Here is a 142831-nt window from a genome sequence, read left to right as displayed (position 1 = left end):
TAAATAATAAAAGTACATTTCCCCCCAGCGAGAACAAGATGTTTGTTAGCTCTTTCCTAGGATATATCATCTTAAGTCTTTACTGTGGAGAAAGTCAGTGTAGAGAAGTGAGTTTTAAGGAGATGACTAGAGGGAATAACTATATTTACTTTTAGAGTGAAAAGCAAAACTACTTGGATGAAACTGAAAGATAAGGATTACCCAAGGGTAAGAAGAAGCAGTCAGAAAGCATTGACACCATTATACTATTTTAAATTCTCCATATTGCTATTATATTGCAGAACTGGTGTCAGATTACCCCAAAAATCATCATTTGAGATGGCTTCAGCTTGGAGAGGAAAGTTTTAATCTCTCCTCCATGTCTGAGACATCTTCAGAAGTTCTCCACATTATCATCTGGAACATTTTCAATGCTATTAACTATGTTTAGAAATGTTAAGTCTAATGCTCAGATGCCATACTGTTTTCTAGTGTTTTCTTTTGTTTGTGTACCCCAGAGGTCCAGACTGTTTCAGTGAAAAATGACATGCTACAATTACACATCATAATGACAAAATTGGACCAAGCCAGTAGAAATTATTTTGGGAGTGTCAGTAGGGATCTAGTGACGTGCAAGAGGAATCTGTGGTGACAGAGGGAATGGGTGTGGAAAGCACTGAAGTGATTACAAATGGGGCATGAACTGTTTGCGACCTGACAGAATTTTTCTGTGGTCCTCTGAGAGCTCTAAAATACTTAGTGTCTCACAAAGGAATGGGAATGACATGTGGAGCTTGAGGGGCTGGCTGGATTCCCTCTGTTTTCTTAGACAAAGAACAGTTGAATAAATCTGACATTTGTTTATAATCCAAATTTGTGTTTCAAATCCTTTTGCTTAATCTAAAAATGCTTGAAAGAACTGACAGAAGAAAAAAAAATCAAGTATTAATAACATTCTTGGCTCCTTCCACCATGTGAAGCTGCACATCCATATTTAATAGATCATTTGGGTTTGTTTGCATCCTGACCTTTGAATTTAGGAAACACTTTTTGTTAAATCAGAACAGCTGAATTCAACAAGCCAACCTGAATTCTGCATGAGCTGCACTGGAATCCCCTTTGTCAGTCAGTGAGCAAAGTTTGCTGTTCATCCCTTCCAGAACTCACAGCTGTGTCACAGAAACCTCACATATGCAGGTGATAGAACAGCCACTGGACATCAGCCTTCACTGTGTGCTGTACAAAGTCCTGCCTTGTTTATATTAGTCCATAAAAGCAGATTTCCTATTGCACAAGAGATAGAAAATAAAATGCATCACGTGAATTCCTGGCAGGATTTTTGCTGTGTATGTCAATTTGTCATTAAGTTACAAGTGTTAGATTATAAAGGAGATATCAACATTTTGGGTAAAAAATAAGAATCTTACTATTTCATAAAGCAATTTAAGAAACCAAATCTCAAAATTATGCATGTTATGATGCATTAGAAATGTAGACTGGTTTCTTTCCTAGCAGCCTAGCTGTAAAATTAAACAATAATCACTGCAAACAGTGTATTGATATTCTGACACGTTTTTGTTGCTTGAAGATCAAGAGCCAGATTCTCCATCATTCCTGACACCTCTGGGCTTCCACTGTGTTTATTAAAATAGTTACAAACTGGGGCTCTGAAAAGTGAATTCACATTTCAAGTGCTGTTTACAGCTGATAATCCAACCATACAGAAACTGCTGCAGCAGTCCTGTTTGTAGTACCACTTTCTGCAGTTGGAGTTTTTTTGAGCTTAAATACAATTTCATTTCTATTGAGATGTCTAAACTTTTAAAAGCTGCTTGCTATCACTGGATTTGCTCAGGAGATGAACCTTAGTAGCCCCTTGGACCTTCAGGAGGGTTCCAGACTTAACTCCTTTGAAAATCAGGTTGTAATACTATGAAATTGTAAATTATATTTACAATTGTAATGTAAACAAGCATTAAACTATAAAAAGAGCCAGAGAAAGTTTCTTATCTCTTTCATCAAAATAGAGCCAGAGAAAGTTTCTTATCTCTTTCTTTCATCACTGTAGAGTTTTATTTTCTCTGTTGCAAGCATTACTCTGAAAATGGAGCCTCCACAAAGTGAAGCAGCCTTTTCTGAAAGCACAGATAAGGAAAAGGTGATGGTTCACTGCAATGCAGAGATCACTTCAGGCAGATTTTCTTTTCACTGTAAGTGGTTTGTCTTCATTTAAAACTGCCTTAATTTCTCTGTTTCTGAGTCTCTAAAATGGAGATACTGCCCTCCTGCATTAGAGGGGGTTCCACTGGTGAAGCATTTTGGGATGATTAAATGCACATTATTGTCCTGTTGAGACTTGAGGGCTCTGACCTTGACCAAAAGGTGAGCGCCAGCCTGCCTGCAGGATCCAGCAGCATTAGTGAAGGCAGCACTTCCCTTTCATGATGCCCAACTGCAATATAATCATCTCTAATGCAGCTGGGGGAGGCACTTCCCAGCCTCAGGGCACAACTTGCTCAGGAAGGTCTTTTCCACAGCATGCCATTACAAAATGAGAATGGGAGGGAGAGAATGGGATGAATGAAAACAAACATCATTCTAGGAACAACTGTTGGTGGTTAATACTTGACCATTACTTCTTGACAGGATTAATGTCTTTCTAATCACACTAATCCCTTCTGATAACTTTATCCATAATCCATCTATTTCAAAGCAACATCCAGATGGCTTCTGGTGGAGAGGAAGACAAAATAAACATGCAGAATGGGGTCTTAGCAGCAGCTTCTTGTATTTTCCCTTTCTGGGGATATAGGGTTTGATCTTGAGACAGGACAAAAAAATGTGCTTTCATCAGACAGCAAGAGAAAAACCTAGAGAATTGCAGAGAAGATAGAAAGTTCTATTTTTATTTGTAAATAAAATACCTGATGCTTATCTGTGACAGCCAGAACAAGCCTAGAGGTGCTCAAAAGGGTTTAGCTACTTGTTTGCATGGGACTAATTAGATTTCCAAGATATTGGAAAGAATTCCCTTCTTCTTTACGTCAAAAATTCTATTTTAGTCTTGGGGATTTTACACGGATTTCCCTCAAAGCAGACATGAAACTTAGCACTTGGTTCTTTGGTTTGTACAATTACAAATACTTTTAACAATGTAGAAACTGACTTTACCTTATTAACTAGTCATATATAAGTCCTAGAATTGAAGATGTCTTCCCCTTCCCTTTAGGCTCGATAGGTTTTTTTCCATACAAGCTAAGTAATGGTGTCTGAACATTAAATTACAATTTTGTGGATTTTTTTTCCCAACCTGATTAAAGGAGTGAGGTGTACAGTAATTATTTAGAAAAGCTCCAGATTGTTTTTTATTGTCTTAATCCTGTTTTGTGCATTTGGCAATCATTAAAACACACTATGGAAGAAGCTACACATGAATCATACATGTGGAAGCTACTTAATTACACAGCTCCTCAAATGATTTCAATGTATGAATCAAATATCTGCCCTGTTCTTCCAAGGCCAACCAGATCCTGAGGTTTGACAAGAATTAAAGGTACATTGTTTTCCATTCCAGGGTGTTTCATGAGTCTAGCAGTGGAAGCCATGAGAATAGCTTTGTTCTGGTTTGGAAGAATCTTGGGAAACTCTTTAGAAGATTTTATGAAGCCAAGAGTGTCTGATGAAAAATAGACTTTGAGGGTGGACCTGAGCATGATACAGTGATCTTGGTTTAAACTAGCTGGAAGCTTATTCCTCCTGCCCCCCTGTTCCCTAGGAAGTAAGAAAAGTACTTGTTCTTGTCATCCTTTGGCTACGTTGTGTGAATGTTAGAACTCCAGAGGTCAACAGCAATGAACTGCTGTGATGTGACTGTGTATCACTTGCTTTGTGCAATAACTGTGATAACCTCTATGTCTCTTCATCTTTGTGTCTTTTGTCCCATTCCTTCTGATATCAAACACATGAAGTCAAACAAAAAATAGTGAATGAGTGATTACTATTCTAATTCCAGGCACTTCTTTCTGCAATGATTCTGAGCTATTGCCTGAAATGACCACTGTTACTCCCCAGCCTTTGGAGAACTGCTTCCATTGGTCCCTTCCTGAGCACTGCAGGCCATGGAGAATGCAGGGTTTTGTCAGGGCCCAGACCTCTGCTCATGCTTCTGTCACATCCCAGTTATCCCACTGCACCTCCATAGTTAATTACTTTTGATGACTTTCTCATCACAGCATGAACTGAGCATGACTTTATCTGGTGACAGGATAATCTCATTACAGATGATGATCTTGTTAATGAATATCCCCAAGACAGAGCAATCTCATTATTAGCCCCCTCAGGATTTGCCACCTAGGAGCCAAGGTAAGATCAGATTCCAGCTGAACATCCTCCCAAATCCTAAGGCCCTGCATCTTGAGGCTGAGGTAACAACCCTAACTCACCTGAACCACTGGACATATTTAATTAGGATTTTTGTCCCTAAGTACTTCTGGAAATGCTTCTCAGGTGAGCAATCCAGACAAGGTTCATCCCTCTGTTGTTCTGCAGAACCAACACAGCCCAGAGGCATCAAGGACAACAGGAACAGTGGTGGCTTCCCCACAGTGACAGTGGCTTCCCCACAGTGACAGTGGCTCCCCACAGTGACAGTGGCTTCTCCACAGTGACAGTGGCTCCCCACAGTGACAGCGGCTCCAGGGCAGCACCAGGGAGGGAAGGGGAGTGAATTCTCTGTCCCCTTGGCAGTGCCCTCCCCCAGGGACTGCTCTGCCTGCAAGTGACAGCTCTGCTGCTCAACACTCAGCCCTTCACACCTCTGATGTCACCTGCATCATGTATCTGTAAAGAACCCTGGAAATTGTTACCATGAAAAACATCCAACTGGTTAAAAATCAGCCTGATTCTCATTTTTCTTTTCTTTTTTTCCCCTGGGAATGTGGAGATGGAACAGTGCTGTACTCTAGTACAATATAGGTATCTACTCTGTGCAGCACTGAGCTGTCAAACTGGCTCAATGGCCTGTGGAACTTCAGCCTGAGTTCAGTCCTAAAAATCTAATAACAACACAGAGGTTTTTTAACAGAAAATTGTCACATTAATTTGAGATAAATATATTTAACTGTTTTATTTAAAAATGTTTTAGAATAATTTAAAAAAATGTTTTAGAATACTTATTCTTCTGCATGGACTCATCCAAGGGACATGTCAAGGAACAAAGCAGCATTCCTACTACTGTATTTTCAATATGCAGTGCTGTGTTTGTACACAGTGCTTTGCAGACACACAGAAAGCTGGGATTTTTATCAAATCACATGATAAATAAAAGCAAAGAACAATGATTACAAGACTGAGAGCTGCTGAGATGCTCATTTTCTAAATTATCCAAACTCCAGTGCAGCCTTGCTCCTATAGTGTTAACAAAACCCATGCTGGATGGGAGATTGGCAATGCAGAAAAGCAATACATTTTCTTAATTAATCTAGTGGATAGCTGGAACCTGAACACTAAATCCACCCATTTGATTTCATTAAATCTACTATAAAGGTTAAGCTGCACTTTAGCATTGGCTCCAGACAACCTCTCTCAGCAGTGTGAGGTCAAGGAGATCTCATTCAAGGAGGTGCAGCTTAGTAAATATTTATGAGAACAGGCCTGATGAACAGATCTGTTTTGATGAGAAAGCTGGACACACCAAATAATAAATGTGGTATTTTATTTCACCTGTACTTTTCCTGAGATGTATGCTTTGGGGAGTTCACAGAGAATTATCCAAAGGGAAATCTCAATTTAAAGCCCCGAACCACACTGCTGGCAGTGGGAAATGCAACCCCAGACTCAGATCACTTGGGAACTGCATCAGGGTCTGTGTCAGAGCAGCCTGAAGGAACCTCAGGGCCAAAGGGAGCCCTGTCCAATCTGCCTGTACAAGAGGGTCAGGGGGAGCTAAATCTCATGGTGGGAATTGTATGGCTTGGCACAGGCAAAGTGTACAAGCAAGAGGGACACTGGTGATGCTGTGCTGGGCAGGGAGCTGAAGAGCAAAGATGTGATGGGTCCCTCCCAGCTCAGCAGGTTCTGTGACTGCATGGGTCTGTTATTCTCTGATTCTGTGGAAAGGCTGAAGTGATCACAGCATGTTCTTTGCTCCCAGCTGGGCAGCAACACTTCCCATGGAGGTGTTTCCTCTGGATCCCATCCACTGTCCCCAATTTAGACTGAATTACAGTCTGCTCCCAATGTGCTCCCAGGCAAAGCAAAAATATCTTGAATTTACTTTGAAAGAAAAAAAGTTATTCTTTTTGCTAAAGAATGGACTATATGACAAAACTGCCCCTTAGTGCTTTTCATTTTAAAATTGTGTCCCCACTTTACACAGGAAGGGCTGAGTGGGTTGATTAGACTTTCTTCAGAGGTCCATTCAAACCCGAATTATTCTATTATTCTGTAAAATTCTGTGTAGAGTATGACACACAGAGTTTTAACAACTATTGCCACTGCTCCTGTGAACTGAGCCATCCCATGTGTAACTTGTGTAAAACTGTCCCTGGAATTTCAGGGAAGAGTCAGTAGGATTCAGTCCCCACATGTGCAGCCTGAGCTTGCAAATTCCTTCCAGTAAGCAGGATCTGGGCTGGCACTTGGAAAATGCCCCTTCAGACACAGAGACAGCTGCAGTGTCACTGGCAAGCTCACTGAAACACTGACACACAGAATCAGCTGTCAGAGAAGCAGGCAGGATGGAATAATTCAGAAATTAGGCTGTCAGCTGCATTAATGTAATGCAAAATAATGTTCATTTAAATACAATTTGTGCTGTGTTCTCTTCCCACAGCTTGATGTCTGGGCTGGCAGCCCTGGATGCCAAGACTTCCAGTCGCTTGGGAATCATAACTGTCACTTACTACCTGTGGACAACCTTTGTGGCCGTGGTTGTGGGAATAATTATGGTGTCCATTATCCACCCTGGTGGAGCAGCCCAGAAGGAGAGCACTGAGGAGGGTGGAAAGCCCATCATGAGCTCTGCAGATGCACTGCTGGACTTAATCCGGTAACCACATCCATTCTTTCTGCTTTCTGAAGGCAGGAAAACGTCACATTTTGTACAGAGCTGCAGGAGGAACTGTGGCCTGAGCCTCAGTTCTGAATCTTAAGGATAAATATTTTGTTGAGACTGAGAAAAAAGTAAGTTTCAGAAGATAATTTTCAAGTAATCAGATGTTTATACTGGCTGTTTCTTGTAAAATTTCAATGAATGGCCACCAAGCAACAGCAATGGAGCAGGTTGTTTGTACCCCAAGGACTCCATACAGCCTGTGCACCTCACCATCAAATCCATTATTAGGGTCAAGGGAGTAATAAAATTTAATGTTCATTTAAATAAGAGTCGACAGCTGCAACAGGCAAAGCCTTAAATAAAAGGGTGAAACACATATTTTTCAGAAAATAATTCTTAAAAGTGCAGTTACAGCTGTTCTTGGCAATTTGCGGATAAAGGACACAATTACAAAAGACCACTGCTTTTGGGGTTTTCTTATTCATTTTCTTATTCTGCTTTGAGGCTTTTCCTTATTCATTTTATTTTGTTTGGCAAAAGACACACTTGTTCTTTTAGAGCAGCATTAGGGCACTACTGGAATTTGATGGCCTTGCCTGAAATCCCTTTTTATCCCAATATTTCAGGTGCTAGTGGGATTAGGTTGTTGACTGAACATATTCTGTGCCTCAGATTTATTTTGCTCAGGCAGAAAGACCAAGTTTTGACTTTGTTGGGTAGTTCCTCAAGTTGCTGATCTCATACTACATCAGTCAAGGGCTTTCAGGCCAAGTGTGTATCTACCACAGAGAATTCTCTTTGGAGTTCAACTTACTGAAATTTAAAATGGTTCACAGTTTGCCTTTCAAAAACCCAAATTCCTGACCCTGACAGCATGACAGCACACAAAGTACTTTAATTAGACTTATTTGGACTTCAATCAGAAGGAACTGGGAAGAGAAGCTTACAAAAGACTCTTTTTTTTTTTTTTTCTTTCAAGTTACCTTTACCCAGGCCACCTGTATTTCTTCAAAGTCTTTGTGAGAATCGGCCAAATTATTTTAGTCATGGAGCAGCAGCAGAGAACAATGTGTTTTGTAGCTTCTCACAAAACCAGCACCTTCATCTGCACTGGGTAGATCTCTCTCTGTATCTGTCCAGTGACTTTGCCATGAGGGATGGATGTGCAGAGCAACTCCCACATCTGTTGGTGCCATGGGGTTAAGCCACATTATTCTGTTTCTGCTGCACAAAGGACTGTAATTCCTACACCAAGAGCAGGTTACAGGAGCTGTGAATCCCTCAGTAGGACAGAGTAGCATAAGAAATAAAGAGAATCTAAGAAAAGCATGACTTTAAGACTCTGTTCATAGTGGCAGTGTCAGGGACCATTCCCAGTGTGCTGGGCTGGTTCTGAGGCCTCAGTCAGAGACACTGAAAGGCACAGTGGGACACACAAAGATCCATCCAACTGCACCTTACAGCTCTGCCTGGGAAGGTCTCCCTCACCACAGGTCCTCATTCCCTTTCTCACACCAGCCCAGTTGCCTTTAGAGGCTCAGAGTAAGCTTGTCATGGAGATGAGTTAGATGGAAAGTCATCTGGGTTTTCAAAATCAAAATTTACTGTACTATTGTGTTTGCAAGAAAAGACCAAGACCTGAGTTACAAACTCATCTCTTCACCTCTGCCTGGCTACTCCCTGCACACCAGGGGTGTTGTGGTGAGGTTTGGGAACACTTTATTCCTCTGAGCCTTGCTGCTGGTCAAAAAACATTTGCAAGTATCTTCTAGGATTTCATTTTTCTACAAACATTTATCCAAGCAAATCATAATAGCATGTGTGCACATTTCAGGTATTCAAGTTTCCAAGCAGCCACGTGCTTCTAGTCTGCAAAACCTTAAATTCTTCACTGGTTTGGGCAGGTGTCAACAATGACAAGGTCAACAAGCCCCTCTCATTACCAAAGGTTAAAAAGAGAGAATCCAGCTCAGTATTTTTTGCTGTGCTCAGCATCAGCCACAGCTGCAATCTTTCTATCCTGAGAGCACAAACGGATGGTTTTTATTCCTCTGCTACAGAAATAACCACACTTCCTAAGCAAATAAATAAATAATAACAACAGAACTGTGGGGAATGGGCTTTCAGCCTAGGCAAACACTGTGGGTGAAATTCTGGCTCTGCTGCAGTCAGTTGCAAGACTCAAATATCTGTGTGGAAGTCTGGATTAAATGTAATGATGTATCTGCTGGTTTGAGCTAGAAAAGCTGATCCTTTAGCTCAATGATAAATCACTTCCATTCACAGCTGGAAACCATCTTTTTCAGCCCAGATTGGCTTATCTTCTCAATTCATTAATTTCCTCTCCATTTATCAATTGCATATGTGCCCAGAAGTTTACACAGGAAACATCTGGTATTCTGCAAATGAAGAATGCTAAATGCACAAGTGAAGAGATGATATATGTGACATTACTGTGGGGTTAATTTTAAAAGCATGAATCTTGGCATGGGGATACATGTATTCACCCTCACTGATTTCAGATTTGAAGTCACTTTGAAAAGATAAAAACCATTATTTTATGTGATGTTATATATGACATTGTCAAGTCTAGAACTTTTGGGAGGAATGATGTTGCTAGAAATTGAATGTCTTTAATTTTTGTGCGAGATTTTTGCTTTGAGTAGTGGTTTTAATTAGAAATTAAAGAACATACTGAATTAGCAAAAAATGAAACCAAAAACTAGTGCAGACCCTCATGGTTATACTAAACACTTGCAACACCAATCAATAACCACATTATTATTATTATTATTATTATTATTATTATTATTATTATTATTATTATTATTATTATTATTATTATTATTATTATTATTATTATTATTATTGAATTATTTTGTAAATGGTGTTTCCCCTGTATATTTGTCTATTATATAGGAAAAAGAGAAAGTAAAAAAAACAAACAAAAACTCCAGACAACAATGATTTGGTGAGGAGATAATAATTCTGAATAATTCTCTGTATAATCCTCAGGCAAAGGATCATGTTGTCTTTAAACACCTGGTGCTTTATGAGTTTTTATAGATTTATTTCCATGATGTGGAATTCTTCTGTGAGGTAGGCAAGGACCATTTTCCTTTCTTAGAGCTAGAGAACCAAAACACATGGAAAAGAAATTACTTCACTGAGGATTGTTCAGAAAATTCTGTTGGGCCACAAGAAATATTCCCAGCTCATACAAGAGCTGGTAGGGTTCTTGTAGGATTGTGGCTTTGGGGCATCTCAATAGCAGTGAATCAACAAACATCTCTGCCTTCTTCTTCCTGTGGGAATTACTGAAATTAACTTTATACTTTGTCTGCAAAAATAAGAGTGAAATTTTAATAGCCTTTCATGAGTTAAGAAATTAAGAAAGGCAAGATACAAATTTTTAAAAGTAATTCAGCTTTTGTGTATTTTATTCAAAAGGACAAAAAGGAACAACAGACTTACAGGAATAGTGTTCCATTTAAAATATTAGGTTTACTTTTGTAGCATAATGACCAGACTAGGAGAAGAGAAAATGCCTTTAATTTGGGGACAAACATTTGCAAAACTCATTCTGTGAGCCAGGAGGACACTGTTGACATTAGCAGTTAATATTTCTATGACATCTGTTACCTTTGATTTAGAAGGGGAGATTCTGCTGCAACTGAAATCGTGCCACCTGCATTTCCCACCAAGGGAAATAAAATTTGGCTTATGAATTAAACAAACAAGCAAAATCCCAGCCAAACTGGGTTTCCCCTCCTGTTTTAGATCAGGCTGGCTGCAAACCTGGGCACCAGCAGGTGCAGGGTTCATGCACATGATTGGTTTTTCTCAAGTCTAACAAGACAGAGTGGCATCACAAACTTATTCAGCTCAAAAGCCCCAAATAAACCAATTCAGTGAGGGCAGACAGGATCAAATCACATCTTGATCCATGAAAAATAAATTTGTACATTTCTGAAGTTTACTGGAGGGAGAAATCAGAGCATTTTACCACTGAAAATTCAGGATTGCATCCAATTTAATAGCAGGTACCCAGAAAATCAATTTGGCTTAACCAAGAGAGGCTTTATTTTTATAGCAGTAAGAGTTAGAAGAGGATATAAACACTGTAGAGGATTTATGTTTTCATGGGAATCCTGAGCACTCTTTAAAATCACTTCCTATCCCTTTTTTCAAGCTAAGGGCTATATTCCATATTATTGAAATTGTATTTCTTGAAAATAGGGCAGGAAAAAAACTCAGCATCTATTGTAGTGTGGAAAAAGTCCAGGCTGTGCAGAATCAGGAATCACACCTTTGGAAGTTTACAACTGAAGACTGAATTGTATGTAGGCACAGTCATATATTTTAGAGTGCATTAAATGATCCAGCTTTAAACTGTGAAAGAACTTTTGAAAATAAATATACTGTACATTAATGCATCTTTTGCCAAAAGCTACTGTGCACTAAGACAGAAATATTTATCTGTCTCCTATGGCAAAGCACCACTTTTTACTTTTTTCAGATTGCCAGGTTGTTTTCATCTCACAAAACCAGCCTTATGCCAGAAATGTTCTGCCCTGGGACCAGGTCTTTGCTTCTGGTTAATTTTTTTAAGAGTTTAATCTCCACAGGAGCCCCAACTTTAAGTATTTACAAAGAACTCTCAATCCTCAAACTGTGTGGTCTCTACTTGGCACAAAATGAATCCAAGATGGAATAAAGATAATTCCATGATGAAAACCCCCCTGAGGAGATGGGCTATGAAGCAAATTCTGCTCTCTGGTCAGGAGGCTTTAGTCACAGAGGGTGAGGTGCACAGGAGCAGGAATTAAAAGTGCACTAGGAAAGCTCTGACCTTGCAGGAGAATTTGTTGTCCATCCTCCTGACAATTGGTCTGGAGCTCTTCCAGTGCCAACACACACTTTTCATGGAATAACTTGCCTTGCTGGAACCACAGGGGAAATATGCTGGGCCTGTCATGTTACCTTAGATATAATTCAGCCTTTTTGAGATGCCTAAAGCTGTGATGTACTTGTGCTTCCACTTTCAGAGAGCCACAGCCCTTCTTTCAGAGGAAGCAGGGTAAGAAAGTTCAGATCCCTTCCTGCAACTGAAATGCCATGCAGCCCTCAGGACAGATAAAAAGTCCACATTTGACAAAATGATTCCACTGCTCTGATCTTTGAGAAAAAAAATAAAGCAAGACAGTAACTTAGACCCAATTAGTGATTTTTGCATTCTGTAAGTACTTTTTATCCCAATAATGAGGATTTTAGTGCCTCATTAATTCTGCAAAAGCCTTCTTTGGTCCTTTTAGCAGGAGGCAGTATGACTGATACTGAGAAATTAGAGGCACCAGAGATGACTACTGATGTGCAAGATGGTTTCTCACATGGTCCCTGCTATAGCTTGGGGTTTTTTGTCTTTCTGGATTAAATTTTGCCCTTGCTTTCAGCAGTGCAAACCCTGCTGGAGCCCCTGACACCAGCAGGAAGGTATCAGATGTGTGACTAAGGACAGGACTTGTGCCTCATGTGTAACAGTAGTGAGGAGTCCACACAGCTGATGATGAATTCATGCAGAGGACATAAAAAGTAAACAAATTCTTGAGACTGAGGTAGTGTCACTGAGAATGACCTCAGCCTATAGTAAATAGAAGCTACAGTGCTGTTCATTCTTGGAAAAACTTGGAAATTTTACAGTTCTCATGTCAAGACATTCAGGCTCCAGTTTTGCCCTCTGTCCCCTTGGTGTATATAGTGACAGGGTAAGGTTTCAAACATATAAATATTCAAATATTGTCAAATTCCCAGCCTTAAAACAATGTTCTTGCAAGCTCAGCTATGCTTGCTCAAATCTGAGAGCATCCAAAGCTGCTTTCTGCCTAGTGCAATATAGGCCAATAAATATTATGAGGACACATGTGCAGCAAAACCTCAGTCTGGTGGCTTTAATTCCACAGCGTGGGAGACTGCAGCCAGACTGTCTGCTGTGGCAGGGATTAGGGGCTGATAACATCCAAGTCTGAGAGCAAAACCAGATTGGGGCTGCAGAGCACAGAGTGCCAGAGGGAAGGGGTGCTCTGAGTCAAGGAAACATCTGCCATACCTGTGGCAGTCCTGTGCTACAGCCACTGGCCTCATTTCTGACTGAAAGGATCTGCAAAGGCTGAGTGCTCTGAGTTAATGACACCGTGGCCAGCACTCAGAGTGAGTATCTCAGATATTCAGCAGCATTACTGGAACCAGAATCTGGCCTGTTATTTTTAATAGAAGTTATCCAGGAGATGTGCAGGAGCTGTCCCAGTGGCTGCAGGCTCATGTTCTCTGCACAGTTAACAGAGTCACAGTGACACAGTTTAACTGTGCTGCTCTTTGTGCCACTGCTGTGGTTCTGAGCCATCCACCCCCTAAAGAGACAAGAGAGCTCCCACATCCTGGGGGCAGTGCTGAAGAATGGCTTCCTAACACTACTCAGATTCCCAAAGCAGCTGAAATTAGGGGAGCAAAATCAACCAACTCCATTAATTCATAGGTCAGTTGCTGGGAGACAATGGGGAAGGGAAGAGGACCTTGCACTTTTGGCAAGATGCTAATTCATCCTTGGCAAGATGCTAACTCATCCTGTGCCTCATGGGACCCTCAGACCTGCTGCTCAGAGCAGGTGCTGCCTGCACTTGATACAAGTCTTTAGGATTTCCTCAAAATCCACGACTACCAAAGTGCAGAACATATGCTGCCCTAGCTGTCTCATATTACATGTACATGCACATTCCTAATTCCATACATCTACATCTGAACCCTCTCACCCCATGCAGAATTAGGGAAGGGCTCCACAATGTGCTCGTAGGACGCAGCAGCCTGTGCAGCACAGATGTGATTAGTGGGTCACTTGTGCCCGTGTGCTGCTGTCACAGCAAAGGCAGGCCAGGCCTGCTGGGCCAGCTGGGCTCAGCAGCTCAGCTCTGCAGAAGGTTCACTGAGCTGATATTGAAGTTTCATGCACATTCATCCCTTTAGCCTCAGCTGAATACTCCTGCTCTATCTGGCAGAGTTCCTGAGGCAGAAGATGCTCTGGGAAATGTTATTCCTCAGGGCAGGCAGTATTTAGCTGTTAATTTTTATGTAACCAGAAAGCCCATGTCTTCAGTTTCTGTTTTACAACAATATCCTTGTCTCAGACCTAAATTTATCTTTGTTTTAAACCAGATTCAGTCACTGCTGTGCAGTAGGTTTAATTCCCTACTCTTATGTGAAATTATTTCTGCTCGGAATGCTGAGCTGAGCCACTGAGGTTAGACAATGCTGCTTGTGCTAGAGAAATGAATCCCAGATCACATTAAGTTTCCTGCATTATTATTTTGTGACCTGTGTCTTGTAAGCAATCTGCAAGCAATGCTGCAACTTCAGAATTATTTTATCTGCTTGGCTTTCTTAACTGAACAAACACAAGAGTATTTATAGGTGTTGACAGCAATGATGAGCTCAGTTTGAATCACTCCTTCCCAAGTGCCAGCAGTGTCTTTAATTCAGGCTACATCAGTGATAAACACAGTGCCTGAATAGAGACACAGCCTCACTTTATGATCTGGGGACCTGATCCATGTGGGTACAGCTGGATCTCACCCAGAGCTGCACAGAGATCTGCAGGGGCCAGTCTGGAGGCAGGCTGGGTGCTGGAACAGGGTGGGCAGAGATGGACAGGGTACAACACTCTGCCATTTACAGAATCACAGAATCACAGAAATTCTAGGTTGGAAGAGACCTCTAAGATCATCGAGTCCAACCCCTGTTCTAACACCTCAACCAGATCATGGCACCAAGTGCCACATCCAGTCTTTTTTAAACTCTTCGAGGGATGGTGACTCCACCACCTCCCTGGGTAGATGATTCCAGTATTTGACCACTCTTTCTGTAAAATACTTCCTCCTTAATTCTAGCCTGTATCTCCCTTGACGCAGCTTGAGACTGTGTCCTCTTGTTCTGTCTGCTGTTGCCTGGAAAAAGAGACCGACCCCCAGCTCACCACAGCCACCCTTCAGGAAGTTGAAGAGAGTGATAAGGTCACCCCTGAGTCTCCTTTTCTCCAGGCTGAACAACCCCAGCTCCCTCAGTCGTTCTTCATATGGCTTGTGTTCCAAGCCCTTCACCAGCCTCGTTGCTCTCCTTTGGAGACATTCACTGTGCTCTGTGCTGGGGAAATGCCCATGAGTGGATTCTGAGCCAGCCTGAAGCTCCCACTCTGCAGCACCCCCAGGACTCAGGTTTGTGGGCAGGATCCCACAGGAGGACCTTGTGAGGATCCAGCCAGCCTTCCCATCCCAGTTCCACACTAAAATGTCAAATCCTCCATGTCACTCTCCCTTCAGTCTCTTGTTCTGAGCCATTCCCAGGTGATCCTTGCTAAACATCCAGCTCATGGCTGGCAATATCAATGTGCAGTATCAAACAAGTGCAATATCAAAACATGGCCCTCAAGCAAGAAGTGTTTCTGAAGAGGCCTGACAGAACCAAGAAACCTCCCCAATTACCTTCCATCTCTAGGTGGCAGTTCAATTCCTTCTTCTCATTTTTTGTTTTTAGTCCATTAAAGTTCTCATTCACCAATTGCTCTCTTAAATGTTTTTGATTAACAAAACTTAATTTTGGCTAATACTGGATTTTCTCAATCCAAGTAAACCTGCTTAAAATAAAAATAAGCCGAGGCCCTGGCAAACACATTCAGGTCATCCTTTCACCAGATAAATTGTGTAATTTTGGTAAGGCTAGTCTCAAAGATTGGATCACAGTGCATAATTTATTAAAAAATATTGGGAGAATTCCAGCATCTAGTATTAAGTGGGTAGTTGTAATTCCTGCAGGATAAAGAATGATAAAGAAACAAAATGCTTTAATCCTCTACAAATTTGTCTAACATTTAATCTAGCTACTAACCATATGATATTTCCTTTCTCAAGCAGTCTTAATTGTTCTTAATTCTACTAATTAGGACTATGAGGGAGAAAGTGGAAATCATCAGCAATTAAACTGATGTTTCTGTGCAAAGCCACAGCTCGTACGTGAGGTGCATATTCAGAGCTGTGCTGGAATCTCTGTGTGCATCTCTGCTTCCAGAATATTCCACATTCACACAGCAGGTCAGAGCACAACCACCCCCCTGAGCACCCCTGCAGCACCTTTCAGCCCAGCACAACAAAGACAAGTTAATATTAATGAAGCCTGTAACAATCTGGAAGCAGAATTCCCTTATGAGGCACAGTAAAGCAGTAACACCTTTACTCTCCTGTAACATCCTCTCCATCTCACCAGGCCAGCTCCATCCCAGCTGGTTCCCTGTGCCAGTCAAGCCCCAGGGCTCAGGTTGTGCCTGCACCTGACAGGGAAAGGATGCACAGCTGCCTCCTGTCTGTGCCTTGCTCTGGCTGCAAAGCATTTGACATTTGAACCAGACAATCAGCAGCTCCATGGACAGTCTGCAGAGACAATCCAATGCCTTTATGAGACTCATCTGCTCAAGCAGCAGGCCAACAAATTCCTCTCATGTTCAGTCTTCTGTTTCAATCATTAGACAGTACTGCTATCACTTAATTAAAATTTTTCTCCCAGAGTTCTCCCTAAAAATGATAATCAATTACCTCTTTGTAGCAATTGCTCTCAGTGATTGGTGCTTCTGATGCAGAATCTACCTAATACTTTCAAGGGTGACGATAGTATCATGTTATGATCACTTTAAATAGAAAAAAAATTGTGTTTTCTAAGCCAGTGCTGCACAGTGACTCCATTAGCAACAAGTAAGTGTTGCTGCTGCTGCTGCAGAGAGGAAAGCAGCTCTGGAAATGTCCCTGGTTCAGTATGCATTCAACTGTCTGTGCACACAGCAATTCTCTTAAAAACTGAGAATAGGGTTTTCACATATATTTGAGGGTTAACCTGACTTGGGGTTTAAGCAGGACTTTGAATTAAAAGTCATTTTGTCGGAGAACTCAGGAGTTTTTCCTTGCATAAATACGGGTATATGAAAGAAGATAATTGGGTCATAGACTGTCCTTGTCTTCTGCCCCAAGGTTCAGAAGCTTAGAGTTGGAAATAAATCAGTTCTGAAAATGATCCTATTAGAATATCACACAAATCTTGGTTGCCAAATGCTGAATGGAAATGTATGACTTTTTAGCTGTTTTTTTCCCAATTATACTATGATTCCTCTTTGAAGCCTGCAGAGGGTGTGCTCTCCATTTCAAATAGGGATTGAATGTCTGTCTTTCTAGCTCAAACTGAAATTATAAATTAGCTCCATATATAATTGTGTGAAATGTTACAGAGTGAGATAGATAGAAAGTCAGAAAAGGTGACAAAAAGAGTCCCTTTTGGAATTGAAAATCTATTGGTGCCCCTGCAGTCTCAGTGTTGGGTCATTGCCTTCCTCTGTAGCTCAGCTGTGAGCAAAGATGAAGCTGCTGACCTCATTCAGGTTCTTATTCTGAAGCCTCAGAACTCTATCTAAATAAAATTTATCAGTGTACAGCTCTAATCTCAACTCTTTTAATCAGGAATGAGATCCTCTTTTTGAAAAGCAAACTGTTCTTGACCAAACCACTGCAAAGTCTACATCACTTGCAATTTTAGTGGTAAAAATATATCGGGGTACTAGAGTTTATCAATTAGCACAGGAGTACTTAGAAGTGCCACAGATTACAGCACCCAGGGGTCTCAGGAATACATCCCTGACTGTCCTGAACAGCTCATTATCCAAGTAGGGAAGGCAAAATATGGACTAAAAGAATATTCATCTCCCCAGTTAGCAGAAAGGGAAGGGGAAGGGAATCATAGCAATTCTGTCACCTCAGTTACAACATGGAGACTGGCAGAGCCAGAATCTGCAGCCAGAGCTCCTGGGTCTCCCCCAGGTGTTTGGAAGCAAGTCCCAAAAGCTCAGTTCTGAGGAGCTGTGTCTCTGTTGGGCTGTGCTCAGCCAGGCACAGCTGTAGGGCACAGCTGGGCACAGTGGCATCCTCTGCACCTGCCCAGCCCCTGCTCTCCATCAGGGCAAAGAACTGATTTATTATGGCAGACCCAACACACAGTAAAAAGAAGTTGGTTTCAGTTCCATAGAAATTATTCTTCTATCTGTTCATTTTTAGGAACATGTTTCCAGCCAATCTTGTTGAGGCCACATTCAAGCAGGTAAGTGGCAATATTCCTTTTATTGATGAAAGACATGAGGCAGCATTATGTGAAACATGTACCTTTGTAAAACACAACCCAGATATAGACATGGCATAGGAGTGCAGACACTGTTAGTACCTTCAGCGTTTAGGAATTAATGAGTCCCATTCCATTAGCCTCAGTAGCCATGGTATCTGAAGGCAAAACAGGGATAAAGTGCTCTCTAGTGTGACTAGAGAATAGAAATGCACTCCTATGTCAGTTCCACACCCACCAGAGGAGAGCTGGAATTTATTTAAGAGCACCCTGCAACACTACACAAGAGAGAATAAAATACCATGTTCAATTAAAGCAACAAAATAATGTATTGGGGAAGAATCTAATTACTCAGGTTGGAATTTGGCAAGAAAAGTTTGTCTAAAAGTTCTGAGGGTGCTGGAGGCATGGCTGTATTCATTTCACCAGGGGGAACATTTCATAGGAACCTCACAAAGAGAAGGGCACTCAGAAGCTCTAGGAAGTCGTTCTTAATTATGTTTTACAGGAAAGTTGCTCTGTTAGGAGGCACAGTGTTTGCTGCACCAGGATTTGATTATAGAATACTCAGGTTTTGTTATGCTTTTCCAAAAATTCAACTGTTTTTACAGATTTTAACAGAAGGGACAGCAGTGTTCATTCTCCTTTTCATGCCAGTCCCTTCAACATGCAGCATTGTTGCAACAGAGCACTTAGGAGGTCTCATTAAACTATTAATTCCTTTGGGATATTGTAGTAAAAGGCACTTTGTTTCCTTTCAGTACCGCACCAGGAGCATCCCCATCATTAAATCGAACAAAGCGTCGGCCGAGAGCAGCACCCGCCGCATCATCATCTACGGCGTGCAGGACGAGAACGGCTCCAACGTGCAGAACTTTGCCTTGGACATCACCCCCCCTCCTGAAGTCATCTACAAATCAGAGCCAGGAGCCAGCGATGGCATGAATGTACTGGGGATTGTGATATTCTCTGCCACCATGGGTAGGTTTCTGGCATGTTTGGTTTGTAATAATCCAAGTGTCCATTCAAGAGGAAAGGACTGGGGTTGGGTTGCTTGGTTTCTTGACTCAGCTTTTTTAACTGTTTCTATCTAAACTTTTCTGGGGAAAAGGCAAGACTGTTACAGAGCTGTACTCCAACTCTTTCAAAGACAAATTTTCAAAAATCTTGATGACTTTTGTTCTATGGAGTTGGGTTTTGTGTGCATTCCCTTACAATCTTTTTTTTTCCTCAATTATTTTGAGCTTTTATTTATGACCCATCTTTTGCTGACCGTAAGACAACCTTGTACAGTGTGCTCAGAGGAGTTTGGAATCACCACCAGTTCAGACCCATGGCCCCTCTACCAGTATGCCAACCCATATTGTTTTATGAGTTTTAAATCTGTGGCTATTCCTTTTTTGATGGAAATCTCTTGATTTTATTTTTGGTATCCTGCAATGAAGATAGTTCTATACCACCTACTAGCTTAGCTTGTAAGAGTAAGAGCTTCTGTCTGGTTTATTTATTTAGTTTAACTTGCTGGAGGAACTCATTGGTGCCATGTGTGTTATATTACGTTTGTGGATTTGAAAGAAGAACTTTAAACAAACATTTCCTAGTTAACCATAAAGTTCTGATGACTTTTATAAGAAAATGCTGATCAAATTTTCCTTATGTAAATTTATTCTTGGAAGTTAATCTGGTCAGCAAAGGTAATTCTATAAAACATCTTTGACTGTATTTATTATATTATGGTTCATAGCAGCACGAGGGGTCAAGCTGGAATTAGTGGATTTGTCTCTGTTTTTTTAGCTTCTCCAGTGGGTGGTATTCCCTGTACAACCCTGCTGGAAACTGGCTGTCTCCCAGTTCGTAGTATTTTATAGTCCATTTCCAAAGTACAACACCACCACAAACACTATTTCAGTCAAAACCTACTGGGTATGAATGAATTAATTACATCTACTTATTAAGAGCAAGGGCAATTTTCTGCTTCTGAGAACAGAAGATCATTCATTGTCTGCCCAGAACTGAATGTACAACTTTCACCGAGCCCCTCAGTCTTGCTGGCCCGGGGCTCAGCAGGCAGGAGCTGAGTCCTGGCTCCTTCCTGCCTGATGGTACCAAACAGCACCAGGATGGTTGCTGGGTCACCTCTGGCTGTACCAGCCCTGAACAAACCTGAGACACCAAACCCTCCACAGTTATAATCACCAAGGACTACCTCAGGCTTTTGTTTTGAACAAAGGATGTGTCAAGGCTGTCTTCAGCCTATTGCACCACCCTCCCACCCTGCAAAATGGAAGCATTGAAACAGCTTAATGAAAGAGTGGTGTCTTCTGACCTAAAAGTTATGGCTTAGATGATCTAACAGGCTTACAAACTCCCATCTTGAGAGCACTGCTCTTGTGAAATCCCTGGATAAGGCAGCTGAAAGCCTCCCTGCCTGCCTCAGCAGGGGATGGCACTGAAGTGGCACTGCCTGAGCCGCGGCTCAGGGCTGTGGGCCCCGAGGGACAGAGCCCAAAGCAAGGACACTGCACATCCACACCCCAGTGCCAGCCCCTGCCTCCCCAGGCAGCTCCCCTCAAAGGCAAACTCCCTTGGTGCAGCCACTTTTTGAAGTGTTTCCTTGAGCAACTGACTCAATCACTTATAATCCTTCCAGGGAGGATAATTAGCTATAGGAAAATGTTGTCTATTTATATGCATTAATGGAAATAACACTGTCTGGAGAATATATGGTTAGATGACACATCCCAGAGCTGTGTTCAGTTGCTTTCTGAGCAATGGGAGCACATACATGGGGTTTATTTGCTTTCTTCTCTGCTGGTTAGTCGTCACAGCAATTTGGCCTTTCTCTCCATGAATCTACATTTCCTTACCTCCCCCAAAAATGCAAAGCCTGACTGACTATAAAGGTTAATTATTATCATGTAGACAGAAAACTACTGAAAATATGACAGAGACTCCATTACTAACTCCCTATTACCAGAACAAACCTCAAAACCTGGCTTTGCCTCCTAAGTCCTCATTGGTGCTGCCTGGCTGTAGGCAGAGACATTTTCACTAGAAAATATTTCTCAGTTTGTGTTCCATGGATCACTCAGAGCAGGGAAATCCTGCACAGGGCTCTATGACTGATGGTTTAGGACACAGCCTTGCTACCAGGGGACTTAGAGTGTCAGCAGGGAGGGAAAGCACTGGGGCTGTGTGTGAAGACACCTGAGCAATGAACCCAAATGCTCTGATTGCAGGGATAATGTTGGGCAGAATGGGGAACAGCGGCGTCCCTTTGGTCAGCTTTTGCCAGTGTTTGAATGAATCTGTCATGAAGATAGTGGCAGTTGCTGTTTGGTAAGTAACTGTTTTGCTAAGAAAATCAGTATTTTTTAAAAAGAGTAAGAACATTTCAACAGAAGAAAATGCACAGAAATCTGATACATTTATTCCCAGGGAAATAAATGAGGATGAATAACCCTTAGTTTTGCAGGGCCTCAGCATTTGAGGATGCACATACATCTGTCCCTGGTCTGTACCATCCTTTTGACAGGGCACCCTCTATGTTCCTCCCAAATGACAGAACATGGTACAGCTGGGTGGGGTGTGCTGTATGCCCCAAGGGCACTGCCAATCCCTGGCCATGCCAAGGGGGATCACAGCCACCCAGGCCACACAAGGAGCAGCCTGATGGGATGTTCTAGCTGGTACCTCCATCCCTTCCAGCACTGCTGCAGACCCAGCCAGAGCTGCCAACACACCTGCCCCAAAGAGCACAGGAACAGCAGGTGGCTGCCAACAACAGCAGCTATCATCTTCTCCCCACTTCAGGATGTCCCCCAGTGTGGCTCAGCCTGATGTGGGACAGGAGCCAGCACTCAGCCCACATTCTCTCTTTCCAGCTACGTGGTCCAATCTGACTGACCAGGGTCAGGGAATGATTGCTTGGGTGGATATGTCAAAGGAGGTAGTTTATTTCTGGAAAATGAGGAAGTAGTGTCAAGTCTCTGGAGATGACACAGCTGCAAGTGGAAGATGGCTGGATGCTCCCAGATTTATTTCTTTTCAATTCAAAGCTTTTTGGCATCCATGACTTTGTCCGCAGCTGCGCACAGAAGCACAACAGTTTTTATAAAGCACCTGTCCAGAGTGGATTCAGAAACCAACAATTCTTCTGCCTATTTATCTGCCCCAAATCAAACCCCCAGGCAATCCAAGAGCATGTCTAATGCATGTTGGTGTTTCTCCTCTGTCTTCCAAAGGCAACATAAACGTTTACTTAAGAGCTTCCAAGGAAAATCCATGAACAGCTACACGAGCACAAACACAAGAGAGGAGCTCAGGATTCATTCCCCCTCTTCCCAGCCATTTACCTGCCTGAAGCTAAGTCAGAGCTGCCTTTGGAACCAAAACATTTTAAAGTCATTCCTTGCCAGTGCCATAAGCTCAGCTGTGCTGAGGGGGACCCCACAGACAAAACTGTCCAGCCCAGTGCTCTGGTGTGGAGACAGAACAGCCAAACCCAGACAGGGCAGCTACTGCACTGCCACTGCAAGGAGCTGCAGCTCCTACTGTGTGATGGAAGGGAGCTGTCTCCTGATAATGTCTAATGTCTTTCTTTTTGCTCAGGTATTTTCCATTTGGAATTGTGTTCCTAATAGCTGGCAAAATCTTAGAAATGGATGACCCGTCGGCCATTGGGAAGAAGCTGGGTTTCTATGCCATCACGGTGGTGTGCGGCCTGGTGGTGCACGGGCTCTTCATCCTGCCAATGATGTACTTCTTCATCACCAAGAAGAATCCCATTGTCTTCATCAGAGGGATCCTTCAAGCCTTGCTCATTGCTCTGGCCACATCCTCCAGGTATTACAGAGTTTCTAGACAGATCTAATAAAATACCTGCAAGATCCTTGCTACAGCTCCCTCTTGGGAAGAGCACACTATTGCTGTAGTGGAGCAGATATTTCTGTAGCTGAACAATGGTCTCTGTCCAATTCACTGGTATAAATTTTAAAAATGTGTCTCTCAACATTTGGAAGTTATGTGGGAGCCACTGGACAATATTTGTCACATTGTCTTCCTTTGGTTTAAAAAATATTGGATAAAACCTTTTTTTTTTTTCATAGAGGACTAGAAAGGAAACAAGTTCTTTTTCCATATAAAAAATATTGTGCTTCTACAAAGTTAATGTATATGAGGGACATGCAGTTTGTTCAGACTTCATTTTTGGTATTAGTGGGGAACCTCCTATTTCAGTCATGTGGAAACATTTTATCCATTTATCCTTTCCACTCTTTGTCTCTTGGTACATTAACAAAAGACTGTGGTTGCAAGCTATTGTCCAGCACTGGGAAAGTATTTAACTGTTCTTCTCAAGGAATAATATCTTTTTCACCCTCATTAGAGAAGATGCACAATGAGTTTTAACCATAGCTGAACAAAGGTACAGTGAAAATGGAAACCAGATTGTGAACAGGCTATGAAAATGACTCCCAACTTGGATAAAATGGTGCATGACATGGACTTGAAAGGGCTGGAATTGCCTTGCACGGAGCAGAAATGACAATTAAAATAACATTTCTGTGTAGCCAATATGACAACACAGTTTCATGGCATCTGTGGCTGAAGGAATGTAGAAGATTAAAAGAAAGGAGAAGAGGGAATTATTATTTCAGTACAGAAGGTACTGGATTTCCACTGTGACATTTTACAAGGTGTTTTTATATAGAATAGTTTGCTCCAAAATGACCTATAAAGAGCAGCATGCTGAGAAACACACAATCAAGAAAAATTACATGGTGGGTAGTGCTAAAACTCTAACTACACTTAAGTAATTAAGGAAAGCTTCTTTTATTAGAATGTAAAAAGTTTGTAGCCTGAGATGTCACCACATCTCCAGATACAAGATGAGAATATTGCACTCAAAGATGTTAATGTTGGAAAAGGCTCATCAGGCTCACATTTGATACACTTGACTACCTTCCCTGCTTCTCCAGGAACTCTCTTTCTGAAAACTCTATTGCTGACAATTCAGATTTTTCATCTGTGCCATTCCTTTCATTCTCTTTTTTTTTTTTTTTTCTAGAAGGAGACAGCTTTTACTAAAAATCTGAGTATTTCTCCTTTTAGAAAACAAACAAACAAGTTTTTTATTAGCATAGATGCCTTTAACAAGGGAGGTTTAACAAAGACTTACGAGACCAGCAGGTATTCCACCATTTCAAAATCATTACTTTTTTTGATTTTCCATATTATGCATCAACATTACATTTTGGTTTTATCACCAAGTCAGGAGTCCTTTACTGATCTGGAAACTGATGGGGAAGAGGTTTCTGTCTCTGCTGAGCCTCTGCAAGGGAAATTGTTACTTGAGGTTTTTTCAGCCCCATTTCCTTACCCATTCCAAGGTGATGTGAGAGTGCCCTGTGACAGTGGGGAACACACTGGGAATTCAGCTTTCTCTTAAACCTGTGCTCTGACTCTCCTGGGCTCTGACTCCCAGACAAGACCCTGCCTCTGGAGATTTCAAGTGCTTTGAGACACTTGAAAAGCACTTGAAATCTTCCTTCAGCTGTGCAAGGAATAATTACCTACAGGCCCAGAAAGGTGTATTGGGAACAGAGCTCTGGCACCAGCTGGCAGCTCAGTCTGCACCAGAACCACCAGCAAGACTCACAGCAGATTTAGTATCATTATTGGCAGAAGCTAAAGTACCACCAAATTTCAGGTGAGTCCTGAGGGAAGGCTCTGAACATAAAGATTTGGGTCTTGGACATTTTTGGATTTAGCTGTTTGTCCCTCTTTAAGAATGTGTATATTTTGCAAATCCAACACAGGCCCAACATGGTTTCCCATGTTTTTCTGCTCAAATCACAGTGTCTTTTCTAGAGATAGTTGAACTTTTCACCTTCATTACACTGAAAGGAATGGATACTGCACATAACTGAGCTGTTGCCAAAAGAACATGCACAAATAGCTGGGGCTGGACAGGAGAGCTGCCTCTCCTGACAGTCAACACATCTGCATTTGGTTAAATAAGGCTTGCCACAGGGGCATTATATAACACTTGTCATGTGGGTATTGGATTTTCAGATCATCCTAGAGGAGAACAAAGAGTTGATTTTAAGAATACTGATGTGTTTCTTGGAGATGTTTCTGTGTTGGTTCAGGCCTACATCTAAAGATAGAATGAAAACCACGAGTCAGTGTGCTGATACTCATTGCAGATTCTCTGCACCTGGGGAAAGCTTGTTTTTAAACTAAAGATCAAACTACAAGAAGCAAAAACAATATCATTTACAAAGCCCAAGAATGTAACACAGGAGAACCTGAAAGCCCCTAAGCAGCCATCTGCTGGCAAGGATTTTACTGCATCTCAACATCATTTCTGCTCATTTCCCTTTAGTGAAAGATTCTGCACCCCATTCTCAGTCCCCTTATGCCTCTCCAGAAACCCCAACCACGGCAATATTTTGGTTTGCACCAATACCAGTGCAGAGGCAGAAAAGCAGAACTTTGTCCTTTGGTGCATCCTTTAGGACACAAATGAACGTGCACAGCTCCTGTTTCCTGCACCAGTGTGAGGTGCACAGCACGTGCTGCCCCTGCCCACCCTGCTCTGGGCATTTCTGACTCTGCTTTCTTCCCCTCATCTTGTCACACTGAAAAAGCAGAATTTGGCCAGCAGGCAAAATTCATCTTGATTTTAGCTTTCCTCTTCCAATGGCAAGAGGGAATTTTGTTTTTCTGGGTCATCTTTCCATATCATTAATGAATTAAAGCAGCATCTTTTCAGTGGTACATCCCATCAAAAGAAGCAATTTTCATCTTCTCTGAAGACAAATTATAAACCATGAGTTTTTCAAGGGTTTTGCTGCTTATGAAACACTAAGATCTTGGCTATTGCACAGTGTAAATTAAAGGCAGATTTAGAAAGGGGAGATGAGATCAGTTTGCTGATTTTTTGGAGCAAATATCAAAATGCATTTGAATGATAAGATAAACAGAGCAGGCTGAACAGCTGTTCTTCCACAGTGACTGGCTGTCTCTGTGGCTCTCACTAGTAAGAGCTTGGCCTGGCCACCATTAGCTTATGCTCAGTCTCTGCAGCTGCAGCATTTTATCCCAAAATTCAGATAAGACTCTGAAAATGTATTTTTAATTGTTAGAGTTAATGCTGGCAGAAGATACTTCTCAGCTGAAAGCTTTGGGTCAGTTTTTAAAAGATTTAACAGATTAAGATCAGTGCTTTAGAGTATTTTTTTTCTTTTAATAAATATTAAATGTCAGGCTTTAATGTTACTGCTCCACTGTTTAACAGTAGATAAAAATAGCTTTCAAGAAAACAAACTTCACCAAGTTTAACTAGAAAGACAAACTAGCCAAATTATTTGATAATGTCTTTTATAATATTGAAATTGTATATTAATATTACTCCAAAACTACAGTAGGACCTTTTTTATCCCTTTGCCTTCTGAGAGCTACCAATAGCCAGAGCCTTAAATAAGACATTTTTCTGGGCTGTGCCAGATGATACAATATGAGCAAAAATGGAACATCATTGGACAACCTCTTCTAGGATGTTCCACACAACTTTTGTCAGCTGTATTCAGGAAAAGTTCATTTCTGTGAATCAGATGCTGAAAGGGTAACCAGGGATGTAAAGCAGCAATCTGCTAAGTGAGAGGTTAAAAAGACTGCTTGGGTCAATCCAGGCTGAGAGAGGACAAAGCTGATTTTTAACATCATGTGTTACAACAGCTGATTGTGCAAGGAGAAATATAGAAAGCACATAAAAGCAAATTTAGTGCAAATTGAGAAGACTACCTCTAGATCATAAATTAAATTTCTCATCTGAGCAGAGAGTTCTGGAAAGTCTTTCAGCAGGAGTAGGTGGGACACACATCCTACTAACTGTAAGATGCAGTGTCAGAAATTTGAGTGAGACAATGTAGTAGTTGCCTGTCTAAGAAAGTGCAATAATCTGGAAATTTGTTTTCTTGCAATATCTTGCATGTTTTTCATCATCATTGCATTTACATTCTGACCATTTTCTTTATTATTGTAATATTTAACAGACAACAAATCCAATGTGTTATGTGCCTTAGAAATGTTACTTCAGGCAGCATAAACTTCAAATGAAAGACACACCTAACTGTGAGATAGTGAACAAGTTTAAAAGTTGAATTCTTGCAAAAACAGTGTCATAGAATCTGCTTACAACAATGGAAATAGATACAGATTTTGCTGGTTGTGGCACTGGTATTATGAGGTTGTTTTGCACAATATTTTACACCTATCAACCAAACTGTAACATTAATCAGCTGAAATTTGCACATTTGACAGCTCAGCCCTCTGCCCTCAGAACAGGCAGGCACTCAGGTTTAATATTCTGGTATGCCAGAGTGTGGGCAGGGTGGCAAGGACTTGTAAGATTACCTTTTTGTCCTCATTTCCACCCAAAGAAATTAGACAGGGTTGTGTTACAGAAAAGCCAAATGTCTGAGGGAAGACAGTCTTGAAAAACAAGTAACTCTCCAAAACTGAGTAGCTGCAGGAAAAGGAGACAATGAGTTAAGTCATTTTTTCTTGGTGAAGCCTCTAGTCAGAACATCTAGAAATGCTCCTGAGTCTGCTCCTGGTTGCAGCTTCTCCCAGGGCTTTCAGTTCCACATGATTTGTGAGCCTCAGCCTCTTGTTTTATGAACATTTTATGGCAAACAAGAAGCAGAGGATTTCAGTCATTCACAAATGACCGTGTGAAAAATGACAGGTACGCTCAAGAGAGAAATGACATCTCCTGAGCAGCTTGGGGATTATGGGGTTATGCTTTGCTGTGTTTGTTTTTCAAAGTAAATATTGATTAAACACCAGGACTGCCTGAATTTAAAAAGTTTACTATACCCCAATTACAGGAGGTAATCAGATTTCCATTGCTTTCTTGCCTTTCCAGCATATTTACATACTTAGAGAAAGACTTTGGTCTGGATTTCCAGGCAGTCACTGCCAGTTTGTGGTACATAATTCAGCAGTTAGACTTCATAAATTTATAGAAAACAGAGCTATCATACTGAAAACATAGGCTTGTCTTTTCTCTTTTGTGTTTCCAGAGCAGGAAGTTACTTTTCCTTTCCAAACACAGTTACTTTCCTCAAACAGCTTGCACAAATATGAAATGACAACTCCTACTCATGGAAACATTTTGCTTAGGCATTCCTGCAAACATGGGGTTGTGATTTCAGAGTTTTTGGAATCCCTCTGTGCTTTCATAGGACATTTGCAACAACTGAGATAGAATTTGCAGATGCAATGTGTTATCTTCAATGGTCATTATAAGATTTAGGTATTGGAGCCATTGTGATGTGAGGGTCAGTACACACAGTGACAGAGCAACCTGAGCTGCCAAACCAGGGGGAAGACACCTGGATTTCCTGGCTCAGGGCATGTAAATCACAGGACAACAGGACACTGAAGATCACAGTGTCACCATACTGTATTTCCCCTATCACCATCTTTTTTAAGAGGTAACTTTGGAATAATTTTGAAGAAGTTTGCTATATTACATCTATTAAAATAGTCAGCAGCTCAGATAGTGAGCAGTTCATTAAAGCTGGTGTAATAACAAGCAAAATATTTTGTGATTTATGTATTTTTTCAGTGGTGCTACTTATTTTCCATACAAACTAATGTGCCATAAAAAATACCCCCTCACTCACTTGAATGCAGTCTCATTACTCATGACATCAGTGAATGAGACACCACATGGTAAAATGCAGAATGTTACCAAAAGGCTGATAAAATATACAAATGAATATATGTTAGTGTGTTAGTATTTAAAAATGTGTGCCTTTTATTAAAAATGAGAAAATAAATGACCATACAGTGTTTTGTTAATTGTCTCAATAAATGAAAACAAAAATCAGAAATATTTTTTAGGCTACCAAGCTCAATTTAAAATGAATACCTGTAAAATGTTCTTATATCGTTCCATTCTATTCCACACACATCTCATTTACATGTGTACCCATTATTATATGACCTGCAGTTATGTGGTTGTTTTATGGTCAGACAAGGGATGAGGGCAGATCTGTCCCAGGGAAAAAAATGGGATTTTATATTCTTAAACACAGACATTTTGTCTGCAGCTTTTATTTTCAGCCTTCTGTTGATAAGATCTTTGTCTAACCCTTGCAGAAATAAAAAATTGTTTACACATGAGGTAGGCCTGAAAGGAAACGTTTTTAGAAACCATGAGTGTAAAACAGTTTTCAGAGATTTTAGTAATAAGCTGCAAAGGATGTTGCTCCCTTTCTTTGCATTTGCGTGTACAACACTGCCTCTGTGGGAATTCTGTCCATTTGCTTCTGAAACAGGGAAAGAGAGAAAAATATTTCTAACTTTGGGAAGCAAAATTGGCACTAACTCCAACATTTATACGTGTAACTGTCTTTATCCTCCATCAAGCAAAGGAGTGAGTTACCTGGCAAGTGAGTCCCGGGCAGAGCAAGGAGCGAGAAGCTCGGATGGTTGTGTGAAACCTCCCCTGCCAGGACAAGATTTGCTCCAATTCCCCAGAAACCAAAATGTTGTAATCTTTGCTGCAGTGTTTTTTTTGCCTCTCTGCTGGGGCTCTTCTCCATTCTCTGCAGCTCAGTCCTTCCTGTCTTCTCAGGGGTTTTTCTTGGGCTCTCGACTCACCCCTATTTATTTCAGTTACCTTCACAAGCTACAGCTGCTGCCCAACTAAGGACCCTGCAGCTGCAGCTCGTTTGGAGCAACTCGGACTCACACAGGTCTTACAATACAACATATACTCAGGCCCCCACATTGACACACACAGATCTTACAATACAATATATATTCAAGCCCCCACACCAAAATAACCCAGTGTGTTGTTGTGTGCTGTTGTGCAGCTCAGCCACTCTGCCTATCACTTTCAAGTGCTTGCTGGAGAACAACCACGTGGACAGGAGGATCGCGCGCTTCGTGCTGCCCGTGGGAGCCACCATCAACATGGACGGGACGGCGCTCTACGAGGCCGTGGCCGCCATCTTCATCGCCCAGGTCAACAACTACGAGCTGGACTTTGGGCAGATCATCACCATCAGGTACACACCTGTTGGAGATTTTTTTCAGAAACGGCTTAGAAGGCAGCTGTGAGGAGCAGATTCTCACAGCCTGTTTCTGTAAACAGTAGAAGTTCTCAGGTTGTTTTTAATTACAAGTAAAAGTGACAAACATGAAGGCCTTGAGAACCTTGCATACCAGAGTTCTCAGGCAGCTTTCTCATAACAAGTAGATATTCTATCTTTGGCTGTTTTGAGAAAGTAAAAGTAAGTTTGAGAACACAAATCTTGGTATTGGAAACATAAGGAGGGGTTGGTGTGTTATCTCTGACCTATTGTGAGCTCGAGTTTGCAATATGCATGAACTTAATTAACACGGTTATAAAAAGTGACTGATTGAGTCAATAAACGGAGTCGATGCTGATCAAGAAAGGTGGGTCTTCTCCCTCCACTTCAATACACACCCAAATTCCACATGCTGGGGTTTGCACAGAGTCATGGAACCAGCTGAGTTGGAAGGGACTCATCAGGGCCATTGTTTTGTTGAGTCTGAGGCCCTACTCGTGTTTGTAGCAAGAACAAAACTCATCTCTGCTGTTATCATGCATCCCTCATGGAAGGGTTGTTTCCAAGTAGCACAGAGATCAGGGACTGCTCACAGAGAAATTGTAGTGGTCCTGTTCAATAGATGCTTGTGGACAGCAGGAAATGCGCTTCTGTTTGAGGATAACTGTCTAGTTTTTGCTTTTAGGCAACCCACTGATCACTTCTAGCATTGGAACATTTTATTATTATTAGTGTTTAAAATACTATTTTTAACTTCACAACTGTTTTCAATTTAAAGTCTGATTCGTGTCTTCAAGTGAAAGGAAAAGGTTAAAAAGTTGCAAAACTGGAAGTCTTACATCAAGTAAAAGGGAATAGTGTGTGCTGGGAAATTCTTGCAGGCTTAGGGGAAGAGGGAAGGAAGACAGATGCTACCATCATGGCAGGTTTTCACTAAGATGTTTTTTAATTGTCTTTTCTGCTGCTTGTTAAAGCAGCAAGCTTCACAAACAACCATGCTGTCAGTGGGTAGAGAGTGTTATAGCTGTGTACTCCATCCCTGAAAGGTCTGTAATGGATCCAAAAGACTGGAAGATCCAGCTGAACAATTACTGCCAGAATAACTCCAGTGACTGCCAAAGAATTCCTCAGGGACTGAAACCTGCAGGTTTCCAGCAGGGAACAAATGATTATAAAAACATTCCTCATAGTCAGAGCTTTGTGCAATATATTTGAGATCTGCTTAACTACCCACCCACTGACCTCACCGCTGCCCCATTTACACTGCTGGGCCTTGCCCATCTTCTGCTGGACCTGAAAACCCTCATGACAAGAGGAGTCCTGAAACCAACCCCAGATGACAGCTGAGGTTTGCTAATGGCCTTCTGGCAGGACCTGGTTGGACTACAAAAAGAAGAAATAAATTGTGCCCATATGAGCTCTGCTTCAGGCTTACACTCTCTTTGAAAACTGTTGGAATGCGCCTGTGCTAAAATTTAAGTCTTTTGTGATTTGGAATTTTGAGGGGGTTTTTTTTTAGCATGTGATGCTAAAACATGGCAGAGCACGAGCAGATATTACACACAGTTTGAAGTAAAGAACAATAATTTTAAAAATAAAGAAGGGTGATAGTAAATGGAAAGAATGTAAGCTCTAACTTTTTCTTAGCAGAGCCTCCTTTTATCTCTTTTACCCCCCACATTAAGTGCTAGTACATAAGGACCAGAAAGAAGTAAAACCATAGACTGAAAATGCAAGTAAAGACTGGGGAAAATCCAAGAAGATAAGAAAAATAAAAATATGCACAAATGAGGAAGCTAAACAGGAAATCATGGTGGACTCAGTACCATCAATGATGTCATCCAAATTCAAACAGTATTCCACAGGCCAAACCTACCCTAGATCTTGATACTTTAGGACCTGGAGATTTAAAATTCAAATAATTCTGAATGCCAGGATATTTTTGCCAGAGGGAAAAAAATATTGGACAAATAATCAGTCTATTTTGCTCATAGTTTGTAAAATCCAGGTTAACAGTTTCTATCAATGCAAACATTGATAGAAAGCAAACAGAGAAAGAAAGTAAAGATTTCCATCAACTGATCATCTTACAGAAAAAAACCTCTATATTAAGGTAAAGATAGAATGGAACAGCAGATGAGCTTGCTTGTAAAATCTAAGTTAAATATTCCCGGTTTTACTCTCAAATAAGTCCTGAGACCCTGTGGCCTGATGTAAGAGGCAGAAGCAGTCCTGATGAAGCAGCCATTTCCTAGCACTAACTGGAAAGGCTTTTAATGTTAATTACAGTTATCTCTTACTCAGCTACTGAACTTCTGTCCCTTCCTATCTATGCTCTATTACAATGTTATTAGGATGCTACACAAGTTAACTTTTGCAAAATTTAATTTTAGGTTTTTCCCCTTCCCTATCACACCCACATGCTAATGTATTTTCTTTACTTAAAAACAAAGGGCTCTAGGTAGAAACACTGCTGCTGCTGTACTGGTACACTGTACAGCTGCATCAAGGGACTGGCTATCCCTGTGTTTCAGTTTCCATATGGGTGAATACACTTATCCTCATTTTCCATAGTAGGTTAATGAGACTTAACTGCTTGCCAAAAGCCCTGACATTCTTGACTGATGAATGCAGAGGATTATCAGTGTAAATGCTTTCTCTCATCCTTTTACAACTGTCAACATTTGTTCTCTGTCTCTCTGCTGAATGGCCTACCTCTTAGAAGTCACTAGTTTGGTGGAAATGAATACATCCAGTCACTTTTGCTCCTGGAAAAAGGAATTAAATCCCTTCCTTAAAAATAACATTATGAAAAAAATGCTAAACCTGCCAGGTCTACTCTTGCCCTGGTCTCCCACTCATTTCTACTTGCCTGGCTGAAGAAGTTGTATGAAGGTCAAGTAAAAATACTTACCAGAAACAGAACATGTACAGCCACATTCAGGCTTGCTTCACATTTATATCCAAGTATGCAAAGCCTTGTGCTGTGCAAGGGCTTCACCCTGGCCCAGCCTCTTTACCCTTGGCCCAACCCTTGGGACAGATTGACAGTGAAAGCCCAGGCAGGGCCGGGCGAGGATTTGCCCATGGTGCCCCAGAGGTGCCTGCTGGGAGCTGGGCTGCCAAGGACAACAGCCACGAGTGGGGCTGGCAGGCTCCTGGCACTCAGCTCTGGGTGCTGACATCACCCAGGAGAAGCTGGCAGAACTCAGCCCACAGCCTGGCCGGCCCCTCTGCTCTGCACCTCTGATACTGGCAGAGAACAGAACTGCCCCACCCGTGCCAAGGCTGCCAAGGCTGAGGGTGAGAATTTAGCCCTGGGCAGACACTTTGGCCTGTCCTTGCTGTCTCACCTGGATTCTGCCACAAAACACTGGCACTTCCATGCAGTGCCTTGTGTAAGAGCATGGTTTAGGAACATGGTGTGGTTTCTTCCAGAAAGTAAAGCTTATTCCTTTCTTTCCTTGTTCAAGTATCACAGCAACAGCTGCCAGCATAGGGGCTGCAGGCATCCCACAAGCTGGCCTGGTGACCATGGTCATCGTTCTCACCTCAGTGGGGCTCCCAACAGATGACATCACATTGATTATTGCTGTCGACTGGGCACTGTAAGTAACACAATTTGTATACATATATATAAATTACATTTATATAATATAAATGTGTGTATGTATGTATGTATAAGAAGTGATTCTTTCTTTGAATCATGTAGCCTTACATTAAAAACAGGTTAAGGTTAGGGTTAGGGTTACAGCTACATTCACGTAGCCTTACATTAAGAACTCTGCTGAAGTGGACATTATATTGAAATAGATAGACAAATAAGGGAGTCTAGATGAGTCTTGGAAATATGTCTTGCATGGAAAGGCTGAAGAAATGGAGTAAATTTAGGCTAAAACCAGAGCTGGAAAGATCACCACAGCAGCTTTTTACATAGATAAGGTTGTCCAGAAGAGGACATTGATCAATCTTCACATCCACAGGGAGGGAGGATAAAGAAGTAGAACTAAGTACCTACCTCAAGTCAGATCCCAAAAGAACCACTTTTATCTAGGATAGTCAGGCAGTGGAAGTGGCTGCACCCAGCCAGGCTGGATGATGATCTTCAAGACCAGTTTGAAGATTGAGCCAGACAAATATGCATAAGGGGCAACTCTGGATCTTTGCTCAGGCAAGGATAAGGGGCCAGCATTCCTAGGAAACATGGTTTGCCTGCACTCTACTTTTCAGCCCACTGACATTTCAAGGCCATGATGTCAGAGTAGTGAAACACTCTGCAAGAGGCCTGAGCCACTGCCAAAGGCAGCAGGGAGCACTGGCACCCCTGGCACCCCGGTGCCCATGACAAGAGCAGTGCAGCACGGGGATGGTGAGGATGGCTACTGCTCTGTAAGCCCAGCACAGCCAGCCTGAGTGCTGGCACCACCCATGTCTGCCTCTCACCACAGGTCCTGGTGCAATTCTGTGCTCTGATTTCAGTGCTGAATAGGCAGCACCTGCTTGCAGCCCCCAATTCTTCAAGTGCAGCTGCTCTGCAGAGAGGGCACTGTGCTGCATCCCCAGTCAGGGGGCATTTCCAGCACAGCCAGGATGAAAGGGATTTGTGTTACCCATGAGAAGAGTCACTTTAAAAATTCATATGGAGTGGTTTATTGGCACTCTCAACTTTCATGTAAAGCCGATGAATCAATCAATTTTGAATAGTCTAGGAAGATGAATCATAAAATACTGGTCTCTAGCTCATTAGCATGTCAATTAACTGTGTAACTAGCATAGGCATACACAAGGAAACATCCAAATTATTTTTATTTAAGCTATATAAAATATATCTCCTTTAATATAGGGAGTTTCATTACATCAGGGTCCTGGGTAAATTGTGTTACAAGTGAATTCTGTTATATATCCTATTTTACTCAACTTTTAGCCACTTTTTTTTTTGTATGAAGAATTGTGAGAAAAAATATTTTCTGTCCAGTGTAACAGAATGTTATTATTATTAGCATTAATAGAAGTCATGAATCTTGTGTTGTATGAATATTTAAGACTGTATTACAAAAGCCTTTTCCCTCTATATTGCTCAGTTTTTGCCCAGCTCTTGCAACATCAACATTTCATTGTTTTTCCAGTAAGCCTTCCAGTGTACATGGGAATTATTCTTCTTTTTGTCTTACACAACTTTTCAAAACAACAGAGAAAAGATTTTTTCAGGCTATAGCTCCAGATGGCATTAAAAAGTGAGTAAGGAATAGACCCAATTTTCTGTCTTTTGCAGATGACCTTTCAAACAAAAAGCATATTTCTGTATTTCGGCACTTGGTGGTTTCAAGAGCCTGCAGATGCAAAGTGTCAACATGGTTGACACGATGAATATTTTCAGTATTAGTTTTGGAAGTACTGGAGTGTGAAGAATGCTTAAAGAAGGCTGGTTAGATGATCTCACGAGACTGAAATACCCATTACAATGCACTGCAGGTATTACAACTCTCTTAGGTAGCCATAATGTGTATGTGACCTTCATACCTTTAGCTAGTGCTTAGAGACAGCAAGAAGAAAAGCAAAATGCTTCCTAGCTCATTTATCAAACACAAGGTAAAAGTTTTACATCTTTAAAAATATCAATTAGAGCTCAAATAGCAGTGACTCCCAGGTTTGCACTGAGAGAAATGCCACCAGCAGCAGGCTGGCCTCTCAGTGGAGAAACGCCAATGGTGTGTGCTGTGATTCTCCTGATGCATAGTGCAGACTGCTCATACACTCAGAACGGGGAACACAACTGTGCCAGGCAGTCCCTTTGCTTACGAGTTTCAGTGCAGAGCACTGTTTCCTTGGGAAAATCCTGCCTTGAAAAGATGCTAATTAGAGCTCAAAAGGGAGCCCAAACTCTTGAGTGTGGGATCTCAGCACCTCAGGACTGAGGTGCCGAGTCACCGAGACCACCCTTGGGGGGCTCGGGAGTCCTGGAATGTTGCCAGAAGTGTCTGGTGGCTGGACTTTGATCCTACACAGGAGACGACACCTGTATGAGGATAGGAGGATTTCACCGGGGTGAATGGTGAAGGGATTAGTTAATTAGAGGGTGAAACACAGGGTTTAGGATTTCTGTACAGGGGGGTTTAGAGAAGTAAGATGGAGGAATTGGGGCGTGTCCTGTCCTTCTTCTTCTTCTACTTCTCCTCCATCTTCTGTGGTGATGGTGGCACTTTGAGATTGGTTGTTACTAAAAGTGCACCGGGCAATAAGGGTGAAAGGTATTGGGGAAAAATGATAAATATTGTACACGTAACTTTGGGTATAAAGATAGGTGACCGCCCGGAGGGCAGGGAGTGTGCTCATGGCTGGCTGCTGAGCAGAGCTCTGTCGGGCCGAGAGAAAATCTTTTAGATAAACAATTAATAAACACCGAGACCGAGAAAAGAACTGAAGCCTCTTCTGTTCCTTTGAAACGCGGGCTGCCCCAAGGCCACCCCGGGCCTTTCCAGGCCATCCAAACAGCCGAAAACCGGACACTTGAGCTCTGCTCACACAGCTTCTTCTCTACCACAGCTGACTTGTTGCACAATCCAAAATTCACAACACTGAATATCTTTCCAAGAATCACTATTTGATAATCAAGAAGGAAAGAAGTCAATGAGTAACAGGAACTTTTATCAGTATGTGCTGTAACTGCTTTTTTTCCCTGTTTAACATGTTCCTGTGGAAATTTTCTTCAAGGCAAAACCCTAAATCAGAACAGCAGGAACTAAAAAAAAATGGATTGAGCAAACAAGTGTAGGACTGGGTCCTGGAGTCAACAACTGTGTCTAGGTGTAGGCTGTGGAATATTATTGCTGAAGTTACACACAGCTGTATGCACAATTTGGTAACTCCACACACAAATAAGCTGTCGTGCAGGAATTTTCATGATAATTAAGCAGGCAAATGCATAAGCATTTATATGCACTGAGTATCTGCTTAAAATATCTGGAAAAAAAATCAGCACAGAGTTTCAATTCTTTTCTATATTAAGATACAGAATCAGAAATCTGGGCAGTGTTGATATTGGACCATCACTGACTTTAATAAGCCAAACATCTGGAGATTTCTGAACCTCCATTTTATAACCTACATTTATAAATTAAGTCACTAATATGACAGAGTTTTCAGATGTATATGTTTTTCTTGGAAAAGACGTGACGTATTTCAGACTTAGAAGCTATATCATCTGAAATCTCGTCAATTTTAACTAATGGGTTCCAGGATGATTCAAGTGTAACACTTGTCTTTGACAGCCAGTTGCTTTTGTCTATTTACAATCTGTATTTTAATAGATTTATTTTTTAGACAGTGTGTAAAAGGTGTAAACAGGGAAGAAATCCCATAAGTGAATAAATGAAAAACAGTTTAACTATATATACACAAAATACTGTCAAGCACACAAATTTAAATTGGAAAAGGTAACTGAAAATGAAGAGTCTTTAAGAACTACTGCATAGGCTGCTTAAGAGCCAAAGTCATCACAGGTTTTACAGGAATAAACATTACTTAAATATGTTCAGTGCCTGCTTGGTTTGTGAGTGTAGTTATATAGCAATCTTCTGAATTATTTTGATTGTATCCTGCCCACTCTACCAACACAATAATCTTCTTAAGTAGCACTTTGGTTGCTAAGATTGGTACCATGATCACTAATAAAAGGCACTGGTTGTGCTGGCTGATCTCTGCTTTTATTGAATTCGGACATTTGCAGCACCAGTCTCCAAATCAGGCCATGCTGACCTTAACATATGAACTGGGACAGAAGTGCAGGTGTGATGTGCAGTTCCACCTTTTCAGTGCTCAAGCAGTTTGCATCTCTCAGGGGACACAGCTGCTCCACTGAGCTCAGCTGCACAACTGTGTGGCAGCACAGCCCAACAAGCTCAGAAAAGGCTGGAGAACCCAAATTACCTGTTCAATAACTACAGGATGCCTGATACCAACCTTCTTAACATTTCTAAACATTTTAGCTCATAAACCCAGCAAAGCTGGCCTTCAGGCATAATTACAGCTGCTGGAGGCACAGGAATTTCCCCAAAGAGCCGACAGCTCACCATTACTGTTTCATTTTGCAGAGACAGGTTCAGAACAATGATCAATGTGCTGGGGGACGCGCTGGCTGCTGGGATCATGGCCCACATCTGCCGGAAGGAGTTTATCAAGGATGGCGACGAGGTAACCACGCTGTGAGCCAGGGTGTGCCAGGGTGTGCCAGGGTGTGCCAGGGTGTGCTGGGCTATGGCAAAGAACCCGTGAGCTCCCACTCCCACATTTGGTTCCTCCATTTATAAAGGATGTTTCAGAGAGAGGACAGAATTGGGCAGCTTAGCACATGGGGTGGAGGGGTCTTTTTCCATGAGGTCATGTGAAAAGCCACTGGAGGTCAGAGCCTGCAAGGCAGCTGTGTCTGGCACACTGGGGATGGGAGCAGCAGAAGCAGCTGCACTGTCCTGCAAATGCATGAGATGCTGGGACTGTGAGTCCCACACCCAGCACCCAGGTCCTGACTGGCCAGTCATTTGTGCTGCTAGAGGTGAGACCAGCAACAGAGCAGGGTGACAGATGTCCCTGAGTACCTGTGTGGAGGGAGAGGTGAAGGTATCCATGAGTGTGGATATGTGTAATCAATGAGCTCACATCCAAAGCAACTACCCTGGGCATTGCAAGCCCCTAAGTCAGCATAATCTGAAGCCACCCTTGCAATAATTCTGTTTCCAGACTAGCACAAGCACGACTCCATTCTAGACTTCATTCTCAGACATCTTCACGCTTTCTTAATTTAATACAAGTCCTTCCTTAAAGCTTTGTTTTTTCCTCCTGTGTATCTTATTTCATACAGCACACATACTGCCCCTGCCTCCCTCAGGTCCTATGCATTTTCTCCTCCCTCTTTGGCATGCATAATTCAGTCTCTCCTTGTACCAGGAACTCCTCATGTCCTTCTTTCAATCCTTGACAAAGGAGATTCCTAATTCCATGAGCCCACCAGATTTGGAGGTGCTAATCTCCAACCATTTTAGCTCCTGGCAGACTCTCATTACCTTTCTTCAACAAAGACAGAATAGCAATGCAGGAACATTTCTTCATCGGGACTGATCTCCACAAGACAAATTTCATTTCTGCGCATCACTTGTAGTATTCTACACAAATAGCAACGTTTTGTTTCTATCATTATTTCTCTCATTCTGCAATTTTGAGGTCAATCCCATTCTCATGCCTTCCTGCAACATTCATTTAAAAGTCCTGCTCTTTCAAGTAGTATGTAAAAAGACAGGCAGTGTCCTCTGAGGTAATTAGCACCTGCAGTAATTACTGATGACAGGATTAGGCCTGACTACAGGGGCTACACATGCAGCTACCTACAAAGCCCCTAAAACACAGCCTATGGGCAAGGGAGGTCATCCATTACAAAGCCAAGTGTAGGCTGAGCTCCTGCATAACACAGGCCTCCTGACATTTCACTGCTGGATTTAGAACTCGGTCAGAACTTAAGAAGAGATGTTGCAGTAATATGAAATCCCTCCTGAGGGATTATTTAGTCATCTGTGATGAGATTTTTCTTTGAATCATGCTCTGTAATGGTATTAAAATATACTGCTAGTCTGCCATACATTTTGGCTGCATAATTTGTGCAGTTAGTAATATATACCCAAAGGCCATATTTTCTCAGCTGCAAGCCCACCTCCTTTCTTTGCCAGTATTTACGTCTTACTTTCCCCATCAGAATCTGGCTTGATTTAAAGAACACTTCAATATTTAACTTATGAATCAGTTAATAAAATCCCCTTTATTTCCTTCAAAACAGAGCAAACTGAAGAGACAGGTGTTATTTTATTGGGTTAGAAGAAAGGCGTAAGGCAACAACAAATGATTTGTTGGTCTATTTAATTGCACCCAAGAGCAAGCACTGCCCAGAGCTCAGCACACTGGCCATTGAGAGTCTTTACCTTTTGAAGTGAGCCCTGGAATTCTGCTCTCTATTTATCCTACTTGTATCATTTTACCAATGGCAAGCAGCTGTTACGAGCGTAAGTTCAATTAAGAGTTGTGACAGAATTTGCATTTTTACACAGACTCCTTTGCTTCACGCAGATGGTGCAAAGATGCTTTAGTGTATATGGGAAACAGCTTCTGGAAGTCCATGGGGGCTCTAGATAATCCTGGTGAATGTAAAGCAGCCCACAGGCTTTCCAAATAAAAATTCCCTTCCTGTTGTATACAGCAATCAGTGGCAGTATTCCAGATCTTAATGCTTTTCACATAGGTGCCATTGATCTGTGAAACTAAGCCTGTTAACATCCATCAGATTGTGGCTTACCAGAGAAATGGCTGTGTGAAGACCATGAATGAATCTCGTGGACCAGAAACAGTGAAAGGGTTGCAGCACCATATACCCATACAAGTGGAGCAAGAAGAAACTCCAGTGGAGAATCACACTAAGAAATCCAACAGTAAAGACCACTGCACTATTGAAATAAATGAACTAGAAACAAATGTGTGACTGCCACACTCAGAGGTATCTCACACCCCAGTGACCTGATACCCAATCTCTACCTCACAGCTGGAAGAAGGACTCTTTGCCTTGAACAGGAAAGCGTGGACTCATCGCCACCCTGCTTGTACTGGAGCTAGGAGACCAGCTGTGAACGTCAGGAAAGGCACACAGCTTGCAAGAGACATGGGCTTCTTTAGGTGGAAGATTTTACTACTGAAAAATTAACTAATGGACTGCTACTGTTTTATTCTGCACTCACTGACTTCAATATGGTATTTGACACTCCTTTGGCTTCCTTTTTTTTAAGCTTTTTTTTATTTGACCCTTTTTGATTTTCTAACCGAAGCCTTTTTTTGTGAATCTCAGTAATTACCGACACTGTAGAATTTTTGCTATGTGAAAATGTTTCACCAAAATTGCTAAAGATACTAATTTTGTCTAATATTCGCTAAATACAGAGTTTGTGCTTAGTTTTAGAACAGCAGTAAGAAAATCACACTGATTTCCTGATCTCAAGGGGTTCCATCTATTCCTAAATAACAGTGCAAGCACAGGGGAAGGGAAGTGTGCATCTGTGCAAGAAAGGGCATTAAGGTAACTGTGATGGGCAGCCTTCAGAGACAGGCAGTCAAGTGTGATACCTAACACAAAGATTTCCTAGGTCACTGCAGAGCACAGTTTGCCTTCCAAGTGCCAGATTTATTAACCTTTTTTTAACCTAACCCTTCAGTAAAGTCAGTTCCATGCACTTGCAGTGGCAGAGGCGATGTGAGCTGTAATCCACAAGCACTGGTGCTAATGTTCCTCTCCTGTAACCTATAGGTTGTTCTACTGTAAATATGTATAAACTCAAAGCTCAAGCTCATGAACTCTGTGCTGTGTCCAAAGGGCAGCCTGAACACTAACCTGGAGCCGAGGATGTTGAGTTAAAAAGGGGTTTGGGAGGGGTTTGCTGTGGAAACTGTCCCATTATTTCTCATTACTCAGTCGACAGTTACTCCCTTTCCACTGTCACTGAATCTTTCACTTACAGTAAAATCTGCCACATATGTTTCCAATGTTTGTGATAGAGAACATTTTTAATAAACCTGCCATTTAAAAACAGGCTGTCTGTGCACTTCTACTATTAGTGTCTTCCTATGTCTCTGCTAAAATAGAGAGTGGAAGTGAGGAGACCTTTTGAAAAGTTGGGATTTGATCCAGAGATTACATACCAGCTCATACCAATACACTTGACATATTATATTTTGCTACTTGTGGCATAGCAGCTTGAGATACCATGTGCCTGGTATTCTCATATGCTCTTCTCATCTGTAGTCAAAAAGCAAATTTCAACCCCAGTCAAAAAGGACAAATTCTGCATTAACCAGCAGCAGAAGTGTTTCATGCACCAGTTCATTGCTGATTCAGTGTATCATTCATTCATGATTGGTGGTTTTCCTGGGATGTACATGTTCACCTCTTCTTTAAGGGCTCCTGTTCAGACTATTTCTTATATCATGCACTGAACAGTTGCCTCAGAGCACTGTAGTATATATAGATAGTTTAATTACCAAGCAGTAAAGCCAGAAAGAACACACATAGGTCTTCTTTGTCCATAGCTCCTCAGAAATTATGTATTATTTTGAAAATATATACAGTTGGTAACAGTTTTCTCAATTTGACCCTAGAGTGAAAACAACAAACTCAGAACACAAGGAATAGGGAAGAACTGAAATGATTCAGAGCAGTTTGCTCCAGAACACGCCCAGTAAAGGACCTGCTCTGCAGAGTGTCACAAGAATGAGTGACAGGGGAGAGCTGAGGCTGCTCTGTGCCCCCCTGCATGGGCAGAAGCACTGACTGGCAAACACAACATCTGATATTTTCATCTCAGCAGCACTGGCAGCTCCTGCAGGTCCCCCTCACCCCTCCCCAGCTGTCCATTCCTGCCTGCACTGCCTCCCCTCCTCTCCCAGCTGCACAGACCCAGTTATTTATGAGGCCAGACAAAGAACCAGATGAGAAGCATTTTTAATTCAAACCAGTTCACATATGTTTTTAGCACAGTCCTAACAGACAGTTGTGTCAACACAAGTGAAGGGGTGATGCAGGGACAAGATCAAGCAGCCAGGATGAAACAGGGTAAGGGCACGTGGACTGGGCAGGGTCTCCGTGTGCCAACTGCACCCACAAAGAGAACACAACCCAAAGTTTCAGCTTGACTCAATTGCAGCTACATGAAGTGATAATGTGATCCTGCCAGTCATCTATCAGTTTGCAAGCACCTTGCATAGATAAAAATGACAAAGAGAGAGGCCAAGTGGATGCAAGATTTGGAACAAGTAGTTCTGGACTAAGTGGTTTTGCAGAGTCTGCCCACACACCATGCCACTGTGCCATGCAGAAAGTGCTCCCAGCCTTAGCACCACCTTCCAGCCCAGCCACCCACAGCCTCTGGCTAACTGCAAGTGCAAATCCTTTTGCCCCCTGCCTGAGACAGCTTACTTGGTGTGACACTTTTCACTTTTTCACTTTTCGGTGCAGTCACGGCTCAAAAGGTCTAAGTCAACTCTGGTGCTTAAGCAGCTCCTAGGAGCAGAGCTTCAATGAGATAAAGCACCAAAGACCAGCACTCAGTTGTGCTGCTCAAGTCCTGCACAACAAAGAAAACCCATCATGGGTTTTCAAAAATTTTGCCCATTATGCTCTCACATGTAGGTAATATGAGAGTCTCATGTGTGAATGCATATTTTTATGGAATCAACAGGCTGGTTTAAAATCAGCTTTCTGCATTCAAACCCTACTCAAAGAGTATCCAGTTCTGCTCTAACTAGAGCCATAGGCACTTGGTCTCTGTACATGTTAGTGTACTGTGTCCTTGACTGGAGCACCTGACTGCTGCTGCAGGCATGCTGCACTGAACACAAGGCACACTGCTAGCTGGGAGAGGTGAACACTGCTGTTGTGATAATTTCTGATCATTTCTGTGGTAAGTTCTCCTCCATTTAGCTATTTTCTGTGTCTCGTGGTGTTTGTTGTCAAGCAGCTTGATGCACAGAGCAATTAGAATAGCAGTAGGTTCCATAAGATATTTGTATGCATGGGTCTGTTCACATTTTCCAGTTATAATCACACTCCCTTCCAACAAAAATAACAAAGCTGTTGATTATCAAGTTAGAGTGCAAGCTTTGTGTTGGTAAATATGTTTCTCCTAATTTCAGTGCACAAAAACAAACATGTGACCTTTACAGTCTCAAAAAATTTGTATTAAAAAAATCAATCAATCGACCAGTCAATCACTTATTACAACAGTCTGCATGGTATAATTTCAAGCATATGTGGAAGGAACATATTTCTTAACTGGCAACATTCAATCCTATTTTGAAGTTGCCTCCCCCTGCTAAACAGAAAGGGAATGTGGCCAATTAAAGTCTTCTAAAGGCACACTGGGGAAGAGCCTTGAGGAGGGAAAGAAGATAATTAAGAAGGGTGGTGCACTGCATACAGCTATAGAAGAAAAAATTTGGGAAGTAACCCAGATCAGCACATATTTATCAGAGGCAGTGGTTTTATGCTTGTTAATTTGCAACTCCTTTGCTCTGATGATAATACTGAGAGGAAAGAAACCACTGCAGATTGTTGTGGCATAAAACATCATTAAAGACAAATTAAAACAGGTTCTTGAGGACTTTGCCAATGCCAAGGAAGTTCTGCAGCGCTGAATTGCTGTAATAAATCCTTGTGCAACAATTAGAACTGAGAGAGGGAGATACAACCAGAGCACTTACACATCCCACTAATTCCCTACAGCTTTTGGCTGCCAACCCAAATACAGAAGTTCATGGAATTAATACAGTTACTCATATGCTCTGCTAGTCTTAATTGATTCCACTTAAATTATTTAATTGCACCAAAGTTTATTTGTGCCACCTGATTATGAATCCTAACATACAAGTAAGATTATCTAAATAGTCAAAACATTAAATTGGAGTTGCCCACCCTGCTATTCTAGAAATTCTATAGCACTTAGAAAAGACAGGAACTCTGTAACACCCTCTTTTGATGAGGTCTCACTTTCAAATCTACAACAAACATCAATTTTAGTCCCTTTTTAACAACAGCAAACTGATTTATAATACTTTCAAAGCAGACAGAAAGCTTCATCTTCAAGCCAGATGGACAGTCTTGGAAATGACCTCAGTCCTTTCTGTGCTTTCCATAAAAATGAGGTAACCATTAGCAGAGGGTGGCTGATGTGTGTGAGCAGAATGTGTAACCTGGGAGATGAGGGAGTGTGGAAGGCTCAGGCTGCCTCTGATCTTGCTGAGCCCCCCTGGCTGTGCCTCTGCTGAGCAGCCAGGTGTGTTTGTCCAGCATCAGCAGCTCTGTCACTGCAGCACAGAGGCAATGAGCAATTGCTGCCTGTCCCCTGCAGGCAGCTGACTGATACCACAGCCCCACACCTGAGGATAAGGGCAGGGAGGAGAGAAAGCAATGAAGGTTTTCTGCAGGGATGCTACTGTTGCCTACCCTGCAGTGGGAGAGCACAACTCCTTGCAGCAATAAGTGTCTGGCTTTGCTGCATTTGGAAAAGAGGCCCCAGAACAGCCAAATTTAATGAACCCATTCGCTAAGGGCTGAGCTGAAAATGAAACACATGAATTAAAATTCTCAGTTTAGCCTGTGATTTCACCTACAACTGAGATGAAAGACACTCAAAATTACATTCCTTACTAACTACTCTGGAGCATACTGATTGATGTTCCTGGAATTTGTAAGAGGGTTTGTCCCACAAAACCCCAAATGGATTAGATCAATAGAACAGGAAGGGTGGTCAGTACTTAAGGTCAGGTTCATTGTTCACTCAGAGTTCCCAAGTGACCACAAGAATGCAGGGTTTGCTTCCCCTCTGTAAACAGAGAAAAGGTCCTTTCTAAATCAACAGGGTGATGGATAAATGAGCTGAAGGCTGAGACAGTTACATAACACAGCAAAGGGGACTCATGATTACCTTGGATTAGCCACTTCTGTCTCTCTGGAAGCACTACTCACAATAGTCACAGGAATTGCCAGGCTTCCATTTTAAGTGACAGAACCTCAGATGCCATCATTTCTAAAGCAGCAACAGTTACATCTCTGTTGCCTAGAAGATGATATATGGGAATAGATTTGGCACAGCAGAGATTTCTGGCAGATTTGTGTCACAGGGTATTTCAGAAATGTTGCAGGCTGTCAAAGTGAAATCGCAGCAGTCTGTTACTGAGAGTGGTATTTTGGGGAACAAGTACAGAAGGTTTCAGAAAGACACAATGGGGAGCGTGGTGGGTGAAGAGGGAAAATGTTCAATCACTTCTCCTGCAATAGAATCAAACCTTCTTTCCCTGCTGGCTCCATGATGAGATGGTACCAACAGCTGCAGATGTAGGGAGGGAGCAAAGCATCCCTTCCCCTCACAAAGCTCCTGTCCCCACGTGGCCACTGAAGGTAACTCTGCCTGTACCCACGGGTACCTGGGACTCCCTTCACAGCTGTCCTTCCTTCCAAACCAGCACAGGCTGAACATTTGCTGGTTCTCAGTCCAGCACAAGAACCAGTAAATGTTGCTCCTGAAGAGCTTGCAACTCAATCATTATAAAACTCCAGATTTCCCACTCCACTGGGAATTCCACTGGGATGTGCTCAGGTAGGTCACAGATGTGCTTTTCAGTTTCCATCTCTGGAAGTTTTGTTCTGCAAGGTACAAAGAGTTCTACATCTGTTGCTTTAAAATCAGCCCTCTTTCATCACAAAGAGCTGTCTGCATTTCATTTAGGGATTAAATGTATGCTTCTGTGTTTCTGCACACCACAGCAGCTGAAAGCCAGGCTCTGACCCACCACATGAAACTCACCGTAGTTAATCATCGCTTTTGAACTTTCCTAAAAAGGATCTGATATCTCTAGCCCACCCCTTTCCACCCCCCTGCACCAAAAAGTATTTTAATAAGATGGAAAAAGCAGGGGAAGCAAAACAAGAAGTGTTTTATGTTCACAGATATCTCATATTACATCTGCTACAAAAACTGCATGGGCTAAATGGCAAAACCAAAAGAAAAATGAGACTGACCTTGAGATGTTTCATTATGATTTCATTGCTTCTAGTGGTTGCATTGGGTTTTACCACTAGGCTATTAAAAACACGTGGAAAGTACACAGAACTAAGTCAAACTGAGCATTTTCAACCCTTCTTCTTTTCCATTTAAATACTTTCATATTTCTTTAATAAGTTTTCCTGAAAACAAAGTGCAGAGATTTGGGTAGTCTATATTGAAAGTTAATCAGTATAATCTTTGTTTTAGAATAAATCATTCCCTTTTTTCAATAAAAGAAATCATTTTTCTGACATTAATCCTTCCTAACCACATATCTGGGAAGGGAGGAATCAGGATGGACAGGAGGGTGTCAGTCCAGCACTGTGGCTGGATCCTGCTCTAGCAGGAAGTTTTGAAAAGAAGTTTAAAAGCTCTGCAATTGGGAGAATTTCCACAGCTCCTTCTCAGCTGTGGCCTCCACACTGGTGCTGAGCACAGGACTGGTGCGCAGCTCCACACCTCAGTGTCTGCACAAGCTCTCCAGAGTGAATTCCACAACAGGTATTATGTGGTGATGTGCACCCCATTCTGTTCATCCCACAGGTGGGAACAACCTGGAAGGTTCACTTTGGTTGTTTGTGCCTGGTTTGGCACTGGGAGATTCCCTCTGGTTCCTCCCAGGTGCTTTGCAGAGAGCAGGAAGCCCCAAAGTGAGTCCTGCAGTGCCAGATCATTGCAGCTGTGGGTGGTGGGGCTGCCTCAGGGTACAGCAACTCAACTCCTCAGCACATCAGGGGAGTGTTCAGCTTTCAGTTTATTCCACTGCTGCATTTGCCATAAACAGGCCCCAACCAGAGGTCCACCAGAAAGAAGGGGAGACATCTACAGTGTTATGTAAGTAATCAAAGTGAATTTTAATCCTTCATAAAAGATGGATCTTAAGATCTTTTTAAAGCTAATTCCTGTGATGACTGTCAACAAACACACAATTCTATGCCAAGTAACAAAATGAGTCTCATTAATTTCTTGTATGCAACTGGAGTTGAAAATACTGAAAATCAATACAATTTTTTATCAGAAGCAACATTCTCTGCAGTATCATAATCGTATGCTAAAAACAGATTCTGGAACTATCATGGGGAAAATCTGAGTAGCCTGTACAACTGTGCATTAAAACACTCTTTGCCTGATTCAAAATCATTTCAAGAAGGACTTTCTTGATAGACTTTTTAATGTCCTTGGATACTACTGAAGAATTTTTATGGAAATACTTTGTATACTGGATTATTAGAACACATTTATCATCCATGGCCTCCACATATATCTCACAGCTGGCTGACTTCACAATAGCAGCATGAATCACAGCTACAGGGCACACCAATATTTTCCTCACTAAAGGCAATGGAGCTCTTTAGGGAATTTACTCACTGTTCTTGTATTAGAATAATAAACCAATTACATTGACCTCCATAGATTAATCCATTAAACAAGGAAATATTAAAAAAAACAACTAAGCTTATATTATGTAAGATTCCCTATATGTTTAAGTTTCTAGGATATCTACCCCCAAACCCAGGAATCAAGACTCACCAACATTACACTGCAGAATGAAATAAATTACAGGATATTGGACTATATCATAGAAGCTTCCCGAGAGACTACTTCCCACCAAAAATTCTATTTGTAAAATATATCTTTATTCTTGTTAAATAAGAATGAATTTGCTTAGGTTTTTTCAAGCAAAATTTGCAAAAATGTTAGTGGGCTCAGTCAGCATGGTGAGAAGAGGCATCATAAATTAAACTCTTATTTAGCACCAGGAAACACTTTCAAGAGAGAACAATCATGAGGTTTTGATCAGACCCCTCCCACCTCCCTGCTCTGCACGGACCACAGGGGAGCAGAAGAAATGGCAGTGGGGTCCCAGGAAGGAGGATACTTCCCATTCTCATCCACTTTGCTAATGCAGGTCCCCAGCCTCGCTCCTGCATGCACCGAACGCCTGCTCAGGAAAAGTCGTGTCTGTCTTGCACAGCAGCAGGAGAGGAGGAGGGCGTTTGGCCACAGATGGCTCAGGAGCAACCCTGCCAGCCCAGCTCTTCAGCACCTGCAGGAGCTGGAGGATCCTTTCCCCAACTGCCCTTTTGATGCAGTCCTGAAGGATTTATATGAGCTACGATAAATAATCTCCAAGTCCCAAAAGCAGAGATTCTTCTGCAGAGCAGATGCAGCAGCTCTTCACCTCATCAGGGCTGCCTGGCCCAGAGCCCCCGGTGAGGGGAGCAGCCCCACGGGGACCCTGTCCCGCTGCCAGGGACACTGTCCCACTGCTGGGGACACTGTCCCTCTGCCAGAGACCCTGTCCCACTGCTGGGGACACTGTCCCTCTGCCAGAGACCCTGTCCCACTGCCAGAGACCCTGTCCCACTGCTGGGGACACTGTCCCTCTGCCAGAGACCCTGTCCCACTGCTGGGGACACTGTCCCACTGGCAGAGACCCTGTCCCACTGCCAGATCTGCAGTCAGTTCCTCAGGAGCTGTCACTGCTCCCCCAAGGGAGGCACTGGCAGCCTCCCTCTGCCCTCACCACACCCCATTCAAATTTCATCCATAGTTCTTCTTTGGGTTTTTTTTCTATTTTTCATAGAATCATTGAATCTTTGGATTGTAAGGGGACCTTGAAGATCAACTAGTTCAAATCCCCTGCCATGGGCAGGGGCACGTTCCACTAGACCACGTTGCTCCAAGCCCCATCCAACTCACCTTGAACCCCGCTAAGGATGGGGCAGCCATAGTTTCTCTGAGCAACCAGTGCCAGGGCCTCACCACCCTCACAATAAATTTTTCCCTAATATCTAATATAAACCTACTATGTTTCAATTAGAACACGTTCCACCTTGTCCTGTCACTGCATGCTCTTGTAAATAGTCTTGTCCCATCTTTTCTTAAAAAAATATTAGTTTTAAAATAATTTTCGCTCAGAAGAGTATCTATATACTCCGTAAAGCACTTCTTTTTCATTAAACAGAACACTCAGACCCCGGACACCACAGCACGGCGTGTGAGGCCGCTCCTCACCACCCCACAGACGCCTTGGCTCCTTCCCTCATCCTCCCTCCCTCCGCCCCACAAGGGCCCCCTGGAGCTCACCCCTCCTGCCAGCTGAGGCTGGGCACATCGGGATATGGTGCTCCTTGCAGAGGGAATCACAGAGTACCATCTTGCATCGGGAGAGCTTCGGCCTTGTGCCGCCTCCCTCCCTCCCCAAAGAGGGGCCGCCATGGCCGGGGCCGCGCCTCCCCTCACCGCCGGCGGGATGGCGCCCGCTCCGCTGTGGGAGCTCCGTGGCCCTTTGGGTCAGGAGGCGCCTGCAGCTGTAGGAGTGTGGGCAGCAGCGGGGAACGGGCTCCCCACCTGGCCCCTCACAGCACGCCGGGGAGGCAAAGGGGGTAACACCATGTGGGGAGGGAAAACCCCATGGGAAGATGCAGCACTCGCGGGCCTTTTCCCTCAGAAATGGCCGAGGAAGAAGCCATGGGGTGTCTGGAGGGGCGGTGTGGGGCAGGAGCCGGCGCTGGGTGCCCTCGTGAGGGGGTGGCCATGGGGAGAGGATCCTGGAGGAATCCAGGGTGAGGGGAGCACGGCTGCAGAGCGGCCCGTCCACATGGCACACACGGATGGGCTGCGTGCCCACCGCCTGAAATAAAAGCTCATTATCCGCCAGCTATTTTTGGCACCTGATTATTCTTTATAGCTCTCAAGCTGCATTTGTACTCCTGTCACTGTGAAAAATCATAGCTCGGAAAAATCCCATTTCCCCCCATTTTGTGCAGTATTTTCTGTAATGAGGAAATACGGCTTTTAAAAGAAAAACAGCAAATAAACCTAAACCCAGACCTCAGTCTGCATACAGACCACACAGGAATAGCAAGCATGCACAAATGCATATTTAGGGATAAAATTGCCAACTGAATGTTTTAGACTTCAAGTTTTCACTATTCATATATTTATCTCAGCCTTAAAACCCTTCTATCCTTCTCTTTCTCAAATCCAAGCAAATTACAGGAAGGAAGTTACATGAAAGCAATGCTTGTGTTGCCTCTTTGTGGCCTAAGAAAAGGCCAACTTCCCAACTCCCATTCTCACTAAAGGAAATAATAAAATTAGAGCCTGTTCCTGGGTCCTGCCATACAAGGTCTGGATTTGACTTTTGGGTGATGGGTACCAGCCACAGTCAAAAAATATGTAGGCTTAGTCCCGTGGACTTCTGATTATTCCTCAACATCCCTCATGGCATCTCTTCCTCCTTTAAAAGAAAGAAATAAACTACCATTTTGGCCAGCATTATGTCCAATGTCATAGGTGCTGATGATACCAGGTAAGTGAGGAATAAGGCCTGTGGTTCTTCCTCACCAGTCTCTTACAGAACAATCAAAGAATCTTGGAGCATTTGAGGCTTTTACTGGGTAAGAATGGTGGTGGTTTTTGGGGTGGGGTCGCTGCTGGAAAACAGTGCCCCATTTAAAGGACAGATTCAGTGTGCAACTACTTGAAACAAATTTAGATAAATGTTTCCTAACTTTACCTTTATACTACATGCACCTTAAACTGTAGGTGAGTCTCCTTTGGTAAAGGCTGCTGCTTGCTCAAAAAGCTTAACAGTGCATGAGTCATCCTGACATTTTGGGCCTGATTGTACAGGTGCTAAAATGAACCTTCACTCCTGCACTCACTGCATCAGACAGACTCTCAAGGGATTCAAAGAAGTCTGAAGCCTCTGACTTATCATAGAATCTTAATCCAAGGGACGGAAGTTTGAAGACAATAGAACAGTTCTCCATAAAACTATACAAATCTGCATATTCTCAGCTTGTTCAGGAGTTTAATAAATTGGTCTTTTTCACAGAAGTCTGGCAGAACTTCCACTGGAAGTTTGCTGGAGATGGCTAATTGACTTGAGCTACATTCTGTAGACATTTTACATAGAAATCTATCCCAGCAGTCAGTTGGAAGGATATTTTATTGCTCAGCTGTATAGCTGATATTCAAAAATGTGTGGGTTTTGCAATTTCTGGGGCCAAGCTTTTACTTTTTCAGGAAGCAGTCTTTCCTTCTGTGATTAATGAGTGTGTTGAATTGTCTAAGGTAGGGAACAACAGCTTGAAATTACTGTCATGAGCTATGGGAAACAAAGGGAGAGAGTGGAACTAGATCCCCAGCAGGAAAACAGCTGGTAAAAAATTAAGCCAACTGTGTTTCCAAGTCAATCCTGGAATGCAGTATGCAAAACAACATGTGCTCAATCAGAAATCCTCAAAAGAAAAGACCATTTTGTCAAGCAGATTAGCTGCCTCAGATGAAGGACATTATAAGCAACTGAGAAATTTGTACCTCTGTAGGTCTTCTTTTCCTTGGTTTCTTTATTTTCTGATTCCAACAGGAGCTGAGAACACTCAACATCATAAAATAGGAGAAGCTTTAAGGGAGTATGACAGCAAGCACTGTCTCCAGACTTGAACTAAACAAATTTCTTTAGATACTTAATGGTTTTCTCCTAAGACAGCCCTCACTCACTAATCTCTTCTCCACCATTAGTCTCACTCCTGCCTCTTGGTGGGAATGAGATACACTGTGGAAAATTCTACCCCATCCATTAAATTCCATCCTGTCACTCCATCCTCTGATCACACCTTCAGAGACATTCACCCAACTGCCCCATGGGCAAACAACAGCAAGACAGAAACTTTACCAAAGCTCTGAAAGGCAGACATTTTATATATGTATTTATATATATATTCACAAGAGCAATTGTTTTATTTTAAAACCTTTCTAAAACAGGAATATACTGCAGGTTTTAGCAGTAGAGATAAAATATTACTGGATCCAGCCTTATTTTGTTTTTCTCATCCAAATATACACATTGTTATAACAGAGAAATAATTGCATCCAGAATTATTGCTGCTGCTTGATGACCAAAATGCCTCATACACTGCTCTGCACTTGAAACTACTGCAGATATTCATCTGCCCTGGCCAAGAACAGCTTCTTTTGGGTGGAGAAAAAGAAAGGAGGCATAAACATGGTTCACTTAAAATGCAGTGACAAAAATGGCATTTGAAGGCCTGTGTTCAAAACAGTCCCATATTGTTATTACAGATGGAAACAGTGAGGGAAGAGAAACAGAAGAAACAAAAGCCAGCTTTTGTGAGTTCCAGAGCAATCCCTTATGATCCTGGGTCTTGTATAAGATGATTTGGAAGCTTTGGAAAGGCATTCAGGGTCTCTCCCTGAATAAGGCACTGAAACACACTGTCTTCCATGAGCCTGGCCCAGTGCCACAACAGTTTCTGCATAATTCATTGCACGTTTTGCTAAGTGTTCTCTGGATATCTATATAGATGTATACACATAGACATATATGTATTTTTCCATATGTTTTCCTGCAAAACAGAAAAGTAAAATAAGTTACATAATAGAATACAGAATTCAGAATGAGACAAACATAGTACCTGTTGCCATGTCACACGTGCCCCAAAACTAAACCAGAGAGGATTGATTTTGAATGTACCCTAAGTCTGTAGATATAAATTATTTCTTGTCTAACAAAGTTTTCATATAACTCAGCCAGGAGGGCTAATGTTTGACTTCCCAAGTACCTTCTGCCCTTTTCAAGCCCCATCAGCTTTTAAGCTTATTAGCACTATTCCTAGCAATTCCTTGTGTCAGTGACAAAATGTTGATTAGGGACAAAACTATTTTTTCCCCACTCTTAGGTCTGCAGAAGCAAAGAGCAATCCTGAACCTCATCATCTTTGAACGTAAGATGCTTAAGAGATACAGTAAATAGATCACTATACTTATGAAAAGAATGGATATTCTTCAAATAGCTTTGTCCCTGTATCTTTTTTTCCTTCAGTTGAAAAGAGATTCAAGTAGAGATGCTATTCTTTCCATAAGAAATACACTAAGTATAGCATTATTTTTCTCCTCCAAGTGGTCAGTGATTTAAATACTGCTTGAGACAGTTTGTAATCTAATGACACATTTAACAGACACCAATGGGTCTAATCTTGCTTTAATTTGTCATCTATTTTCACCTCATGTCTTCTGCACCAGCAAGCTTCACGGTTTGTTCTTTGTTTTCCTTTTGAAGTGATTGCTTAAAAGTATTATGAAATACCTTTGCATTTTTTGTTATCAGAATTAGTGAACAAGGACCTGCATCTCTAACCACTGTGTCTGCTGTGCCTATAAACAAAAGCCAGTAAGAACAGCCCATTAAGAAGTCTGATAAAACAGATATATACTGTTTCATTTTACAAAATATTGTATTTTCAACCCTTTTTGATGTGTGACTCCCAGTCATGCTTTAGTGGAAGTCTTTAAGTTCAGGGTTAATACATTCACTTGTTACGCTTCAATCATGTGTGTAAATTGGAATTATTTACACAAGAGTCTGAAAACTGGGGCCTTAATTTAACTCAGCTACAGGTGTTACCTCCCATGTGATGGGATTGTGTGACTTCACATTTTATCTCAGTTCTTCTTCCTCTTCCTCTTCCTCATCTTCCATTTCCTCTTCTGAGTCATCCTTATTCTTTGAACTGTTGCTGAATTCAAGGTTCCCTTCAATATCCAGCACCTGTAAGTGCTTCAGGTTTTGGAAGGTACTTTCTTTCAGTGCTCCAACTGCAATCTTATTAAACCTTAAACAAACAAAAAGGCACCCTTGTTAAAAGAAACCCATTTTTATATACAACAGAGAAATTAGGGGACTAAGAGGAAACCATTCTGCAGCTACTCTATACTGACCCAAGTTACTCTAAGTTTACACTGACTCACAACAGCACTCTAGAAGTGCTGACTCCTCTAGATGGGAAAAGAAAAAAAATCATAATATTGGAATTCCTCCCCCACAAATTCTTTCTCTTGCTATTCTCCTTTCTCCTTCCCAGAGAGGAAAAGCATCTGCTTCACAGCCCATATTTTAAAGTATAACTGATTTTTCATAAAATTCTGTGTCATTCCTTGACAGTTTAATTCTTCATCTACTAAACTCAAAACAAAGTAACCCTTTAAGCACAAAGCAGTCATTTTTCAGCTGTTATTTGCATTTCCAGGAATACAAATAAACTAATCTGCAGTTTATGAACCTGTCACATATACTGATCTGTTACTTTTGAACTGTATTCTGTGTAATATTCCAAATGTATATTATTGTTTCACAGCACTGCAATGATTAATGGCCTCCCATTAAAAATATGACTGAGCTTGGGTGGAGTTGCCTCCTGAATATGTTAGCAAAACTGTTTTGCAAATTCCTTTTTTCTTTATATAGAAATATAGAATGTGGCATGTGGTTTCTGGTTCACATCCAAGCATTCACTAAAATCTCATAAATGTGAGCAGCTGAATAGACAGACTGCTCTAATTTACACCAGACTTTGTAATTTTATTTGCTTGGTATGGAATCATTCATCCATAAAGGTATGCTCCAGAACTGTTCAGAACTACAGGGCAGTTTAGCTGCATATAGTCAAAATAAGACCATATTTAGTCTTCTGCAGCCTAGGCTTTTTGAACACAGCCATTGGATCAGCTTAACCATATACTAAGGAATTAATAAATTACTTCTAAATAATATTTTCAATAATATTCCATCAGATTAGAACTGAATATATTACAGGGACAGATTCCCTTAGTGTGCTATAAATCTCTGCTTCAGTCAGTTGTTACTGTGAGTTTACATTACATGTAAAAAAGGTCAGTATCTGTCATCTACAAAACCAAAGTCCTCATCCAACTGACAGAGTGGGAAAGAACCCAGCAAAGCCCCTAAACTGGGTTACATAGCTGTCACAGTTGTAACTTGTCACTTGTTTCTGACAAAGCTATCCAGGGAATGCACACAACTCCAAGATTACTCACACACACCTCACTGGAGGGGGATTTTGTCAAAATCCAGGGCCAACAGACACAGGCAAAGCTGCACTTCTACAAGGGGACTGTAAACTTTTGGCTCACAGCTGAATATTGGAATATGACATCATGTTAAACATTAATTGCCCAGAATTACTGGCATGCCCAATCCATTCTAATAAGCATAGAAAAGACAAGCTCTCTAAAAAGAGTTTATTATGTGTATCCATGTTGTTTCTGAGCAGATGAATACAGTTTTGTCACATATTAGTGCAAACCAAATCTACTTGTTCAGAAAACAAGGATTTTAAATACTTTCTATAAAGTAAGCAATTATAAAGTAGATGAAGAAGGAAAAAATCTTGTGTGTTGAAGTGGAAGCTTGACCTTACCTGAGGTAAATCCCCTTTATTTTGGGTGTGGATTCAAAAGCATTCTCTGAAACCGTTGTGATCTTGTTGTTCTGGAGATACAGATATTCCAGAGATTCTGGCAAGCCTAATGGGATAGATGTCAGCTGGTTGCCAGCCATGTCTAGTGACTGTAAGGAAGAGACAACAAGGGGTCAAATAACTGAATTTAAATATTAGAAACACACCAGAAAGAGATTTAGTTTTGAAGTTATATTTATTATAGAATAAAATCATTTAATCTACCTCTAATTTGCAGCAAGGCAAGTGTGGCCAAGACAATTCTAGTCTCTTACACTCCTGTTGAGCATCCTGATTTCACATGATATGTCATGCTGGTTTGTTTCAGAGTTCCAACATTTCTTTATCTCTGTCCCCAGGCATTAGCCCATGTCTGTTTAAGTAAATTAAAAACAGGCTGGGTTTCAGATATGCAGGAGAATTCCTTGGCATCTGCTACTGCAAACACTTTGCTGGCTGAGGATGGTGATAGGTGCAGTTACACATAAAACCATCTGGAAATATTCTAACATGGAGAATGTATGAAGACAGCAGGACTAAAGGTCATGGTTGTTTTTCAGATTAATTTTTTGCAAGAGAATGGATCAATAGAAGTGTTTTGTTATCCTGTATTGTAGTATTTTCATAGCACCAACCTGACACTATTTACCCACTACTCAAAGCCACACTTCTGCAAACAATTGTCCTCATTCCAGTGTTTTTATTCCTCACATAATGCCAGTCTGGAAAACAATTATCATAGAACCATTGAATTGTTTAGGTTGGAAAAAAGCTTTAAGATCATTGACTCCAACTGTTAACCCAGTACTGCCAAGTCCATTATGTAAATGTCTTGCTTTGCAGTTGCAGAGTCTCCAGTGATTTCCATGGAAACAGTGTGGACTGAAGTATTTACTAAGTATATTCATGATCAGGATCTTTATGGATGGTTATTTGCCAAATTCACTCCAGTGCAACAACTCAGAAACAGTTAAGCACTTAATGATAAAAAAGATTCAGCTGGAAAGAACCAACAAGAATTAATGCTGTTCCAAAGAAAAGCAACAGCCATAAATGCCCCATTAGTCCAGCAGAACTTTAGGTCTGTGCTATTATCTGAACCCTGTTTAGTGGGAGTGGGGTTTGCTGTGGGGATGGCCAATGGCTGTCAGCAACACCTCTGGCTTTACATTGACTGCAGGGAGGGAGAGTAGAACAAAAGTTCCACATAACTGTGAATCTGGACCTTTGAGAAGGAAAGCTCATCATTCCAACCAGCAACTCCAGCTACCCAGCAGGGATCCATGACCCATTTTTGTTTGAAAATAAAACAACCTACATTTTATTAAGGTGCTGCAGAAAAGCAATCCCAGCCATCTGTAATTTTCAATGGCATCTTCCTTCCAGGCTGCTTTGCATGTTAAATATATTTGCTCACACATGTATCAGTGTGGCACCAAACAAATGCAAAAGGTATTATTAAAGCCAGGGACCAAATCTGCAGCTGATGCAAACAGCTCTGCAGACACTGCTGCTGCACTGCTGATTGACATTAACTGAGGAACAAGCAATTGGTTATTCCCAGACACAACAGAAAGGGAAACGTTCCTATAGATTAATGTCAGGATTGTCTGAAAACACACTGGGGGCCAGTGTGACATATGCTGCACGTCCTTATCCCTGATCTGCTCTGAGATGTGCACACTCTGCTGTGCACTGACCTGGCCATGTGCCCCCTCCGTGGCTGCTGTGTGACACAGGCAATACCTTTCACTGCAGGAAAGGGCCGTTGCCTGAAAGGAAATGCAGACAAATCCTTCAGCCGGCGTAACAATTCTGAAAGGTCATTTTGCTCAGCACAAAAGTGATTGTTCCTGCCTGCCTTATGGTTTGTGTTTAACTTTCTCCAGCAATTAAGCAAATGAGAAGACTGCTGATTGAATCCAGACTCCGAGCTGCTCCCCAGGTGCCTTAGCCAGCTGAGCTGCTAAATCCTACAGCTTGGCTTGTCTGACTATAAGCTGATGTGGGGGCTTTGAGAATTAAGAGTGTTTTTGTTTATGCATTCCTTCCTCCTGCTGTCTCTATTCAGAGCTGATTTTAAATCTTTTGGGAGACGAGCTCTTTGAAAGGCCTAATTTCAGTTTTAATGACAACATTCACTGATGTTTTTCTGAAAATATAGGACACTGTCAGGATTCAGACACAAAGCTGGACTGGCCAGCAGTGGGAGGTACCCACCTCTGGCACAACAGCACATCATTTCTACTCTAGAAACAGAGTGTGTAGCACTTACAATGCAATCCCAAATCACGAGGACCAAGCACATTTAGTATTGGTGCTATATAATTTGATTTAGCAGACAGATGAGGATATCAGCATCACTAAAACAATTAGAGAAGGTGGTGTTTCTACCTGAAGACTGCTGAGTTCTCTCCATGCTCTTGAATAAATTGAATTTACTTTCAGTTTATTGTTGCTCAAATACAGTTCCCTCAGCTTTGTCATCCCAGACAAAGTCCCTTTTGGGATGATGCTTATCTCATTCTCCTTCAGCTTCAGAACCTGCAAGTTCTTTGGGAAGCCAAAAGGCACCGTGTGGAGATTGTTTCCAGAAAGATCCAGGGACTTCAGTTGCCGCAGTTTACGGAAGGCCTCCCGATGGATCTGGGGGCTTGTGAGCTTGTTGTAGCTGAGGTTCAGCTCTTCAAGGAAGTAAGTGGTGGCAAAGTCATTCCTGTTGATCTCTGAGATCTGGTTATGAAGGATCATCAGTGTCTTCACCCGCCGGGGCAGCCCGCTGGGGATCCTTTCCAGCATGTTGTTGTACAGGTGCACAGTGTGCAGCTTCTTTAAGCCATGGAAGGCTGAGGGGTGAATACCTCGGGCTTTTAATTTGTTATTGTGGAGCAGAAGGTACTCCAGGTTCTTAATTTGGGTCAAGACATCTCTGTCAATCACCCTAATTGCATTCTTCTCCAGGTGGAGGAGGACGATGTTTCGAGGTAAACCACTTGGGATTTGGGAGAGGTTATTGCTGGACAAATCCAGATATTCAAGACTAGACAATTTCCTTGGGAAAGCAGGAAAGAAAACATTTTGATTCTGCAAGGTGAAACAATAACCAGTTTGCTCTAAGACTTTGCAATCTTTGTTTTAGAGCCTTTTTGCCCAGCACAGCTCCCACTACTGACTGCCCTTTTCTGCCTTGGGATATGAATGATGTGGACACCAAAACAGGGAGGTCCCATATTGCCATTAGGGATTAGGGCTTGGCACTGCCACTGCTCCCCAGCCACACCAGCAAGAGAACATGCCAGAGTCCACAGACCCCCAAACTGCCACTGAGCTGAGGCCTGGGATCAGTTTTGCAGTCCCAGATAGCAACGCATGAGCAATTCCAGTGAACAAATACCACAAGGAAGATGCCATGGCACCACCCCAGAACAGGGAGTTTAGCTCTCAGTTCACAGAAACAAAGCCTGAGCATGAGTAATTTCTGTCTCTCTCAAAGTATTTGCTGAAAGTGAAAGGCAGGTCTGCTTTCTAGATGATGAAATGTTACTTTTATGAAAAGCAGAAATGCTAACTTAGTGTCCTAGGCTAAGGTAGTGAACTCCTCATGACCCTCCAGTATTATGGAAGTGAGTCAGGGCTAGAGCTGCTTTGTGTAAGCTACTGAATCTGGATTCCACGGTCTCAGTTGAAGCTAAATTAAATCCTCAGACCAGCCACTTATACCAACTGGATATGGATCAATGGTTGTTCCACAGCCAGGACTGAGGAACCCTGTATTCCCTTGTATTTCAAGTCAGTTTCTCAGCTCAAATTAGAGTTTTAATCTACTTGACACAACATAACCCATTGCAGATGACCAGAGAGTTTTCAGGAAACAGGAAGACTAATGTGTTACAGACATTACTTACTGGTTACTACACTTCTGTTCCAGCTATCCAAGCATGCTCTGAATAAACAAATATAATCTTTAGGTAAAATGCTTCACTGCTGCCATTTGTAAGGTTTCCCCAGGATGGGAATATCTTAACAGAAATTATATGTCCAACATGACCTGGAGGTGGACTCAACACAGCTATAGTAAACTACTAAGGGAGGTTTCTGGGAATGGGAAATGGAAAAGGAAAGCACAGTTTGTTATATTTTTGTGTCTGGAGATCAGGAGGGTTTACAGAACTAAATTATATGCAGGACTGATTGTGTGGCCTGGATTTTCAGGTAGAGCAGGGGCAGCATTCGGTGCAAGCAGAGGAAAAAAATGTTAAATTTCTGAAGTGCTAAGTCCCAGGCTAAATCTAGGACAGCCAAAGGCTATTTCTGTTGCACCAGTTGGTAGGAAAGCTTTTGCAGCCATCTGGCTCTTGAGCAGCACCACTGCATCCCTGCCTGCTCCAGCAACCACCTGCACTGGGATACAGCTGGGCACGGGGAATTCACAGCTCTGTGTGTGGGGCTGCTTTCAAGCCACCTTCACAGAAACACACAAGTGGCTCCAGTGAAGATGAAGGTCTGGCTTTAATGCCCAGTGAAGTGCCCTAGAAACTGGAAAGTCCCAGGTAACCTCACTTTAGACTGTTTTGGAAGAGCAGAGAGTAGCTTTCAGTGTTGTTCTAGGTGGCTGTTCCCAGAAGGGATTTAGTACCTGGTGTGACCGGGTCTGTGGCAGGCAGTGGAGCAGTCTAATGTTCAGTGTTCTGTCTTTTGTATAAAACAATTCTGCAACCACTCACCCAGAGCTTTGCTCTTGAATGGCAGCATCTGCATCTCAGACTTAGCAGTGAAATGCATAACATCACCCAGCCTTGAGTAACTTTACTTTCTACTGTGTCCTTTGTTCAGTGGATGCACAACTGTCCCAGAGGGAGCAGACAGACACAGAGGCACACAGTGCACATCTCAGTCTCACCAGAAGGTTTCATTGTCCATTCCCTCATTAGACAAGTAGTTGTTCTGCAGATACAGCTCCCGCAGCCCAGCAAGCTCACTGAAGGCTCCTTTGGGAATCTTCTCCAGCTTGTTGCTCTAGATCACCACAAGCACAAAGAACAGTATTTGGCATCAATCAACACAACATTTGAGTTCTGTTCAACTAGCAGGGGCAATCAAACTTCAGAAGGGCTAGACATGAAATATTTAAGGGGCTTTATAATGGACCAGATTCATTTGTCAACCTATATAAAGAAGAAACCAACCCAGACAAATTTGGCTGAGTGTCTCAATAAAAAGTAAAAGAAAAAACACATTTAAAGTACACCTGTCAGATATTTCTGGTCCACTTTTGGCTGCCTCTCATTTCTTGTTGTCCTGTTTTTTCCCAGTCAAAATATCAAGGTAAATGTTACTACTGACAGATGGTGCACTTGCAAATAAAACACTCATTTCTCTGCTCATCTCCTCTGTCCTTAACACAGCTGGGGACAGCAGGGAAGGAGACAAGTTCAAAGAGTAATCCTCACAGTGTGAGACCCCTTTGGGAGATAATGGTTATCTGTAAGTGTTGAAAAAATGCAAGGGACAAATAAGAGAAAATTTTTAGAGGGATATTCCAGCAATTTAAAGGACTGGACTGGTTGCATTTACTTTTCTTCAAGCTGGAGAAGCCTGTTCTCTAGACTTTAACAGGAGTTCTGGTGAAAACTTCAAGGGAAAAGAGCTGGGAGGCAGCACAGAGCTCCTCAGTCCAGGGCTGATAACAGACTCCAGTCTCTGCACGTCCAAGGAGCTGTCAACACTCAGAGCAAGCAGACCAGGACTCCCCACTGCTGTGGCTCTCCCATTGCTGAGGCTCAGATCTCCAGCTCAGACATGATGAAGTGTTTTTATCAGAATCAGATGACATGGAATCAAAAATGCTGGAGAGTAGTTAACAGCACAACTCTGCTATTGCACTATGGCTGGAGGAGTTGTAGTAATAGGGAATTCCTGATCCAAAGTGAATTGCCAGCTCAGTAGCAAGCAGCAGCCACTGGTGCTGGGAAGCAGTGGTCTGTGTGAAATGAGTCCATGAGCAAAGCCAGTGCAGAGTGGGTAAGCAGCTGTCAGGACAAGTGGCATTAGAGGCAAACTTACCTGGCAGTTCATGGAGACAAGGCCATGGAATGATGCACTTCCTGTTCTAATATGTATTAATATTGTTTTATGCAGGGAGGAGACCAACAATGCATCCACACAGGGATTTGAGTACCTCCCCCTGCAAACACAGAAAGGCATCTCTGCCCCCTGTGAGTGTTCTGGGGATTTACAAAAACACACTATTGCTTATGGGCAAAAGGAAAGAGATGGAGACAGCTACTGTTGAGAATACAGTAAGGAGAATACAACAAGCTACTGTTGAGAATACAGAATAAGGCAAGCCTTGAAGTGGGCCTGGGGATGTTTCCAGGGGCACTGGGATATCTTGTGTGGTGTGAAACCCACACAAACACAGTACTTTGTCACAATCCTAAAGGATTACAAAACGTTTTTGCCATTACCTGTAAGTGTAATTTATATAGTGCTGGAGGGAGATTCTTTGGAACATACTTCAGGAAATTGCTGGACATGATGAGTATCTCCACATTATTAGAGCCATTGAACATATTATCAGGTAACCCAGCATCTGAAAGTTTGTTGTTATGAAGATACACAGATCTGTTGGAAGGAGGCAAAAGACGAAGTCAACAGATAGGGAGATCTGGAGTTTTTGTTTACTGAGAGAAAGCTTAGTTTAAAGCTTAATTTCAATCTTTCTTCTTTCCTTCAGATAATTAGATTTGGTTTTAAAATGTGCCTTTTAATTTAGCAAGGGATACAGATGCAAAACCAAATGGTCAGCCCCAAATTCTCTGAAAGATATGTCTATTCAAAATCCAAACCTGCACATGAATACAAATTTCACAAGCGGCCTTAACTTCTTTACAAGAAACTGAGTGCAAGCCTGGGACTTTGCAGTGCTTAAAAACACAGAATGTCACACAGAGTGTGGGGGCCTCACCCAGAGGGTTAGAATTCATCTCTTTTTAATAGATATGGTCCCACCTTTAACTTCTATTTAGAATTGAGTCTGGACTGCTTGGGCTTACAAAATCAGCCTGGAGGTCTTGTAAAAGGACCATCTCTTAACCCTCCATTCTTTCTGCTCCCAGGAAGGCTGGAAACAGCCCAGGAAACAGTTTCTCTCCTACTCCTGGAACTCAGAATAGGATACTGACAGAAAAGACAAGAGATTGACTCAGTCTGGCAGACTTTTCTCTTTTCTATGCTTTGGTTTTTAATGAGCCATTGGGATTGAGAGACAGAGTTTCTTACTTTTCCTTTGCCCTTCTTACTTCCAACCTTTAATACTCACCAAATCGTTTCTCCAAACAGATTTTCAGAAACTGATTCATCCTTACACACATTTCAATTCTGTACAAAGCAATGTACCTCTATGAAGTCATTCCTCCTTTTCACTGGCTTAACTGCTAAATTAATTCATTTTACTTCTTTTTAACAGAAGAAATTATAGGCTTTTAGTGACTTTGATTAACTCTTCTTTTCCTGTGTTTACCCCCAGATGCAGCAGGCAGCTAAATTTGTAGAGAGAGGTTAAAACTGCAAAAGTGTCAAGTGAGCTTTTTTAACTTGTTCTTGGATTCTCTACCAGTAGCAGAGAACTTGGCAACATCCTTCTGGAAGGAAGGAAAGGCTCAGTATGGAAATACAATTGTGTGATCACACACTCCAGGGAGTTCAGAGCTACACTGGAAGTATTGTTTACCCTGCATGGTCAGCTGTACTTTTAACTCACAAATATTTGTCTTTCTGAAAAACTTACTCTCCAAATAATCAGTCTGAGATCATGAACTCTGCTGGGGGCAAAAAAACAACTGAAACAACTGTGTTGGGATTTTATATGAGTAACCTTGGGAATCAATTAGCTCTTGTTCTGATTAAAATCTGTGTTCATATAGAAAGTGTGAGAATCACTTCAGAAGAGACAATAATTTTAATATGGAATCAAAAGACAGCAGCATCTCCACCTGAGATTAAGAAGAAAACATGGATAAATCTAGCTTTTTCATCATGAGATATTGCCAGAAATCTGTGAGTGACTCAGCCCTTTCAGCTTCCAAGAGCCTGAGAGACTAAAGGCCCAGGAAGTGCAGAGCAGCTCCAGCTCTCAATGAATTCAGTGGGAATGGAAAATTCTTCAGTTCATCACAAGACTGGGCTGTAGGGGCTCAGCTGGGCCAGCTGTAATTTACTGCTTCCAAACCTGGCTGCACAAATTGCTCCCAACAGTTTGGGATCTTTGCAGGATCTGCATGGTGCAGTGTGTGGATGCTGCAGCTGACTCAAAACCCCTTCAGCAAAGGCCACACCTCACAGGAGGTGGTCTGGGTGCCTCTGGGTTTGACATGGATGTGCTGCTGTCAGTCCAGGTGAGAAAATCACAGCCTGAACTCAGCAGAGACCTTTGGCAGCAGATCTGGAGTATGAACCCCTTCTGAAGGTGCTGATGTTCTTACCTTGAATAGAACTGAGTTATACTGCACTGAGTACTGCCCTCTCCACCTGATTTTACTTTTAAAAATTAACAGACTATAATAAAACTAGAGAGTTCTAAACAGCTAATCTCCATTTTGAGAAACTTAATTGTTCTTTTCAAATCAAATACACAAATAAAATGGGGACAACTTCATTTGATATTTGCAGAAGTGTCTGGCAGCTAGCAAAAGCCCTTGGAATGTGTTTGTTTGATCTTTCACGCTGAGAATAACAAACAGCTTCTTTCCAAAAACACAAGTAGGCAATAATATAGTTTAGCCAGATATTTTCTTATCACCCACCAACTGCATCCAAGCAGTGGCAGAACACCAGTATTGTTTTACTTCCCAGTCCCTTACCTCAAGTTTGGTTTCTGTCCAAATGTGAGCCCATATATCTTAGTGAGATAATTGGCTGCAAAATCTGCACTGATCAAGGTATTTGGTAGGAATTTTGGAGCCACTGTTAGCTGTAAAAGAAATATACAGGGGAGTTCCAATGAAATGTAGCAAATGTTTTAACCAAGTATTAGAGCAGCAGCAAAACACTTTCAAATTTATCTTCCCTAAACAGGCAAAGATAAATTAAACTGAATGTAGATTTCATGAACAAAAACAAATTGTCCTCACTCACTAATCTCTCCAGGAAGGAGACAGACTTTTGCTCTAAGATATGAAAATGTTTGTTTTGGTTGGAAGGGTCCTGTCTCTTTTTGGTGGAAGAAATCAAGAAATTGTTATTCAGAGAGCAAACACTTTGCTTATTATTGTTCCTAATTCCTCAGTCTGCTGTGCCAAAAAACTCCAACCCCCCTCACAGTGACCTAGTGCTCATTCTCTTAGGAAAGTGTACTGTGGAGGGGAGGTGTCACTTCACACCTCTGCCCCACTGCAGCCATTTATGATGATCTCTGCAGGGGGGATTCAGGCTCCCAAAGAACCAGGACACTTCTGAGCCAAGTGATGGAATATTGAATGGCACTTCAAAGCAAAGGGTACAGTGGTACCTCGTTCAATAAACCAGTGATGCATCAGGAAGTACAGAAAGGCCCTGTCCTCAAAACTTTATAGCTGACAACAGGTATAGGAGTGAATGTGTTGCTCTTGTTGCTGCTTTTATCAGTGATTTTAAAAGCTAAGCCTAGAAGCACCTGCATCTGAACAAATTGGTGGGGTAAAAAACAATGATCAAAGAAATCTCAGTTTTAGAGAGCATCCAGGTAATACAATAGCCAGGTTCACTGAGTGGCTGTTAATAGCAAAGTCATTCACCCACAAACCAAGAGTACAGCTTACAATCCAGGCTGGATGGAGGGCAGTTTTCTGGCAAGCATACACCCAGAAGCTTCATGTATCAAGATAAAGCCCTTGGGAAACAAATTTTTAACACAATGCTGATGATCCTTGAGTAGAGAAGACAATGAATGCAGTCAGCAGGTGCAGCCACCCTGGCTACAGGTGTTCACTGCAGTACTGATGAGACCACTCTGTTTTATGTGCACTCCAAAGGCAGATACTGAATTCTTTGAGATCAGGATGGGAGGCTGGGGCAATGGAAGGGATCTGCCTTCTAGCCTGAAGTTCAACTGTGATCTTCCTCACAGCTCTGTTGTGTGAAACAGAACCTGGTCCTTTCAGCCTACAAAGCACAGCAAGACTCACATAACGAGAAACCATATTTTTCAAACTTTTATTACCATAAAACTGCAGTGGGTTATGAATAATAGTGTAAAACCAAAAATATCTAAGATATGAACACTGTGTGAAAGAACAGACACTTTATTGGAGAACTGCCTAACCCAAGCCTTAAACTATGTATTTATCTAAAGGCTGCCTACACCCCTCTCTACTGGTATGTTGAGAGTGCATTGATGAACTCCATCCATGAACTCCCAATTTACTGGACTCATAAAACAGTCTTTTAAAAAAAGAATACATTATTTACTGGGTTTCATTTTCAGCTGTTCCAAAACTTCCATCCTTAGCCTGTCTTAAACATTTGTGTGTCACAAACACACAAAAAGATCTTCCCCACAAATTGCACTCCTATCAGCATTTCCAGATGGTTTGTGAGCACTGCAATGAGCCATTCTGCATATTCCTGCAGTTGCTCTTGGCTTTGGTGGTAATCTCTCACCTCCTGATCTGGGAGATATGATTGCAGGGTGCTGGATAAAAGCACTCATCTCTGACTGAGAAGGTCTGACAGTGCCTCAGAAAGCAATAAGTCTCTGCCATGATGTAGCACTGACAATTCAGACACAGGAAACAAGACTTAATCATTTTCATACACAGTGGTACATTAAAGCTTTTCTCCAGTCAATTAGGTCATAACTTTTGTACAAAGCAAAGGGCATGGCTCAGACATGTGAAATGAGAGACATAAGAACCACAAGAAAGAGGAAAGAGAAAAAGATGTTTAATCCAAAAAGAGTTTTCACTTGCTCAGGATTTTGCTTTGGCATTTCAGCACTTGGTCATGAGACTGATTTTCACTGGTTACCTTCTTGAAGGATTCATGCCAGATTGCTTTAAGTGTTAGCAAAAATAAAGTTGACTTGAATAGGTTTGTCTGATTTATTGCCTAACAAGAAGCAATCTGCCATTTCTCCTACTGCAATTTTCTTTCAGCTTTCTGCTGCACCTTCCTTTCCATATGACAGAGTGTTTCTCCACTGTTAACTAATGAATTGAGAAGGTAAATACAAAAGTCATTACCAGATTTGAATTGCTCAGATTTTTCTTGCTTGGATGAAGCTTTGATAAAAACAGAAGTGCTGGATTGAGGTGAATCCCATATCACTTTGAGGATATGGGGAAATGTAAACCTTCTGTCACCAAAATCACCTGCTTAGAGTCAATAATGACAGCTCAGGATCTGGTCTATCATTTGGTGGAACAATTTCTCTCATTAACAAGGTTTACTGTGCACTCTATTTGAGAGAGACAAAACATGAGAGTGGGGTGAAAACTTAAAAAGGAAACTACAGCATCCAGTCTTTACTTGAAGTACTTGTTACTCAGAGGCCACAGAAAGCTTTTAGTCTCTTACATTTCTTTTCTCTGACCAACTGTGCCAGTTTAATGAAAGATGACTTAGCCACATCTGATGGGATCACAATGGAAGATAAAGCAGCATTAAGATAATCCATAAAACAAGAAGCAAACTACCAGCAAATCCCTGCTCTCCTCCAGACACCACAGTAACTTGATCCCCAGTGTTTCCTGCTGCAGAGGAGATGCAGTCTGAAGCCAATCTGGTTTGTCCTGGCTTGTGATTTATAAAGAAATGTGTCATTTTTGTGGGTCCACAACTTGTCACTGTAACTACTTGTGACATTCGCTGATGTTTGCAATTTCTTTTGGGATTCTTTTCTCTCTGCAGCAAAGCCAGAAAAACCAAACACTTTGTTTTGTTACACAGGGAAAATCAGAGTGCTAGGTTCTGGAATATTAGTCACAGTCTGGCTTGTTCCTTTTTATGGAGTTATTAACTGCCAAGATTATTACATGGAAATGGTGCTTGAAAGAGAGAAAAGAACACAATGTTACTGTACTAAGGAATGGGTTCTATTCTCAATCACTCCATACAGAAATGTATGGAGTGATTCTGGATGTGTCTTGGCCTGACTGAAACCTGAATGTGGCCACATGTATTTAATCAGAACATCAAATGGTCCCAGATTTTAAGAGGATAATAAAATATATATACAGACATGCAGAGAGAGAGAGGGTGGGATGGAAGGGCAGGATTTCTGTAGACAAAGAAGCTCTGCCTGATGTTTTAACTTATATTTTTCTGTGGATCCTAATTTCTTCTGTAGCAAATATTTGTGGAGAACCACTGGGGATAAAAGAAGCCATAACAGGAACCACCCAGATGCAAGGGTATATAAGAACTATTTCATTTCCTAGCTTCTGCAGGAAAGATGTGCTTCTGTCAATACATCCAACCTGGGTCACAATAGGAAAGCACCTGGGATCTTCTCCATCAAAAGAAGAAATTCAGCTCCTATCACTGGAGCTAAAAGAAGAAATTAATGACTGGCACAGTTTCACTGTGTGGGGGGTTATTCTCCCCATATCCAACCTAATAAAAATGGGAGTCAGGGAAAAATGCATTTTCACAGATCTTCGTGGTTCAAACACAGGCAGTAGGATGTGTTTGTTCACAACTTTTTCAACCAGCCTCATCTGGTAAGGCAGCATTTCATATAATTACCCAACATACAGGCAGGAACCAAATCTGCATGCAGCTGCCCCAAAGCCTACTGAAGTCAGTGGTAATTTTTGCATGCAGGGGCTTTCTGTACCTCCCTACACATGGGAATCTTTTCACCAGGTGCACAAATAAACAAGTGTTCAAAATATACCTGCATGTGTAGCCTCTAAACTTCACATACTGTTTTGACCTTAGATGAACCTGCATTAGAGTATCATTTTAGCACAGTTTTACTTATGTAATATATACCTTTTACAAGAATCGACAACTTGCTCATTTAATTTTCAGAACCCAATTAGAAAAGAGCTCTAAAAGGCTTCAGAGTCTCTTACCTTATTGTTTGCCAGGTACAGGTAATTCAGGTTCTCCAGATGCTCAAATGCTTCCTCTGGCAACCCTTAAAAATAGGAATAACTAATCAGTGACATCAGCACCTTTCTGCCTTTCTGAGTGAAAATACCACAGGGCAGCTTTCCCTCTCAGTACCTTCCATGTGAGATTGAAACACTTTTTATAGCCACTGAAACAATGTGATTCACATCTATTGGTATCTCTTTTAACTAGAAAAAGAAAAAAACAAACCCACAAACCAAATCAAACAATACACACTTGTTAAGAGCAATGGAGGACTATTTAAAATCCTGATCACACAAGGCTTGTGGCCAAGGCCACTGGCAGGTGTCAGGTACAGAGCTGTGCAGATCTGCCCTGTGGCTGATTGTCAGTGCTTGCAGCAACCACACTGTCAGAGAACCTTCTCCTGTAATTTGCATAAGATTCTGCAAGTCTTTTCTCTTGCAAGGATATAATCTGAGGTTGCTTAGTGATCAGATCAACCTGATGAATGACTATATTGCTAAAATAACCTGCATGTCACAACTCCCCTCTTGCTCTGCTCCTCCACAATTCAGGTATCCAAACAGTACCAGCTCAGAGAGCTGGTCCAACTCAGGGCTTATCCTCTCCCAATAATTATTAATTTTCAGCTGAGTCACTCCACATCCAGCTGATGACAAAATCCCAACTGCTGTCACAATGGAAAGCCTGCAAGAAACACTTTCACCTGGCACTTGTCACAGGCAAAGCTATTTTCCATGTCCAAACACGTTGGAAACTCAGGGCTGCACTGAAGCTTGTGAAAGAAAACATGCAGGCCCAAAGGTAATAGTGTCAAAGGCTGGATATAATAAGCACAGCTTTCCCTGTGCTCTGTAAGATTGCTGTGCCTTGGGGCCCATGTATAATATGCCCACATTCTCAATAAATTTTGTTCTCTGTCATTTCAGTAAAGATAAAAAGAGCATTCAGATCAAGTGGGTGACACATAAATTAATAATAATTACATCTTTTGTATCCCATATCCTCCTCTCTTACTGTTTACTCCAATTCCTCTGTTTCTTTTACTTTCCTCACTAAACCCCTTGTTAAGTTTCTCTAATAAGCATGAGACTGGACAAGCAAAACCTGGCTATAAAAATCAAAGTGGTTTGAGAAGAGTAGAAGCGTCCTTATTTGCATTATACATATAAATTCATACCAAATCTGACAAGGACAAAACTGGCCCAAACTGCCCAGCCTGACTAGACTGAACTAAACAAGGTCATTCAGGAGGAAACCATTCAGCATGTGGACGTTTCTGGTTCTCAAGTGCATTGCATGGAAGTGCCTGTGGGAGCAGAGGGAGTTTCCTGGATGAGATCTCACGCCACAGCACACGAGCTGCTGCCAGCTCTCCTCCACTGCTTCAGCAGGGCTGCATTCCTCCACACTGAGTCTTGTGCTTCAGATGATAAAGTGTCTCCATGCTCTGTGAGATGGCCAGAGGAGTGAGGCTCACAGCAAACTGCTCCAACCAAGCAATCCATCACCCTGGCTTTCCTTATCAGCTGTCACTGCCTCATTGCACAAGCTGCTGCTCTGGAGGCACAGGCTCTGTCCACCCCGTGGCTCACCTTTTGAAGTCAGCCTGTTGTTTTGCAAATTGAGAGTTTCCAGTCTATAAAGACGAGCAAGCTCTTCTGGAAAGATTTCTTCTATTTGGTTATTCTAAGAAAATGGAGAGTATTAATCATCAACAAAGTAATCCAAAAAGGATCCCAGTAAACCCAGACTGTGAACTTCAATAAAAACTGGAAGTGAACCCACCATGTCAAATCCCTGTCAAGACTTCTCTCATAATGAGCCAAACTCAGATCTCAAACCAAAAACATCCAAACCCAGGAGCATTTGAAAGCCTGACTTCTGCTCATCTCCAGGAATATCCAGCTTATGCACCAGCAGCACACAAAGAGTGTGATTATGCCTGGCAAGGCCCACAGTCCATCTGCCACAGCCAAACCTTGTAGCTGCAGCAAAGCATTTGTTACAAGGTTGGCATGCTGGATTTCCAAGCTTCTGTTATTCATGGGATGTTTTAAAAACCACTGGTCACGGGCAGGGAGCATCTAACCAGGCTCACTTGCACTGGTTGTGCTGTCAGGGGTGACTGCCATCAGATTTTCATTAACATGTTGATTAACATTCCAGCATTAATGAGTGGTTCTAGCTTCAGCATCCAGTCAAGGATCCACTGTCCTGAAGCCAGGCCAGTGCACAGAAAGTGACAACTGCAGCTCCAAAAAGCTTCTTTTCTTTTGGTAGCAGAGGCAAGAGCCATGGCTAACACACGCCAGGGACAGACCTGCTGAGGAAGGTGCCAGCTTATATTACAGTTTTTCTAACTGTAGAAAATCTCTAAACAAAATCTGCATTTCGTCCATTGGACAGAATGGACAGACTGGAGCAATAAACCAAAAGCAGTTGGTGAAGGGCCAGGCATTGAAAACCTCAAGCACTGCCATTGCTCTGAGGAGGCACAGCCACAGGGCTGCCATGCTCTGGCCCTTCAGGTGCCAGAGCACTGGCAGGGAAAGGACACCTGCCCAAATGCTGGTCACAGGAATCAAGTAACTAAGAGCAGAGCATAGAAAGCGGCTGACAGTCTAGGACATCCTGATTCTTCTTTCTGAAACTAGAATCTCACATCTCATATGACCTTTTCATGACAAGACATGAGGTGTCTGGAGCAGGACCACTTGCTGTAGGCATGACACTTGGCATGATGGTGGCACTGGCCATGTCACACCTGCTCCTTGCTGAGTTCATGTGCTGCAGGGAGAGGTGGGACAGCGGGGGACATGGGCTGGCCGTGCTCTGGACTGGCTCACTGTGTCTGAACTAAGACACCATTCTGTCCAAAGAATTCTTTGTCATTTAGCCCATATTCTTCAAAGACACTTCAAAATGGAAGGGCTCCACCAGAGACTTGGGTTGGCGAAAGGAGAAAAAAGAAATTGTTGGTTTGGACAAAATGAGAGAATGTGGAACTCTTTTTCATCTCCCTGGATGTGAGGGGAGAGCATGCCGATAACCAGGAGCCGGGCCCGCTGCACCTGCTGCTCCCGCCGGGAGCCCAGGCGGGGCTGAGGGAAGGAGCCGGGATTCAGGGCCGGAATGAGGGCACGGGAGGGGCGATGGATCGCGCCCTTACCTGCAGGGAGAGGTGGTTGGTCAGCTCGGGCAGCAGCAGCGGGAACTCCTTGAGGTCGATGCCGCCGCAGTCCACGACGCCCTCCTGGGTGCAGCCGCAGTCGCGGGGGCAGGCGGGGCCGGGCCCGGGCCGCCGCCGCTCCGGGCCGCCCTCGGCGAAGTCGCTGTCGGCGGCGCAGCCCAGGGCCAGCAGCGCCGGCAGCCCCAGCAGCGCCAGCAGCGCCCGGCGCCCGGCGGGCATCGCCCCTGCGGGCCGGACAGCGGGTCAGCCCCGCCACCCCGGCCCGGCCGAGCCCCGCCACCCCGGCCCCGCCGCCGCCTTCCCGCTCTCCCGGGGCGCTTTCGCGGCCCCTCAAGGCTCTCCGGGGACTGCGCTGCCCAACCAGTGGGTCCGACAGCATCCCCCGCACCGGCCCCGACTCCCCGAGATATTTATTGCTTTTTTTATATTGAGAAACGCCAGATGATCCCCCAGATGTAGGGAAGAGGTTGTGCAAAGTTAATTCAATGTGGTTGTCTGTCGTACCGTTCCTCACAGTTTTCCATAGGAAGAAACTCTTCTCGTTATTTAAACATAAAGGCTGGTCAGGAGTGAATCTCAGAGGGGCTGCTACACGTGCATCGAACAATAACAAAACCTCGCAGCTACTGAAAACAGAACGGGCTTCCTATGGATTTTGGAGAGTGCTGATCTGAACCTAAGACACTTGGCTAATGTTCAGCTTTTATCTTTCTGGCAGCAGGTTAAAATAATCCAAACAGAAGTTGAGTATCTACTGGAGCAGCCAGCTGGCCCTAACCCAGCCCCCTCGGTCCCACTTGCTGCCCTTCTCAGATTTCATACATAAAGGTTTGCAGTCAGAGCTGGTTATGGCTTGTCATTTATCCTCTCAGCTATTTTTTCACAGAAGGATTTGACAGCAATGAGAAAGACTTAGGCTGATCTTTTAAGGTGAAAAGGCACAATGAATTAATGACCTTATCAAATAAATACTCTCTTCACCTCTACTAATCCAGATTCCTTCTTTGCATCAGAAACAAGAACCCCACAGAACCAGACTGGCAGCTGTCAAAACTGTGTCTCCATTTACATCCATACACAAGTCTTTGCAGCTTTGCACCAGGAGCTCTCTCAGAGAGCTTGGATGCTTGGGAAGCATTGGAGACATGCTGCTCTCAGTCATGGCCATGAAAGTCTTAAGTAAGTTTTTAAAACACTGACTTGAAGAAATGGGAGCAAGTGGGACTACAGGGTAGAGCATCCCAAAACATGGACGCTGGTTCTGCTTTAGTCCTGTCTGCTACAAACATGCACACACATCATTGTGCTTGATCTCTCTTTCCCCTATTCCACTACTTTACAGCTTCCATATCTGTAACAGCTGAATATAATGAAATTCACCTCTTTTATAGAACTTTCCTTGTATGGCAGATTTTAACACTGGGACCAAAACTGGCCATATGAGTATGGCAACAGTAGATTAGTAAAATCCTTAGTATTTGGTGACCTAATCTCAGAAAATATTTCAGAAATCTTAGAGAAAATAATCTCAGAAAGTATTTCAGATCTCTAAGAAAGTATTTTTCCTATATAACAGCTCACCCTTACAGACACTTGCCAAAGAAACTATAGACAGAAAACCTTGCATGTACAGGTCTCAATCAGCTCTGCTGTAACAGTATCACCACTGTTCCCATAGCACAGTTACATTGTGGTTTTTCTTGGACTCTCTACGTTTGCAACATGCTGTTTTTTCCACATCTGTCACTGAAAAGATGTCAGAAAATTAACATGAAATATTCTATCTATTGCACACTAAGATTTTGGGGCGATCTCACCCCCTTATCAATATGCAAGTGTCTGCTACAATGCCTTTGGAGGGACTGCTGCTCTAGCACAGGGAGACACTTTGGATAGAGGAACATCTGTGCACATCTGGAGTGCAGGCAGTCAAACCAGGCATGATGGTGATTTTCTTTTAGTTCAAAGAAAGGCTGAAGTAACTCTACTTCAGCTCATTCCCATGGGCCTGATTCAAAGCCTTGTTAAGAAAGCTTCTAAAGGAGTAGCTCAAAACCCACCAGAAAGAGTCAGTCCCCTTCCCTTGCTGTAGGTGGGCTTTGGAGCAGGTCCTGCCACCCAAAGGCTGAAGCGACACTGAAACCAGCTCAGGGGTTTCTGTGGCTGCATCTTTCTGAGTCCAGACACAAGTGATACCTGCACTTCAGTGCCTCCCAGCACGGGAGTGCTACAAAAGGCACAGTCTCAAGAGGTAAACTGAAGTTTCAGGAGTTACTGAATGCTTCTCAGTGATTACAGTGCCCCCAATAAACAACAGAATCACTTTCAAAATATCTCATCTCTGTTACCTATCATTCCCCACACACATTCTCACAGGACACACACACACAGATAGAAAAACATTCACTGAAGGAGAAGATTCTCCTTCAAAATCAACAGGTTGACTGAATTTGTTACACTGAGTATCCTTGCTAAAAGCTGCAGCTGAAAGGGAGACTGCTGCTGCAGGTTGTCTGACAAGCCAGCTTTAAAAAAAAAAAAAATAGAAAAACTCACCTTTGCTGTCAGAAATGAGATGAATGGAGAAGAACATTTCTCTTGCCCCCACAGGCTCTCTCAGCTCATGCCATGTCAGTAACATGCACTGAGCTCAGAGTGAGTCTCCCCTTTCCAAGCCAGATCCTTTCCAGATGTGAGCAGCAGAACTGGAGAGAGTAACAGGCAACCCTCTACCAGTGAGAGCTTCCTGCACTTCCCAGCGAAATCAGAGAGGAATTTTCCAAAGCCACCATATAGGAAAATGTGAGTAGGAAAGAGGAAACAGCTATGGCCTGAATATAAAGACTTGGGAAATAAACAATCTCCCATTACTTTTGTCAACACAGTTTGTAAAATCTGTGAGCAAAGCCAAGAGCCAGCATGCAGGAATTGGCAGAAGAGAGGCAGAGACAGTGTGTGTGCTTCTGCATTTCACTGCAGGACACTGGAGCTGCACTGTTACTACATCTTTGAGTTTAGCTGCATTCAACCCAAATCTGAATTCCAGGTGGGAATGTCCTCCCATTCTCTGGGGGTCTGGTTCAAATTAGCTAGGAACAGATAGATCAGCATTTTTCCTGCATTTTATCTCCTTCCCCTTTAACTCTCCCTCCTTTTCAACACATTAACTGATCTTTGGGGACCAGGGATCAATAGGCTGAAACTACAAATGTCTAACAGGCAAAGTCCCCAATGTGCTGTGACACCCCATCCACTCAATCCCTTCTTATCCTCTATGCCCTGCATTACAGCAGTAACATCAGGACTTTCCACCACTTACACACACACAGAGACACAGACACTCAGCCCAGAAGCCTCACATTTCTTATTTCCCTATTCCTGGTGAAAGAACAGGAAGATATATTTGCTAACAGTATGCTCCAAGTGCAGCAATATTCCCAAGAAAGCAGCACAGCTTTTTTCCCCTGACAGCAGTTACTATATTAAATATAAAGCCACCTGCTTTGTGAGTGCCCTGCAGTGCTCCATACAGTACCTCCACAAAACCTGCAGAAGCTCTTTCCTCACCAACAACACGACCTTCTTGCTGAATTCCAAAGAAGGGACGCTGATTCTTTCCTCTCCACTCCAGCTGAACTGAAGTCTAAAGCAATTAAGTTATTTCCTCCCTCTCTTCATCCAGGCTTATATCAACTGGAACTGATCCCCCTGTGTGCCACGTGGAAGTTTGAAATGTTAGAGTGGGAAGTGTGTTTTTATTGAAACCAAAATAAAAACAAAACAAAGTTGGCTGCTTTTTCCTGGTGACTCAGAGATCCAGGACACATTTGCCTGCTCCCCTTTCTGTATTACAATACCCTGAGTCCATAAAACAAAATGTGCACATTTTTTTCAGGGAGGAGGAGTAGGGGGATTACCTCACTCACTATGGAGGCCAGAGCAGCCCACAAGGGAGAGGAAGTGACCAGCATTCAACCTTCCCCAAAAGTGCATTTTTATCTGTGTTTTTGCTGTAGAAGTACAGTAATTTGTTGTCAGGTAGCATCTAGAGGAAGTAAAGGGCATTATAAAAAGAGGGGCATTGTGCCTCCTTTAGTGGGGAAACAGAGGCACACAAGAGTCAGACACCAGATATGCCATGTGCAAAGGTAATGCACCCTCACACTGTGCTACAAATTATTTGTACAGGCTTTTTTTTCCTCCAAGTTTTCACTTCTTCCACATCTTACTCTCCTACATCAACGTACCCCAGACTCACAATCTCCCTTCTCCAGGCCCAGTGCTGCATTTCCATCATCCACACAAATTCTCAGGAAAACCAGAGCTGGAGTCAAATCTGTCTAAAACTGTTCTGACACACCACTAAGCCAAAGGCTATGCCCTGCCATGGCACATGAACTCAGCAGCCACTGGTTTTGTTCACTGCAGCTTTCTGGAGCTTTCAGAACAAAGAATTTCCATGCAACACTCACAGCACAGAATGAGCTGAGGGAGACATTTCCAGTCAAACTTGAGTCTTCATGCTCTTGCATGTTCCTGAGTGGTGGCTGCAGCCTGTGTGAAGAAACATTTCCAGGTTTAAAAACTGAAGCTGAAGACTCAGTTTAAACTTTGGTATGATTATTTCTTCAGACCACACAGATGGCAGAGAACCAGGTCCTTGAGCAAACAGCTGCTGTGACAGGCAGTGTGTGCCACAAGAGTGCTTTGCCATGGGGCTGGCACAGAGCCCCCTGTGCAGGACACAGCCTCCTGCACTGCCCAGCAGCAAAAAGCCCCTGTGCTGGTCAAGGACAGACTTGGCAACCTTGAGCTCTCAGATTTCACAGAAACTCTTGCAGACTTTAGCATTGTCCAGGGCCAAGCTGCACTCTGCAGTGTATTCCATGTGAGACCTGCTCAGCTACTGTCACTGTCCTAAACAGGCTAAACTTAGTTGTGATATGACAAACTCAAATAACAAACACAGCAATCACAGCTGTGATATGATAAAGTCAAATAACAAAACATGGCACAGAACAAAAGGTATAAGCAGATCTACTGAAGCATGAGCTCCAAGAACAGTGGTTCTCCAGGCATCAGCTCACTTGTGATCTGTCTGGAGTGAGCCACCAGGCATTCTGGAGGTTTTAGTTATATCTTAAAAGGTAACAAAATGTTCTTTATTCTCACCTTTATTTATTTGATTAAGACTCTAAAGAAATACTGTACACACAGTAAATACAGCTGACATTCCTGAAGTGCTCACTGCTATGTGCTGGTATTGTGCCTTTATATGAAAGGAGAGGAAAAAAAAATAATTAAAATTCTTCTAAGTAACTTGCAGTCATTTTGCTTCAAAAAATGAATAATCAAAACACAAGGAATAAAAGGGGGCTTTGTCTCCAAAGCAGGAAGTATTTTTCAAACCTAAGAATTCATAACATTGCCTAACCATGAGCCTATTGGCATCTGTGTCTTGATCCAAATGAACTCTGAGATGTCTGTTCTCCCAGAGGACACATACAGTTAAAAAAAAAAATTAAAGCTCCATGACTGCTTTTAATCTACCTGAAATATGGGATACAGACACAGCATATTTTGAACTTGTTTTATATTATCCATGTTCCTTTTAGCCTGCTGCAGCATTATTAGGATGTTTCTGTTCCTGTATCACAGCATATAACTAACATTTCCCAGAAAACCCACCCTGGGCCATACAAAGCCATCTGCTTTCAAGTTAGCAACAAATTCTTCTTAGAGATACAGGGTACAGAACAGCTCACACTGTCACTCCAACAAATTACACTGCTGTTTATTTAAGTAATAAAGGCATTTGTTCCAAACAGTTGGGGCTTTTTCCAGCATTTGTTCTCCACATGTGGTTTGCTTCCTCAAGTGTTGATTTTTCATAGTTAAGAGACTTTTCCCTGCCTTTTATCCAGCAGGCTAATTGCATTCTTAGCCTTTTCTGCCTAACGAGAGCTGACAGGCAGTGCTCTCGGTGCTCTGCAGAGCAGGAAGCCATGGATTTCCTGTTCCAAGGAGGTAAGAGTTGAATCTGACCTCAGATGAATTGGACATATGGGAAATGGACAAAACCTTGTGACTATCTGCAGTTTTTTCTATCCTAAGAAGGAAGATGTAGTCAAGGCCCTTTATCCCATCCTCCTGCATCCTGAAATGATCTATTGCCCAAAAATCCAGCTCTCTGACCCGGCTGCCACAAACTGGGCTCAGCTGTTCACAGCCTCTGCCTCTGCTGCTTTCCAGAGGGATCCCACACTGCTCCAGTGTGGGGGCCTGAGTATATGTTGTATTGTAAGATCTGTGTGGGTCCGAGTTGCTCCAAACGAGCTGCAGCTGCAGGGTCCTTAGTTGGGCAGCAGCTGTAGCTTGTGAAGGTAACTGAAATAAATAGGGGTGAGTCGAGAGCCCAGGAGGAGCCCCTGAGAAGACAGAAAGGACTGTGCTGCAGAGAATGGAGAAGAGCCCCAGCAGAGAGGCAAGAACAACACTGCAGCGAAGATTACAACACACCAGCATGTGCTGTACACAGGCAGAGCCCCCACAATGCCACTGCCACACTGTGTCACACACACTGCATTTCCACAGTAAGTGTATTCTTCTGCACTGAACCTAGTTCTTAATAGGCAAAGCAGCAGGGCTGAAAAGACAAAACTCAAGTAAATGTTTAAAAATAAAATTTGTGCGCCAAAACCAAAGCATTCACTCAAATTTTTGCAAGCCAGATCTGCTGAGTCAGGTACCAACTCTGCTCAGTGGCTCCAACTCTGACAAACCATGTCATGCTTCTCTTGCTTTTTTCATGATAGTGAAAATTCCAATAAGCAAGAATTACATTTATTCTGCAAAAGAAAATAAGGGTAAGATATACTTGCCAATCAGACAACACTTCTGGCTGTCACACTTATTATAGCTGGGAAAAAAACCCAAACCAAGAGCTGGCAAGGGGCGCTCACCAGGGTCCCTGAAGGAAGAAAAACCTTCCCAAGCATTTTAATGTCTAAAGCTGAGATTGCCCCTCACGTGACCTGGGAGTCTGAGAACACCAAACCCTCTGCCTACAAGATTCCAAATGATTTTTTCCTTTACACAAGGCCTTTGAAACCAAAATTAAAGCACTGCTATGTTGTGCCTGGCCACCTTTTGGTACCTCTAGCTTCCTTTCTAATTCTGCCCCCAAGGAATCCAGTTAACATAACACAATTGCAGTAACATGAACTTCTTTAAAAAGCCTGATCTAAAGCTACAGGGGATTTTAGCTGGAGAAGAACTTAATACTGCTTGGTCAACAGAGCATTAGGGAGTGAGAAAGAAAATCTTTGTAGCAAGATTTCTAAAATGGTACAGACTTAGGTAATGCTTTGAGTTATGCAAAAAATGAGGAACAGAACTTCATAATGTCAAAAGCTGCTTTGTACCACCGAGCTTTTCCTCATGAAAGTAAATTATTTCTATCCACTTTGACATTTATTTATTCAAAGTTGTCATATTCTAAGACTGCAGAATGTTCATAGAGGATTTGGGATTTCTAGAAAAAGACACCTTCCCCCTCACTCCCAGAAAACTCAGAGGAAGTATTATATAAAAAACTACTCAGCAAGTTGTAACACAAAGAAGGTGCAGAAAGTGAAGAAGCAATAGAGGACAGATGTCAAAAGAAGACATTAGCAGGTAAATGGGGTGAATACACGACTTTGTCCTTTACTCCATCTCCTTAAATCCTGCAGGAGAAACAGCTGCAGGCTGTGCTAACCTTTGCACTACTCCCTCTACCTACTGCTGATGGGAATGGAAGGTTCAGGCTGGGATTTTTCTGTTTGAACATCACAGCTGCAGATGCTCAAGCCTGAAAGCCCCAGGCCTGTGCAAACCCAGATTTTTCTGAGGGAGAAATCAGGGCTTTGGCCTTGGACATTATTCCTCTTGGTAGCAAATTCAAAGTTATTTTGTTACCTTTTTTTCCCCTTCATAGTTCTGTGCAACTTTCCCCCCTTAAAAAACTTAATTTCATTCTGCAGCTGAGAAATCTTACTTAAACTATTATTGGGATGGACTACTATTTTCTATGTTACCTTGTTTACATTTCAAAATTATTTTGGCCAACAGTGACCAGAAGTATGTTGTGTGTGTGCTCAAAATTCTTGAAAAAGACATTTTCTTAGCTTGCATAACAGAGTTCTTCTGGTAGTATCAGTAACTCAAGAGGAGGAACAAATTGTTTTCTGGACAGAATTACTGCTGCAATCCTGTAAGTCCCTTTTGTTTTAACCCACAAGCCAAATGGCAAGAACTTAGGAAAAAGCAGTGAGTACAATAGCAAGTGTTATTTTACAGGGAGTTAAACACTGCTTTCATTTGAGAGATATGACTCCTATCTATTCCAATCCTTAGATAAGTCAATAAACAATGCACAGGAGGAAACCATTCATGTGACCAGACTGTACTTTTAAAAGTTTACAGTGGAGCAATGCCATATTTGTCCTAATTAACAGAAAACTAATGCCTTGGAAAAGATGATGAAAAGTGGGGTCACAAATATTGATCCATCCAGATATTAAAACCTAGGCCTGACCACTGAGTTCCTGGGCAATAAAAGACAGCTGAAATTCAGTACAAATTAACTGATGCATATAGAACAATACTTTAAAATATTTCCATTTCCCAGTGCAGAAATAAGCACTGAGTTAGTATGAAAGGAATGAGCCCCCAGTTTTAAGAGATCTAAGAAAACACCACCTCAAAACAAGGAGTGGTCAGAAAAGCAACTGGGGAAAGAAAAATTGAGGCAGAAAATGCTCTTGTATCTTGAAAACTTTTAACAGGACAATTGGAATGCTGCATACAGGAAGGATACTGGATGGACAGAAGGTTCCAAGGGTCTCTCCATGTGACACAGTTAAACAGAATGAGCTGAGGAGCCTGAAGGTGACAGGACAAGAATATAAACACCAGGAGTGCTCTGAAGCTGCTCACTGTTCTTCCAGTAAAACACAAAGCCCCTCAAAAAAGCCCCCAAAACCTAAGAGGTATAAAACTGCAATGTATAGGATAGAAAAGGAGTGAGTTTAATTCTAGATGATGTGTAGGTACATAAACACATGATCCATGCTAAAAAAGCTGTCCAAGGATTCCAAAAGGGACTGGAAAAACTCATGAAAGACAATCCAGACATATTCACTTCTGGCTCAAATTGGTGAGCTGGGAAAAAAAAAAAAAAAGACAATCAGTGGCAGTTAGGAAAGTACTCTGAGTAAAGAGATGAATCTTCCTCTTCTTCCAAGGTACCAACAGGGAGAAAATCCAGGGGCCAGAAGCATTTTTGGTCTGAGGCTGTAGAGCCATTCTAACTGCTCAGCAATCTGTCACCATTCCCAACAGCAGGCAGAATGATTGGCTTGAATTTGCTCTTTTTTATTATTACTTCAGTTAAGCCAGGGAAGTGAAAGTTTCAGTGTAAGTTCCTCAGCCATAGCCCAAATATGTGAGGATGTGAGATGTGTCTCCTGGACTGACATGAAGTTTATGGATGAAGTTTTTAGTGCCTGAGGAGGAAAAAGTGGATGCCTGCAGGTGTCCTTTGTGACAACCTGAATAAAATACTCAGTTCAGTACATTAACATGAAATCCACATTTATAAATCTGAGCAAGAGACACACAGAAGAACAGGAAAAGTATATTTAATTTTCTATTAAACTTCCAACCAGAATACATTTTCCCAAAACAGAACTTAAAGCTTTTACATAACTGACAAGAATTTCATCATGATCAACACCAGTTTTTACCAGGAGAAAACAGGTAACATATTGGTTATCTTCCCTCTCTGCTCTCCTGGCAAATCTAATCTGTTTTCAAGGTGAAGTGTTATCAAATCCTGTGAACCTCAAAGCAGCATTCTAGTTCCTGCTTACTTCTGGATATTTTGTTTCTTTTTTAATTCCAAAGTAGTAATAAGAAAAGTATTTTATAGCAAATTCCTATTCTAAAAAAATGTTAGAGATCCCCTTTACAAGATCATTTTAATGTAAGCAGCAGCAAATTGGAGAGAATGGAAGTCAGAAAGCATTTGTATGATCTGCTATTACAACTTTTATAAAATGCAACTCATGTCATTGATATGCCAAACTATTTATAACTTTCCTCTCTTCCTTCCCAACTAATCTCAACAACAGTAAGCAGGCTAATTCAGCTCTAATTTTTACAAATTGTCCATATTGATTAGAACAAAAGCTGTCACAAAGCCCCACCATGTACCATTTGTAAGTGTTAGTGCCTCAAGCTCAGCCACAGAGAAACTGATGGAAATTGTTAAGAGATTTAAGGTCTCTAACCACAGAATTTAGGTGAGAGAGGTCCAATCAAACCCAGCCTGTGCCATATTATTGATAATGTCTAGTTTAATTCTACTTTTTTGTCAAGAATATCAAGTACTGACTATTTACTCTACTGAGCTCAAAGTTTAGCTTTGCCTGGCTGAAGCTGTAGATTCTGAAGTTTCATTGCCATGCCCATGTTCCCAGAAATCTTCAATTTGCCTTGAAAGAATGCCTGGAAAGAAAGAGAAATTCTGTGAAATGCAATAAAACATTTTATCCCAAATGCATCCCTCCAGACAGTTCTGGCTTATTATGGAAGAGCAGTTTGGTATTTCCAACATTCTGGCACCTCACATCCAGCAACAAATGCATTGTCTGACTGCAGAACAGCAAGCTGAGGAAGTTGTATTCTAATTATTTTTTGATAGCTAAAGAGAATAAACTTGTTTGTTTCTCAGATTATCACAGCCATGCTCATGGATTCAACTGCAAGCAGCAAAGCCACAGTGACAGTAGGTGCCACAACTGATTTCTTAGCTCAATCCTCCTCAGCCTTAACTGGCTTTGTTCCTGATCAATTCAATTTTGCAAATGTCTGTTTGTAAAGCAGACATGCAGAAAATTTGGATTTTTCCTCCAGACCTTGTAAGGAGATAAACTGCATGCACCAAAATTCTCGAACTCTGGATGTAAAGCCAGAGTTGCTTCTGAATTTTCTACATGGATATTACATTTCCACAGTGTGTTTTATCTTAAAACTTCTCCTAGACACGTTTCAGTTGCAAAATTTACCCCATGATTACCAGACCAAAATCTTGAAACAGTGACCCAGAGCACTTCGAATGTGGAAGCACAGAACAGCAACTTGAAATTAACTTAAATTTCTGGTTACTTGGTTTACTTGTACACTATGACTGCTTTTGGTGCACAGAAGAATAAAAAAAATCAAATTAAACAAATCAAACAAATAAAAACCCCCCAAACTCGCCATCCAACAAGAAAAAATGACAGGCATTCAGTGGATGCTCACCTCACTTTCTGCTTTTCAGCACCAAGGTGACTCCTTACACTAATGTCAGCTATGGGGGTAAAGCCCTCTAAAGAGAGGCTCACATCCCTTCTTTCTCATGGCATTTTGCAAAAACTGGATTGCCCCTCTTCTCTGCCAAGCAAGCACTGCTGTATCTCCTTCTGGGATATGACACAGGACACATCCCTGCAGGATATCTGACACACATCCCTGTGCTTGATCAATCTCACTTTGGGTCATTTGCTCAGAGCACACCAAGAATTGTCATTTTTCAGATCAGCCATGGAAGTTTTGGATTAAAACATTCAAATTATTTCAACTTAAAAACAGGCAAAGCAACCAACCAGTTCCCTGATCAGGCCATCCTTGCTGTACTTACTGTCTGAGGGTTCATTTTGCCAGTCATGAGTGCCAGCAGATCAGTGTCAGCCATGGTGATTGTACAATCTGCCTTCTTATCTGCAACACAGGAGAAGAATGAAGATTCAAACTGAGAAATTAAACACTTATAGGAGCTACAACTGTGTGGAGCATCCCTTCAGACCACAGGCCAGCAAATGATACCTGAAGCATGTACAAGCAAGAGCCATTAAAACAATAGCAGCAAGAGGCAGCTGGGCCACCATGCAGCACAGAGCACCCCAACAGTGAAGAAAGATGGGCCTTCCTGAAAAGCTCAGCAAATTCATTCCTTGAAAATAAAAAATAATCTACCTGCATCCTGACAGAATGTTCATTGCAAGCACTGATAATCATTTTTCAGCTTTATCAAGCTTATATTTGCTAGTATGAAGATCAGCTTGGAGGAGATGATTTTTCCCCTGTGACACTCTCAAGATACTCATTACTGACATTTCAGGCATTTCCTGCCCTCTCCTTCCATGGGAACAACATGTGCATTCTGAAAGCACTCATTTGAATTCATTCAAGTACAGAAGTTTCTAGGATCTTCTTACTAAAGTAAACTGGAAAATTGTTTTAATAAACTCTGATATAAATACTGATGTGTAAACCAAAGGGCTAAAATCTGCACACATCTTTTCCTACACTCATCTTATTATTAGACTGAAATCTTTGATAAACTGTTCCCCATGCAACAGAAGACTGTGGTCTTTTATTTCTAATAACATAACAATGAATTTCTGAATCAAATCCCCATTGTGTTTTTAATTAAAAGTTGTGTTGCAGGTTCATGGATATATCAGATTTTGAGGACTGGCTCTCGTCTTTGGTTTGTTTTTTTTTTAATTTTCATTACTAGGGTGTGTGACTTCAGATTTGTGACAAGACATTTTCATGGCAAGGGTACAAATCTTGTGCTCTCAATATTTTTATGGGGTTCCCCAACACCATCCAGTCTGTTTCTTATTTCAAAATGGACCTTGAAGTTTATGTCAGCTGGTACAGCACTGAAACCAACCAAGTTTTGTTTAACTACCTGCAGAGGAGAAGTAACTTGACAAGGCAGACCAGGTTACTGCTTACCAGTGTCTCCAGCAAAGCAACTGAAGAAACAGCTACAAATTACATTTTTGGCCCAAATTTTAAGAAGTGAGAGCAAAAAAGTCCCAGAGGTTTGATTTTCACTTTTTTTTTTTTTTCCATTCTGATTCCTGTGAAATCATATCACAGATCTGTGATAGGAAAATACACTATTATCTCCAGACAGATTCAGAGTAGAAGCTGTTTAGTTCTTGGTCTGAAACACCAGGGATTAAAAGTGTCAGTAATAAGAAATGTTTAAAATTAAGGTGGCTCTACATCATTTTTGCTCAAGGTCAAACAGCCTGAACAGAATATAAGTTCTGTGTTCATTAGTTTTATGTGTGTTCTGCAATGACATAATCAAAGAGCACTGACCTGAATTGACTGCCACAGAGCCTTTACCATTTTTCACATCTACTATCCAAGTTGCCTCTTTCCCACCAGGACCATCTTTTACTTTGAAGGCAAAGACTCCACCAATTTTCTTAACAAATTGCTCTCCTTCCTGTAATGACACACAATGAGAAAGTCATTTACTTCAACATAATTTTCAGTTAGTCTTAATTTAACAAAAGTAATTAAAAAAAACCTTCACCATTTCTACTAACCTAAAAATATCTATTCCTCCTACTATGCATCATTTAAACAACCATTAAAAAAATCTAAACAAAAAACCTCAAACTATGGCTATCCATATTGAAATCTATTAAACTAAGAAGAATAGTCCTAACAGCCTTGTCCTGACATGAGTTTGATAAAATGCAATTTCTCCTGCTAATCACACTTAAAAGGCAAGAACCTAACCCCAAACACAAAGTTCTTTGGTTAGTTAGCAAGCTTCTCACCTACAATCTAATCTTGCCTCCACTGAAATATCCCTATGCAGGTAGCAACTATCTGGGGAAAAGGTAATTTAAAATCATGGCACAGTGTGAAAGATTTCTTTAACCAAGAATTGTGAAAATTACAAAATCCAAATCTGTAGCACTTGTTTCAATGAGCAGTCCTGAAGAAGTGGTGGTTGCTAATACATTCCCAACAGGTTTCACACACATTCTGTTATCAATTAAAATCCTGTTGTAGGTAAAAGAAGTAGCCAGGTACCTCTTGGAGCTTCTTTTCAATCTCTTTGAAGACCAGGTGTGCTTTAAATCCATCAACAGCTGCACTGACAGGCACAGCTGCAATACGGCCGTTGCTGAAACAAAAACCCCATTAATTAAAACACTTAAAATCACATTTTCAACATCTTCAAATGATCACCAAGGCCTAACACCAGCAAGAAACATTTCATTGGTATAAAGCAACTCTGCTATCAAAGTGAAGCTTGCTCTCTTGATAGCCTGAATTACAATCACTCCAGATATCTGGGTGTTCTGTGTGTATGAACTGAAGATTAATTTTACAATGGAAGTAAATCATTAATCTTATTCCTGATAATCTGGAGAAATCACTCTGCATGGCCTGATAGCAAGATGGAAGATCTTGATTCCTGCAGGGGCACACAGAGCCAAAGTACAGAGAAATGTCCAAAGAAATGGCAATTCAAGCAGCAGCAGGAACAGGTTCACTGCTATTGCCACCTCTTGGCAGCAGAGGCCAGAACTGTGGGCAGGGCTGACACTGCTGCAGTGACAGAGCTGCTCAGGAAATGCTGCTGGAGCTTACTGGGGTGGCAGTGCCACTGCCCTGCAGGGGTGTGCCAGGGTAGCCAGAGTGGGCACTGTCTGGTCTGAGGGAGACACATCCACTTTGCCAACAAACCAAGGCTGTACTAACAGGATGGAAACTGTAAGGTTCAAAAAAAGCCACCAAACAAAAACCAGAACTCTTTCAAAAACTAATGCAAAACTGACCAAGTCCTGCTGCCTTGATTCACATTCTTACCAGCCATTACTAAAGCCACAGGCTTGATCTGGAACCAGTGACTGACTGTAGTGTAGGAAGTGGTGTGAAGGATCTCCACAAACATGGAGTTTCACCACCTTTCCCTCAATTTCACAATGCCCATCATCACTCAGTTACATAAGGGGTGTCTGAGCACATCAGCCACTCTGCTCCATTCCAAAGTCTGACACACATTGGTGCAACTCCCTGTGTCAGGATCTCCCACACAGAGCCTCTGGGAGAACCAAGGGGCTTCAAGCTTCTCTGGGATAAGCTGAAATGAGTGTTGCTAAAATTTCTCTGGCTTGAGTTGTACTTAAGACATATTTTAAAAATCCTGAACGCCAATGAAGGTAAAATGAGCTATAGTGAATTAGACTTAAGTTTCTTCAGGAGAAATATTATCTGTACATGAAAAGCTCTCCCTGACAGGAAGGATTACTTCCAGCAGCACCTCAAGGCTGATGATATAAAAATAGCAACATTCTCAACACAGTGACTATTTTTAAAGACAAAGCTCAAAGCAATGGGAAAAGGTGTGCTCCCTGTAACAGTCTTTTCTCTTCAGATGTAAAACTGTACCAACACCCACTGACAAGTTATGTGAACATGTTTGAAGAGAATCCATGAGAAGACATATTTTTCCTCACATGGTACAGCCTCTTATGGATTAAAAGAGACAGAATTATCACTCCTGACACTACAAAAAAATCACTGCTGAAGCCTTTCAAAGTTCAGTGGCTTCTCTCTCATCACCTCTTCCACAGGTTATATTGTCACCTCCCAGGAACTGCACAGGTTTAGCTGAAACAGATGTTAGAAATATCAGCTGGGAGGGAGGGGTGTGTTTCCTTCTGAAAGGCCAGTGTATGATAAATTCTGCTGTTCACAGGTTTTCAGAGAAAACAAAGCACTGAGATCGAGCTTTAAAAGCCATAATACCCACAATAACCATATCAAGCTTTCTAAGGAAAGCTGAAAATGAAAATGTAAAGGGAACTGTATTGTAAGTCTCCCCTGAAACACCAGAATACAAATTTTAAGTGTTTTCTCTCAATTCCTGTCTATTTGAGCACTGAGCTACAGCAGAGTGCAGCAGCTTCTTATCAGTGTTCCCCACTGTGGAACAGGCTACAATTGCCAGTGCCAATTCTGTAGCCAGTAACACCCCAGAACTGTAAGGAATTACAGTATCACATGAACCCGGACTGAAAGCAATCCTTCACAGAGCTAAACCAGTAACAATTCTAGCAGAGAAAGCCTGGTTTCTCTGTTCCCATGAATGTCTTGGTGGTTTTGGCAGATACCTAATTTCAATTAGTTACTTTTAATGTGTCCTGTTTTATTCTTGGAATGGTTTTTATTTGGTGGCTTTTTTCCTCGGAACATCGCTCTTCCTCACTGAGGAATGGCTCCACATGAGCCATTTCTACAAGCCGGTGTGAGTTTTCCAATAACTCTCAGCGCTCGATGTGACACGAGAGTGTGTGAATTTTAACCTCAGCACAGACGGGCAGTGCCGCAGGGACACAGGAGTGTTTAGTTTACAGGGCAATCTCCCCCCTGAGCAGCGGCGGTAACTCCAAAAGCACGAAGTTGTGAGGGCGCAGGCAGCGGCACAGCCAGGCTGGGCCGGCAGCGCTGTCCCCGCGCTCCGTGCCGCCCCAGCCGAGCGCTCCGGAAGGCCCGGCCGTGCAGCCGCCGTTCCCCCCGTGCCGGCCGAGCCCCCGGTGCGTGTCTCACCTGCCGTCCCGGGGGAAGCCCATCCTGAAGAGCGTCACCACCACGGCGCCGCCGAGCCCCAGGTTGTGCTGCAGCGCGACCTTCGCCCCCGGCACCTGGCGCCGCCCCGCCAGCCCGCGCAGCTGCCAGCACAGCTCCGCGCACTGCGCCAGCCCTGAAACATCGAGCGCAGAGCCGGCTCAGCCGCGGCCTGCCCGCCAACGGGGCCTGGGGAACTGCCAGCCAGCCAACTCGTGAAAAATGCATGGATTTTATCATTGGCTTTTCTAAATATCCAAATGGATATTATATGTGTTGTGTTAGAAAGTAATATTGTATTAATTCTCTTTAACAGCATGTTAAATATAGTTTTAGGTTATACAAAATGTTAAAATAGAAACTGTGCTATGTAGGATACTTTTTTTAAAGAAAGGACTCGCAGCGAGATAGCAGCCACAGGACACCTGAATCTTTCAGAGAGAAAGAATTTATTGCCCTCCTATCAGAAGAAATGAACTTCTTCCCGCCTCGAAGGCGCTGTTAGGATTCAGAGGAAGAAGTTGATGATGACCAGATAGAATCCTGTGTTTGAATGGAGTTTATGCATCATGTATGAGGTGTATGAATATGCAACAGGCTGTTGCTTTTAAGGGTAAATCCTCTGTTAACGTGGGTCCTTTTTCGAGCTCGTGCTGCCCAGAAAAGGTACCCGGACATCTGTAACTCTTTGTCTCTATTGTCTCATATTGTCCTAATTCAAATTGTCCAAATTGTATAACTATTTTTATAACCATTTTATTGCCATTAAACTTTTAAAATTTTAAAAACAAGTGATTGGCATTTTTCACAGAACTGGATGTCCCTGGGAAGCCCAAAGGAGGGGGAACCCCTTTGCACAGCAGCCCTGGCACTCTGGGATTGTGCCCACCCCCAGTCTCTATGGCAGCAGCTCTGTCTGCAGCCAGGGCCCAGCCTGGGAGAATCACGGAGTTCATTCGGTTGGAAAAGAGCTCTGAGACCATGGAGACCAGCCCATGACCAAGCACTGAGTGTCATGTCCTTCCTTCAACTCTCCAGGCAGCCCATTCCAGTGTTTAACCATCCTTTCTGTGCCAGAATTCCCCTGGATGTCCAGCCTAAACCTCCCTAGCACAGCTTGAGGCTGTATCCTTTCATCCTCTGGTTACAGCCCTTCTTCCAGGGAGCTGGACAAAGTGAGAAGGTCCCCCCTGAGCCCCCCCAGCTGCCTCAGGAATTCCTCACAGGATTTGTGCTCCAGACCTTCCCCCAGCTCCTTTGCCTTTCTCTGCACATTCCTCAAACTTTTCTCCTTTCCCTCATCCCTTCCTGTCCCTTCCCCTGGACAACTGCACAGGTCTTTGGACAAGGCACACAAGCAATCTGCATTTCATGCACACAATTGTACATATTGCCAACTGAAATATTATGAAGGAGTTAAGAAGTTTTAAAATTCCAGTCATAGATGAGAATGAACAGGTTTCATTCACATTCTCTCAGCCTCAAGGAGAGGGTGTGTACTGTGCTGCAGCCTGTCCTGCAATGGTTTGGATATTTCAGAGGATTTACGTGACCCTTGCTTAGCATGTAACTGGCCTCAAGGCTGTTTCCAAGGGAAATGAAGCTGACAGGCTAAGACTTGACATTTTCTGCATTTTGCTGACTCTTCCTCCATCCCATGGCACTGGAGAAGCAAGAAGCTATCTCTGCTTCTATCACTGTGTAACTGACAAAAATTAACATAAACCTGGCAATGCAATACTCTCACTCTGTTACAGATATCCACAGTCTCATTTTTCTGGAACCCTTTTCCTCCAAAGTTTCCTAACACTCCCCCTGCCCCCCACACTTAACTGCATATTGTATCTCACTGTTACAACTGTTTAGATTAAGATTTGGTGTTTCACAAGGTTTCATCTTCTCCAGTTTTCTGATAACTTCTCATTTCCAAATTCACCCAAGGAGGGTGAATTATCTTTGCAAATCTAACACATTTTGTCCAAGAGCCAACACATTTAGAAAAAAGAACGGTAGTTTAAAGAAAGAAAAAAAAAAAATCAAACAAACACAAAATGGGGAAACCTATGTTGCTGGGAAATGGCAACCAAGTGAGCTTCTGTTGTAAACATCAGATAAATATTTTGACATCCAAGACTTAACAAAATAGGCTCTAGTACAGCTAACAATAGTACAGGCTATTCAGAGGCAGGAAAAATCTCCAAAACCAGAATTTTAAAGGATGACATCATATTAGAGCAGTTATTCAAGTACTATTCAGAAGTTGTACTATTGAGCAATTATTTAGGAAGGTTAAGCTGTGTTACCCTGCTCCAACACTTGGATTATTTGGAAAGAAGACTTGAGGGAAGAAGCTTTGAGGCCCTCACATTTCAAGCACAGATGGGAAGCACTTGCCTGCTCAAGAGCTGTAGCTCTTATCTACTGGGTGTGATTAAATGAAGGTTTTGCATACCTGTGGCACCAAGAGGGTGTCCCTTGGAAATCAAGCCACCACTGGGATTAATAACCCATTTTCCTCCATAAGTATTGTCTCCCCTGTCGATTAGGTCACATGCTTTTCCTATAAAACAGAATTCATGTCAGAAAAATGTTCTTTTTTTATTTATAAGTGATTTTTCAGTTCTGCTGTAACTTACCAGAGATGCCACATGTCAGTCAAACCCTAGGAAATGTTACAGCTCATCTTTCCCAAAGAGCAAATATTGGCCAAACTACATTAATGAGACTTGCTCATACCATTGGAGAAAGCATAACATGGAAGAGAAGCATTTGTACAAGAGCTGTTTTTAATTTGCAGTTGAATTGTTCTGTTGGTGTATATAGCATTATGATGCAATCAGTATAATGAAACTATTTAGATTTTGTTCATGCAACTGCAGTGATAATTACATTTTTTAAAATTGTAATTTGTGACCCCCAGGACTTGGAAGGTGAACACCAAGTTGAACACAAACCCCTGTCACAAAGGCCAACTAATGGTACCTTGGGCTGTATTCAGACATTAAAATAGTGAATAAAACCACTCAGAAGACTAATGTTCAGAATTGTTTAGCTTTCCAGACTACAGACAATTCTCCCTTTTAACCAGGCTCATACTCATTTATTCTTGTACCAGCTTCTCCAGCCTACATTAATAACACTGAAGTGTAAAAAAGATCTGTCATGGTTCCATGGTGCCATTAAATGAGAATACCAGGTTAGATTTGCCCATCTAAATCCACAGTGGTTTATGTCATTTCATTAATTTTTATGCCTAATTAGTCTATCATTCCAAGATAAGTTTCATATACTATTAAGGCCAGACTGACAAAGGGTTGTGAGAACAGCACTATTAAATAACCATGCACAAGGCTAATTAGTCAAATAGACAAGTACCACCAGGATTATTCTACATTAATTAAAGGAATGAACCTAAAGAGCTTAATGTACCTGTTTAAATATGTCAAACATTTACCATTTTTGCTGCAGATCCATAAAAATACAGCAAAAATGATAGCAGAAAGCAGATATTAAAAGGCAAACACATTACATCTTCCTGGAGTTCCATAAATGTCTGTTTCAGTAGGAAAGCTCAGACTTAATATACCACCTAGTGCCAGAATATGGTATTTCCTCACATTGGTTAAAAACAAATTAGAGACAGATTATATCAGATGATAACCTTTGCAAAACAAGAATATGTTTACAATTTAAATACATCATGAACTGAAATAGCAGTGCAATCCATTATTTATTTGAAATCATAAAATATCCTCTTGAACAGAAATTTTTAATGCTTTTACTTACATGCACAGAGCTGAATTCCACTGCCATTGAATCTGTTGTAAATCCAGCAAACTCACTGACATTAAACTAATCTGAGCATTGTTACATAGTTGACTTTAGATGCACGTTGACAACTTGCCAATAACTCTGAGGCAAAGATGTTTCAAAGATCAGTGACTGGCTAAAGCCCCCACAGGCAATTCTTGTCCTATATTTATCTTCTTAAAAGGAAATACATAGATGGAGGGAAATCTTGGGGTAAGATTATGATAGAATGCAGCTCCAAAAAAGGGGCCTAAGACTGAGATAACAGCAGTTCTTAATTTGGGCATCCTTGGTGCTTTTCATTGTAACAAAACAATTATCTCCAGTGCTGCTCTTACCTTCTGGACACAGTCCCAGAGCTTCATAGGTGATGAACTCATTAACTGAGAAGCAGTCATGAAGTTCAATCACATCAACATCTGTAGGTTTCAGCCCTGCTTTTTCAAAACATTTTTGTGCAGCATTTTTAGTCATGTCATAGCCAACCTGAAAAAAAGAGAAATTCTATGTTAAAGTATCATTACAGAAGTATAGCTCACAGCTTAATTTTTACACTTTACTGTGCTTCTATAGATCCTGTCAGTGAAAGAAGGAGATGGTATTCTGATTTATTTGAATGCATCACATGTCAGAGTTTGATAGTCATACAATAAAAATTGTCTAGAAAGAAATAATATATTCTAAGGCTTATTGTTGGCATGCAAAACCTTTCTGGGGAATATCCTCCATTTCCTTAACCTTGATCACAACCCAAATTGTTCTTTTGCAAGACTCAGACCAACAGCCTTGACACAAATCCTCAAATTGCACTGTTACCTTTTTCTATGATCCACCTGATTGTTTTAAATTTCATTACTACTATAAAGAGAAAAATGCAAGGAATTTTCATTTGCTGTTGAAGTTGTTAAAAAAATAGCCTGTAAATAATTGGTTAAAAACTAGGTTTCTGATAGACTGTTTATAAGTTACTTATTGTCATTCCACAATCACACTCCTTGCTTATTCTATAGCTGTCCAAATGAAATCAATTTTACATTCACCACAAAGCATAATATGTTTGCTCACTGACATGAAAATGTTTATAGCATCAGTAGGACTTGCAGGCACTTAAAAACACCTAAACCCAAAACCATATTTAAAAAACCCCACAAAACACCAACCCAAAGCTATAAACAAAAAAAAACCTCAGAAAAAATCACCCCAATGAGTACCAGGGAATACAGAATTGCAAACCTACCATCTTCATACAACTGTTCCCTTCAAATGTGCTTGGATAATCAGTAGCCATCACCTGTGCTAGAATTTCCACAGCTTTTGGTTGCAATTTATGCCTTTTCACAAACTCCTCATTAGCCAAAATTGCAGCTGCAGCACCATTTGATGTTGGACTGATTGAAAGAAAAATAATGATGTTATTGTTCTAAATCAGTAATGTCAATCTTCATTAAATTGTTGATCTTCCAAAGATTTATCTTTTAATACATACAAAAAAAACCACAACAAACAAAAAACCCCACTTTCTTTGGCTGTTACCACTGAAACTATAAATTCCATCAGTGCTTACTGGACACTTTCAGTAATATTTATACCAGACATTTGAAAATCATTACATCAAAATAGAAATGTGTCATTAAGGTTTTTCAATTTAGGACAAATCAAAGCTTCTACTTGGCTATAAACATATATAAACACATATATAGAGTGCTTAGGAAAGGCTGAAGTGAAGAATTAACACTTAACAGTGATGGATGCACATTAGTAAAAGAACAGAATTACATTAGAACCCCAAAGTACAAAACTTCTTTCAGCTCAATGTATTACACTGAGAGCAAGTATCTAGTGCTTGGTCATGACAGATTTTCCACATTTGTTTTATTTATAGAAAGTTTTACTGAAAGCAATCTGTAAATTATAATTAACGCACAAACAGACTTTATTTAAATAGATGTCCTACTATATTTGTCTTAACATCAAGATCTATTTCACAATGCCAAGTCCTCTCCTTACCAGCACTGTAAGATAGTCAAGTAATCAAAAACTTGGCGAGAGTGCAGAACTTCATCCAATGTGTACTCCTTTTGGAACTGGGAATACCTAAGGGAAACACACAGATGCCATCAGACTGAGCAGCAGACACACTAACATCACACTATCAGGCAGCTATAGAGCTCTCTTTACAAACTATAAGGCACTGGATAGATAGTTGTTTTTTAATATATTTCTAGAATAATTTATTTATTTTCTCATTCCATAATAAAGAACATAAGCTGAAAATATTCTGGATGTATTCTAAAAATATTACTTTGTTGTGCAGGAATTTTTTTAACAACCAGGGCTGTTGGCTATAGAGGCAGAGTACGTGACTCACGGGTTGTTGGTTGAATGGCTGTGGTTCTTCCATGCAATCTTTGCAAAGTATTCTGGATTTGTCCCTGAAAAGGGGAAAAAAAAATCTGAGTTTAAATACTTTGTTTGCTCAAACAGTGCTGACATAACAGTTTAAATATTGTGTCATAGGAATCTGACCTTTACAAGCATCTTTACAAGAAACACATTGTTATGAAGACTTTCCTTAGAACTCAGCTGAGGTTTCAAAATTAGATAAAGACTACAAAACATGACAGAACAACCCAACTGCTTATTTAACACTGACATAAAAACACAGACTCCACAATTTCACTGCAGCTGTTTTGCACTGATAGGAAAATGATCATTTACGTTTCAGCAGTAGAATAATACTACTACAAATAAAATGCACATGTTTTCTAAGTCTATTTTTTTTTTCATATAATAGCCTAAAAGTGCAATTAAAAGATGCACAACAGGCCAGGCTGTTACCTTGGAGCCAATTCCCTTGTCTGGTCAGGGGTAGCAAACAGCAGTGGCAGCAGCCTTGTATTAAGGATTCAATCAAATCAAACACCCAACAGCATTTGCCCAACAGTTCAGCCCCATGCCCATCTACCTATCCTAAGGCACAGGGATAAAATGCAGGGAGTTATGCAACCTTAATGCCACCATTTAATAAAACAAAATCTTATTATTTTAAATCACTTCATAAAGAGAAGACAATGAAAAAAATGTATTTTAACAGACCATATTTCTCTATATGTTCTTTGCCAGCGCTTGCAAACATCTGAGGTGCCACTGGAGCACTTGCTAGGCCATATTTATTTATCATAATTTCCATGTGTTTGTCCATAGGATTAGTTCTGTCTGCAAACTGAAAACAGAAATACAAATCAAACCATAATTTCCTTTTTTTTTCAACAACACCACAAAACTGTCACAGATTTCAAGCAAATGATAAGTTTTTCTAATATTTTAACAAGTCCCTGGGCAGTATGCTGCACTTCAGAGACATGATCAGAAGTGTTGATAATTTCCTAGCTATAAAAAAAAAAGTAAATAAGCAGAAAATGCTTGACATTATAACCACAGCACTGATTCGTGGCAACAATTACTGCTACATAATTTGTATCACAGTCACTTTTTTCAGCAGGGGACTTTAGGTATTTTTCACCTCACTTAAAATCCTACCATTTACATAGTTTTAAGTTATAAAATTAATACTCTAGTAGTATTTTCAATGAAGCTTAGAAGAAATATTGTAAAGCATGTTAAATGATAACTTTTTCTCAGTTTTATCACTTGCTAAATTTAACGTTTTTCACCCAAACCTCTTGAATATTTTATCGAATTTGGCAGTTCTGCAGTTAAATGACATATGGGCTCTAATATTGCTTGCCTTAAGGCAAAATACAAACAAACCCACACACACTTCTCCTGTAAAAACAAATAAGATTCAAGAAGCCCTTAGTTTTTGGGAGAGTGTGTTAACAGGTCAACTGAGTAAGCATCAGACCAGAAGAGACAGAATCTTTGATTTGCTGTGTTGTTTGAGAAAGATACTTCAGTTACTCAAAGCTTCAGCATTTTATCTGGTATTTTCCTTTTTCCCCACTCACCCAGCCTTTAACATAATCTTGGCAAAATACAACAAACACGACACATGAATTTTGCACGGAATGTTTTAGAATTGACTTTTTATAGTATGTCATAGCTGCCATCAGAATCACAGACCTCACTAAAAGATTATTTAGATCAAACTAACTGGTTTCTTTTGTCATCATCTGCAGGAGCACAGTAAAGCAAGTGGTGTTATTGACAATACAGCTCAGAGAATGAAGAAGTTCATCCCATGTACAAACACAAACATATCAAGTGTTTCAGACACTTACATTTGAAGAAAGAGATCCTTTTGCCATCCTCTCAAAGCCGAGTGCCAGAACACAGTCTGCCAAACCTTAAAATAAAATAAAATAAAATAAAATGTGTGACTATTTCAAGCACAATGTGATTATAAATGACACTAGAAACTAACAACTATTCAATTACCAGATATGTACACAAACACCTGCCAGCTGCCCTTCCTTCCTCCTTCATTTTTGAAAGAGTTACATTAAGATGGACAAGATATTGATACAAAGATATTGATACCAAAGAATGAAAGATCACTACAGCATTGGGATTTATTTTTAATTGTCTGACAGCAACTCTCATAGACAACCAAGCATTTATGTCTCAGTTACAAATACTAAACAATCATACACAGTGTTGCTATGGTGGTCATTACAGAAACATCAGCATCAGTGCAAGAAAGTATCAAAGTCCACAAACGAACTGCAAAAATAGGAGGAAATACTCATCTGATGGCTCAAAGCGTGGTCTGTCAGACTGCCTCTCCCCTCCCTTCCAAAAACATGATAGTTAGACACTTGAATTAACTTCAAGCTAAAAGAAAAAAGCTAAGCTTTTCAGCAGATTCTTCTTTTAGTGCCTGCAGTACTACAATGCCACTGTTTCTGCACTCCTCCAAACAATTGTTGCAGAAACACTTAACTGGCAGAACTGACTAGGATCATACAGCTCATGGCACAGGAAAAGACATGCACATCCTCATACACCACCCTACTGCATCTCTTAGGTCACAGGGCAAAACAACCCACCTCCTTCTACAAGCTGTCTGGCCATGAACAAAGCAGTGGATCCAGTGGCACAGTTGTTGTTAACATTGATGATGGGAATGCCAGTCAGACCCAGGCCATGGTAGATTGCCCTCTGCCCAGAGGTTGAGTCACCTTCAAATGGAAACACAACATTAAAATAAGGTACAAACTCACCAAAGTTTTGCTTTTGCTGCCATGAATGTGCAGTGCTACCAATTAAACTGTAATCCTGAACTTTTGAGCTGTCACCTTGAGTATGGCTCTAGGTACCCATAGTAAAGGACCTCAGAAACAAGATGAAACTCCTCAGATTTTATAAACAGAAGTTTGTTCTGTTTCTGCCTCACAGGCTCTGAATCAAAGGGATGTAACTGGACTGGACAGAAGGGTCTTAGAGGTGTGGCTTGGGAGCTGCTCTAGGTACCACAGCAGACTGACCCTACTTCAGTTGCCACAACACAATTGTTAATAGGGAACCAGAAGGAAAGTAAGTAGAAAAATCTTTTTGGAATAGAAATAGATTTCCTCTTAATATAAAGCTTATTGATGCCATTCTTCACACTTTATCCACACAGAAGTCTCATCCCAATCAAACAATACTCACCATAAACATAACCCACACAGGCCTGCTTCACTGCTGAATAAGGAATCCCAGCATCAGCTAAAGCTGCCTGGCCTAAAAAAAAAAAAAAATGGTTTAAAAGTTGGAAAAAAAGTTTAAAATTGAAAGAAAAATTAAAAAAAAATCAGCTCTCACAACCACAACAAGCAAACCTAGAGTAGTATGTATGAGTCCTGCATTCACATATGAGAGTTGTAGAAATTCCTTATTATATGGTGCAAATATGGTCTTGTACCTCATAAGGACAACTTCATTCTCATGAGGACAATTTCACAGTATTTTGAGTTCTGAACAAGCTTCTTTATCAGAAAATGTCACTCAATCAATTCTGTGTTCATGCTCCAAGGTTGTTCATCCCAATGAGAGTAGGTTTTCAATAATATAGGTAAGTATTCCATTATTTAAGTGCACAATCCAATTTTAAGCTATCCTGCTGACTTCAGCCTGGAAGGGCTGACCTGGACAGGTCAGTTATGGATTTGCTGAAAGTGGTCTGAGTTTTAAATCTGTTTTTTTAGATGTATCTATTTATTAAACAGTAGCTTTTCCTTCACATGTATTATAAAACTACTGGCTGTAAGACCTAAAATAAGCATCAGCAATCAAACAAAATGCTTTATTACTAAATTACCTGCTTCCTTAGCCATGTCAGGATAATCAGCACTCCTCTCACTAGGCTTTGAAAACTGGCAAGAGAAAAGAAAGGAAAACAAGCTGAGAATAAATCACAGTGAGATTTAATTCATATTTTGCTCAAATTGGTACATTAATTTAGAAATAAGTTTTAAATAATGAAAAAAAATGTACTTTCATTGACCCAAAAGTGCATGTACAAAATCTTTACAATTCCCAAGAATTGTAAGGTGCTGCTGCCAGGCCCTGCTATGGCTAAAGGGAGAAAATAATGCAACTTTATGGGAGCTGAGAGCCATTTCTGGTCACTTAAAGAAGATCCAAGACTATGGAGATGGACAATAATCCTGTCCAAAGCCTGTGGGTGAGACAGAGAATAACTGTAATCTTCACCAATTCATCATACTATTCACTGAAACTTTGATAAATACTTCCCTTACACTTTTTTTTCTTTTTTTCCTTATAATCCTATTTGTAACAAGAAAATTATTGTTCTTTGTAGAGAATTTATCATACCTTACTCCTCAGCATTGGAGTAGAGGTGACATTTTATTTTCTTTGCAGTTTAACTCATTAGAGACCACCACAAGTACATGTGGTTTGCATTTTTACATCACTAACAAAAAGTGTCACTGCTAAAAGAAATCCTCATGCTAACTACTTATAATCCTACAAATTATTTGATGTCCCCTGTGAGCATATGAAAGTTAATTTGCTACCTCCTTCTGCTGATGTTCCTGACTCCAGTCATTTGTATCACTTGGCTGTACTTTCTGCAGTGCCTCCTTTCATTAATTTAGACAGAGAATTTACATGGCAAAGGTCACAAGAAAAAACAGTTGGTGAGTTAGTTATTGTAAAAGTCTGTATTGATACTGCTTGGGCTAACAGAGAGGAGAAGAGTCCTGACAATTCCTCAAGTCATACTCAAGTGGTAACTGAGATGATCCACTCCTGAAAATGCAGAGCACTGGGGAACTGACAATTACACACACAGGAAATGTGGACTGCTGTTGTGAGAAGATATAACAAATTTTAGCAGTCATTAAATCATTAATGTTAATCAAATAGAAGGAATACAGTCCTAAAAGATTTCATTGTAAAATACTTAAGATGCAATATGGTGCCTGACAGGTTTTACTTGTCTCTTCCATAAGGACATCATAAGTGAGCTCAATAATTTCTATTAGTACATTCTGTGATCTAGTCCAGCAAACACAATTAACAGAATTGCCTTTAACCTTTCAATTCCTCCCCTATCACATCACATGCTGGAAAGGTACCCATGCAGCAACAAGACAAAAAGTTATTATTTAAAAGGTGGCCGGTAGGAGGAGTTTCTGATTACTCTGGCAAATGTCAAAGTCGTCTTAAGATTCATCCATCATGCCAAAATGGTTTTTTTACTGTTCCTCTTTGAAAATCATAAAATCGTTTAGGTAGGAAAAGACCTTAAAGATCAAGTCCAACTGTTACCCCAGCACTGCCAAACCCAGGCTGCCTGTTGCTGGGTTTGACAACCCTTTCGGTGAAGGAATTTTACTTAATCCTAATTCTAACCTTAATCATGCCTTGTGGAAACTTGAGGCCAATTCCTCTTGTCCCATCACTTGTTACTTGGGAGAGCAGCCCCACGCCCAGCTGGCTCCACCTGCTCCCGGGGAGCTGCGGAGGAGCTGAGCGGGGCGAACTCTGTGCTCACAACCCCAGCGACAGGAACAGAAAGGTCCCAGACAGACCCTGCAGGCCCTGCCCTCCCTGAGCCCTGTCCCGGGACGGGCCCGGGGCCAGCGGCTATGGGGACACAGGGACACGGGGACACAGGGACACCGTGCCCGCTGCAGGGCTGCTGTATCGACCCGCTCTATGAAGCACCACGTTCACCTTGGCCGGGGTCCGGCCTCCCCGCACCCCGAGCGAGGGTGAACTTTGCGCGGAGCCGCTGCCGCCGGGCCGGAACGGGCTCTGCCAGCGCGCACCGAGCCCCCACCGCGTCCCGTCAGGGGCTCCAGCCGCGCCGGGGAGGGCGCGGGCGGCTCCCGCAGCGCTTCCCCCTCAGCACTTCCCCCTCAGCGGACAGCCGGGGGGCGCCGCCGAGGCCGCCCCGGCGCGGGCCGTGTCCCCCCGCGCACAGACGGGTGCCGGTACCTTGGTCATGCCGACGCCCACCACGAACACCCGGCGCTGCATGATGGCGGTGGTGGCAGGACGATCCCTAATTCTCCCGCTGCTGTCGCCGTGTCCCGCGGGCCCTCAGCGACACCGGGGTGGGGGCGGAGCGAGCGCCCGGGGGCCGGGCCACATGGACCCACCCCTTAAAGGCGCAGAGTCCCCATTACGGCACCGGCCGGTGGCCCTGTCCAAAGCACAGCCATGGCCAGTCTTACAAACATCCTGCTTATCCCCCCGAATTTCCCCATCCCGGCGATTAGCAGACGTTTTCCCAAATCGGAGGTGCAATGAAGTTCGCTGCTTCTCCAGAGAGGGGCAGCAAAGTTGGCGAAGGGTCTGGAGTACAAGTCCTGTGAGGAGCAACTGAGGGAGCTGAGGGAGCTCAGGCTGGAGAAAAGGAGGCTCAAGGGGCCCTTCCTGCTCTCCACAACTCCTCACCCTGGGGATCAGGCTCTGCTCCCAGGGAACGAGGGACAGCATGAGAGAAATGGCCTAAGGTCGCACCAGAGGAGGTTTAGGTTGGACATTAGGAAGAATTTCTTCACAGTAAGGGAGAATGGGCTGCTCAGGGAGGTGCTGGAGTCACCGCCTGTGGAGATGTTTAAGGAAAGACTGGACGTGGCACTCAGTGCCATGGTCTAGGGGACAAGGTGGTGATCAGTCATAGGCTGCACTTGATGGTCTCAGAGGTCTTTTTCAACCCAATTGATCCTACGGCTCTGTAACTCTTTTCCTCCAGAGATGTCTTTGGAACGGATACTTGACGACATCCTTCTCTTTTTCTGAAATGCTGCTTGTTACCTACAGATTTATTTACAGTGAGACCTGAATATCTGATCCTTCATCCACTCAACTTCCCCCTTCCCTCACTCCGTCATCCTTGGGAACCTCCACGGCTCGGGCAGAACGCAAATCATCTCCTGCCTCCCACAGACCGGGCTGCACCCCGCACAGGAGGTGCCAGCTCCAGCCAAACTCCTGGCGGTGCTGTGTGTGGTGGCGCCCTTGTTTCCCGCCTCACGCTCCTCCCCCGCTCCCCTGCAGCGGGCTGTCAGCGCTGCCGGCTCCCCTGCCAGGGGCCGTTCCCCCGGAGGCGGGGCCCGGCCGGCCCGTGCCGGTTCCGGCGGCGGCCATGGCCCTGCTGCGGCTGTGGCGGGCGGTGCCCGCGGCGCTGCGCGGGGCGCGGGGCCGGGCGGGCGCGGCCGGGGCGCCGCGGGGCGCGGAGGTGCAGCTGAGCGCGGCCGGCGGCGGTGAGTGCCGGGCTCGGGGCGCGGCTCCGCTTCTGCCGTTCCCGGCGGAACCACTCGGCCTGGCGTGAGCGCGGCCGTGTGTTCCCCCACAAGGGGGTGACAGCCCTGCCGAGCCCGGGGCGCTCCTTGTTGTTCTGCTTTCAGCAATGCCTTGATACTTTTTTTTCAAAACGCTGCTGCAGAATGAATAGTTAGATACTTTTTCCCCCCTAAAGTTATGCGTGCATGCGACCTCAACGCAAGAAGTTCTGGTGTGCATACTTTAGATTTTTCTAATAACATTAACGTGCAGTGATAAAGGTAGGACAGGACCTTGACATGTCTGTGCACATTTATCCATGAGAGCCACGAAGCAGTCTGAGGTTTGGTTCGGATTGCCAGGGATTTACTTTCTGTGTAACTGTTGCAGGAGTTTATAAACAGTTCTCGGTATTTTGCTGGTTACAAAGACATTAGGTGGTTACGAGCTGAACATTTCCTTGGCTGGTTCCCGCTGTTCACTTGTGTCTCTGTTCCAGTGCCACACAACTCTGGTTCAGCAGCTGGCCACTGCCGTAGGCAGAGGAATAAACAGAGATCTTCCAGCAGGGCAGAAAGACCAAGCAAGGCAGGTGCAAGGTACAGCTGTGCACCTACAGCACAGCAACAGCATCTTCCAATGTCAAGGCCTGGGAAGTGAGAAGAAGTCCAGACAAAAAACCAAAAGATTTTTTTATTTTTCTCTCCCAAGCATACAGAAGCCGTTGGATAATAATTTACAAATCACATGTGCTAAGGAGAAGTAGGTAGATGTTGTGGTTTTATTTTTCTGCTTGGACTTAGGAACTTTGAGTAGAGTCCTTTCTGCTGATGAGCTTATAATGTTGAAATTAAATGGAGTTCACTTTCAAAATGGTTCTGGAACATGAACTGAGAGTGACCTGTCTGTGCTGTTCTCATGCAAACAGCAATCCCAAGAGGATGGTTTCCTTAATTAGGGAATGTACTGGAACACAGCAAGACTGTACAATAAAAATTAAATTATATAACATTCAAAGGAGAAACCTAAGATGCACCATTTGGGCTTTTGTTTGTTTGTTTGGGTTTTTTTTCCCCATTTCTGCAGTGATTCTAAGATATATGTTCTTCGATGTCCTGATCATTTTCTAAAAGTCCGCTTCCTCATAGACTTTTACAGGCCTGCTGAATTTTACAGTTGTTCTGCACAACTGGGTTTTGTAGACATGGTGTGCCACGTCCAGTTTTAAAATAACCGATTGTTTTAGAATATACTTATATGCATTTTCAGGAAGCATAAGATGCAGCATAAGCAGATAATATTCCCAGTTGAATTACTGTGCCAGAGAACTAAATGAAGTATAACTGAAATTGTCTCCTATTACTAAGGTATTGCTGAAATCCTAATGAACCGACCCCACGCGAGAAATTCACTGGGAAAAGTATTTGTAAATGAAGTGAGTATGGGCCTGGCCTGTGTGTTTGGAACCATGATCAATAACTAACTGCAGTGAGAATAGTTGTGGGAAATCTAAAAATTACTTTATGATGAAGGGCAGTGGGAAATGGCATTGGGACAAGACAGGTGAACTTTGAGGAAAACAGAATGTAACAGTTACTGCCTCAGATGTGGACAGGGATATCTGGGTTATTTAAGTTAGCTAATTTAAGTTAATTTATTGAAGTTAACTCAGATGCAAGTGAATGTCCTTACTTGTGTCATTACCACAAAAGCATACTCATTGTCACACCTTGGCAGGTGAAATGTTCAAGGATGACACATCCTATAGAAGGTCTGGCTCATGCCTGGACAGGAAGGGAAGTTTTTAGATACAGCAAAGATTCATCTCTAAGTGGAAGGAAAAAAGAGATGGGGAAATGTGTCATTCTGAATTTGTAGTGGAAAAACCTGCAGGTTCCAGTGACATGATTTCCATGAATTTTCTGGCACCTGCAGGGAAAAAACCCCAAACACTTGTATCATAGATTAGGAACTTGCTATCATTTCAGTGTATATCCACATGCTTAAATTTTTTCTTCTCTTGTGTGCACTCCCTCCCCGTAGCTGTTCAGTGCCCTGGAACAGCTCCGCTTCGATGAGCAGGTGCGGGTGGTGCTGTTCAAGAGCCAGGTGAAAGGAGTGTTCTGTGCAGGTGAGTAGCAAAGGCTCTGCAAACCATTCTCAATAAATGTGGTTGCTCTTAGGGCTGTGTGCCAATCAGATAGTGCACTTGGAAATGAGTGCTAAAAGAAATTAAAATGAATCTGTCAAAAGGGCACAGAGGGGCACCCTCGTTACTGCTGCAGCCCAAATGTCCACACTCCAACTTCCATGGACCTTACTTAACTGGAATGCTCTATCTCAGACTTTTTAAATGGTCTGTCCTCTGAGAGGGAGATTTCAGATGTCTTTTCCTGGATTCCAACCTTTTTCTCCTTTATTTAGGAGCAGACTTAAAGGAACGTGCAAAGATGGATGATGCAGAAGTTGGAGAGTTTGTTAGAAGACTGAGAAATCTTATGGATGAAATAGGTAAAGGATTACATCAGTTGGAAAATCTATCCTAGGCCATTTGTAGTGAAACAGCAATTTAGAAATGCTGGGAAGGAGGGAATAACCAGCAGGTTATCTACCTAGGAGTAGCTTTCCAAATGGCTTCAGCTTATGCTTGAAAGAAAGATCCAATTAGAATTAAATCCCAACCATCCTGCTGCCCCTCCAAGGACAAGATGTGTTTCTTATGCACAACAAAGCACATGCACACCTATGTGATAAATACCTGCTCCAATAAAGCATTTATTTATTCCACACTTCTGTGGAATCCTGGGGAGGCAAGTGCTGTGTTGGTTGTCCCATTTCCAGTACATGTTCAGAAACACTCAAAATGTGGCACAGACCTAAGAACATGGATTTGAATCTCTGATTGGATTTGCTAAATGGATTTGTGCAATGTCAGGGAGGGTTGTATCTACAAACTCCCTCACCTCCCTTTTCTTTTTCTTTGCAAAATGAATACGAACTTCTGCAAGTAGTTTTCTTCCCCTATTTATGAATTATTCTGCTCTCACTAGAAAGAAGTACCAAAGTCAAATCTGTCTAAAATACCAATCAGAATTGCAATAATTTTTAAAAAATGACAGGAGCAGTCAGAGGGGTGGTTACAACAGAGAACCAGCTCACCTCAGAAGTTTGCATCCAGCTGCCTGAGTATTTAAAAAAGTATCAAGAAGCTAATCTCCAGGTACATCAAGCTCCTCAGCTATGAGGTAACCTAGTTAAACAGTGTTTACTGTTCCTGTTTTCAGGAGCCTTGGCTAACAAAAGCACCACAAAAACTGAGCGTTGTGACAGGGCCCAGGGATGGTGTCTTCTCTTTGGCTGTTTAGCTGCAACAGATGAATATCCATGTCACAAATTTGCAAGGAGAGGACTGTTTTGCATTGTTGTACTTTGTTTGCAAGCTTCTTTGCATGGAAGAAGCATGTTTTGCATTCTTACAAAGAAGGGAGAAGTGCAAGAAGAAAATTTTTACTGTTTCCAGAGCAAAAACTTGTGGCAGGAGAAAACGAGTCCTTGAGAAATTCTGAACTGAAAGCTTTAGAATGTAAGGATTTACATTCCAGAGCCGTGTGAAACAGAACCTGTGGAACACAAGTGTGCAATGTGTGCTCTGTTCTGCAGCTGCCCTGCCCGTGCCCACGATCGCTGCAATCGATGGCTACGCCTTGGGTGGAGGATTAGAGCTGGCCCTGGCCTGTGACCTCCGAGTGGCAGGTTTGTGCTGCTCAGTGTGGCAACCTCCTGGCAGCTGATGCTGCATTTAAAGAGAACTTACACACATGGCAGGGGATTGTTAATGGAGTCCAGAAGCTTGAGAGAAATCTAAGAGAAGGTTGTACAGAAATGGTGACATTTAGTTATTTGGAAAGTAGTTCCCGTGCTTAAAAAGTAAAACCTATTTTTAGGTAAGATTAGGATTCCTTTAGAAAACTATTTATTAGTAAGATTGAATAGTTATAGTAACTTAATACTGGATCACATATACTCTGGCTACATCTAACCTTCCCAGCTTAAATCAGTTTGCGTTGGAAGACTTATTTCTTCTGTTTCTGTGCCTCCATCCATTATATTTTACCTAGCAGGGACGTGAGGTTCATTTTTCTAGCTAAAATTGCTACACTGGGGTAAGCAGACTTGAGACAGATATGGAGTAAGTACTGTAGTATTCAGACTTTCTGGCTACTTGGAGAAATGGAGTTACAGCTCAGTGTTGACAGTTTCTAATTTTATAGATCAGTTCAATCTGGAAAACTTCTAGTTATACAAATGAAAATGTAGCTAACTCTACGTTTATTTTTTTTATAGCTTCATCAGCTAAAATGGGCCTTATTGAGACCACACGAGGACTTCTGCCTGGAGCAGGTAACCTTCGTTAAATCTTAACCTTCATTAAACCTTCATTAATATTCATTAAATCTCACTTTCTCAGCTGTATTGTAAATATTTTGCCATTAGAGTGTGTTCGTGAACACTTGAAGTGTTTTGAATGTAAATTAGAAGTAGCATCTTACAGTCACAAAAGAGATCTATGAATCAAGAGTTCTGTCTCAGACTTACTCTGAATGTAGGAAGGTCCCTTTATACCTTTTCTTTTTTATCAAAATACTGAAGTCTTTCAGATGCCTCTCAAAATGTTAACATCTTCAGCTTGTAGTTATTAAAAAAACATATGATCCATTTATTTTTTAAGGTTCCTGCTTTTCTAAGGAGACAAAATCCTAGTGAGGCATTTGTCAGAAATGGAAAATGGTGTTTTCCCTGTTGTCCTAAGGTGGAACCCAGCGCCTGCCCAGATGCGTTGGAATAGGTCTTGCCAAGGAGCTCATTTTCACTGGCAGACAGGTTGATGGAGAACAGGCAGCCTCCATGGGGCTGGTCAATCACTCAGTGCCACAGAACAGCGAGGGAGATGCAGCTTACCAGAGAGCTCTGATTTTGGCTAAAGAAATCCTGCCCCAGGTAAGTGCATTGCTCATGGCACCAGTGTAAAGGCAGCCTTTGTGCTCCCCTTAAGAGAGCAAACAAACACCTGAAATTCCTTTCTCTGAAATACTGAAGTCTTGGTTCCTGATCCTTAAGTCTTTTAAAGTCTGTTCCTTTTTGTGAATGCAGTTTCTGTTGGAGCAAGTGTTAACATCCAGCTGCTTAACCCACAGGGCAGGTTCAGCCCCCAGCTGCAGCCACACAGACCTGCAGGACATTGAAACTCACACTGTGTTCATCTGTGAACTGCACACAACACCAAATTGATTTTTATAAAGTACTTATTAGCTCACTGCAGATTTCTGTAGACTAAGATGTCATTTGGAGCAAAATAATAATATAACAATTAATCTGTTATAAATTAATTATTTATAGCAATTTAATTTTTTAAAGTATTTGTTGTGGTTTGTTTTTTGTTTTTTGAATAAAGGCACCATTTGCTGTGAAAATGGGAAAACTGGCAATAAACAAAGGAATGGAGGTAATAATTATTTTTGTTTAAATACTGAAGTGAATGAAAAGATTAGCAGCTCTTACAAATTACTGCAGTAAAAGTGTTTAGAACAGATGTATTATAAAATTTTTCTTTATATCAGACATTTAAAAACATTTCAGAGGTTTTAAAAGATTTCTTTTAAGATAAAAGGAATATGGCAGGATTTTTTTTCTACAGATAGTATTACTGTACTTCTAATGTGGAGTGAAGATCACTTCCTCTGACTGTTTGAGAGTGACTGACTGCTCTGATTGATTTGAGAGCTCTGAGGGCTGTACTTCAGACAAACCTCTCACCTTTCCTCTCCTTGCAGGTTGACATTGCATCAGGGATGGCTATTGAGGGGATGTGTTATGCCCAGGTAATCTGCCTTCAGAATTCATTCCTGAAAGGAACAACTGTATGTTAGTTATAGAATGAGCTTTGCAAATGGTTTTAGTTTAATAAATTCAAAATGATTTCTCTAAGTTCACTGTGGCAGGTTTTGAGAGCATGAACCAGCTAATGGAACAATACAGGGTATTACAATACTACAATATAATGTGTCTCTCATATTTTAAGATGAAGAATGAAGATTATGGGAAACTGTTTTCCCATATAGATCTATGGTATTTTTCTTAGGTGCTTTGTTTGTGAGTTACTCTACAAACTTACACTGCAACCCTGTTTTTTTCTAATTGCAACCCATGGAATTTTATCATTGAAAGAAAAGCAAACTTAGTCTCACACCACTACTACCAAATTAGTCAGGACTTAAAAACACATCAGACTTGTGAATGGAAAACATACCTCTGTTTTATTTCTTTTCTCATGTAGAATATTCCCACCCAAGACCGTCAGGAAGGGATGGCTGCCTTCAGGGAGAAGCGCCCACCTCGGTTCACCGGCAAATAACGCTTTCTGCTTCCCTTGAGTTTCTGGAGATCCACTGATTTCTTAGGATTATTTTTATGACACCACTCTGTGCACTTAACTCCTTGCCTTGGACTGCCTTTCTAACTATTCCACTGGATCGTTTTTCTGTACAAATCTCCAAATAAAGATTTAACTTTGTATTCCTGATATTTAAAGCATGTTCATCTGAAGTCAGTGGTTATGGCTCTCACACAGATGTCAAGTAAGGAATGTGGAGAAGTTTTGGCTTGGGCACATAATTTCTCTCCATCACCTGTTTTCCTCTGTTAGCTGACTGGAAGTTATTTTCTCCTTCTGCTCTGAGGTCCTCCAGCACTAAAACATGCCACACAATTTAGCTCTACAGCTTCTTACTTGCCTAGACTGGGGCCTTCAAAGAAAAATTAATTAATCAGCAAACATGGTTTTAGGAAATGCTGGATAGGAAATGCTTGATAGGTTATCAAAGTAAGATGTGGCTTACCACATTGGAACTTCATGCCACGATAGTATCAAAGGAAACCACAGTTTCACTTGTGCCAAAAATGTGTGGGAACCTTACCAAATTATACACAGACAAATTTTCTGTGTAAAGATCTGCAAAGGTAAAGCAGAGTCAGGATTTTCAGCCTTCACAAAAGATGGCAGATGCTGCAGGTGGAACACAAAGTTTGAAAGTTGCTTCCAGAATTATTCCACCCTGGCAGAAACTCCTGAAGTTGCACAGGAGTGTGAAGAGACCTTTCCATAAGTGGCATATACAAACAGATATTGTGCACTTATACCTTGTAGGCATGCAGAGTTTTCAGCTTGAAAGAACTGTGCTCACTGATTGCCTGAAGTGTGGGGGAGCAAAAGAAAATGGGCATTTAGCATCTCTGTGCTTGCTGGCTGCAGAACTTCATGAAGTGACACGTCTCTCAAACATCTGGCCTGATGCCAGCATCATCCTTGCATTTTGTGCTGCATGAAGGAGTAATTTTTATTATTTTTTCAGTTAAGTTGCTTCAGCAAATTCTCCTGTTATTAGGAAAAGACATCTGTAAGGAGAGTTGTCACCTTTATTTTAAAATCTTAGCAATTGATTTATATTCATTCTATTGACACAAATTTTGACAAGTTTTGTGTTCCATTTCATGTATAAAGGAAATTCCATAGCAGACATCTTAGAAGGGTGGTGGGTAAAAGCCTGTAGGCTGTTTTTAATTTTTAAACCACTTTCAGAATTCAAAGCTAGAGCCAGCTGAATTTCTGTTGGAATTGAGAAAACTTTATATAACCAGATCCACAGATTAAAATGATGCCAGCCAAAATGATACTCTAGTACAAAAAACAATTACACAACACTGATTAAATTACTGGATCAGTACCTTTTGAGGTTGCTGAAATACACATTAATTAGGTTATTGAAGATTAGAGGTGGTGTTTTTATGTGAAGGAAGGGAGTTGGGAGGGAAAGGATTTAAAAATAGCAAAATACAGTCATCATGAAGAAGCAATTTCTGCTGGTAAGCTACCAAACATAAGTTTTCTTTTAAAATTCAATTACCCAATATTTACACAAGAGTCTCTGAATATCAAATCAGTTGCCATGGAAATATGGAAACTAAGCAGATAAAAACAACACCTGAAATTAAATTGCATTTGAATGGACATGCAGTTTGCTTCCACCACTTGCATTGTATCAGGCATCTGTACACTGTGCAATATGTTTCATTCAACACATGGTTTGAAACCCAAAGGTAACCAAGAAAGAAATAAATTGTTACAATTATCTTTATGTAGAATTTCATACTCCACAAAACAATGCAATTGACACAGGGCTTACACAGAACATTGGGTGATGCTTTGCACTCACTGTGATGGCTTGGAAATATAATTCACTGCACAATACTCACAGAATATTTACAGAAAATGAGAGCAATCATTAGTCTCTTATAAATAAGGTGACCAAATATCCCAGCCTTCTATGAATACATGTAACCCCCTCCACGATGAAGTCATGGCAGTTATTTTGCTCTAATGAGCCTGCTCCTATCCCCATGAGTATTCTAAAAAAAAAAGAAAGATATCACACACAACCAAAAGTAGTCACACAATAAAACCCCATTCTTGTTATAAAATTTAAATTCTCAAACATCCTTTTAGTACTGTCTCATTTTAGTTCAGCTTCTACTGCTTTACTTCCATGGGTTTCCCCTTTCCCTGAATGTGATGCTGGTCCCCACCTCGGCAGGAGCAGGGAGGACTCTGGAGAAATGAACTGTAAAAAGGCATCATCCCAGCAGTAAGGAAAACAAAAGAACATGGCTTGCAGGCAAAAGGAAAAGGAAGCTGAAGACCCATTTGTGTCTAGAAGGGTGAAGAGAAAACGGACATTTTGGTCGCCTTAGTTACAAGTCTCTCAGTCACCTGCATGCACGGACTTTTGTTTCAGTCTGGAAGTGTCGATCTCACAACCACACACGGTTTTATTCAAACACCAAACCGGTGAACAGTGTTATGAACAGCAACCACAAGGATGGAACAGCCTTTTCTCTCAGAAGTAACAAAACAAGATACTCCTTGAAGTCTCCTTTCCAGCTGTGCATATGGATCTGTGCAAGTCCCATCTCCTGGTAGGCAGCACTAACCCTGCAGGCATGACCAGCTCAAGCTGTGACCCTTGACAAGTTGTGCACGAGGTTGCCATTAAAGGTGACGTTCAGCAAGGTTACCACACATGGTTTGGGTACCACAGTTACCAGCAAATCACTTTAATGGTGACCAATAGATTATAAATTACTCCAACTACACACAAATCAGAGAGGATTATTACAGAGACAATACTTTACACTCCTCTACCTGCAGCTTTCAGTTTGGTTTGGTTTGTTGCTGTTTTCTACACGGTGGTGGTCTCCCGTGGCGCATAATGTGTTTTTCTAAACTATCCAGGATGGCAACAGCAATCCTTTGGACATGGGGATCAGTGTGGACATTTTCCTTGATGTTGTACAAATGCTGCAAACCACCTTCTTCAATTAACATGCTGCAGTATCTGGCGGCTGTAATAGGATTATAAAAAGGGAATTAAAACCAGAATTATCTAGGGTAAAGGTAGGAGATAATGTAAACACTGATTGAAATCCACTTTTGTCTCCAGGCAGTATTTAAGACACTCCCTAAAGTGTCCACAGACGTGCATGAGTACTCTAGCAAGTGACAACACAACAGAGTTGTTTGGACAGGACTCCAGCTGTAATCAGGTCTCTTACCAGTCTGTCTCAGCTGACTGGAAAGTGCCCTGCAATATGCACAGTATTCTCTCTTCCCCCCACCTCCTCTACAGGCATTTCAAGTGCACATAAACAAACCAGAAGAAATGGGAATCAAAAGCACTATAGGGTCTCTGAGTATCCAGGTAAATAATAGCCCTTTATCCCAAAAACCTTGGTACAGAACAGTTACCAAAAAATGGTATCAGATACACCACACCATTTGTGGAGGCCTCCAGGCTTGGAGAGCAAATACAAACTAGCTCCTTCCAATAGTTTGCTAAATATATTGATGGTGGCCTCTCATTAATTATGAGTTGCTACAAATGCCTTTCCAGGGTTTTTTCCACTTACATTCTGGAATTCACTAAGTTGAAATCACACCCCCATCAGCTGCAGCATTATTAAGAGCAGGGAACAGCTATAAAAAGAGCTGTAGGGTGGATGTAATGTGCAAGCTGCAGAAGTTGTTATGGAAAGGTCAGGATGACTGTAATGCAATCCACAGGGCATTACCTCAGATGGGCCCAGCTGCACCATTCATCTCAGTGGTGCAACACCAGACTTGCTGTAATGCTGATGTTGAGCATTTCGCTGGGGATCACATTTACTGTGGCACTACAAATATTTCAGTTGGGTTACCTCACTGAGGTGACTGTGACATAGACAAACAGCAGCAGAATAAAAAAAATATACAAAAAATTTTAAACCAATTACTTCCAGACTACTTTATGCTGTCATCTGTAAGAGAGGGTCTAAAGAAAAAGCATCTCCTCTCCAGGACTACTAAAAGCTTTCTTGGTACCAAGCACCAAGAGCTGAAGATGTTCCTCCAAAAAACATCTTCATATTTCAGAATTAAACGCTTTTTTCCCCACAGTAGGTTACCACATTTGCTACCAAACATTTGGTTTCTCTGCAACTTTGCCCAGAAGCTTCTGGCATCAACTACCATCAGAACTACAGGAATTCTGTCTTGGTCTCAAATCAGGAGTAAGCCAGTGCAAACCTCAGTAGCATATCAAAAAGCTCAGATGTGAGGGCAAACAAAATACCAAAATTAAATAAAACAAACAGGACAGCACAAAATTAACAGGACTGAGGCACAAAGAAAAATGACAGGGCCTTATTTAAAATCTGTTATCCAGATCTGAATTCTGTCAGAACAGTCTGACTTCATCATGAAAAATCTCACAGATTTCTGGACAGTACCCTGGGAACAGTGGCATATTTATGAGCTCTATGAAGGGCAGCAAAACAGTATTCTGTGTGCAGTTTTATATTATGTGATGTTATTGGTTGGCCCTGAATAGATGCCTTATCACTGCAGAAATAAAGATTGATGGGACAGGGATAAACAAGCCTAGATATGCTGCCATCAAGGAGATGAAAAACTGGCACAGAAAACACTTCAAATACTTCAGAAGAAATCTGCTTTATATAGACATATTCATGACAAAAATTCCTGTCAAAAAAATCCCAACATTAAAAGCCAGGAAGGTTTGTCCCCTCCTACACTTAGGTATGGTTGGGGGATTTATTTCCTTTTCCCAACAATTGTGCATAACATCAAATGCTCTCAAATCATTCTACTTCTCATTTTGCAGATGGGAAACAGAGATTAAGAAAATGGCATTTATGCCACAGCAAATTACTGCAAAAAGGCAATTAGAGATGAGGAATAACTATAGCTACTCTTCCCATAATAAGACACTGCTACCTGCCAGAGTAATTGCTCTTAATTTATAAGGAATTTGTTGCCCAGCAATTAATATTTGCATATTCTATTTGAATAAAAACACACGTGCAAGCAAAAAATGTAGTTAAATCTTAACAAATCCACATTTTGGAATTAACACTATGCATCTAACAGTAAAATTTCAGTTAATAGAAGAGATGTAAGGAACTTCCACTACTCTCTTTTTCTCCTCCATTTAGTCAAGCCCCAGGAGTGAATACCCCAGAAATTCTTATTTTTCCCACTTCATGCTAGTGAATAACATACCAAAAAATAAGAGTTTTAAGGGTAATATTCTCTCAATACATACGATTTTTGCTGCAGACGTGCTGCATGGCCCACACTGCCCATAACTGGACACCAGGTGTCATGAAACAACCAAGTAGTGGGAAAAATGGATTGAAAGACCTATTAAAAAAAAAAAAAAAAACAGTTACTTGCTTTATTACTAGGTACTATTACTTCAGAGGTCATATGTTTGTTCCATATATTAACTACACATGTTGGCCACATGTTAACCACAGGAGACATTGATAAATATTAAGAGGCTGGTCTGCTGCATCTAAAACTCATTTAAGACAACTACCTGCAAATATCAGATATAATAGTAGATGTGTGGTATGCTTTTTTTTCCCTAAGCTCTTGATCACAAGTTAAGACAATATTTACCTGTAAGCCACCATCTCACATTCTGGGGTTGGCCAGTTCAAAATGGCAGTATGCTGTAAAATACAGAACCAAGAACACTGATTGTTAAATACAAACATTGAAACAAAATGAGAAAAGACTGTGATCAAATTCACCATGATTTCTGTACCAGCTGCTCAAGGAGAGATGTCCTCTGGCTGCGACTCAACGTCCAGGCCTGCTCTCCCCGAGAAATCAGGTGAGCAATGATCCCTGCTGCAAAGTAGCTGACTTCCACCTCCACACTGTGCAACAATTTACTGATGTGGTCTATGAAGTCCTTCCACATTAACTCAGAATGGAGCTCTTTCACTTCAGCTATGTTATTCTGGAATAGGGAAATAAATAATTAATAAAGAGAGAAAACGTCAACAGAAAGAAGATGGTGTGAGGGAGACAAACGCAAACTTGAATTATATTGTGTGAGTAGACACAGATAAACACTCAGATGAGATCTCTGTACATCCAGGTGACCACCACATGCCAAAATTCTACTTTTGCTTTTAGAAATTTTTCCAGTCTATGCAGGAATTTGCATCAAAACAAAGAGGTTTTCTCCTAAGTGATTTTATGCCATTAAAGTTTAGATTAATCAAAGGCTATTTTTAACATTCTCAAGCCCAATTTCAAAAAATTTTAGCAGTGCAAAATTCTGCATTCCACTGACTTTCAACCTACTTTTTGTATTTGGACTCATGTGAAGCCTTACTCTCCCTTCTGAAAAGTTATTTTTATTTACTCTAACCATCAATTTCAATATAACTTTTGAAGAAACACAAAACAGTTCAAAAACATGCAAACTGCAAATAATACACACTATAAGGGTTAAAGAAGAATGTAAAAAAATATTAGGATATGAAAAACTAATTTTTCAGGTTAACACAGAGTAAAAAAAACCCTTTCAAAATAAAATTTTAAAAGTATATGTTTCAGAGTTGTTTTTTTTTTCATCTTACCAGAAGTCCAAGAACTTTCTGTTGGATGGATGATTCAGATGGAAAAGACTGTGGATAAAGCAAATTAAAAAGAAAAAGTAAACATTTATGCTTATTATTGAAACAGCCTTAATTATAAACCTGTGCTGACAATCCACCACCAAGTCCCCCTTCCTCACCTCTAAGACTCTCATGAAAAGTTCTAGCCCTTGGTTTTCAATAAAGTGCCGACACGTTGTTGGAGATTCATCTGTGAGGTTCCAAAGTGCACTCAATGTGAACTTGAGGGTGGTATCTACAAGATTCTGATTTGTTTTCTGTTTAACTATTTGTAGAAGTTGCTAGGGAAAAAAAAATCAAAATATCAACATATGTATTAACTCCTCTGCTTTTTTCTACACTAAGTGGGCAATGCAGAGCTGTCATTTATACACAGAGTAAAGATAAACATGCTTAGAGTCAAACTATACAAAACAGACCAGCTATTAAACTTTTTACCTCTGCCTGCTAAAGGAACTCATTCCTTTGTTTCCACAGTAATTACATGTGTAGGGCTATGGCTATGGCACAAAGCCACCCACAGAACTCAGAACCTTTACAGCAGTATTTACTTCATTCCCATTTTGAGCATCTTTCACCCTCACCAATGAATTTCAAACCAAGGTATGTCTTGCTATCTTACTTTGCATTAATTGTGTCAAGTTTTTCCACTCTGACTTACCTTCTAAATAATTTTCACATGAATACATGTTAATATGTTCTTAGAATTTTGTCTCCTTATGTTTACTTTGTATCTTCAGGAACACTGCTAGTATGAACAGCTGGAGAGGATGGGATGGCAGGAAAGCCTCTGACTTACCCTAACAATGAAGAGTTCTGCACCAAGTTGAGCTGTTTGCTCTGTTGAAAGCTGTAAACAAACAAAAGCAAATCAACATTATTTTAGAGTTTAGAAATATTTTCCTGTCATCTCAAAGCTTAATTCCATACCTTTGCAGCAAGAATGGAAATTATGGCTACAGCCATCCTTTGCATGTTTTGATCTTCATGATTGCACAGCCACTGCATAACAAGTTTGGCTGCTTCAAACCTGGAAGTTAAAAACAAAAATTAATTTTTATAAAGCTCATAAGTGTTAGTAAAAGAAAGATGTACACAGACAACAGAAGTATGCTTCATACCATAAAAAGCAGAAAGACACAGTAAAATTGGATGTATTGTATGAGCCTCTGTCAGCTTTAAGCTGCTGACTTAGGGTCTCTTCCTTCTAATTATGTATCAGAGTGCACAGGAAGTGCTTCCAAAGAAGGGAGAAAAATTTGGCACAGTCTTCTGAAACAGCAGACCATCGCACTTCAAAGTATTTGGACAAAATATTTGAGTAGAAAAATGTCTGCAAAAACCAAGAGAAATGCTGAATTCTGTTACATGGAATTAAGGATAGACCCATCCAGGTGAAGTTAAAAACCCCTGTACAGCAAAGGATTTTTTCACACCTACACTCAATGGCATATATATGGGTCAACAGGCCTAAAACAATATAGGCCAGATAAATTCAGCACACTAGAAGGATTTAAACTCAGCAAAACTGGGGCCAGAAACAAAGCTTCTGAAGAAAAATATTCTGCAATGCTTCAACTCATTTCAACTGACATCTAAAACTTGCCTGTTAAATGGGACATCCTGAAGGATTCTGTCACTGCATAGTGAAAGAAGGCAATTCTTTTGCAGCTGTAAGAAATAAAAAACAATTGCTTTATTAGAAACACAAACATTTCGGAACACTTTCTATTGGGGTGCACAAGACAGAGAGTACTTTGGACCTTATTAGCATAAGAGAACTGATAGATAAAATGCCTTGGCAAAAGCAAATGGAACTTTGAAAATTAGATCTAGATAGCAAGAAGATTTAACTAGACAGGTTTACCAGCAAAGAAAATCCTATTAAACAATGCAAGCAAGAGATGTTGTTATATGCCTAAGTTTGTGTATGTGATTTCAACCTAATCATTGTAGTACACGTAACTAGTCTCCCTAAAATACTGTATAAGTGCTTGTATCCCACAACAAAATCAGATTCTGATCACCGAGTTGTTACAGACACATTTTCTGAAAAATCCTTTCCTTAGGATTTTTCCTCCTGAGAAGCTGAGAGACCTCAGGAACAAAAAGTAAACAGTGATTATCTGCTGCTGTGGAATGCAACAGGTGCATCTGTGATTGGTCTCACGTGGTTGTTTCTAATTAATGGCCAATCACAGTCAGCTGGCTTGGACTCTCTGTCTGAGACACAAGCCTGTTAGCATTCTTCTTTTTCTATTCTTAGCCAGTCTTCTGATGAAATCCTTTCTTCTATTCTTTTAGTATAGTTTTTATATAATATATATCATAAAATAATAAATCAAGCCTTCTGAAACATAGGATGAGGGAAGAGATGAGGATCTGACCATAAGCCCCCTGTGAACACCATCACACCAAGTCAATCTCCCTGTCTCTCTCCATTGCTGACAACTTTCTTGCTATGAACACATTTCCCCGAGGTCCTGGGATGTGAGAAACCTTTTGTTGAGACCCACAAGCCAGAAAGCAGAAAGCAGAGGAGCTTTGCCCTGTACCTGCTGATGGTTGGGGAAGTGCTCCATGGCCTTGAGGAGCAGGTGGGTGACGTCTGCCAGGAGGCGCACGGGCATGCCGGCCGCCAGGTCCTGCTTGGTGAGGTTGAAGACGCAGGCGCTGGCCGCCAGCTGCACGGGCAGGTTCAGGGGGTGGTTCCTCATGCCCATCACCACCAGCTGCAGCACAAGGGTGGCCCACGTTAGCTGCTCACACATTAGCACACACAGAGCCCAAGAACAATCTGCCTGCTGCTCCAGGCCACAGCAGTGACTCACAGCACCCAATTTCTGCCTGCCTTGGACTTGGGTGAGAAATCCATCTGGTGGGATTGGAATTCTCAAGGAATAACATTTCATTCTGCTCAGCGATTCAAAGCTGGCAACTTCTACTGCTCCAAGTCCTTTTGCACAGCTTGCAGCAACCTCTCAAAGAAGAGGCTGCACAGATTGCAAGAAATTCCTAGAAAGAGCCAGGTTGGGATAAAATCACCAAACCCTTTCAGAGGTGAATGAAGCAGGACAGAATTTCTGCAGTGCAATGGTAATGATGTAGTGCCTTGTTGTTTGGTGATGAGCCATTTGGAATCATATCCTGAGCTGCTAGGTCAGGACAGATTTTTTGCAGCTTCTTCCTGAATGATGGTTTTGGCTATTTATGTTGATTGTGATCTCACCAAATAAACACCTAATAATAATATTTTTCTTGTTGATAACTGACAGGTAAAGTCTTTTTGACATTGATGCCAAATTTAAGGCCACTTGTTCAACATCGAAGAGGATAAGAAAAATAAAAACCATGTGTTTTTCCTATTGGTGCCTCTTTTTAGGATCCCTACAAAACTTACACCATCTCTAACATTCTAGACATGGAAAGCCAATGCCTAGGATGGATTTCTAAGGAAGGTTCTGGGCTCCAGGTTACAGCCCCATACAGAACACTGACAATATCCATTCACCCATTACCCTGCTGGAGGGTGACAGTACAGAAGCTGTCACTCAATTCTTTCCTTATTATTAATGTTTTGTGAGCATCAGTAGAAGGCACTGCTCTGTCTGTGAATAACAGTAGACACAGCTTTGATTAGAACCCAAACACATATGATCTAATGACAGAATTCAGCATCTGAAGAATATTTCATATCATATTCAAAGGTATGTGAAAAAATCAATTTACATGCTACTAAATTTAGATAATTTCTGTTAATACAGAACAATTTTGCCTAACATAAAACAGTACAGGGCATCTTCTACACCCCTTGTGTTTAAATAGTTCTTTTTTTTTATTTAACATTACAATTTTTATTTTGAAAAACACAACCAAAAAGGTAAAAGCTTATCAACTAATTTATACCAGGCTTTTGGGGATGAGCTCAGGAAGAACACACAACAACCATCAAAACTATTATTTTACCTTTAAAATTTCAGGCTTAGTTTTTTCCATTACATGTGTCAGGCTGAATAAATGAAAGAGTGCTTCTCTCACAAAGAAGGCTCGTTCACTGTACCGCTTCAGTGCTTCTGAAATCTGAGTTTCATTTGCTTCTCCTGACACCTGTGAACACAGAAATAATCTTTAGTTCAACATGTCAACATTTTACTTGCAAAGTTTTGTTCCCAAAGAATGCAAAGCTGCAGTTTCAAAGGCAGTGATTTGGCCAAGTCTTTCAGTAAGCAAACGATTGCCAGCCTGCTCTAGTTTCCATTTAATGATATTTTCTGTTATAACTGTAAATTGTGTAACAAGTTTGTTCCTCAGTCCTACTATTTAATGAATCATTGCTGCAATCACTGTTTTTTATAACTCTTAGGGCAGCATGCAAAAATTGTTCTACTTAACATGGCACATACAAAAAAAGTAAAAGGTTTTTATATATAAAGTGTCACATTCTGTGCATCCTGCATTGTATACAGGCATGCTTTTTTGAAATTTTTGATATCAGGAATATATCACAGACTTGAGAGAACTAACAGCATCTTGGATTTTTTATTCTCCACTGATTAGAACAGGGTAGCCCTGTTTACTGACATGTTGTACAGCCAATTATACCCTGCATGAAAAATTTCCACTTGGTTTCATGTTCTCAACTATAATATCTGTTCATAATCAAATTTCTCAGGGCTGCTGTAAAGACAGTAATAATTTACCTCTGCTGTTTCCATGTGTTCTGTGTCTTGTTTATTCTTTAGCAGTATCTAGACTAAGCAGTTTAATATTTCATTAGAGTTACTAATGAATTTAGGTCACCAAAAAAACAAAATAAAACCAGTCATAGCCTACAGTCTCTTCTTGACAATTATGCCTTAAAAAAAAAAGAATGCAAACTGCATTTTGCTAACCACAGTGCCACAAGTCCATTGTGACTTTCACATTACTAGAACCTTCTTCCTTCCTGCCTTTCCATGGTGCAGACAGTTCTATGAAGCAATTATTCTGAACAGCAAGGATTACATTGTATTATTTTATACCAAACATGAGGTATAACCTCCTGGTGCTGGATATAATCACACCAAAGGGGAACTTGCTTTTTCTGTGCATTTCAACACTGAGACACTTTGCTATCTCAGCTGTGACAACCAAGTACTCAAGAGACCTGGCCCTACACAACTGTCAAATTTCAGGGGGAAAAATACAAAAATTGTGCAGCTGTGTTACTCCACTTGCCTATAACAAGAGCATTCTGAATTTTAAAACTGAAGTGGAAAACTAGACTTGCACAGGAGACAGACTAAACTAGGGACACATTAGGCTCTCTTCCTCATTCCCTCTGCAGCTTCCATCATCCTCAAGACACAGCAGAAAGGAAAACTCAGTGTCAAAGATAACATACCACTGACATGTCTAAAACAACTTTTTTTTAATTAATTCTGACCTGCTTATTCTCCAATAATTGCCTTCAGATTTTACAGAACAGGGAATGATGTCTTGTTGCCTGGCTCTAAAAGATAAATAAATGCACTTCAGAAAACATCGTCTCATCCTAAGGGGCTAAGTAACTGAGGATTTGTTCAAGAAGAGGAAGTCTTTCATCCTAAGTTATTGCTTCTTTTGTGATGTATTCACCACCAGAAGACCTTTCAAGACAGGTAGAAATATTGTAAGAGGAAATAGCAGTGGTGATGGAGCATAACAGCAGCTGAGTGATTCATCTGTATTGTATCTGCCGTGTTAATCATGAACTGCACAAAGCTTATGCAAATTCTACCTCCACCCCTCACACATTGCTGACTTATGCCAGATTCTGTCTGGAATCCAGGAAATATTATCCCACTAAGTGACTTCAGACAAGGCAAAGCTCAGCTTTCTTAGATATGGAAAATCAAGATCTAAGGTTCACTGAAAAGGCACAGAAAACAGATGCCTCTTACAAGTGTATGCATATATACAGTATTATGTAAATTTAGCAGTTTGTGTCAAAATTAAGTAGGAATTTCACCTAAAGCCAGGTGAAATTATAATTAACAGTTTAAATTATAATTATAATTGACAGTTTAAAAAAATGAACCCACACACACATACATTTACACACTATTAGCTCTATTTCCCCTGCACATTCTATTTTTTCAGTGAAATTAATTCCCCCACTTAACCTTCAGGTTTCCTTCTCCTGTTAAGAACTCTGAGTAGCCGGCATCAGTAGCTAGCAGTCCTACAAACTGCATCGTGGGCCGCTGCAGGACGAATGCTTGTACAGCTTTATCTGTCACATGCTTTCTTCCAGAAATGTCCAAAGACACAAGGTTAGGCAAGATATCTTTCTGTTCCAGTAAACGAAGAGCTATGTCCGATGTGAACTGTTTGTCATCCGAAATATCAAGGTGATTCAGGTATTTTAGTTCTCTTATTACATCCAGAATCTGGGTTGTGGTCATTTTCAAGCATTTCAGGTGGTGCATGGTCAAAGACTTGAGCCTGTCTTTGCAGGTGAGGAGTGCTGTTATGTCAGTGACGGAGGTGTTGGATATATCCAGACTTTCCAACCTGGGAAGTGAAGCAACATCTGCCAAGTCCTCGTTGTAGAAGAGCACGTTGGTGATGCTCAAGGCGCGGAGCCCGGACAGCTGACTGAAACACCTCTCGTAGGGATCCTCCAGAGAAAGAGTCAGTGAGTTCAGCACCAGGCACTGCAGATTCTGCTGGATCCACTTATTGCTGCCCAGTCCACTGATAATGTCTGTGATTGTTATATCTGCATTGACCCCCGTGGCGTCCAGCTCCACCAGCTTGTGATGGCAGAAGGCTTTGCGGAAAGCCACGGCGGAGATTTTGGCCTTGCGGATGCAGGCGCGCTTCAGGCGCATCTGGGTGCCTCGGAAGATGCCCACGGTGCCATCGTTGAGCAGCCCTGTGGGAAAACAGCATCAGTGCCTGGCTCCAGTGTTACACACCACCACTTGGACAGTAAAGGGTACAAAGTGTTGGCAGAGAAAATTAATTACAAAGTAGTTTCCCTCGGATCCTTACACCACCGATCCCAAAATCTTACATCTGCGATTCCACTTTGAAGATTATGAGGTCGTGTCTGGAAAATTCCAGGTTTAAGAATAGGACAGATAAATAAGAAGCAGTAAATGCACATTACCTGTTTGGTTCAGAAAATGGAACACACAATAAATAAAATATGGGTATGATTCATAAACAATTAGAGTGCTGCCCTCATTTGCTGTATTTTTCTCACTGAACTGGTTAGGAGTGTGCTAAAAGCAGAATTTCAAAATTTCTGAGTGCAATTCTCCTCTGGCCACAGTTCCATTAACCTCAAGATTGCACCACCTATCAATGACTCGTTCTCATCTTGCTTTAACTACGTAATCTAGCATTTGACTGAATTCTTAAGTGGGATCAATACTAAATTAAGCTTATTAAGTTCTATATGAAGAAGGTAGGAGTGTTGCTCAGAAACAAGCTGAATGTGAGAAAGAGACCTAAGAAGTGATTCAAAGAATAGAAAGAAGAGGGCAAGGAAAGGGTGGGAAGGAGAAAAAGACAGCAAGGAAAATAAGAAAAAGCAACAATCTTGTTTAGTATCTTTTTACTCTGTAGAAAGAATTCAAAAGTAGCTTTTTCTTGCAAGACACTGGCAACATCCTAACTGAAACAATACACTGAGTTCCCTGAATTATCAAAAATGCATTGAATATACAAATATGAAAGCTTGGTGTCTTATCAACACAAGGATTACAAAAAGCCATGTGAAGGGTACAGTTCCACAGGCATCCACACAAAAGGAGTAGGAAGAACATGTCCTAGTTTTGCTCCTACTGGGTTATAAATGTCAACAACACTCCTAGCTTTTAATCTCCTATCTTCACACATATTTAACAAAGAAAATGAAATAAAAATGCAATTTATTTGAATAATAACAACATTGCCACAACAGTTTGGATTTAAGTCATGGGCTAGTAATTGCCAATATAAAGATTTGCAGACCTTTCTAAGGAGCAAATGCTTCAGGCACTTCTGACCAAGCAGTCAGGGGACTACTTCCCTCTTTTTCAGGGAAAGCAAAAATATGGGATGGAACAACTGGTAGGGAGCAGAAAAAGTAAAAGCAATAAATATAATTACAGTCTGCTTAAAGTATCGCTAAATTACTTCTTAATTTTTGCAAATCTCATGATTTAAGGACCAAAGCTCTCTGGCCCACCTTAGCCACACTGAGTTTACCTGCCACACACCTTTTTTCCATCCTGCATTCTTTGTGTTTGTGGTATTTTGGTGTCCGAAAATGTCTTCACCACTCCCAGCATTGCCAGTGAGTTTCTGGTAATTCAGTTTCCTTGAATCTGATTTCTTGGGACTACTCTAAATAACTCCTTATCAGAAAATAGTGTATATTAAAGATTACCCTTTTTTATGAGCTTGTCTTTTTTAGGACCATTCCTTCTATTACTTCTGACCAGAACAACTTGAGAAATCCATTACCTGCCCAGTAAGACCCAAATAAAATCTGCATCTATAGGATAGGGTGTTTGGTCTGTTTACAGTAATTTTTCTAGTGTCATGTCTAATTTTTTAACAAAAATCTCCAGCATCTCAAGGAATGGGTCTCTTATCTCTACTCTAGCACAACTTATACCTTTGCTTTTTCATGATAGAAATTTTATTATACAAATTTTATCATGCTTAAAGCAAGCAACCAAGGTGGCAGCTCTATTCTCAGGGAAATGCTGACAGAGAGCCAGTAAGCCAGTACACAAAATGTAAGGATACCATAAGCTGTTTATACCCCTTTAAAACTGAGGGCTTTCAAACAAATAATTCCATGTCAATAAAAGCATTAAGAGAGATGACAAACTGCTTTAATGAATCACAAGGTTTTTTTCTAACTTAATCACAGGGGCACACAGTAAAAAAATCCAATTAAATGCTCTTCAAGAGGTATTGTTGCTAGACGTAGTAGAATCTTTTTTTGGTTTTTTTTTTTTCTGAAATGATTGAACGAAGACTGGAGAATGTTCAAATAAAGGAACAGTAAAATCATAAACCAAGACTAAGAACTTTCTATTTAGATCTACGTGGCAATGCAAAGCTCAGCTGAAGCTGTGTAAAGCAAAAATAACAAAAATTCTCTATTAAGGGATTACAGAACACAGTTTTAACAGCTGCAGCAGCAGATTCTACTAGAAAATATAGCAGAACTGCAATGTCACATTCCAGTGAAATAAGTTCACCACTGAGCCACAAATGATTGTTTTTACCATGAAATGCCATCGTCTGCAGCAGTCGATCAGCCACCTCTTGAGGGAACATCCCTGGCTCCTGCAAGCACAATGTCCCATCTTGCCTTTCTGTGCAGAACTTCTCTAGGTTGGCAGTCAGGAAATTCAAACAGATATCAAGCAAAGAATATGGAGAAGCTTCCTCCTGTCACATGCAAGACACAATGAAACAAAGAGGATTTAGTCAAGTCATTCTTTCTATGAACCTTCCATTACTCTATAATGTCTTTTTGTTAGTCTGGCAAATATGACAAGAGGAGATGTCTCCCTCAGGGCCACACAAAGTCAGGTCACACAATGAACAAGTGGCCAAACCGATGGGAGCCTCCTTCCCCTGGCACCCCCAGAACCACAGCCAGCCACGTCTGCTGTGCTTTGAACACTACTTGTGCTCCCAGAGGAAGAAATGCAATTGCTGAGAAATAATTGTAATTTATGAAGTCTACTGGGAATTAATCAATCAAGACAGACTGAAAGAAGATTTAAAAATCAAATTATACTTCTGTACTTATAACATTTCTTTTAATCTTTTAAGGCAACACATACTAGAAGTCTGCGACCAACACACATAAGAAATGCAGGTATGGCAGATAAATTGCATATATAGGAGCAATTATTGATACTGAAAAGAGCAGCTACAGCTTCACATCAAAAAATGAAACCCAAAAAGAACCAGTTTAATTCCAAATCTTGTGCAGCAATAAACTAACATCTATTACAGTGATCCTTTTCCTCTTTCCAGGCACTCTGCACCTGGAAATCATCTATAGCACAAGTCTGGGTACAAAGGACAAGAATATAAACTTGATCTTTTGCCTCAGAGTTTGAGGTTGTACACTGATACATGAAAATCTCAAAGGGTTTTTTTATTCCATGTCTAATAATAACCTACTGTTTTCAGGCACACAGATTAATCAACATAAAGAATGACTCTCAGCACTGTGAATCATCCCCAGCACCACACAAAAGAAGGCCGAGTGACTGGTACATACTCCCCCAGACAATATTGAAAATAACAGCATCAACTGTTGTCACATCTCATCTGTAGGAAAAATAGTAGCTTCCCTTTCATACAGAAAATTCTGGATAATTTCACCTTTCTTTCTCAGCCCATTTAATTTCTGTTGCTTCGCTTGCCTAATATGCTGATCACAGGAGTACTGAAATATGTAAAAGGTTATAGAGGAGAAATATAAATAAGGTTACAGAGATAAGTATTCTAAAATAAGGTGCACATATTTGAGGACTGGGAGGTACCACATTAGGGCAAAGATGGAATGGAGTCTATCTTTAATGAATCATGTATTAACAACAATTAGAGACTGCAGTTTAATGGCTCCTGAAGACTTAAGTACAGGCTTGGGAAGTAAAATCTCCAAATTATTCAAATGCAAGCTCCTTTTGCAGCTTTTGACATGCAACTTTTAATCCTTTGACTCAGTTTTGCTAAGTGCTTAAGTTTCATTATTTTTTACTTTATTATTACATTGTATTGTTATAAAAACAGGAGTTACTTTGTGATGCAACTTGCTCCCATACCAGGAAACAGCAATTTTGGCTGCCTCCAATCTTAAGAGGATAAGAAAATGAAGGACAGAATTTGGAATTGTGAATGTCTTATGTTTCTTTTTGTTTCTTTGTAGTGTGCAATGATGCCTGACTATTTTCAAATAGTACATTTTTTATGTGAGATGGGAAAATTTCCTTTTAAACTTGAAATCAATATATATATCCAGGACTTCTATGACAGCTGATGAACCAAACAAAAATCAGAATCTCTACTCAAAGGTGCATGAAAATCATTCCCACTGAAGCAAAGACATCCACATCTCCATTAGATCTTGTTTCTAATTTGATGCTCAAAGATGACAAAACCAGAATACAGTCTCTCTTCATTCCTCCTGGAACTGTTCCTTCCTGTCTGCCAGAAAAGCTGAAACACTTTGATGTATCAGTGAACAAACTCCAATGAGAATTTTTAGCCCTGTAGATAGGCCACTGGCATATGACTCAGAAAACTATTTTTTCAACCAGTACCTCTGCGTGGCCAATCTGTCCTTTGGAAATGCAAGTTGAATTTTTACATAATCCCTCTGGAAGTTCATGCAGGGCATCTCCATACAATCAAGGAACAAAAAGCACAAGCAGGGATCAATTACACTTGCAAACAAAACAGTTCTGTTTTTATTAACTCCACTCATTCCCACTATAGGAGACATTTGTAATATTTCTTCAACTTGCTGCCCAAAGGCTGAGGAAACACCCCTGACAAAGGCTCCTGAGGTAACCTGGGCAGACAGGCAAAATGTTTGTATCTGTATCTAATAAAGTCCTCTGACAAGCATCCTAAAAACAATTTCCTAGGCTGCCTGATACTGAAATAGAACAACTCAAACGCAGTCTGGAAAATTTTCATGTAAGCTGGAGGCATTCCTTTTCTCACTTTTCTGTACTTCAAGACAATATTGCCCAGTTAAAGTTGTATTTAAGCTCTTACAAGGTCAGAATTTAAGTGGTTCATTTCTCTGGCTCTGCTGTTGAATGTCAGGCTGAAGACAAACCTGGCATTACTTTTCTGATCACTTCATATATATATATATTTTTTATACATTTATATATTTGTATATTTATATTTATCTCTCACTATAAATGTATGTCAACCTTAGCAGAGCACTTGAATTTTTTGTTATTATTTAATAAACAATCGCCCTACAGTTTTTAAGTAGAACTTCCATTATGCTCTTTTACTTTTTCATAGTCATCTTAATTATCTGATATTTCAATTAACCTCACAGTTTCCTTCATTATATCAAATTAATTGAGTAGCCAGGAAACAAATATAAAAATTAATTCCCCAAACCACAGAATTATGAATTACATGATGCAAGCTGGGGTGCCTTCATTAACTAAAACATATATTATGAGAGCAATGTGACACATCTAAAACCTGGCTAGCTTATGGAATAGCATAAAAAGTAGAATAATCGCATTTAGATGGGCTTTTAAATGTTTATTTAAATTAATTATTTTTTTATAAAAGCTTTTAAAGTGCTCAATATAATCAAAGCCAACCAAAAGTGTGCAGGGGGATGGGGTAAACTGCCTGGCTACTGCCCTCTAACAGAAACCCAATACAGAGGTGAACTGAAATGCAAAACCAGCTCCAACTTGATGTTACCAGCTCAGCTTCGAGCTCAGGCCAGTTGGAAAGGCTCTCCCAAAGAACATTATCCTCCTCATTTTCTTTTGAGAATTCCATGAATCAGCTTTAAACACCACTAGAATATACTCAGCACATATTTCAGAGTGCAGTTAAAAAAGCAAAAAGAACTTAAGGGGACACATTAAAGCACTGGGAATAAGTTAAAGAACCTTAAGGCAAACATTATAAACCCAGTTTATAATGGCTGAGTGTGAGTATCAAAATAAAATCCTGTTCATTTGGGGAAGCACCACCAGGGAAGTACCTGCTTATATAACAACAACTAAAGAAAAATAACAAACAGGTATAACTGCTGTTTTCTCTCAGTCATTACAATCTAGCTTTACAAAGGGAAAAAAAAATTCCACTGCTGTGTGGGCCTTTCTCATCACAGAGGTTGTGATCCAACCAACTCCAGCCTGGCAGACTCAGTTCCTACAGGCTCTGTCTCTCAGACTCATTAAAAATCTAATTTTTTTTCCATCAGTAGTGTTTTGTTTTGGCTGGTTCTTGTTCTCCCTCAATAAATCAGTATGTAACACTGGAAGACAAATACCAATTTCACCTCTGACAGAGCCATGCCTGTGATGTGCTCCCCAAGTTTTACACCCAATTGCAGACTCAGCATGACAAACCCCAAACATGCAAAGTCTCTGTAAGCCAGGACCACCTGCTTTTCCCTCTCTGGAATCTCAAAGAATGAGATGGGTACAGGATTAAGGACTTTTCAACTTGTGGTGGTCATTTCTCTCAAAACATTAACAGGAAAAAAGAGGTAATTTAGAGCCTCAGTTTTGGTGTTGGCTGTACCATGTTTTCCAGCTGTTTTCCACCTCTCCACAGCCCCAAAACTTTACTTACTTTCTTGAAATGAACGTTCTTAAAAAAACTAAGAAACGGTAACACAAGCAACAGCCATCAAAATTCTTCTGAGAGCTAGAGGAAAGGCAGTGAAAAATAAACAGTTTCATGATTTATGCTACTAAGAAAGCTTTATGATTATCCCATTTAAATTAAGTTAAATGGAATTAAACAGAAGTAGGTGATTTATTAGCCAGACTCAAGGAAGGATTATGCTCAAAACTCCAATTTAACGTTAACTATTCTGGCACAAGAGGTGGGAACATAGAGATTAAAGCTGCTACTGATACAAAGTCAGCAGCGATCACAAGAGGCCTAAAATTAAATAGTGCCACATTAGAACTACATAGTAAGGCCACATATTTTAAGATTATTATCAAGAACTTCAGAGACAAGTTCATAAATTAGAAATGATAGAGAGTGGAACCAGAGTGGTGTGCTGAACCACAAAAAAGTCAGGGTGAAGCAGCCAAAGAAGGTGCCAGGAGAAACACAAAAAAAAAAAAAGTCACTTTCAAGACACTCAGGAGATCTCACAGGGCTATTTATCTTAAGAAATACCTGCACCATTTCAGTTTAAACGTAACAGCTGCTAGAATACTCTGGGGATGAAAAGCACATTGGGAATAGGACATAAACCCAACTTCTCTTAGCCTAGAAGATCAAAAGGTGAGAGATACAAATTCTATCTATAAATAAATACAGCACAATATATATAAACTATAGACAGGGAAAAAAAGCCATTAAAGAGAAACACACTGCAAGCACAGCAGCAAAGGCATGTAGAAATGCCATGAACTGGAAGTTTTGCCATAAATTGAGACATCAGTACATAGTTAAGCAATTAAATTCTACCCTAGTTCACTGATTAATGAGCAGGCACAAAATGTACCTACTTCAATAACAATGACACATAACTTTATTAGGGGATTGACTGAAATCAGGCTTTTCATGACAAGGGATGGGACTAGATTGCCCAGGAAGCTGCTGCTAGTCCTTGAAAAGCAAATCTGCACACTCATGCCTGGAGCAGAGGAGCAATCCAAACAGCTCCCATATGTTCAGCTCCGGCCTGTCTGGAGCAGGGAAAGGCTGCTCCTTTGGCAGCTCCGTGCTGGGAGAGCTCAGCGAGGCCCACGCACCGAGCCTTGGCACGGCATCATCCAGACAGAGCCCGGACAAAGCAATTCCCAGTGGGAAGGTGCTGTGGGGGGCTGGTGGAGGCAGGGGCCGGAGGAGGCACAGGCGGCCGGGCTGTGCAGAGCCGGGCTGAGCCCTCACTCCGGCCGGCCGAGGGGCTCTGCCCCGCTCCGCCCTGGCGGCTGCGGGCGCTCGGCGCCGCACGGAGCCGTGAGGGGCCGCTCAGGGCGGCGGGTCTGGGCCGCCCGTCATCGCCCACCCGGCGCCCTGGGGACACCGGGGCACACCAAGCCGGGATCGAGCCTCCCTCCCTGCCGTCCGCCGGTTCTCGGGTGCCCTTTTACATAACGGCGGCAGCGCCGCGGTTACACAACGAACGGCGGGGCTGCCCCGGCCCAGCCGCGGTACCGGCGGGAGGGAGGAGAGGGGGCTCTGCCTGAGCCCCTCAGCCGGGTTTGCGCCGCCGCCATGGCGGCCCCTTCCCCGGGGTCACCTCCGCTACCTGCGCCGGGTCCGGCACCCGGGGCTGCAGGCGAACAGCTCCCTGCCTCCCTTCCCTTCCTGCTTCCCTCCTTCCCCGTCCCTGCCCGCCACCGCCACCCGCTCACCATCGCGGCGCTGGGTGCCGCCGGCGAGCGCCCAGCCAGCCGGTCCCGTCGCTGGGCTCCTTCTCTTTACGCTTTTTTTCTTTCCCTCCCTCCCTTCCCCCGTGTTTACCCCCCCGACCTGGAAGTGAATGTTGCCTCAGCCGGCCGGGATCCCGCCTCCCTTAAAGGGGCTGCGCCAGCACAGGTTGGTGCCGTGCTCGGGGAGCGGAGCCTCAACACTCGCGTTTTAGGCTCGAAGTGTGGGGAGAAGGGGCCATTGCACAGCAAAGCGCATCGGCCTCTCTTGCTACGACTGTGTGGGACCTTTTCTTCGGCATGGTTGCTCCGGTAGCGGAGCCGGGACCCGAGAGCTCTGAGGCGCCGGTGAGCGCCCGGCTGGAGCAGGTGAGCAGCAGCTCTGTGGCCTCGGGACCTCCGACAGCCACGAACTGGCGTCGGCTTCACGCTTGGTGCTCTCAAGCCTCTGCAGTTCAAGTGTTTCCTGCACAAACTGATTTATTCTGGTAATATGAATAATAACGTGTACCAGTACAATAGGTTCTGCCCGCCTGCTTTGTGGAGGGAGCTTTGCTGTAAGCATTAACCATTCCGTACAAAGTAATTTCAGGTTTCAGATAACAGTAGTAGTGAAGAAAACCTGTCTCCCAACCAATACATACAATGTACTGTTGGTCAAGAGAATACAGTTGTTGTTCCAGGATACAAACTAAAGAGCGATACAAATATCCTTGTATTTGTAATAAATAATGAATAATTATTTGAATTAATAATGAATAAAATGAATTAGAATATAGAATTTTATGTAAAAGAATTGCTGATTCTACATGCAGAAGCTTTGGATAACTGTTGTTTGCAAACCAGCAAACCAGCAAGACACATAAATAAAAATTAAGGAACAATTACCAAAATTATTTATGTTTCTTTCTTTACAAGATGGCAAAAGATTTTATTAATACTATGAAACACAGTTTTACCAGTTTAAGGACTGCATAACAAAGGTCAGTCATAGTTCTAATTCTTTAGATCAGACTGCTGATGTAGAAAAAATATATTACATGCTCAGGATCTGACAAGCACAGAATTAAGAATCTTCATGTTCTGAATTTAACCACTTTAAAACCTAATCTGCTTAGAAGAAACAACTTATATAATTATGGGCACAGATATTAGCTTAGATAAGGAAGCAGCTCATACTATTATTCTTAGTCCATTACGTGTTTCTTCCACTTCGTAATGTCTTTGCAAGCTTCCAGACTGTTCTTTCAATGGCTTTTAAATTCACTGCTTCACTCTGACCTATCACCAGATGTCTTGTTTTCCGAATTTATGATAGGAACTGGGCTCAGGCAGTGAAAACTTTCAGTGACAGCCTGACCCCCTGCTCCCAGTGCCTGTTCTTAGCCTGTACTCAGGAATCCACTCCTGGTATGGAGCAGCCATATGGTTGAGTTGGCACAGGCTCAGCATCGGCACCAGGAGCTGCAAAGACAAAATTCCAGCAAGAGCAGACTCTTCAAGGACTTAAACTAATAAACTCAAGGAATTTCTACTGAGCCTGTGCAAACTGGAATGTTTTCAAAGCTGGATTTTCAGAGAAACAGTATTGCTAGTAAAAAAGCAGTTCACCTTCTAAAGGCCCCATCCAGGATGGAGATTCACACAAACATTCTCAGATTGCAGCCAGCACTGGCCAAGCAATGTGTAACTTCTTCCTTTAGTCTCACACATGTGGCAGTGGGTTTTGGTCAATACATATTGAAAACAAGACTTTAGCTGCACATGGAAAATGTGTTTTAACTTCAAACCAAATTTTTAACAGTCTAAAAAGTTTTAAGGAAATACTTTAGAAGATGTAACTGGTGTTTCAGCTATACACCTGGCAGGGTTTGCTGCCAGTCCAGCTAGTACTGGTAGCTCTAGCCCTTAATAAAGGATAAGGCTTCTTCCTATGGGAGACTGCACAGGATTTAACTGAGTTTTAATTTTCCCAAAAACTCAACAAGCTGGTGTTACTCTACTTAAATAATTTGGGACAAAGCATTTGCAAATATTGCAAATATTCTACGAAATTTATTTTAACTCAAACTCGGATTGATTTTAAGCAATTCTTAACACATTTCTAATGTGCTACTTTACTCACAAAAAATTCAATTTGTGCTCAGAACTGCTGGAATTAGATAGTGTGCCATGTTTTCTGTAAGTATTCTGTTATCACATTTGGGTTAAATTAATCCATAATGTTGTGGGTGCCCATCCCTGGAAGTGTTCAAGGCCAGGTTGGATGGGGCTTTGAGCAGCCTGGGAGAGTGGAAGGTGTCCCTGCCCATGGCAGGGGGATTCTCAGATCCAGGAGAAGCAGGGTTCGTTGTGTGTTCAGTGCTTACCCGTGTCTGGGTGTTCCCAGTGCCCCGGCACTGCCTGCTCAGTGCAGGTTCCAGTGCTTCAAAAAGCACCTGGGAGAGCTTTTGTGGTACCGCAGAAAGGAGTGGGGGCTGGGAGCAGTCTCTCACAGCAGCACCTCTGTTCTAAAGCGGATTTGGAAATTATCGAGCTGTTAATCCAGACAAAAGTGTGCAGGAGGCAGACTCAGGAATAGAGAAAGCAGCCCTGCTCCTAGGCCATGCAGAGCGCGATTAACGTACTGTCATGTCTTAGTCTGGGTTGTGCTGATCAGACCTCGGGAACACGCATAGGATGGCGCAAACTCTGAAAGTAAAGTTTTAACAGTGTGTTACCGCTTAAAACTGCTGAACCCTCAGAGTTCCCGATGACCCCGGGAGCGCACAGAAGTAACGAGAGGAGCTGTGAGGGGAGGGACGCGAAGAGAGGCTGGGGTGTGACTGGAGGGGCGGCCGGCCAAGGGGCGGGAGAAGCGGGCGGACGCGGGCGGGCACGGAGCCGGTACGGGCGGTCGCAGCGGGCGGGGAAGGAGCGGGCGGAGGCGGGGAAGGGGCGGCCCCGGGGGGCGGTGCCGAATCGAGCGCTCGGCGCTCACCGGAGGCGCCGCCGCGGTCGCGCCGTGACCCAGAGCGGCAATGGCCGGCTTCATCAACTTCGCGGACGAGGAGGAGGTGCGGGCGTACCTGGAGAACCTGCACGTGGAGTACAGCTACCAGTGCTTCAAGGAGAAGGACCCGGACGGTAAGGCCCTGCCGCCGCTCCCGCCCGCCGCCGCGGGGCCGGCGGGAGGCTCAGCCCGTGTGCCGTGCCTTGCAGGCTGCCAGCGCTTCGCCGATTACCTGGACGCCGTCAGGAAGGACTTCGTGGCGGCGGCGCGGGTGCTGCGCGACAACTGCGAGGTGCACGGGCACAGCGAGAGCTGCTACAAACTGGGGGCCTACCAGGCCCTCGGCAAAGGTGGGCAGGGGGGTTCTGGGGTTCGGGCCGCAGGTGACTCCACCGCCTCCCCGAGCAACCTGCTCCGATTGCTGGCCACCCGCACACCTGCCTGTCCTCCTGACCTTGAAGGAGCAACTACCTGTCCCGCCCCTTTCATGGTCACCTCATAAAAGTTGGAGGAGGATGCAAAACCTAAAATTGCTTCCTTCTGAAAAATCAGCTTTATGTTAACTATGTATTATTTTTTTATAATTGCAACTGTTTGACAGGTACGTGCAGCCAGTGCTCAGTGTTGCTGCATGTTCAGTTCACAACATTTCTTCTTGTCAGACAGAAGAAAGTAAGAAAGAAGGAAACTCAAAGACTAGTAATATGCATGCCTCAGTAGTCCCCAAGGCTGTTCAAAATGTATTTGCTGGCACAGTAATGGAAAGCACTTAAATTAGTCAGAGATCTTTCAAATGAAGGTACTAGTAAGGAACAATATTATTACTGTAGTTCAAATCCAGTAACAATCTTGGTGTATACTGGCAAAATAATATTTGCCTAGTGTAAGATATTAAATCCATGGATGGAAAGAGTGTTTTGTGGATCTGGGTTATTTTCTGGATACCAGTGCTGTTGTGCTTACTGGTGAGTGGGGGACAGTTTTCTAAGTCAAAGACGTTAGCAGAATGTTTGTCACTGAGACAACGGCAGTGTCTCTGAAGTCTGAAATGTTGAGTGTAGTATCTAAAGTGATGGATGCTGTGTTTCCAGTGGGAAGCATCCTGCAAAGCAGAAAGCTCCCAGCTGTTTTAACGTGTCCTCACAGTAATGTCTTGACTGACAGGTGGACTCAGCCCAGATTTGAAAGCTGCCTACAAATCCTTCATCAAGTCGTGTGAGAAAGGTGGGAAGAAGTCAGCGAATGCGTGTCACAGCGCTGGGCTGCTGGCCCAGGACGGGAGAGCCAACGGTGATCAGCCTGACCCTGGCGCTGCTAGAGACTATTACACAAAAGCCTGTGATGGCAATTTTGCTCCCAGCTGCTTCAACCTGAGTGCGATATACCTGCAGGGAGCTCCTGGGGTCCCCAAGGACATGAGCAGTGCCTTGAAGTACTCGCTGAAGGCCTGTGAGCTGGGGCACGTGTGGGCTTGTGCCAACGCCAGCCGCATGTACAAACTGGGAGATGGCGTTGAGAAGAATGATGCCAAGGCAGAGGAGCTGAAAAACAGGGCAAAACAATTGCATAAAGAACAGAAAGAAGCTGAAAGTTCTCTAACATTTGGGGAGTAAAACTGGCAGATGCAGATATTAAGACTGGTTTTTAAATGGCAAGCGAACTTGTTATTTAAATTGTGAGAGTACAGTTTTCATTTAAATAAATATCCTGTATTTGGATATGCAAATAAAATTATATTTATATGGATACAACAAATTACTATCTCTGCTGTGCATTTCTATGTTTTTGAACACACAAGTTCTTGAGTGTGTTTTGCTTAGATCCTTCTCTTCCCAAGCCAAAAACTTGTGGTCTTTTGGGAGTTTTTCCGTGTGGTTTTGAGCACAAAGGATTTCTTTTGTGTCCAACACTTCAATATCCAGGTTTGTGCTCTGACCAGTTCTAACACACAAAAATCACAACTGCAGGTAATCCCAGCTTGGGCAGTCTGAACGGTTGCATCTCTCACAAGCATTTTCAGAACTTTGATAGCTGCACCCTTGTGTGAGCTGCTCTAAGGCATGGGTATTCCTCTGTAATTCCATAGGTCTAGGCCAATTCCTAGCTCCCTTGATTCCTCCAGCTGCCAACTGGTTTGTGAGTGTGTATCTGCCTGTCATATGTGCCTGGGTGCTTCAGGCTGCTCTCCCAACACAAAATTGCCCCTTATTTGATCCCACACAAATCATTTTACCCTCCTGCTAGCTTCTGGAACATTATGTTCTATTTTCTCTAGGTCAGATTTAGGGAACAAGGTGCTAACTCATCAGATCCTGGACTCAAATCCATAACCTATATATATGCAAACTGTAGCTAAACATACAGATTCTGTTTAAATAAGCAGGGCAGTGTTTGTAAATATATTTGTGCACTGACAGGATCCTTTGTAGTTTTGGTGTGTGTAAATATATTGTGAAATGTATGTTTTGCTGTAAGTTTACTACTCAGAACCTGAATCCTCTGGCTGGGGACTTAATAAAGATACAAACTTCACTATTGAAATAAGTGAAGTGGGATTAAAACCAACATTACTTTGGCTGTGGGCACGAGTGAAAGCAGAGTTGTTGGAATCTCGCTGCATGCATGAATTAAAGCAGTTCTTCCAATTTACCAGAGTTCTTGGGAAGGATGTTTGCTGCTGGAACAGAAACCCGAGCTGCACAGCACAGCAGTGACACAGGCACCCTGTAACAACAGATGGCAGTGTGTGAAAACTGCACACTGGTGTGGCTCTGGTGCAGCCTGGAAAAAAACAAATAGCGGTGGCAAAATCAGAGTAATTTTTCTGTTAGCAGTTTTTATTTTTTTGGCAGTTCAAAAAGGCGAAGCTCTTAGAGGAACACTCTTTGCCTGATTTTTTGCTAGGTACTGTTCTGGACATTTGTTTCACTTGGGAAAGGTAAGTAAATGCTACTTCTGTGGAGTGTTAACAGTAGTAATAAAACAGTTTGGAATCTGTGTGTTCTGGAGTAGGCAATTACAGGTGGGTCAAGGCACTGGAGAATTGGGTGGTATTTTAAGCCCTGTAATGCTCACTGCCAGAGTGCCTTGTTCAGATCCTCAGCCCAAGCACTAGAGCAGTTTTCTTCCAGCAGGACTAATGACTGTCAGTGATCCTGCCAGGAACTTCCAATCAACACAGCAAACAGGCACCACAGAACATCCTCAGTAGAGTAACACACTGTGAATAATTAAAGCCACATATAAAGTGCATGTTGTGGGGAAAGTTTTTCGTAGCACTTGAGAGCTCACAGACTTGCAGAGCTTAAATACTATAAAGCAAACCATTTTCATAAAAGCTGTGAAGTATGTAAGATAAGTTTATGAAGTGTCATCCAATTTTGCATCACTGCTTGAAAAGGCAAACGCAAATTAAGGAAGACTTGTGTTTTCAGGCTGTCTCTGAGCAGTTTGCTGCCTGCTCTGGGCACACCTATATCTTTTTTGCACAAATATTGATGACAGATGCATTTAGATAGCTAATACCCTCACCTACATGACTCTTTTCCCTCAAAAGTGACAAAGCATCCAAAAAAGGTCAGCCAGTCTCATTTCAGTGTATTATAAATTATATGTGCTTAATGCAGTCTGTAGCAGAGTATCCGCTCTATGAATAGCAGTCTATTCTCAGCTTCAAGATTCTGTTCAGGAGACATAATCAAACTCTTTAGAGCTGAAAATTTTCCTGCAAATCTTGGCTTATAACCATCTTGCTCTGATATTATGGAGGTAATACCAAAAGGCCAATATCTTCCTGCTCTTTTTTTCACCTGATGTTAAATGAGGCCAAATTTTATGTTCTCCTGGAGGAAAACTTTCTTCAAAGCCCCTGAGGTCATAAAGAAAGAGTCATAGATATGTGATCATAGCAGAATAGTTGGAAATGTGGAAGAACCTGTTGATCTCTCCAGGATCAGTGGGTTTTCTAAGAAATAAAGGAGTTTATCTCAGCTTCACAGCTCCTAAACCACTGTCTGCTTTCCCTTTCATTTGTTTGCATTGATCTAAGCATACAACCATTAACAAAGCAGCAATATACTTCAGAAGGAGCCAACCCTAATTAATTAAATAGACATATGAATACATGGCTGTAAATGATGAAAGCATTCTCTGCAGGATGCTTCCTGCAGCTGTGAAAAGATCACCAGTGGAGGGCTGGTTTTGAACTGAGATTAAATACTGGCACCACATCATGTGTCATTAAGTATAATTTGGATTAATCCTGGACAAAAGATGCTGTTGGGCAAAGAAGCCACATGATTTTGTAGAAAAAGGGAATCGTTCTAGTGGTTCTGTTTATGTGCTACATTGTAATAAAAGCAGTTTTGCAGCTTGCTGACCTTTTGTTCAGCCATTGGTAACAACTCCTCTCTGCAGTGTGTGTGTGAAGGGAGTTCTTGTGGCTCCCAGAGGGATGGTCTGGGAGATTTTGTGTCATCATCACACCAAGAAACAAAAATAGTAGTGTTCCTTGTTATAGGACAAACTTTTTGTTCAGTACAGAAAGAAATTCACTCTGTGGGCAATTTTTCACTTTATCATGTGAGACAGAAGAAATCCCAAGTAGCTTTTCTTCTCCTTTGGTAGGTGGAGAGGGAAGAATTCCTCCTTCCCTTGTGCTTCCCAGCATCTCCTCCACTAAACCTCAGAGCAACACAGCTCTGCTCAGGGCTGGCCCTTTTTGGGGGGTGAAGCAAGAAGAGAAAGGAAGGAAAAGGAGTCATGGCACAGCAAAAAAACAGATCAGGAAATAAGCAATAAATCTGGTTGTATCATTATTGCAGTAATCTGTGCTGGGGTAACACCCAGGGGTTCAGTTCAGATCCTGACATTATGCCATTTGTGTGCCCCCATAATGACACCCCTGATCCAGAGATCCACAGTCTAAGATTCAGGATTGTCCAAAGTCCCTCGCACATATTTCAGTACTAAACACTGGTACCATGCTCTCATTTTCAAGATTCTGTATCAACAATATGGCCCAGAATCCACAAAAAACAAATTTTCCCAAGAATCTTTAGACTATAAGGATCAAATCTGTGCCAACGTTTTTTATGCTTGATTTCATTTGCCAGATCTGTAGCCTCCCAGTTCTTTCATTTTACTGTATCCATACTTGAAGCAAGCACAATAACCAGTAATTACACTAATTTTAGACTATATCACATATTTCTTATTTGTTGTTATTGCCTTCTACCCTTAGTATTAGTTGCAAATTACCATTGTTATGTTTGTTCCAAATGTGTTTTATACTTCTTACAGACACAGTTTTTTTCAGTCTTGTTTGTAATACCATAAAATGGTTCTGTAAAATGTAAAAAAAATTTTTGTAATCTTTTTATCCTAATCAACTAATCAGACATTTGTATGCTATGAAATTATAAAATTTAGGCCACTTTGGAGTGGTGATTTCAGATGGAGATTTGTGAACAGCATAATTGCAATGCATTCATGTGCTTGAATTCACGAGTGTGGTGGGAGTGCTCTGTAAGTTCTCATTCTGTCTGTGCAAAACTGAAAAACAGTGCTTTAAACGTACCCTGGAGAGTTTTTCTTAGCAACTGATAAAAAAGAAGAAAGAAAGAAGATGAAAAAGCCCCACATGTTTATACAGCAGTTGTCACCCACAGGATTCTAGTGCACTTCACTGAGTCCTATCCAGCTCACAGAGAGCCATTCCATACAGAGCTGGGGCAATAAAGCCACCAAAGGAAAATGTTGTTGTTTGGCTGTGAAGAATTTAATATCCTGGAGATGAGGCTAACCTGAGTTTATGTTAGACATAACATGTCCTTATTCTGACAGTCCTCTTTTGACACATAATTGCCTGCTGTGCACATTTCATTTTCACCAAAACCACTGAAAAGAAGTGGGCTGGTTTCCTTCCAGCTCTCCTGCCACTGGAAGCACGCCATGTTCCTACAGAGCTTCCTGCCCAGAAAACTCTTGTTGCTTTGCAACAACCTTTTCTGCAAACTCCTGAGAAGGAAACCTGGATTTTGTCTTTAGTTCAGGATGGGAGGACAAGCCACGGAGCAGCTACTGACTCATTGCAGGACACACGATGTCAGTAGGGGCCCAAACTGATTATTCTCCAAATGATATTTAGCAGGGCAAGGACTTATCAATTCTTCACAAGCCAAGAAACACTAAGATGGGAAACTGGCCTTTGAATGCTATTCTGATAATATTTATGGACTATTATTGCAGACACATGTGACAGCCACGTCAGCACAAGTGTTATCAATAACGGCTGAAGAGAAAACAAGAAGCTGTGACATTGTCAACACTGCAATCAGCCCTTCAGAGAAGTTATTTTCTGTGCCTTTTTAAGTGGTATGTTTTCTCCACAGCATTGTTTTACTTATTTGTTCTGCAGCTGACACAAAGGCAATACAAAATATCTTCCTTGTCAGGAGGGCTCAGAGTGACATCAGCTGTCACAGGCACCCAAACCTGCCTCAGACTGGCAGCTCACATGCTGGGGTATTCATGAACAGACAGTGGCCCTCAGAGAGATTATGTACCATTTGAGGTTAAAAACTTCAGATATTTTGGAAATCCTGAGCTTATTCTAAATTCTTTTCTGCTGAGTTTTGTGAGTTTTATATGTTCCTCAGAACTCAGGGATTGATATCAGAAGATGCCACGGGACTGACATTGTTACAAAAGCCACAGAATATGTGAACAAATTCAATACAAGTGAAGGTTTCTGCAGGAGCAGCACAGGACTTGTTACAGCAAACAGTGAAAACTTCCCACACCCTTTAACTCTTAACCAAAACATCTCTGCAGTGTACCTGGCTTGATAATTTCTGTTTTCTGTGTACTGCAGCCCAAGTGTGATGTTTGCTGACTGTTCTGTTTATTGCTCCCACAGCAGGGTATGGACATTTCCAGATCACACTATCACACTGTAGTGACAATGCTGATCCACTGATGCTTTAAACTGCAACACAAATCAACAGCTAGTTAATATAGCTCTATAAATAACAGGAGATAGGTGATCTCTAGTGACTGGTTCTAATTCTCTATGACCTTTCTTTCCTAATCTAATGCCATCCTGATATGTGTGTCAAACTAAAGCCTAGGGCCAGAGAGTATTTTCTTAGGCAGTACCTGTACCTTTTAGGCAAGAATTTAAAGGTTTCAGCCCTTTCAAATAAAGGATGATTTTGCTTTAGATATTGTACTGTTACAAGTTGCAACCTAAGGCCATATTTATACACCAGAGCCCTGGAAATATATATATATATATATATATATATATATATACACACACACACACACTATTTTCCCCATTATAATCTTTGGGGAACAATTTCAATAAATGGTTTTGTTCTATGATTTGAATAAATAAGTAACCTCCTACTTGATTTCAGTGACTATTTTCCCCGTGCATTTTTCAGAATAATTGCTGTCATCCCACAGGCAGATACATTACAACAATCAATGAGAGCTTTGAGCCAAACTGTGGAAAAGTTTTGTATCTTTGAAGCTCCAGTCGAAATGTTGCCCTCCAGAGAGCCAAAGGCAAGGGCAATTGGCAGGGTGCAATTCCAGCATCATGCACAGAACCTGGGAAAACGGCATCCAGAGGCAAGGCAGGACCTGGTGCTGAGGGGCTGCAAGTCCAGGCTGCTCACACCTTGTTTGGTGTTCTCAAAATGCATTAATGTTGCTGGGAACAAACAGAGGGTGACAGAAAGGAAGGTAACATCTTTTGATGTGTAAAGTATGAAAGAACAAAGCTTTTTGATTCAGTTCCTGTTCACTTGGCTGAACCAGAGATATTGTGAGGCTTGGAAACAGATGTACCCTTGAAAACTAATTACACTGAAGCTTAATGCTTGAAAATTTTCTTTCAGGAAGGTCCTTGTGCAATTGGGGATTTTGGGCTATTTCTCTGCTTTTGTCCTGCCACTGCAAATGGATGAGATGAATGTGTGGAGGGGAATTGATTGAGTACTGTCTGTGCTTGGAGGCTTGAGCTAATAAGTGACAAACATAAATGCTGTTTCTTGTTAGAACCTGCTATGTGCAATCCTGCTCAGCCCATGAATACAGCTAAAACCAAAGGGGCTCTGCACAATTCCTGCAGCACATCAAGCACCAGCTGCCCCCACCTGGGACCTATGTGATTGCTTTGGGGGGCTGCTGGAGTGTAACTCAGCTTGGCCCAGTCACTCCAAAAGGACAGCTCATAGCAGGGCTGGTGAAGATAAACAGGATCTTTTAAAAGAGTAGAGTCTGAAAAGAAGGGCAGCTTCACAACAGAAATGATCAGGAATAAATTGCATAGGAGAGGAACTATTTCTAGCCAGAACCTACTTGTCCTTATACAAAATGAGAGCACGTGATTAATTAATTTGAAGCGAATTCTATTTTTTCTCATTGCTCAGGCAGTAAACCAAAAGGACAAGTAATTTAATTTGGCCATTGAAGCATCTTTTGATGCCAGGAAAGGGGCATATCAAATGCTTTTTCCTGATGTCTCCAGAGTGTAGCAAGAGCTACAGTTGTACTGTGTGCAACACGGAGCCTGGGAGGATTCCTCAGAGATGCTGGACTGCCTTGTTTAGCTCTGGAGATAAACAGGTGATCCTTTTTTCCAGCTATGCCTGTTCCTAAAGGAAATTATCTCAATCCTAATTTAATGAAGGAGCCAGATCCAGATCATGGCATATTCAGATAATGTATTTTCTGGAATAGTATCCCAAATCAGATCAAATTAGTCCTGCAAGGTATCTGCAAGTTGTCTGGACAACCTGAAATAGAAATCTTGCACAATCCAAGATCTCCCCTGTTAATTAACCCTGCAATCCCTATGGAGTGAAGCTCCAGGCAGGAATATGACTCTATGGCATAGAGTGGGTGTTGATGGGCATTTATTAAATAAGGTCCAGGCTTAAACCCTGTGTGGGGCAGAAGAGGTGAGGGTTGGGACAAAGATATAGCCTTTCCTCACTGGCTTCTTCACTTCCCATCTGTAGCCAGAGTTGAGCCAGTGGCTAGGGGCGCACACACACACAGAGAGACACATCTGAATTTTGGAGACTGATCGAGTTTTTGAGCTCAGATCCAGCTGT

At 41.8% G+C, this 142831-nt stretch overlaps 6 protein-coding genes across 8 annotated transcripts in view; 3 read left to right on the top strand and 3 right to left on the bottom strand.

The window, feature by feature from the left end:
* The window catches only part of SLC1A7 (solute carrier family 1 member 7), a 48333-nt gene extending 7475 nt beyond the window's left edge, over positions 1-40858 (top strand). Inside the window, exons 3-11 of the mRNA XM_064719684.1 lie at positions 6812-7027; positions 18169-18211; positions 18991-19210; positions 21469-21568; positions 22841-23074; positions 30124-30318; positions 33816-33950; positions 38433-38532; positions 40622-40858. Coding sequence (XP_064575754.1) covers positions 6812-7027; positions 18169-18211; positions 18991-19210; positions 21469-21568; positions 22841-23074; positions 30124-30318; positions 33816-33950; positions 38433-38532; positions 40622-40858 — 1480 coding nt within the window. The remainder of the gene's footprint in view (positions 1-6811; positions 7028-18168; positions 18212-18990; positions 19211-21468; positions 21569-22840; positions 23075-30123; positions 30319-33815; positions 33951-38432; positions 38533-40621) is intronic.
* Positions 40859-52657: 11799 nt separating this feature from the next.
* PODN (podocan) lies at positions 52658-76234 on the bottom strand. 3 transcript variants are annotated; one of them, XM_064719830.1, is made up of 12 exons: positions 76063-76234; positions 75084-75273; positions 72507-72751; positions 70930-71023; positions 69310-69374; positions 65116-65225; positions 62722-62878; positions 61155-61270; positions 58649-59306; positions 56216-56364; positions 54403-54610; positions 52658-53344 (listed from the first exon to the last, which is right to left on the bottom strand). In XM_064719830.1, exons 2-11 carry the CDS (start codon positions 75166-75168, stop codon positions 54436-54438), a joined length of 1854 nt encoding a protein of 617 aa, XP_064575900.1. In that variant the 5' UTR covers positions 75169-75273; positions 76063-76234; the 3' UTR covers positions 52658-53344; positions 54403-54435. The 3 variants fall into 3 exon arrangements, with proteins under 3 accessions (XP_064575900.1, XP_064575899.1, XP_064575901.1); XM_064719829.1 differs by having other exon boundaries at positions 75084-76234; XM_064719831.1 differs by lacking the exon at positions 75084-75273.
* Positions 76235-82193: 5959 nt separating this feature from the next.
* SCP2 (sterol carrier protein 2) lies at positions 82194-101380 on the bottom strand. Its single transcript, XM_064719940.1, has 16 exons — positions 101232-101380; positions 99082-99136; positions 98433-98504; positions 97829-97960; positions 97061-97125; positions 95916-96042; positions 95188-95251; positions 94827-94913; positions 94057-94207; positions 93158-93305; positions 91462-91569; positions 88992-89145; positions 86466-86559; positions 85737-85866; positions 84256-84335; positions 82194-83078 (listed from the first exon to the last, which is right to left on the bottom strand). The coding sequence occupies exons 1-16, from the start codon at positions 101271-101273 to the stop codon at positions 82983-82985; spliced, it is 1605 nt and encodes a 534-aa protein (XP_064576010.1). The 5' UTR covers positions 101274-101380; the 3' UTR covers positions 82194-82982.
* Positions 101381-102375: 995 nt separating this feature from the next.
* ECHDC2 (enoyl-CoA hydratase domain containing 2) lies at positions 102376-109104 on the top strand. Its single transcript, XM_064719437.1, has 10 exons — positions 102376-102505; positions 103892-103959; positions 104568-104655; positions 104949-105035; positions 106185-106277; positions 106869-106925; positions 107335-107522; positions 107977-108027; positions 108356-108403; positions 108859-109104. Exons 1-10 carry the CDS (start codon positions 102388-102390, stop codon positions 108934-108936), a joined length of 876 nt encoding a protein of 291 aa, XP_064575507.1. The 5' UTR covers positions 102376-102387; the 3' UTR covers positions 108937-109104.
* An 879-nt stretch (positions 109105-109983) lies between these two features.
* LOC135450855 (protein zyg-11 homolog B) lies at positions 109984-130796 on the bottom strand. The gene is made up of 14 exons (XM_064719436.1): positions 130697-130796; positions 124865-125030; positions 121754-122508; positions 119577-119717; positions 118166-118342; positions 117217-117281; positions 116541-116640; positions 116410-116460; positions 115730-115891; positions 115572-115619; positions 114746-114943; positions 114598-114650; positions 114239-114336; positions 109984-111980 (listed from the first exon to the last, which is right to left on the bottom strand). The coding sequence occupies exons 1-14, from the start codon at positions 130697-130699 to the stop codon at positions 111790-111792; spliced, it is 2208 nt and encodes a 735-aa protein (XP_064575506.1). The 5' UTR covers positions 130700-130796; the 3' UTR covers positions 109984-111789.
* Positions 130797-133656: 2860 nt separating this feature from the next.
* On the top strand, positions 133657-135458 carry LOC135450983 (cytochrome c oxidase assembly factor 7). The gene is made up of 3 exons (XM_064719725.1): positions 133657-133837; positions 133913-134053; positions 134868-135458. Exons 1-3 carry the CDS (start codon positions 133732-133734, stop codon positions 135314-135316), a joined length of 696 nt encoding a protein of 231 aa, XP_064575795.1. The 5' UTR covers positions 133657-133731; the 3' UTR covers positions 135317-135458.
* Positions 135459-142831: the final 7373 nt, after the last annotated feature.

The sequence above is a fragment of the Zonotrichia leucophrys genome, chromosome 8, assembly GCF_028769735.1.
Source record: "Zonotrichia leucophrys gambelii isolate GWCS_2022_RI chromosome 8, RI_Zleu_2.0, whole genome shotgun sequence".
Classification (NCBI taxonomy): Eukaryota; Metazoa; Chordata; class Aves; order Passeriformes; family Passerellidae; genus Zonotrichia; species Zonotrichia leucophrys.
This window is presented reverse-complemented; position numbering and strand designations above follow the sequence as displayed.

What these genes read in the sequence shown, in the direction of transcription:
- LOC135450983 (XM_064719725.1), top strand. Translation starts at nt 133,732, where the DNA reads ATGGCCGGCTTCATCAACTTCGCGGACGAGGAGGAGGTGCGGGCGTAC. An exon ending in CAAGGAGAAGGACCCGGACG is followed by an intron (nt 133,838 to 133,912) that starts GTAAGGCCCTGC and finishes CGTGCCTTGCAG; the next exon opens with GCTGCCAGCGCTTCGCCGAT. An exon ending in CTACCAGGCCCTCGGCAAAG is followed by an intron (nt 134,054 to 134,867) that starts GTGGGCAGGGGG and finishes CTTGACTGACAG; the next exon opens with GTGGACTCAGCCCAGATTTG.
- LOC135450855 (XM_064719436.1), bottom strand. An exon ending in CAGGATGTCCCATTTAACAG is followed by an intron (nt 116,641 to 117,216) that starts GCAAGTTTTAGA and finishes TTTAACTTCCAG; the next exon opens with GTTTGAAGCAGCCAAACTTG. An exon ending in TGTGAGATGGTGGCTTACAG is followed by an intron (nt 114,337 to 114,597) that starts GTAAATATTGTC and finishes TTTTTTTAATAG; the next exon opens with GTCTTTCAATCCATTTTTCC.
- PODN (XM_064719829.1), bottom strand. Translation starts at nt 75,168, where the DNA reads ATGTTACTGACATGGCATGAGCTGAGAGAGCCTGTGGGGGCAAGAGAA. An exon ending in CAACAGGCTGACTTCAAAAG is followed by an intron (nt 69,375 to 70,929) that starts GTGAGCCACGGG and finishes CCTATTTTTAAG; the next exon opens with GGTTGCCAGAGGAAGCATTT. An exon ending in ATAAAGGGGATTTACCTCAG is followed by an intron (nt 54,611 to 56,215) that starts GTAAGGTCAAGC and finishes TGTTTGTTTAAG; the next exon opens with GTTTAATAAGATTGCAGTTG.
- SCP2 (XM_064719940.1), bottom strand. Translation starts at nt 101,273, where the DNA reads ATGCAGCGCCGGGTGTTCGTGGTGGGCGTCGGCATGACCAAG. An exon ending in CAGACAGCTTGTAGAAGGAG is followed by an intron (nt 97,126 to 97,828) that starts GTGGGTTGTTTT and finishes TTTTATTTTAAG; the next exon opens with GTTTGGCAGACTGTGTTCTG. An exon ending in TTGACTATCTTACAGTGCTG is followed by an intron (nt 94,208 to 94,826) that starts GTAAGGAGAGGA and finishes TCTTTCAATCAG; the next exon opens with TCCAACATCAAATGGTGCTG.
- ECHDC2 (XM_064719437.1), top strand. Translation starts at nt 102,388, where the DNA reads ATGGCCCTGCTGCGGCTGTGGCGGGCGGTGCCCGCGGCGCTGCGCGGG. An exon ending in GCTGAGCGCGGCCGGCGGCG is followed by an intron (nt 102,506 to 103,891) that starts GTGAGTGCCGGG and finishes CCTATTACTAAG; the next exon opens with GTATTGCTGAAATCCTAATG. An exon ending in CTGTGACCTCCGAGTGGCAG is followed by an intron (nt 106,278 to 106,868) that starts GTTTGTGCTGCT and finishes TTTTTTTTATAG; the next exon opens with CTTCATCAGCTAAAATGGGC.